Raw genomic sequence first — 144,179 nt, 5'->3', positions numbered from 1 at the left:
ATTTGATACATAAATCATGTAAAGTCCTCCAGACTTTACTCCATGTGCTACTGTCATAGAACCCTTGGATATCTTCCACATGTTCTGTCCAAAAGTGGTGACGTAGCCAGCATCATCAAGTAAACCTGTGTTGATCAAGCTCTTTGTAATTGCGGGAACATGTCTCACATTCTTCAGCGTGAAAGAAGAGCCATTCTGAAACTTCAATTGAACATCTCCAACACCTAAGATCTCACATGTCTGCCCATTGCCTAGCTGAACATGATCTTTAGTGGTCACATAAGAGGTAAACCACTCCTTGTTTGGAGACACATGAAGTGATGCCCCTGAGTCTATAATCCAGTCACTCAGTGCATTTCCATCAGATGCTGTAAGAAGAGCTGAGTCCATTGTATTCTTCAAGAAGTAGATGTCTCCTGACACTAGACTGTAATCCTCTGCAACAGTGTTTGTCACATTTATTTATTGAATCTTCACTGAGGACTTGCTCTTCTCACCATGGTCTTCAGCTTTCTCTTTGCCTTTTTCTGCTTTCCATTCTCTGCAGTCTCTTTTCATGTGACCCTTCTTCCCACAATGGTAGCATTCTATGTCACTCTTGCCTTTAGCACTGCGGGACTTGCTACGAGACTGATTCCTCTTTCCACCTTTGTACTTTTCTTTGGTCCTTCCCCTGACAACTAAGGCTGTTCCTTTGCCTTTGTCCATTGTCTTTCTATTGGTTTCTTTAGTAAGCAGACTTCCTTCTACACCTGCTATGTTCAAACCATCTGGAGGTGCAGAATTACTCAAAGCTGTGCGAAAAGTGTCCCAACTTTCCGGCAATGTGATCAACAGGAACATAGCTCTAATAGGTTCATCAAACTTGACACCTTGAGCTGACAACTGACTATAGATTGTGTTGAATTCATTCAGATGATTGGACATAGGTGCCCCTTCTTTCATCTTCAAGTCAACAAGCTTCTTAAGCCAGTATACATGTGAAGCTGCACTCTGCTTCTCATAAAGATCACTCAGCTTTAACCATGCTTGATAAGCCCACATCGCGTCTGCTACATTGAAGTAAATGCTTTCTGCCAAAGTCAGCATAATGGTAGAAAGTGCCAATTCATCCATTTCGCTCCATTCATCTTCGTCCATATCTTCTGGTTTTATCCCCTTGAGCTTTATAGGTTTTATCTGCTTCTTTTGTACCAACACGTGCCAAATCTGCTTCTTCCACAATGGGAAATTGGTTCCATCCAGTTTCTTGATATTGTAAAGAGCAATGTCTTGTGATCCAGCCATAGCTACGCTTCACAGTAGTTTACTTTCCTGGGAAAAATTCGGCAGAGTTTCCCCTGTAAACTGACCTCTGAACCAATATCAACCTGTCAAATGAACCAAGAAAGCTTCAGATTCTGCATAAATTTCGGCAGAGTCTCCTTTGTAAAATGGCTCTAGTGTACTCAAAAAACAGACCAAAAAACAGCTCAAAAAACATTGTTTCTCTGACACTATAAGCTGCGGGTAAACCTGTCCTGCACCTGTACTGTCTCTCACTGTCCTGTCACTGTCCTGTAAGCATAGACTGTGACAATGCCTCAACGGCAGTAAATCAAAGATGCAATCCCAACTGTCTAACTCACAGTCAATACATCCTAGCTGCCTATCTAAGGGTGCTCGAGGGATCGCTCCAAGACCTGTATCACCGAAAGGATCTCAACATTCGAGAATTCCCCAGCTCAATAAAACCTCACTCGACCCTCAACAAAGGCTGCAGTAAATCTGACAGTACATAGACTTCCCACAAAGTCATACATCCACAAATTTCCCACTGTATGTTGTAACCGCTGCGGCGGTTGTTTGCTGCGTGACTCACAACCAGCATACCCTCAACAGACATACATCATCTCTGACAATACATCCCATGTGGAAGTACCTGCAATGTCAGGATGAAATCTGGAATATCAAGCAGCAAAGACAAGCTACCTGATGAACTAGTGGATGTCGCTTATAGTTTGTGTGTAGATGCGCCCGTGTCGTATGTGACATGCCTCCAAGAACTGTGAGCCGTCGTTCGATGTGTAGACAGCCACAAATCAGCACTCTGGAAGTGTAGATATCCTCAGCACTTGCAGTCGTAGGCCGAAACCCCAAATTTGCAGAGTCGGATATGCACCCGCCGAGACCACGTAGTCTAAAATGGCCTGCGCAGAACTTTGTCGAAGCCGAACGGTGGCCGAGATGACCTCAAAATGAAATTCTGAGAACACCGAGCCCGTCAGGCTCACCCACAGGATTTGGGGCTGTGTCTTCGCCTGTCGAATCTCACTCCAATCTGAGCAGGTGACTCTGGCTACCTGCAAATGCTTCCCCGAGCCTCGATCTGAGCTTTGATACCAGTTGAAGGAGTACGAGCGGAAGTGCGACGCGAGAGAGAGTGCGAGAAGAAGAGCACAATGATATGGGAAACTCGCTCTACTGTAATGTGTAGAGCATAGTGAGTTCTTATTAGGTTTTTACAAAAGAATATGTGTACATACCTAGCGGCCCGCCCACTTACCTGGGCGACCACATTGGGCTTTATACCCCAACATCGCTATCCTCTCTGGAAGATTTATTGCCACTCTAAATTGCAAAAATAATTGAGAGTGGCAATAAATCTTCCAGAGAGGATAGCGATGTTGGGGTATAAAGCCCAATGTGGTCGCCCAGGTAAGTGGGCGGGCCGCCAGGTATGTACACATATTCTTTTGTAAAAACCTAATAATAACTCACTATGCTCTACACATTACAGTAGAGCGAGTTCACCATATCGTCGTGCTCTTCTTCTCGCACTCTCTCTCGCGTCGCACTTCCGCTCGTACTCCTTCAACTGGTATCAAAGCTCAGATCGAGGCTCGGGGCAGCACTGCAGGAGGCTAGAGTCACCAGCTCAGATTGAAGTGAAATTCGACAGGCGAAGACATGGCCCCAAATCCTATGGGAGCACCCGAAGGGCCTGGTGTTCTCAAAATTTCATTCTGAGGTCATCTCGGTCACCGTTCGGCTTCGACAAAGTTCTGCGCAGGCCATTTTCGACCACGTGGTCTCAGCGGGTGCAGATCCGACTCTGCAAATTTGGGGTTTTCGGCCTACGACTGCAAGTGCTGAGGATATCGACACTCCCAAAGTGTTGATTTGTGGCTGTCTACACATCGAAGGATGGCTCACAGTTCTTGGAGGCGTGTCACATACGACACAGGCGCATCTACACACAGACTATAAGCGACATCCACTAGTTCATCAGGTAGCTTTTCTTTGCTGCTTGATATTCCAGATTTCATCCTGACATTGCAGGTACTTCCACATGGGATGTATTGTCAGAGATGATGTATGTCTGTTGAGGGTTTGCTGGCTGTGAGTCACGCAGCAAACAACCACCGCAGCGGTTACAGCATACAGTGGGAAATTTGTGGATGTATGACTTTGTGGGAAGTCTATGTACTGTCAGATTTACTGCAGCCTTTGTTGAGGGTCGAGTGAGGTTTTATTGAGCTGGGGGATTCTCGAATGTTGAGATCCTTTCGGTGATACAGGTCTTGGAGCGATCCCTCGAGCACCCTTAGATAGGCAACTAGGATGTATTGACTGTGAGTTAGACAGTTGGGATTGCATCTTTGCTTTACTGCCGTTGAGGCATTGTCACAGTCTATGCTTACAGGACAGTGACAGGACAGTGAGAGACAGTACAGGTGCAGGACAGGTTTACCCGCAGCTTATAGTGTCAGAGAAACAGTGTTTTTTGAGCTGTTCTTTGGTCTGTTTTTTGAGTACACTAGAGCCATTTTACAAAGGAGACTCTGCCGAAATTTATGCAAAATATGAAGCTTTCTTGGTTCATTTGACAGGTTGATATTGGTTCAGAGGTCAGTTTACAGGGGAAACTCTGCCGAATTATTCCCAGGAAAGTAAACCACTGTGAAGCGTAGCTATGGCTGGATCACAGGACACTACTCTTTACAATATCAAGAAGCTGGATGGAACCAATTTCCCATTGTGGAAGAAGCAGATTTGGCACGTGTTGGTACAAAAGAAGCAGATAAAACCTATAAAGCTCAAGGGGATAAAACCAGAAGATATGGACGAAGATGAATGGAGCGAAATGGATGAATTGGCACTTTCTACCATTATGCTGACTTTGGCAGAAAGCATTTACTTCAATGTAGCAGACGCGATGTGGGCTTATCAAGCATGGTTAAAGCTGAGTGATCTTTATGAGAAGCAGAGTGCAGCTTCACAGGTATACTGGCTTAAGAAGCTTGTTGACTTGAAGATGAAAGAAGGGGCACCTATGTCCAATCATCTGAATGAATTCAACACAATCTATAGTCAGTTGTCAGCTCAAGGTGTTAAGTTTGATGAACCTATTAGAGCTATGTTCCTGTTGATCACATTGCCGGAAAGTTGGGACACTTTTCGCACAGCTTTGAGTAATTCTTCACCTCCAGATGGTTTGAACATAGCAGGTGTAGAAGGAAGTCTGCTTACTAAAGAAACCAATAGAAAGACAATGGACAAAGGCAAAGGAACAGCCTTAGTTGTCAGGGGAAGGACCAAAGAAAAGTACAAAGGTGGAAAGAGGAATCAGTCTCGTAGCAAGTCCCGCAGTGCTAAAGGCAAGAGTGACATAGAATGCTACCATTGTGGGAAGAAGGGTCACATGAAAAGAGACTGCAGAGAATGGAAAGCAGAAAAAGGCAAAGAGAAAGCTGAAGACCATGGTGAGAAGAGCAAGTCCTCAGTGAAGATTCAATAAATAAATGTGACAAACACTGTTGCAGAGGATTACAGTTTAGTGTCAGGAGACATCTACTTCTTGAAGAATACAATGGACTCAGCTCTTCTTACAGCATCTGATGGAAATGCACTGAGTGACTGGATTATAGACTCAGGGGCATCACTTCATGTGTCTCCAAACAAGGAGTGGTTTACCTCTTATGTGACCACTAAAGATCATGTTCGGCTAGGCAATGGGCAGACATGTGAGATCTTAGGTGTTGGAGATGTTCAATTGAAGTTTCAGAATGGCTCTTCTTTCACGCTGAAGAATGTGAGACATGTTCCCGCAATTACAAAGAGCTTGATCAACACAGGTTTACTTGATGATGCTGGCTACGTCACCACTTTTGGACAGAACATGTGGAAGATATCCAAGGGTTCTATGACAGTAGCACATGGAGTAAAGTCTGGAGGACTTTGCATGATTTATGTATCAAATGTCTCTAAAAATGTAATCAATGTAACCGAGCAGCCGAACGTTTCTTTGTGGCATGGCCGGTTAGGACATATTGCCAAGAAGGGAATGGAAATCTTGTCTCGTTCTGGTTATTTTCCTGGATTTTCATTTAATGATTTTGAATTCTGTGAACATTGTCTGTATGGTAAGCAAACACAGCAGCCACATAAGCATAGAAGCAGTAGAAGAGATACACAGTTGGCACTTGTTCATAGTGATTTGTGTGGACCTATGCCTAACCTATCTCTAGGGGGAGCTTCTTACTTTATGACATTTATAGATGATTACTCGAGGAAAGTATGGGTTTACTTTCTCAAGAACAAGGATGAAGCGTTTAGTGTTTTCAAAACATTTGTGACACTTGTGGAGAATCAGAGTGGCAAGAAGCTTAAATGCTTACGCACTGACAATGGTGGAGAGTATGTTTCAAAGGCCTTTCAAGACTTTTGTGAGTCAAAAGGTATAAAACGTGAACTTACTGCTCCTTACAATCCTCCTCAAAATGGTGTTGCTGAGAGGATGAATTGGACCATACAAGAGAAGGTCAGAAGTATGTTGTCTAATGCACAGCTGCCAAATGGGTTTTGGGCTGAAGCTGTATCAACAGCTGTTCATCTTGTAAATAGATCTCCTAGCAAGGTTTTGCAGAAGGATTTAGTGCCAAAGACGGTATGGTCAGGCAAGGTGCCCTCATACAAGCATCTTAGAGTCTTTGGCTGTGAGGCATATACTCACGTTGCAAAGGAATTTAGGAACAAACTTGAGCCAAAGAGTAGAAAGTGCATCTTTCTAGGCTATGGTAATTCTAGTGAGATGGGGTACAGACTTTGGGATCCCGAATCCAGAAAGGTTGTCCGCAGCAATGATGTTCACTTTAATGAATCCAAATATCATTATAAACCAGAGAGGGTTGAGGAGATTAGAAGCGTTGTCTTCCAAGAAGATGGACCTGCACGTGCAAGACAAATTGTCAGGGCTCAAGAGGAGCAAGGACAGGATAGATTGGAACCATAGGTTGTGGCTGAGAGCCTGAGCCACCTATTGTGCGTAGATCTGGACGTGTCACGCGACCTCCTGATAGGTTTGTTCCATCTATGAACTATGTCATGTTGATTGATTGCAATGAGCCTTCATGTTACAAGGAAGCAGTGCAAATGAAGGACTCCGGGAATTGGCAATTGGCCATGTACTCAGAGATGACAGCTCTGCATAAAAACAAGACATGGAAGCTAGTTAAATTACCATAGGGCAAAAAGGCTCTACCTTGTAAATGGGTTTACAGGTATAAGATCACCACTCATGATAGTCAGCCAAAGTACAGAGCAAGGCTTGTTGCCAAGGGCTTTAAGCAAGAACAAGGCATTGACTTTGATGAAGTCTTCTCTCCGGTGGTCAAGATGACTACATTGAGATGCTTTCTTGCATTGGTTGCCATATTAGATTTGGTGTTGCACCAAATGGATGTCAAGACAGCGTTCTTGCATGGTGATTTAGATGTGGAAATTTACATGCAGCAGCCAGAAGGGTTTGTTGAGAAAGACAAGGAAGATTGGGTATGCCAGTTGTTAAAGAGTCTTTATGGCTTAAAACAATCACCGAGGGTATGGTACCATAAATTCCACAAGTTTATGCTTTCTCAAGGCTACAAACGTAGTGAGTTCGATCACTGTCTATATACAAAGAAGGCTAAGGATGGCAGTTGGCTGATCCTTATTTTGTATGTGGATGACATGTTGATTGCTGGCAAGCACTTGGAAGAAATTTCAGCTTTGAAGTCAAAGATGGCAAAATCGTTTGACATGAAAGACATGGGTGAGGCAAGTCATATACTTGGTATGCGAATTGAGAGAGACAGATCAAAGAAGTTGATTTGGTTATCTCAAACAGAGTATATTGACAAGGTTTTGCAACGTTTCAATATGGAGAAGGGAAAGGCAGTGAGTGTTCCATTGCCACCATATGTGAAACTTAGCAAACAAGATTGTCCTGTGTCTGAGGAAGAACAGGCTGAAATGGATAATATTCCATATGCGTCTGCAGTGGGTAGTTTGATGTATGCAATGATTGCTACTCGCCCAGACATTGCATTTGCAGTGGGAGTAGTAAGTCGATACATGTCAAACCTAGGCAAGAAACATTGGGAGGCAGTGAAAGGAATATTGAGATACCTGAAAGCTACAAAGAGTATGCGTATATGCTATGGGAGTCAGGAGCTAAGTGTAAAGGGTTTTACAGACTCAGATTGTGCAGGTGACTTAGACAACCGAAGGTCTACGTCAAGGTATGTCTTTACATTGGTTGGTGGAGCAGTATCATGGCGTTCTAGATTACAAGATTGTGTTACTCAGTCTACTACAGAGGCTGAATCTGTTGCAGCATTAGAGGCATGCAAAGAATCAATTTGGCTTAATCGACTAGTAACAGATTTGGGAATCAAAGAAGAGATGCCTGTGTTATATTGTGATAGTCAAAGTGCTATACAATTGGCTCGCAATCCAGTTTATCACTCAAAGACAAAGCATGTGGATGTGAAGTATCATTTCATCAGGGAAATGCTCGAGGATAAGCAACTTCAGCTTGTCAAAGTTCACACCACAGAAAATCCTGCTGATCTACTTACAAAAGGACTTCCCTCAGAGAGCTTTGCGCATTTTCACAAGCAGTTAGGTGTAGGGTAGTACATCACTTCTCTACATCTCTTGTATATTAGCTTGTATAGTAGCTTCTCTCACACTTAAAGTACCACATTGGACTTTAAGTGGGAGGTTGTTGGGGTATAAAGCCCAATGTGGTCGCCCAGGTAAGTGGGCGGGCCGCCAGGTATGTACACATATTCTTTTGTAAAAACCTAATAAGAACTCACTATGCTCTACACATTACAGTAGAGCGAGTTCACCATATCGTCGTGCTCTTCTTCTCGCACTCTCTCTCGCGTCGCACTTCCGCTCGTACTCCTTCAAGCGATGTTAGATTTTATCCGAATTTAGTTTTGAGTGTTCCTAGCTATAGGTTTGTTGTGCTTAAGATTTTAAAAATACCAATCTTAACTGCTTTTGGGATAGTGATTTACCTGTTTGTACATCCAATGCTTTCACCTAAAGCTTTGGGTTCATTTCCTTACAGCTAGAAAGGTGGAAACCTTACAAGAACCCCAACTTAAGAATTTGAGATGTCCTCATCTCAACCGAAATTGGGAAAGTCTTTGAGAAGAGAGGTTTCATCTTCCCAAGTGGCATCTTCGGTGGGATAATCTTTCCACTTTGCCAAATGTTCTCTGATTATCTATTTCTAAAAGTTGTTTCTCTAGTTTCAAGGATACAATCTAGCTGAAGTTGAAGCACTCCTTATTGTTACATTACAATTTGCTCGTCATCCAATGCATGATTGGGATTTGGAATGTAGGGTTTTAGCAAGCTGATGTGAAATACATCATGAATTTTGATAGGTTCAGGCAACTTCAATATGTAGGCTTGATCCACTGAGGACCTTGATTATTTCATAAGGACCACAATACTTGGGACCAAGCTTTTTGAATTTTCCAAGGGATAGATTGCTTCTTTTTGGACGTACTCAAAGAAAGACTTTGTCTCCTTGCTTGAAGATTCAATGTTATCGTTTTTGGTCCACATAATGCTTTTGATGATCCTTAGCAGCCTCAATATCTTGTCGTATGGCTTTGGGCTTCCATTTCTTCCAGCATTTTCTTTGAGGCCTCTACCCTTATAGTAGGGTCAGAAAAATTCAAGGGTGATATGCATTCATGCCCATATAGAGCATTGAAAGGTAACATCCCAATGCTTTTGTGGAAAGAGGAGTTATAGGCAAACTCTACCAAGGGAAGAGATTGAATCCACTTGTAGGGTTCTCTACTGCAATAATTTTGAAGGATATCTTTGATTACCTGGTTTACCCGTTATGTCTGTCCATCCGTCTGAGGATGATATGCCGAGATAAAACATTGTGTTCCTAAAGCTTTGAATAGAGCCTTCCAAAACTTGGAAGTGAACTTTGCGTCCTTGCCACTGATAATTCTTTTTGGAAGTCCATGTAGTCTAAAGATCTCTTTAACAAAGATCCGGCTCATATCTAATGCGGTGTAAGTGGTTTTTACTGGTATTAGGTGAGATGATTTGGTGAGCATATCCATGACTACCATTAGAGAGTCATACCCTCCCTGAACAGTGCAAAGACCCATGACAAAATCCATGCTAATTAATTCCCACTTCATTTGAGGTATGTCCAAGGGTTGCAACTTTCCTGGCATCATCACTCGTTCAACCTTGTTTCTTTGACAAGAAATGCATTGTCTGATGTATCAAAGTACATCCCCCTTCATTCTGGTCCAAAAGTAACTTTTCCTTAAGGTGTTAAGAGTTTTTTCATATGCCAGGTGTCCTGCTACTGGAGTGTCATGACCTTCATGAAGAATTAACTCCTTTAGGGAGGTATCCTTAGGAATGTAAAGTCGATGTTTGTAGTAAAGAAGGCCATCCTCCATAGAATGGTCCTTAGCTAGGGCTTTTTTTTGTTGTTTGTGTCTACCTGGCTGAGAATTTGTATGATTTGAAGATAGACTTCATATTCCTGTGAGCATTCCCTCACCTTATCCAATATTGGATTCTTGACCGTGGAGATGGCTCCAAGGAAGGCTTTTCTGCTCAGGGCATCAACAACCACATTTTCCTTACCTAATCTATGCTTTATTTGAAAACTTTATTCGTGAAGAAGTTCTATCCAACATCTTTGTCTCATGTTAAGAGTTGGTTGGGAAAAGATCCATTTTAGACTTTGGTGATCAGTGATTAGTTGAAACTAGCGTCCCAAGAGATAATGTCTCCATAGCTTGAGGGCATGAATAACGGCTAATAATTCCAGGTCATGAGTTGGATAGTTCAACTGATGAAGCCTTAATTTTTTGGAAGTGTAGGCAATTGGTCGACCTTCCTGCATTAAGACTCCTCCTACAGCAAGTCCACTTGCATCTGTTACTAGCTCAAAATCTTAAGTAAAATCGGGTAGCTTGAGTACGAGAGCGGAGGTGAGATATTGTTTCAGTTATTAAAAATAATCTTCTTGTCCTCTCTCCCATGTATGCTTGGAGTATTTCTTGAGTAGCTGAGTTAAGGGTGCAGCAATGAGTGCATAATCTGTGACAAATATTCTATACCATTCTGTAATACCTAGAAACCCTTGAATTTCACTCATAGTTTTGGGTTGTGTACATTATTATGTCCATAACCTTTGCAAGATCAACTGAGATCCTCTTAGAAGATATGATAAACCCAAGATAGCTACTTCAGAGTACAAAAAAACACATTTTCTTATCTTGGCATATAGTTGATGTTGTCAAAGGATACTCAAGACCTTGCATACATGTTCCTCATGCTCCTTAGTATCTTTATAATAGACCAATATATCATCAAAGAAAACCAAAATCATCCAGGTATTCTCAAAATATATATTGCATGAGTCGATTAAAAGTCGTTGGAGCATTTGTAAGGCCAAAGGGCATGACTATGAACTCATAGTGCCCATATCGCGTGTTGAATGCGGTCTTGTATACATCCGCCTTTTTGATCCGGATTTGATGATATCCTGATTTGAGATCGATTTTTGTGAACATTAGGGTACTTTTTTTTTATGGATACATGATTAAGGCCTCGGTAATCTATGCAGAGACGTAAGGATCCATCCTTCTTTTTCTAAAACAAAACAGGTGCTCCCCACAGAGAAATACTTGGTCGGACGAACCCCTGTTCGATTAGTTGTCGAAGTTGTTCTTTGAGTTCTATGGCTTCTGGCAGAGACATCTTGTAAGGTCTCTTGGAAATAGGTCCACTACGTGGAAATGTTTCTATCTCACAATCTATGTCACTTGGGAGAGGTAAATTTGAGAGGTCCTTTGGAAACACATCTAAAAATTTCTTAGGCCCCTCTGGAAGTTGGTTGGCCTCTGAATCTTAGGACTTGTTTAGTTTGATCATGAATATTTGTTGTCCCGTACGTAAACATTCAATAAGTCTATTAGACTCAACTAGATGGGCTTTTGGTTTCCCGTTAGGTCCATGAAATAAAATTTCCTCACCTAACTCATTCCTAAAGGATAAACTACCCTCTGTACAATGGATGTGAGCTTGATTTTTGATTAGCCAATCCATTCCCAACACCATCGTAGATTCCTATAGGTAGGGTGTGAAAAGTAGGATGAGGGGGAAATTCCTCTTAGTTCAAAATCTACCTTCCATGCTAAATATTGAGAAAGGGCTTATTTTCCATTTGCTAATTCGACTACCATTTTTTGACTGGATATTGATTCAACTTAAGTTTCCTTAAAATTTTTGGAGAAAGAAAAGAATGGGTGTTGCCACAATCTATAAGTAATTCAAACTTTTCACCTTCTTGATTTGTTTTAGTTTGAATGACCGCATATTGCAAGTGCACTCCAGGATTGTCAATTGCGGCAAACATGGTTTCTCTTTCATCTTCCTCGTTCATTAAGGTAGGCTCTCCCACTGCTACATATGATTGGGTTCCTCTTCCTCTTCCCCTGCCACATCCTCCATTTATTCCTCCTCTTTGTAAGTTACCCTTGTTGACTTGAGGTTGGTGGTTAGGCCTAGTCGTAGCTCTAGGATCTAACTCTCGGGGACAATTACGCTTATAGTGTCCCATCTGATCGCATCCATAACAGGGAAGGTTTGGTTCAAGGTGGCTACAACGGTCACTGCATGTCATTGACTTCCTTGGTTAAAATTCCCTGTAGCTCTTCCTCTATAACTGTTGTAATTGTTATAGTTCCTGGTAGGATTGGTTCCTTCAGCTGCAAGAGGCTTGGCCTTAAGAAGGACATCCTAAATTGATACAGGTCTCATGGCTTCAAGACGTGTACTCAAAGGTTTGTTGAGGCCTTGACAGAATCAGGCAATTTGTTGCTCCATGGTCATCTGAGGAGCATAACGTCGTAAAGACACAAACTTGGTGTAGTACTCCTCCAGTCAAACTCCTGAGTGGCATAGAACAAAGAATTTATTCATCTTAATGGCTTGGTGAGCATGAGGGAGATAGATAGCGTTCTATGATGGCCTGCTTCATCTTCTCCCAAGTTGGGTTACTGGTGGGATTATCTCTGCAGTATTGTTTCCACCACAGCTTGGCATCTCCACTGAGGTGGAACTACCCAGCGTTGTTTGGTTTTCTTGAGCAGGATCTGCGACTATGAAATAATCATCCATAGCCTCTAATCATGCTTCTGCATCCCGCTCTAGATTGGGTCCTTCTCCCTTGAAGATAGGGAGTTGGACTTGGTTTAATAGTAATTTCTTCTCTTGTGTAACAGTGTAGAGGCTATTTATGCGTGAGTTACCCTATGATTAATTTATGGAGTTCATTGTTATTTAAGATTTTCTCTACTTTATTTCTATTTTCACATTTTGCACTTCATTCACATTGCAATGATCAAACATTAAATCCACTAGTCTTTATTCAAATAAACATGACATATAGTACTCTAGGAAAACCCATGGTATATACAATGAGTGATACAAGAAAACTATTATGTACAAGGATACCAATACTCCTATATAGAAAGCTTATGCACCGTGGGTGGGTCGGATACAGGATTACAAAATACAACATCTCTTGGACCTCTAAAACTAGGGCCTACACCCATGGACCTAATCTTTCCTGGGTAGACTATAGTAGTTACTAGATCACATACCTAGTGATTTTGTGACACTAGAATACCATCTACTACTAGGGTTTCATTTGGATCCTTTGTTCTTGTAAAAAAGTGTACTTCAATTACTCAAAGCTCCTCGACCCACTTGAGTCTTTTGAGATTTAATGTTTTGAGATTTAATGCAAAACCTTCCAATTTTCTCGCATCTATGAGGAAGACCCCACCAGACCCTCCCCAACTAATCCCCCAAGTGGGTGGGAAAAACATGTAGTCCAAAAGCTTCATCACATTCTTCCGGACTGTGTATTTTTGAGATGTGCATGCTCCCATAAACATGACATTGAAGATCATAGACTTGCGAAAGGCCTGATGGAATTCTTCCTGCAAAGATGGGGATAATTTTTCTCTTTCTCTTTCTCTCTGTCATTTCAATTACACACAGTTTTAGTTTCTTTTGTCAAAACCCAATTGACCATATACCTTAATCTTTCCCCTAGGTCCAAGACCTTACTTAACACATGCTCGGATACCAAGTGAGAGGTCTCCAACCCGCTGTGACAGGGAGGTCGAGAAGGGTCCTTGACAGGTCTTTAGGTCTAATAAAATTCAGAGTCTCTAAGCAAGAAAAATCATGGGAATAGACCTTTACCATTGACAATGGCTTGGGACTATAGCCCTAGAAGAAGACCTAGTCTTGTCTCATAGCGAAAACATGACAAATCCTAAAAATCCAAAACATTTGGGCCCCACAACTTCCGCAAATTGGGCTAAGGTATCCTCAACCAACGCTTTTTCCCCCCTAGCAGATGTGAGGACACAGCCATTGGTGGACTCCTCTTCCAATTGAAGAAGTCTTCTAAACGTTTTTAGTGCATGAGGATGGATAGTTACCTGACATATAATGTCCACTCGCCCATGATTGACAACCTTAGTCAATCCCCACTTACCACCCCACACTCACACATGATTCTTTTGTTTCCTAATTACTACCACATTCTTTTGACATTTAAAATAATGGTTTTCTTTTTAGCATTCCCATACTGTTGTTCGTTAAGTCATGAAAATTAGCACGAAAAACAGTCTTTCATTATCGTTAGACTTAAGACAAGATATGGTCATTTATATTATTTTTTGACAACCCTGACCTGTACTACAGTTGTCTCAAGCACACCTATACACAGGTGAAGCAAACAACACCCTTCTTTATTTATAATCAGGATGGAAACCCATCACCCAAAGTTCGGGGCACCCATACGCCAATCCAATTGCCCATACAACCGAGTGGTTCCCCTACGATAAAACGGTATCCTAAGTAGTATCCAAAAACATACACATGTAGAGGGTAAAGACGCCGTGTACATGGGGACAATCGACTCATCCATGGTTGACAAGCCATCATTAGTCAGCACCTTGCTTAATCACTTATATTTTACTCTCTTAGTGATTTTTGTGAAGTATCTCTCTCACATGAGAGATTTTTGACCAAGCTTAAGAAGGCACCATTTGCTGCTAAATCCGGCTTGGGCAAGTCCAGATACCCTCCCCCAGTACTTGCCTACTTTGAAAATCAAGCCTGCTCATTTTTTGGGCTATTTTTTGCTATTCTGATAAATATTTGAGAAAATATCTAAGGTTATAATGAAATTCCTAAGCTTTAATGATTACTAAAAACCATTCAATTACTTTTTCAATTTAGAGTGGCAGTAAATCTTCCAGAGAGGATAGCGGTGTCAAACTTTACCCGAATTTAGTTCTGAGAGTTCCTAGGTATAGGTTTGTTGTGCTTAAGGTTCTAAAAATAGCCATTTTAACTGCTTTTGAGATAGTGCTTTACCTGTTTGTATGCCCAATTCTTTCACCTAAAGCTTTGGGTTCATTTCCCTGCAGCTAGAAAGGTGGAAACCTTACAAGAGTGCACTGATTGTAGGATATGCCCAACATGGACAGGCCACGAAACTCTTCGTTGCTTTCAGCGGATGCAAACTGAGGGCATCTCTCCAAATGCAAGCACCTACATTTTCATATTCAACGCATGTGGCATTATGCAAGACACTTATAAGGGAAAAACAATTCACATTGTTATTGTTGGGCAAGGGTTGTTGAATAAAGACGTCGTGCTTTGCAATGCCTTTGTCAACATGTATGCCACATGTGGTGTACTTCAAAAAGCACAAAAAGTGCTTGAGGAGCTTCCTGATTCGGGAAGTCTCTTAGAACGCACTGATTACGATACATTTTCAACAACCAAGCATCCTTGGGCTATTTTTAGTAGATGTGAAGTGAAGGTATCTCTCCAGATACAATCATTTCCGGTCTTTGAAGGCATGTGGCAATATGCAAGACACTAATATGGGCAAAACAATTCACATTCAAATTGATAGTCAAGGGATGTTGATAAAAGACATTGTGCTTGGCAATGACTTTGTCGACATGTATGCCAAATCTACTTCAGAAAGCACAGAGAGTGCTTGAGGAGCTTCTTGTCTGGGATGTCGTCACTTGGAATGCACTGATTGTCGAATATGCCCAACAAGGCAGGGCCAAGCAACATAGTTGTTTTAGTACACATCTCTCCACATGCATTCACCTAAGCTTGCATCTCAAGCAAGGCAAAATGTGCGTGCCTGTTGATGAGGATATCTGCAAACAAGTTTTGTCCGAGTGTCATGATGCACCAAGTGTAGGACAGCCTTTCATACACCGTACTTTAGCCTTGGTTGGCCGTACATGAAAGCTTTTGTAAAAAAATTGTGTGGGATTGCAAGCAGTGTTAGCTCAACAAAGCTAAACGTCAAAAGTGTGTTGGGTTGCTACATCCTTTGCAAATTCCCAATAGTAATGCAAGATGATGATATGGGCAAAAGAATTCATGATGATATTGTTACTCGAGGGTTGTTGAAAAAAGACATCGTGCTTGGCATGCCTTGATCAATATGTATACCAAATGGACAGGGCCAAGATGCACTAGGCTGTGTCCAACGAGGGCATCTCTTAATATGTAATAAGCTATGATTGCATCTTAACGGGTATGGGCAAAACAATTCATGTTGATATTGCTGGTGAAGGGCTATTGAAAAAAGATGTCGTGCTTGGCAATGCCTTGGTCAACATGTATGGCACATGTGGTGTACTTTAAAAAGCACAGAGAGTGCTTGATGAGCTTCTCATTTGGGACGTAGTCTCTTGAAACGCATTGATTGCGGGACATGCCCAACATGGGCAGGGTCAAGCAGCCCTGGGCTGTTTTCAGTAGATGCGAAGTGAGTGTGTCTCTCTAGATGCAATCATCTGGCACTGATTGTGGGACATGCCTAACAAGGTAGACCAGACAACAGTGGGCTATTTTCAGTAGATGCTAGAATGCACCTAGGCTTGCATCTTGAAGACACGTGGCACTATGCAAGTTGATATTATGGGCAAAAGATGTCATAGTAACTAATATCTAATTCTCCTAAATGATTTTCTCATGTTAAACTGATAAGTTAATATGGGGAAGTACCAGGGGAGAAAAGGCTAGAATATTGGTTAGGCTAGCAGACCGATCATTGTAGGGATCCAAAGGTGGGAAAATAGGGATCCAAAGGGGGGGCCATCTACAAAAGAGCAATGTGCAACAATGTGCTTCAAACACCCTAAGGTTCAGCCCATTAAGACTTCCAAAAAGCTTAGGCTCCAACAATAAATAAAATGTTCAATGGTCAAACTCTAGGTAAATTTGGATGCTTGTGGGAAGACTCAAAATTCTTCCCACATCCCTATTAAGGAGGGGGCGAGCCATATTTGTAGGGATGAGAGAGAAACTCTCTCTCTCTCTCTCTCTCTCTCTCTCTCTCTCTCTCTCTCTCTCTCTCTCTCTCTCTCTCTCTCTCTCTCTCTCTTCCAAGCTTCCTTTACACAAAGGGAGTAGTGGACACATGTCTGCTTCCTATTTAAACACTTGATAAAAGAACCAATAGAAATTAACCTTTCTAGAAGACTATTGGACAGTCTCCCAAGGGGTCCAATGAGCATTCAACAGCCCAATGGCTTTCCTAATTCCTATTGGCCAGAAGACTAAGAGGTCCAATGAGAGTTTAATTACATTATTTAAATACCTAAATCTCTCACAAAAGTGGAAAGGGGGACACATGTCACAAGGCTATCACTTATACTTCTGAATTGTCATTGGCTAAGCTTTGCAGGGGCCAATAGGATGCCAGCATGAGCAAATAGCAAGAGGGGTCGACCAAGAGAGAGAGGGGGCTGATTTTTGCAAGGCATTATCACGCACACACACACACACACACACAATCTCATGTGTGAAGTAAAGAAGACTATCTCCTTCTTCAAGCTTTAACGGAAAGCTCATCATCTTCTCCAAGCTTTTGAGAAGGGAGGCCTACACCAACAACTCTTGGCTTTGTGATGCAAATCCAACCAAGAGCCAAGCTTCAATGCATGCTCATCTCCTCTAGCTATGCTAAGCTATCAAGAGTGATTATGTGAGGAGACATACTTCTTTCTCAAAAGAATACTCCTTCCTCTCAATCTACTCTCATACCCCGCTAGCTCACCATCTTCAAAGGTGTGTGAGGTCTTGGGTCTGAGACCGTGAGGGAATTGATGTTGTGGTTTCAACTGTAAGCTTGTTGCTTGAAGCTTCCATCTTCATTGCATCATCAAGTTATTGAAGGAACACAAAGTATTGTATTGTTAAATGTCTCCCTTGATGGGGGAAACCTATAATACAAAGCCTTTTGGAGGGGGGACCATTGACTCCATGAAAATCCGGTCCTCAACTATTGTCAATAGCTTAATTTCTCTCTCCTTTTGAAGTATTGTTCATGCCTATCTAACTAGGTGTTATGCTTTTGTTTCTCTCTCCATCCAAGCACTCTTGCTATGCTCATTAGGAATCTATTCTTAATGAAATGCTCACTATATCTATGTTATTTCCGCTACACACAAGTTTCTAAACCATTAAATGTTACAAAAGAATTCACAATGTTATTGTTTCTCGGGAGTAGTTGAAAAAAGACGTCATGCTTAATCGATATGTATGCCAAATGTGTGGATCCAAGAAGTGATAGGCTGTTTTCAGTAGTTGTGAAGCGAGGGCATCTCTCTAGATGCAGTCATCAATGGTTGCATCTTTGAAGGCATGTGGCACTACGCAAGATGTTGATATGGGAAAAACAATTTGTAAAGTGTGAGCTTTGTCCTAGAGTACAAGAGTATGAGTCGGGGAGAAGAAAGGTGGAATTATCCCACATGTAGTGGTGCAAGGATGTAGAGCTAGTTAAAGCTCATTTCATGAATGAATAAACACAAGTCTATTTTGCATTACATCTCCCTTGCTTATGGTGAGCTTGTGATGGCTTAGCATATACTCAAGATCGTGTTTATGTGTCCAAGTTAATTGATCTTGGAACCTAATTCGCTTGAGTGATAGTCCAGCCAACACACACTCACTTGTGTGCACGATCTTTCTCTTCCATCCACCCTAGCTAGCACGACCCCTTTCCCATCAAGCAATATCAGAGCCACGGGTATGCTAGCTAGGTTTTCTATTATGCATTTGCATGTTTGTACAATTAGCATTTCTTAATCAGATACATTAGGTTTTATCTTCTATTGAATATCGCATGCCTAATTAGTACTCCATTGGCGAGCATGAGCATGTTCTTGAGTTAAAGACTCTTGGGCCACTACTCAATGGCCAATTGTAAGCCTAATTAGCATTAGAGTGCGTTAATTTGCCATCAAGAACTTGCACTTTGCATTCAATAAGTGCTCCTTATTTTAGCAAAAAATTGGCATTTGCAATGGGTGTGTGTGCATAGCCTCTCTCAAGAGCTTTCAATCAAGCCCATCCACACCAACTTTGAGCTAGACTTCGTTGATTAACACTTTGAACAAACCTCAAGCTTTCCAATTTCCATTCTCTGTTTTTCCTGAACAGATCTTCAAATTTTGTGTGTGTGTGTGTGTGTGTGTGTGGGGGGGGGGGGGGGGGGGGGGGGTGTTTCCTTTTGCATTTAATGCTTGTCATTTTGTTCTCCACCACCACCCTTTTTCTTGAGAAAATTGTGGCGTGACTGCCCTCTTTAAGGAGGTCAAACCCCAAAGGTGGAGTCCACACGTAAGGGTGCCCGACGAATTTCAAACTGTCCCCAAAAGTGGATTTAATTGCAGTTTTGGGTCCTACTTGCCGTAAACAAATCAATTGCACCTTTTATTTCCATATGGCGGCTATGTTGCCTGTGCAACGATTATCAGCCACCACGAATGCGCGATCTCCGTCCGACCACTGCCTTGCCCGAACTGTCCCCACTGCCCATGGTCCTGCCCACTGCCCGGACTCTGCCCGCTGCTCAGCATCCTGCCCAGGGGCCTTTCCCACAGTCATAATCTCAAAGTGGCTTCATAACCCCTTGGCTCCACATGAAAGCCTCCGAGACCCTTTAAAAGTCTGGTCCGAATGAAGCTGGAGTACGGACAAGAAATATAAATAAATAAAAGGAGCTTTGAGGCCACTCAATAAAGCTTCAACAAGGGATTTCAAAGGCGGCCATTCCAAAGAAAGCTTTTGCACCAGGTTTTCAAAAGGCCATGAATCTGCAAGAAGATATTTGAACTTCAAGTACTTTCGACCATTGTGAAGAGATGCTTTGCATATGGCAAAGAGTTACTTCACATTTGTAATTTTTTGTAACCTCCTCTTGAAAATTAAACTCTAAAAAAAAATCTTACAACCAAGGACAACATCTTTTGCAAAATCTACATTTGAGGGGTATTTGTGCTCATGTCAAGAGGTAGACACTGGCTAGGAGAGTCTCTTAAGCTAAGACCTCTCTATTAGCACAATGGAAGAGAAGGGGCTTGGGAAATTTAACGGGGAGGGCTTTCGTACTTGGCAAACCAAGTTGAAAGGCTACTTAATGAACAAGCAGTTGCGGAGAGTAGTCAAGCCAACGCTCACTGGTTCAACGTCTACTGCTGGTGCACAAGTATTACCATGAGCTATGAGTGCACAAAATCACTGCACTACATAATAATTATGTACACTTTATTGATGATTGTGATACCTCATCAGCTGCATAGGAAGCACTAGAAAAGAACTTTGGAGCTAGGAAAAAGAAGAGCAAAGTCAGATTAAAGAAGGATCTATACAAATTAACAATGGAACATAATGAATATATTGCAAGCTTCGTCAATCACCTCAAAAGCATGACCACACAACTACCTTATGTAAACAGTACCAGAGGAAGAAAAAATCAGAGTTCTTCTAGCATCCTTACCACCTAGCTTTGATGAGATGATGACCATCATTGAAGTAAAGGACCTGACACCAGATTTCTAAGATGTAATCAACTCTTTAATGTTCGAGGAGAAGAAGAAAGGGAGGAATGCTACTTCAGGAGGAGGAGATTTCGCAATTAGCTCTAGCAACAAAACTTGTTTCAAGTGTGGAAAAGAAGGGCACATAGCAAAGGACTGTCTAGTATCAAGTAAAGGACTATCAAGAAGAAGGGTCACCTTCCTCCCCAAGTGTTTCGAAAGGGACAAAGGCAGCACCAGTAAAAATCCAAGGCCCAAAGTGTATTTGGTAAAAGAAGACAAATTTGAAGATGAAGAAGAAGAAGAAGGCGAGAATAGCCTTCTAGTCTACGATGACGTTCTCTAGTCTCTTTTTTTTTTTTTTGCCTTTCCCCTTCAATTGTATTTTGTTTGGAGATAGCTTGGACTAGGTTGGTCTCAGTTTTATACATCTGTTCAAGGGGAGGTGTTGAGTATCTCTTTGATTAGAGATAGTCTGTCTCCTGGATTGGGGATGGTCTCCTAGATTGCAGATGTTCTTTTTACTCCTAGATTGAAGTGTGCCAGAGTTGTCAGTTTCTTCAATTTCTTCCTAGTCCAAACCTCAAGGGGAGGATTGTAAAATGTGAGCTTTGTCCTAGAGTACAAGAGTATGAGTAAAGGAGAAGAAAGGTGGAATTATCCCACATGCAGTGGTGCAAGGCTTTATATGTCATAAAATATAATATCTAACTTTACCAAATGATTTTCTCATATTAAACTGATCACTTAAGATGGGAAGATAAAAGGGGAACAAGAGTTAGGATATAGATATGTGCTTCTAGACCTATCTCAACAGGACCAAAAGGAGAAATGGTTGCATCTCAATAGGGGTCCAAAACGAAACGGTCTACCAAAGAGCAATGTGCAATAAGTGCTTCTAGATTTACCTCAGCAAGGGACCAAGAGGAGAGATGGTTACATCTCAATAGGGGTCCAAAAGGAGGCAGCCTATCAAAGAGCAACATGCATCTAATGGAGCTTAAAAGACCTTAGGGTTAACTTTGGACCTCCAAAAGTTAGTGTTAAAAAGTCCTTTGACCTTAGGCAAGCTAGAGCTAACCTTGAGGTGGCAATCCTACCCAAGCATGAGATGCTAAGATGCTTAAAGTGATTGTGGGAACCTTGCCCAAAGCTTAAGGTGATTTTTATGCTTAAATGACTAAGGTTTTTGAAATGTTAAATAAACTCTCAAGAAGCATGAACGTTTACATGCTTGATTGACTAACGCTTGAAGTATTCAATTCAAACCAAATGACTTAAGAAGCATAAAAGACACATGGTTGATTGACTAAGTGCTTAAAAGTATTCAAATCAAACCAAATGACTTAAGAAGCATAAAAGACACATGTTCAAGAAATTCTCCAAATGTGGCCCTTATGATGTGCTTGAATCCTATTGGATGGGCTTTAAAGGGGTCCAATGAGAATTTAGATGCATAAACATAAATAGTTAAGTTCTTTCTCTCAAAGAGGAAAATGAGGACACATGTCCCAAATGATATAATAAAATATTACTAGAGAGAGAGAGGGAGAGAGGTGTGGACCAAGCATGAGAGGGAGGTATACTCTCCCACACACACACACACATTCTCTCATTGTGTGGAGTGCAAAGTGCAAGAGCTCCATCTCCTTCTCCAAGCTTGTTGAGAAGTGGAGAGCCTACACCAACACTCTCGGCTATGGAATGCAAATCCAACCAAGAGCTATGCTTCAATGCTTAAACTTGCCATCTTCTTCATCTTCATTACTATGCTATTATGCTATGCTAAGCAAGAAGAGTGATAATAAGTGAGGAACTATTTCTTTCTCCTATGAATGATTCTTCTTCCTCTTCCCTACCCTCATTCCTCGCTAGCTCTCTCCCCTTTGAAGGTGTTTGAGGCCTTGGGACTGAGGCTTGGGATAGTTAATGTTTTTTACAAAGTTTATGTTATGCTCGTGATGCATGAAGCTTTCTATCTTTATAGCATCACCAAGGTCACAAGGAACACAAAGATTGTGTTGTAACAAGTCTCTCTTGATGGGAGAATCTATAATATAAACGCCTTTGGGAGGGGGGACCGGCTCCGAGTAAATCCGGTCCTCAACTATTGTCATGTTCTCTAATAATCTCTCTCTTGCAAAAGTATTGTTCATGCCAAGTTAATTAAGTACTATGTTCATGTTGCTACCATCAATTAAGTTCACCCTCTATGTTCTCAAAGTGATCTCACAAAAATGCTCACTCTAATTCTCTTAATTTCACTATTCTCAAAGGTCATAGGCTATTTCCATTACATTGGTATCAGAGCATTTGATTTCTCTTTTCTTGCTTAAGAAGAGAGGTCCTTAAGTAGAATTAATGGTTGATTTTGTTAATTATATTAGGGTATGTGGGATTGGGATCTATTATCGGTTTTGTTGAGCCCACTATGTGGGGTATGGTGCACATTTCGGGAGCTTTGGTCTTAAACACATAAGTATAACTAGCATGGCTGACAATAACCAAGAGAGTAGAATGAACATTGATAACTTTGATTTTTCACATGAAGGTGCTAATGATGATGCCCCCATGTTTATCAGTTATCTTGTTACTAGGTTGCATCAAGCTATAGGCAACCCTACTTTGCAAGCCGAAGTTGCCCCACAATTTCGTGCTTACAGGATTTCCCTTCCTCTCCAAGAGGAGAGAGAGTTTAGGAGGTCTCTTGATGAGACTCCCAAAAGAAAACTTTCTCCCATAAGAGAGGAGGAATCCAAAGAACGAGAAAGAAGTGAATCCCTAAGTTCCTCTAAAGATGTGGCTCCATGAAGACGGCGGTCTAGACTATCGTCAACTCCTCCCAAGAGGAAATGGTCAACCCATAGTCCTTCTCCTCATCACTCCAAAAGGGAAGAGAGGAAACAAAGGAAGAAAAAGGCAAGAAATAGGTCACCTTCTTCTTCACCTTCCTCCTCTTCCAATGAAATCAATAGTTATTCTCTTAGAGAATATAAGAGGAGAGGACATTGCAAAACTTACCTAGCATGGGGAAGGTCCCAAAAGCTCAAGAAGTTTCAAAGAGGGAGGAAAGAGTATCTCTTTTCTCACCTATGATGGCACCTTTGGTGCGAGAGACAAAGTATTGGACTTCATCCAACAATTTGATGCAGTCTTTGGAGATGAGGGCTTCATGGAGTTCTCCAAGCTACACCGTGTAGCTATGCACTTCCAAAAATCTACTCGTCAATGGTGGGCTAGCCTTCATGGCAACGGCAAAGCCCCAAAGACATGGAAAACTCTACAAGTTTCCATAATGAAGCAATTCCTTGCAAGCGATGCCAAGGACAAAGTGCTCACCAAATGGCAGAGTTTGAAGCTACTCTTCAACGAGTCTATCCACAAATATGTAGACAAGTTTTGGATTTACATCTCAAAGCTACAGTCTATAACATTTAATGGTTTAAAAACTTATGTGTAGCGGAAATTAGCATGAACATAGTGGGCATTTCATTAGAATAGATTCCTAATGAGAATTACAAGAGTGCTTGGGTGGAGAGAGCAACAAAAAGCATAAGTGATAGCCTTCTGACATGTGTCCCCCTTTCCCCTTTTGTGAGAGCTTTAGGTAATTAAATAATTAAACTAAACTCTCATTGACCCCTTTGCCTCCTAGCCAATAGGAATCAGGCAAGCCATTGGGCTCCTGAATGCTAATTGGACCCCTTGTGAGACTGCCCAATAGTCTTCTAGGAGACTTAATTCTCATTGGTTTCTTTTATTAAATGTTTTTAAATTAATTAAACTAGATTTACTCTAGCTTAATTCTCATTGGTCCACTTCAAGCGTCATCCAATAGAAACTGGGCACACCTTGTGGGCATCTGGCCTAGGGAGCTGACATGTGTCCCTCATTCCCTTTGTGTAAAGGGAGCCTGTGTGTGTGTGTGTGTGGCTTTCTCTCTCATCCCCTAGAAGAAGGGCTCGCCCCCTCCCATGTAGGGATATGTGTTGACTTTGGAGAGCACACAAAGCATCCAATTCCCCCTAAGCTTTAACCCTTTGGACACAACCTTTGAATTTTGGAACCTTAGCATTTTGGAAGTCTTAATGGGCTGAACCTTAGGGTCTTTTTAGCCCATTGTTGCACATGGCTCTTTTGCAGATGGCCCCCCCTTTGGATCCCTATTTTCCCTCCTTTGGATCCCTATTGTGGCCGGTCTGCTAGCGTAACCAATATTCTAGCCTTTTCTCCCTTGGCACTTCCCCACATTAAATGATCAGTTTAATATGAGAAAATCATTTAGGAGAATTAGATATTGATTATTATGACATTACCTCTCTCTTGAAATCATAGTTGTCCTCGACTATGGTGTAGAGAAGATAAAGCATATTCATGAGTCCTTTTCTTAGCGGGTAGAGGATCCCTATGTTACCCTACGACATCATTCCACAATGGATGACTAGTCCATTTGGCGCTTGAGAGCCTTAGGCTGCCGCAACCATGTCTGCACATTAGTCCTATCAGTCTTCCATAATAGAGTGAAAAGCTCTACTTGGTGTTTGGGAGACGTCGTCTCCGCAAACTTGATCTAAGCATGCATACTACTTCATTTTTGTGCACAATAAAGAAAAAGAGAGTCTTATAAGACAAAAACTTTGTTCATTTTTAACATTTTGTACATTTGCTTACTCTTGGGAAGCATTGTAAGCATTGACAAGGTTTAGGTTATCCTTTGATTGTATGCCTTGCATCCATCTAGCATCTTCAAAAGGATAATTCTTCAACTTAATAAGATATCGTCGGATAGTCTTACCGCCTCTTAGTACCTTGTCTTCATGTCGGAGGATGGACTCGGGCTGCAGCACCTCCTCTTGGTCCTCAATCTCCGGCGGGTCTTCAATAGTTGGTTCTTGAGGTGGCTCTCCTTTGTAAGGTTTTAATAGGCTCACATGGAAAGCATTGTGTATGAGCCAATGATTGGGCAACTTGAGTTGATAGGCCATCTCATTGATTGGCCTAAGAATCTGAAAGGGACCATAGTACCTTTTTGCTAGTTTAGCATAGTACTTTTGGTGGCCCGTCGGATTCTTGCCCGTCGTGTGCCTTAATCGAGCCTTGGGAAACTTTAACAAGACCCAATCGTTTTCTTTAAAGGCTTGGGCTCTTCTGTGCTTGTCAGCAGCAGCCTTTTGCCTTTGCTATGAGATAGAGATAGCATCCTTAATCTTTTGGAAAGATTCTTGTAGGTCTCGGCTATACTCATCTGCAGCGAAGATCTTCCCATGTACCTTAAGTAGCAAGGGACTTTTTGATCTTCCCTCAATTACCTCGAAAGGTGCTTTTCCCTTGGAAGTATGTACAGTGTTATTGTAAGCATACTCCACTAAGGGTAAGTACTTCTCCCATTGGGATCTTTGATCTACTTCCGTTACATAGGCTTTTAGTAGATCGAGAATGGTTAGGTTAGCTATTTCACTTTTGCCATCCGTTTGTGGATGATAGGCCGAAGAGAAGTTTAGCCTTGTCCCTAAATTCTCAAAGAGACCCTTCTAGAAATTACTGGTCATTCTAGGATCCCTATCCGACACTATGGACATTGGCAAGCCATGGTACTTGAAAATTTGTAAAATGAAGAGGGTTGCCATTTGATGGGCTTTGATAGTCTTTTTGACAGGTATAAAATGAGCTTGTTTACTGAACCTGTCGACTATCGTCCATATTCCCGTATTCCCATGGATAGACTTAGGCAATCCAAAGATAAAATCCATGGATATGCTCTCCCATGGTGAATTAGGGATTGTCAAGGGTTGAAGTAATCCAAGTTGCTTCCCTCTATCAAATTTTGTCTTTTGGCATACCACACAGTTAGAAACATACTCTTGTATGTTCACTTTCATGGTAGGCCAATAGAAATATGTTTCAATTCCCTTTAAGGTAGACTGAATCCCTCTATGCCCCGCATAAGGTGGAGCATGAGATTCATACATTACTTTCTCACGTAGTGAGTTAGTAACGCATAGTCTATTGCCATAGAGAAGATAACCATCTTGTAAGGTAAATGGTTCTTCTTTCTTCCCTAATGCAAGGGCTGAAATCACATCTCTAAAATCGGGATCAATAGCGTACTCATCTATCATTGAAGATAGATCATTGTGAGTTGCTATGGAAACCGCATTCACTCTCGGTCGTCTTGAGAGTGCATCAGCTACTTGATTATGCTTGCCAGCAATGTGAGCAATATGAAAATGAAATTGCGAAAGGAAATTTGCCCACCTCATTTGTTTGTCAGAGAGCTTGGTCTACGTGATGAAGTACTTAAGACTTTGGTGATCCATTCGCAGAATGAAAGGAGTCCCCAATAAATAGTGCTTCCATGAGTCTAAGGCATGTAGAACTGCAAGGAGTTCCTTTTCATATATGCCTAGAGCTTGCTCAACAGGGTCGAGCCTTCCACTCTCATAGCCTATGGCATGCCCTTCTTGGAGTAAAACAGCTCCAAGGCAATCACCACAAGCATCACATTGGACCTCAAATGGTTTTGAGAGATCCAGTAGTGTAAGCACAGGTTGACAGATAAGCTTTTCGAAAGCATTGTTCTCTTTAGCACACCATGTATACCTAACGTTTTTCTTTGTTAGGTCATGTAATGGTCCCGTAATTTGTGAGAACTTTTCTATGAAGCGTCTATAGTACACACACATACCTATAAAGCTTCTTAGTTCATGAAGATTCCTTGGTTTAGGGCATCCTTTTATTACCTCTAACTTTGATGGATCCATTTGGATGCCATCTTGAGAGATAATGTGACCTAAATACTGAATCTCTTGCAAGAAAAATTCACTTTTCTTTCGATTAACATAAAGTTTATTCTCTCTCAAAACTTGAAATATTACCTGGAGGTGTTGCTTGTGTTCATCTAATGAATTAGAGTAGATGATAATATCATCAAAGAACACTCCAGTGAAGGTTCGATGAGGCCTGAACAGCTTCTCCATCAAGCGGTTGAATGTAGCTGGTGCATTGGTCAAGCCAAAAGGCATGACAATGTATTTGTAAAGACCAAATGTGGTGCGAAATGCGGTCTTTACAATGTCTTGATCAACTATCCTTATTTGATGATAGCCACTTTTTAGGTCAATCCTACTGAAGTAGGTCGATCCTTGTAGCTTATCAAATAGGTCTTCTACCCGTGGAACGGGAAACCTATTCTTGATAGTGATCCTATTTAGTGCTCTATAGTCGACACACATACGATATGTGCCGTCTTTCTTTTGCACTAATAGCACCGATGAACAAAATGGAGATGAGCTAGGCCTAACCATGCCCTTCTCAACTAACTCATGCACTTGCCGCATAATCTCCTCTTATTGAGCTTGAGAAACTCTATAAGGAGGTTTGTTAGGCGGTGAACTTCCTAGAAGAAGTTCAATTGCATGGTCATCATTACCTCGTTTAGGAGGTAGCTCACAAGGGATGTCGTCAATAAAAACATCTTGAAACCCCTTGAGAAAATTGGATAACTCTAATTCCTTTTGGTTACTTTTATTTTCTTTTGCTAAAGCATTAGGTTCATTTTGAGAGTCTTTAACAAAAATCATGTACACGGAAATAGAGCTCTTTATTGACTTGTTGAAAGCTGGTGTATGTACAATGGGGATAGTGTTACCCATTTCCTTAGCATCTATATACATGTCTTTTTCCCTGAACTTAAAGGAGATTCTCCTTTCAGGAAATTTAACATCGGCAGCCAGGCGGTCAAACCATGGTGCCCCTAGGATTACATCCTCATGCTTGAGAGGAGAGATAAAGAAGTCCTCTTTGTCCACATAGCCTTGGACATGAAGCCTCAATTTCCCAATTAAGGGAGTGACTGAAGCTTCTTGCCCCTTGAAGGCACTGTCTGTGGGTAGGACATCTCCCATCTCGTAGGATTGTATGCCTAGCTTAGTGGCTAACTCCATAGATATAAAATTGTGAGTAGAACCAGGGTCAAAGAGAATAAAAGCATCATGTTCTGTTACCTTTCCCCAAGCATGGCATAGAGGAGATCCTTTGTGGTGAGTTTGGTGAGTCTCCTCCTCTTGGATTTCAACCAAGGAAGCTCTAGGAGGATCTTGGCGGTTGTTCTTTTGGGGACAAGCGCGGTACGCATGCCCTTGTTCACCGCACTTGAAACACCGGTTATCCTTATGATAACGCTCAAGCTCTTCAGGAGAGAGTTTATTCTTACCTTTGTAAACTCCCTTCTCTTTAGCTTTGTTGGAGTTGCCCTTAGGAGACTTTTGGACATTGTCCTTCCCCTTAGGCTCATTGGAACCCTTGTTTTCCGGGGGCTTATTATTTCTTTTAGCCCCCGTTTGGAAATTGATTCGAGAGGCCACCATAGTATGGTGTATTACCGCAGATATGGTACGTGGCCTTTGGGAGTTGACATACTCCGCCATTTCTTCGGTTAAGCCCGCACAAAATTGTTGCTTTTGCTCTCCAAAATCCAACTTTTTGAAGACAGTGGCTTTGAGTTGTAGGTCCCAAAACTTGTCTACATATTTGTGGATGGATTCATTGGGAGAGAGCTTTAAGCTTCGCCATTCGGTGAGTACTTTGTCTTTTGCATCGGTGGCCAAAAACTGCTTCATAATGGAAGCTCTTAAAGGTTTCCATGTTCGTGGAGCTTCACCGTTGGCTCGTAGGCTAGACCACCATTGTCTGGCAGACTTTTGAAAGTGCATAGCTACATGGCGTAGCTTAGAGGACTTCGTGAAGCCCTCATCTCCAAACGCCGCATCAAATTGCTGGATAAAGGCCAAGACTTTGTCCGTAGCACCAAAGGTACCATCATAGGTAAGGAAAGAGATGTTCTTCCCTCCCTCTTTGAATTTCTTCAGCTTGGATGACCTCTTCCATGCGGAATAGGATTTCCTATGCCCTCTTCTTTTTGATGGTTCAAAGGTTGCACCATCACTTTCTTCAGAAGGTGAAGAATTTGAAGAAGGTGGAGAAGAGGATGACCTCTTTCTCGCTTTTTTCTTGTCTTGATCTTCGTTGTCTTCACCATCACTTTCATAAGAAAAAGAGGATGAAGAAGATGGAGAAGAGGGTGTCCTCTTTCTCCCCTCTTTCTTCTCTTGCTTTTTATCATCCCTCTTTGAATCATGGCGTGGAGAAGAGTGCGATGGTCTTCTCCGCTTTGGTGGTGATGGAGAGCATTTAGCCCGCCGTCTTCGTGGAGCCATCTCCGCCGAGGTAGCGGGAGACTCACTTCTTTCTCGTTCCTTCGGTGGAGGCTCTTGAGTTCTCCTTTGGGAAGGAGATGCATCATCAAGAAGTAAATTCTTGAGCCCTTCGTACGGATTCTCTTCTTCTTCCCGAATCGGAGAGAGACCTCTTTTGGTAGTCTCACAAGGAGGCTTCCTAGGTGTTCTCTCGTCATGGTGATGAGCTTGGAGAATCCCGTGAGCATGAAGCTGCCGTTGCACTTCGATTTGGAGAGATGGATTGCCCATGGCTTGTTGAAGCCTAGAAACAAGATAGTTAACAAGCATTGAAGAATCATTAGTAGCTTGCTCATGAGCAAAATCAAAGTTATCAACATTAATTTCACTCTCTTTACTATTGTCAGCCATTCTAAAAACTTTTAGGTGTAAACTTTTTAGGTGTACTTTGGCACTTCAAGCCCTAGTTGCTACTCCTCTTTACCCCTTTAGAAAAAGCACTCAAGCTACTGTACCCGCGGCTCGAATACCATTAATTGCAAGGAATAGAAGAGAGGGTCTTTCGACACCAAAACAGCACCAGCTCCTGTTAAGCTTCTAATAGCTCAATAGTGGTTAAGCCGTAGGCAAGCCCCGTAGGACTCCACTATTAAGACCATAGCTCCTGACGGTGATGCCCCATTAACTGCACGAAGGCAGGCGCACTGCAAGGCTGAAAAATCCCTATTCTACTTACTCACAGGCAATTAATAATACCAACCATTTATAGCTAGCTTGAGGACCTCCCTTCTTGAGCAAGAAAAGAGAAACCTTGTGCTCTGATACCAATGTAACATTTAATGGTTTAAAAACTTATGTGTAGTGGGAATTAGCATGAACATAGTGGGCATTTCATTAGAATAGATTCCTAATGAGAATTACAAGAGTGCTTGGGTGGAGAGAGCAACAAAAAGCATAAGTGATAGCCTTCTGACATGTGTCCCCCTTTCCCCTTTTGTGAGAGCTTTAGGTAATTAAATAATTAAACTAAACTCTCATTGGACCCCTTTGCCTCCTGGCCAATAGGAATCAGGCAAGCCATTGGGCTCCTGAATGCTCATTGGACCCCTTGTGAGACTGCCCAATAGTCTTCTAGGAGACTTAATTCTCATTGGTTTCTTTTATTAAATGTTTTTAAATTAATTAAACTAGATTTACTCTAGCTTAATTCTCATTGGTCCACTTCAAGGGTCATCCAATAGAAACTGGGCACACCTTGTGGGCATCTGGCCTAGGGAGCTGACATGTGTCCCTCATTCCCTTTGTGTAAAGGGAGCCTGTGTGTGTGTGTGTGTGTGGCTTTCTCTCTCATCCCCTAGAAGAAGGGCTCGCCCCCTCCCATGTAGGGATATGTGTTGACTTTGGAGAGCACACAAAGCATCCAATTCCCCCTAAGCTTTAACCCTTTGGACACAACCTTTGAATTTTGGAACCTTAGCATTTTGGAAGTCTTAATGGGATGAACCTAGGGTCTTTTTAGCCCATTGTTGCACATGGATCTTTTGCAGATGCCCCCCCCTTTGGATCCCTATTTTCCCTCCTTTGGATCCCTACTGTGGCCGGTCTGCTAGCTTAACCAATATTCTAGCCTTTTCTCCCCTGACACTTCCCCACATTAAATGATCAGTTTAATATGAGAAAATCATTTAGGAGAATTAGATATTGATTATTATGACACGGTCTTTCAAAAGATAGACTTCGCCAAAGAAAAGCAACAATTTTGTGCAGTATTACCTAAAGAAATGGCCAAGTATGTCAACTCACAACGGCCTAGCACTATCACCGAAGTCATCCACCACACTATGGTTGCTTCAAGGATCAATTTTCAACAAGGGGTGAGAAGAAATTTCAAGCCCATGGAAACAAGGATCGAAATGAAGCTAAAGGGAAGAGCAATGCTCAAAACTCTTCCCAAGGCAACACCAACACCAACAAGAACAAGGCCAAGACGAAAGGAGCTTTCAAAGGTAAAAATAAGCTCTTTCCCGAAGAATTAGATGCCTTTCATAAAGACCATAAATGCTTTAAGTGTGGGGAGCAAGGACATGGTTATCGTATTCTTGCCCCAAAAGAAATGTACTCAATGACACTCCTAGAGCTTCCATGGTTGAAGCTCCAAAGAGGATACTCATTGCAAAGGATCACCTCTCTCCTATGCTTGGGGAAAGGTAAGGGAACATGATGCCTTCATGTTGTTTGATCGTGGCTCTACTCACAAATTCATATCAACATAGTTGGCCACTAAGTTGGGCATTCAAGCTTTTGAGATGGGAGATACTGTAAATGTCAATGGATCTTTCAAGGAAAGCCTCCATAATTCCCTTGATTGGAAAGTTGAGGCTTCATGTCCAAAGCTATGTCGACAAAGAAGACTTTTTTATCTCTCCTCTCCAACATGAGGATGCTATCCTAGGGGCACCGTGGTTCAACCGCATGGCTGCCAACATGAAGTTCCATGAAAGGAGAATCTATTTCATCTACATGGAAAAGAGCATGTACATAGATGCTAATGAGTCGGAGAACACCACATCCCTGGTAAATATGCTTGCTTTTGATAAGTTAATGAGAAGCGCTATTTTTTGCATATATGATTTTTGTTAGAGAAACTGTAAATGATTTTAATGTTTTCACAAGTAGAAATAAAGGGAATAAAAAAGAATTAGAGTTGTCAAATTTCCTAAATGGATTCCAAGATGTTTTCGTTGATGACATCCCTAGTGAGCTACCTCCAAAACAAGGGGATGATGACCATGCAATAGAGCTTCTACTAGGAAGCTCACCGCCTACTAATAAACCTCCTTATTGAGTTTCACAAGCTCAACAAGAGGAGATCATGAGGCAAGTGCATGAATTGGTGGAAAAATGGATGGTGAGGCCTAGCTCCTCTCCATTCTGTTCACCAGTACTTTTAGTGCAAAAGAAAGATGACACATACACATGTGTGTCGGCTTTAGAGCACTAAATATGATCACTATTATAAAAAAAAGATCTTCCGTGCCATGGGTAGAAGATCTATTTGATAAGTTACAAGTTTTGTCCTGGCAAATGCTCCAGCCGCATTCAAACTCACGATGGAAAAAAATCTTTAGGCCACTCAAATTTTCTTGAGAAGTACAAGTGACACCTCTAGGTAATCTTTCAAGTTGTGAGAGAGAATAAGCTTTTCATTAATCAAAAGAAAAGTGAATTTTTTCTACAAGAGATTCAATACTTAGGTCATACTATCTCTCAAGATGGTATCCGTATGGATCCATCGAAGTTGGAGGTAATAAAAGCATGGCCTAATCCAAGGAATCTACATGAGCTAAGAAGCTTTATTCGTATGTGTGCATACTAAAGACACTTCATAGCAAAATTCTCTCAAATAGCAGGACCATTGCATGACTTAATAAGGAAGAACGTTAAGTACTCATAAACTGCTAAAGAAAAAAATGCCTTTGACAAGCTCAAAGAGAAGCTTACCTCCCAACTAGTCCTTATGCTTCCAGATCTCTCAAAGCCATTTGAGGTCCAATGTGATGCTTGTGGTGATTGCCTTGGAGCAGTTTTTCTTCAAGAAGGGCATGCCATAGCATATGAGAGCCGAAGGCTCAATGCCGATGAACGGGTCTTGGGCATATACGAAAAAGATCTTTTAGCTATTCTACATGCCCTAGACACATGGAAGCACTATCTCTTGGGGGCTCCATTCATCGTATGAATGGATCACAAAGCCTCAAGAAATTCATGATGCAAACCAAGCTCTCTAACAAACAAATAAGGTGGGAAAATTTTATTTTGCAATTTAAATTTCATATTGCTCACATCGTTGGCAAGCATAATCAAGTGGTCAATGAACTTTCACAACGGCCAAGGGTAAATGTGGTGTCTATAGCAACTCACAATGATCTATCTTTTACGATAGATGAGTATGCTACTGATCGAGACTTTAAGTACATAACTACAGCCTTTGCATTAGGAGGAAAAAAAACAGAATCATTCACCTTTGAGGATTGTTATCTTCCAAACGGCAATAGGCTATGTGTTACTAATCCATACAATAAGAATGTCATGTATGAATCCCATGCTTCTCATTCAGTTGACAGGATCAGCAAGAAAACACACTCTATGCCTGTAAAAAAGACTATTAAGGCACATCAAACGGCAACCCTCTTTAGATCTCAAATTTTCAAGTATCATGGCTTGCCAACATCCATAGTGTTGGACAAGGATCCTAGAATGACCAATAATTTCTAGAAGGGTCTCTTCGAGAATATAGAAAGTAGATTAAATATCTCTTTTGGCCTATCATCCACAAACGGATGACCAAAGTGAAATAACTAATCTAACGATTCTTGAATGTACTAAAAGCCTATGTCATGGAAGTAGATCAACGTTCTCAACGAGAGAAGTACCTACCTCTTATAGAGTCTGCGTACAATGACATTGTACATACTTCTATGGGGAAAGCACCTTTCGAGGTTAAAGAGGGAAGATCCAAAAGTCCTTTACTACTTAAAGTATATGGGAAGATCTTCGCTCTGTTGATGAATATAGTCGAGACTTACAAGAATCTTTTCCAAAGATTAAAAAGGTTATATCCATCTCATAGAAAAGGCAAAAAGGGTTGCTGCTAATAAGCACAAAAAAGCCTTAGCCTTTAAGAAAGTTGATTGGGTCTTGCTAAAGTTTCTCAAGGCTCATCGAAGGCATACTACAGGCAAGAATTATACGAGCCACCAAGAGTATTATGTTAAACTAGCAAAAAGATATTGTGGTCCTTTCGTTCAAAATTATTAAGCCAATCAATGAGATGGCTTATTAGTTAAAGTTGCCCAACCATTGGCTCATTCACAATGCTAACCATGTGAGCCAACTCAAGCCTTACAAAGGAGAGTCACCAAAAGAACCAATAAGAGAGGATTCGCCAGAGATCGAAGATCAAGAAGAGGTATTGCAGCCCAAATCGATTCTTCAACACAAAGACAAGGTACTAAGAAACGGTAAGATTCTCCAATGATATCTTGTTCAGTTTAAGAATTATCCTTTTAAAGATGCTAGATGGATGCAAACAACCTAGCTTAAGGATAATATGAACCTTGTCAATGCTTACAATGCTAAACTAAATGAAAATGCATTTTAAATGAGCAATGTTTTGTCTTATAAGACTCATTCTCTTTCTGTTATTATTGTGCACAAAATTTAAGAATTATGCATGCTTAAGTTCATGTTTGTGGTGATGGCGTCTCCCAAACACCAAGTAGAACTTGTCACTCTACTTTGGAAGTATGATATGGACTAAAGAGCAGACATGCTTGCGGCAGCTAAGTCTCCCGAACACCAAATGGATTAGTCATCCATTCTGGAATGATGTCGTAGGGTAAAAAGGGATCCTCTACCCGCTAAGAAACATGGATTAATGACTAGGCTTTATCTTCTCTACCTCATAGTCGAGGACGACTATGATTTCAAGAGAGAGGTAATGTCATAAAATATAATATCTAACTTTACCAAATGATTTTCTCATATTAAACTGATCACTTAAGATGGGAAGATAAAAGGGGAACAAGAGTTAGGATATAGATATGTGCTTCTAGACCTATCTCAACGGGACCAAAAAGAGAAATGGTTGCATCTCAATAGGGGTCCAAAAGGAGACGGCATACCAAGAGCAATGTGCAATAAGTTCTTCTAGATTTATCTCAGCAAGGGACCAAGAGGAGAGATGGTTACATCTCAATAGGGGTCTAAAACGAGGTAGTCTATCAAAGAGCAACATGCATCTAATGGAGCTTAAAATACCTTAGGGTTAGCTTCATTAAAGACCTTCAAAAGTTAGTGTTAAAAAGTCCCTTGACCTTAGGCAAGGTAGGGCTAACCTTGAGGTGGAAATCCTACCCAAGCATGAGATTCTAAGATGCTTAAAGTGGTTGTGGGAACCTTGCCCAAAGCTTGAGGTTATTTTTATGCTTAAATGACTAAGGTTTTTTAAATGTTAAATTCAAAGATAAATTCTCAAGAGGCATGAAAGTTTCCATGCTTGATTGACTAAGACTTGAAGTATTCAATTCAAACCAAATGACTTAAGAAGCATAAAAGACACATGGTTCATTGACTAAGTGCTTAAAAGTATTCAAATCAAACCCTAAACCCTACCCAAGCATGAGATGCTAAGATGCTTAAAGTGATTGTGGGAACCTTGCCCAAAGCTTGAGGTGATTTTTATGCTTAAATGACTAAGGTTTTTGAAATGTCAAATAAACTCTCAAGAAGCATGAACGTTTACATGCTTGATTGACTAACGCTTGAAGTATTCAATTCAAACCAAATGACTTAAGAAGCATAAAAGACACATGGTTGATTGACTAAGTGCTTAAAAGTATTCAAATCAAACCAAATGACTTAAGAAGCATAAAAGACACATGTTCAAGAAATTCTCCACATGTGGCCCTTATTATGTGCTTGAATTCTATTGGATAGGCTTTAAAGGGGTCCAATGAGAATTTAGATGCATAAAAATAAATAATTAAGTTTTTTCTCTCAAAGAAGAAAATGAAGACACGTGTCCCAAATGATATAATAAAATATTACTAGAGAGAGAGAGGGAGGGAGAGAGGTGTGGACCAAGCATGAGAGGGGGGTATACTCTCCCACACACACACACACATACATTCTCTCATTGTGTGGAGTGCAAAGTGCAAGAGCTCCATCTCTCAAAGAAGAAAATGAAGACACATGTCCCAAATGATATAATAAAATATTACTAGAGAGAGAGAGAGGGAGAGAGGTGTGGACCAAGCATGAGAGGGCGGTATACTCTCCCACACACACACACACACACACACACATACATTCTCTCATTGTGTGGAGTGCAAAGTGCAAGAGCTCCATCTCCTTCTCCAAGCTTGTTGAGAAGTGGAGAGCCTACACCAACACTCTTGGCTATGGAATGCAAATCCAACCAAGAGCTATGCTTCAATGCTTAAGCTTGCCATCTTCTTCATTTTCATTACTATGCTATTATGATATGCTAAGCAAGAAGAGTGATGATAAGTGAGGAACTATTTCTTTCTCCTATGAATGATTCTTCTTCCTCTTTCCTACCCTCATTCCCCGCTAGCTCTCTCCACCTTCGAAGGTGTTTGAAGCCTTGGGATTGAGGCTTGGGATAGTTAATGCTTTTTGCAAAGTTTATGTTATGCTCGTGATGCATGAAGCTTTTCATCTTCATAGAATCACTAAGGTCACAAGGAACACAACGATTGTATTGTAACAAGTCTCTCTTGATGGGAGAATCTATAATACAAACGCCTTTTGTAGGGGGGACCAGCTCCAAGTAAATCCGGTCCTCAACTAGCGTCATGTTCTCTAATACTCTCTCTCTTGCAAAAGTATTGTTCATGCCAATGTAATTAAGTACTATGTTCATGTTGCTACCATCAATTAAGTTCACCCTCTATGTTCTCAAAGTGATCTCACAAAAATGAGTCACTCTAATTCTCTTAATTCCGCTATTCTCAAAGTTCATAGGCCATTTCCATTACAATAGAGCTACTTAAAGCTCATTTCATGAATGAATAAACACAAGGCTATTTTGCATTACATCTCCCTTGTTTATGGTGAGCTTGTGATGTCTTAGCAAATACTCAAGATCTTGTTTATGAGTCCAAGTTAATTGATCTTGGAACCTAATTCGCTTGAGTGATAATCTAGCCAACACATACTCACTTGTGTGCACGATGTTTCTCTTTTATCCACCCTAGCTAGTACGATCCCCTTCCCATCACTATTAATGTTGATATTGTTGTTCAAGGGCTGTTGAAAAACGACGATATGCTTGGCAATGCCTTGGTCAATGTGTATGCCGAATGTGGTGTACTACAAAAAGCATAGGAGCTTCCTATCTAGGACGTCTCTTGAAACGAATTGATTGCGGGATATGCCCAGGAGGGGCAGGGCCATGCGAAGCGAGGACATCTCTCCAGATGCATTCACCTATGCTTGCATCTTGAAGGCATGTGGCACTCTGGAGACGATGATAATGGCAATAGAATTCACGATGATATTGTTACTCAGGGGTTGTTGAAAAAAGACGTCGTGCTTGGCAATGCCTGGTCGACATGTATACCAATCATGGTTTACTTCAAAAAGCACAAAAGGTTTTGGAGGAGCTTCCCCTCAAGGACGCCTTCACTCTCTCACAATGTTGTCTCCTCGGGTGTACCGATCAGAAGATATGCTCATAGGGATGCTCCGTGACACAGAAAAGGCCAATAAGATTTAGAGTCTTGTGATAAAATACTGCATGAGACATCCATTAAGATCCAACACGTATTTGTCCATCCTCGCGATGTGTTATGGGATTGCAAACACCGACTAGGGAAAACAAATATATGATGTTAATTTAGGCAGCCTTTGATGGAGCATGATTCTCAAGCAGCCGTTGATCAAACATTCATTTTCAATTGATTAGGAACTGATGATTGGAAATCACAAGCGACCCAAAGGTGGAATATCTAGGGCAGTTTGATGGTCAGCCTTGCTAGGCTTTCACTTCTCAGCATCATCTAATGTACCCCTTCTGGAAGAATGCACATGTCCCTCCTTTACGACATCATTTTTGCCACCTTACTAGGTTTTTAGCAGCTCAAAGAGGATATCAATGCATATTGTTATTTCATGTGCTTCATCAAGCACAATAACAGAATGCCTTGAGAGTTGGCTATCCACAAGTATTTCTCTTAGACTCTCTGCAAGAAAATTCTTCAGCAACCCCCTTGGCTACAAACATTGCAACCACTCTTCGAGGCTATGTGTGCTGAATCTCATTACGATCCCCTTTGCTCCAATCTTTGCACTCGATTGTTTCTGTTCCTATGATCATCATGCTCTATGTAACACATTTCGTGTGGCTAAAATCCACCGAGATAGCCTCTCAACTCAGGCAGCCCACCACAGTGACCGCACATGCCTCACTCCTGTACACATGGTAGGCCAATTGAGAGCTAGAATATGGCCAGCACAGCCACAAAGTGCCCTCACTTCCCCTGATCTACTCCTAGGAGATATTAGAGCCACTATCGGGTAGAAGATTAAACTCTTACCAAATGTTATTTTTGGTGTGCTCATGACATAGGATGAGGGGAGCTTCCCTCTCCTTGGATCACCGAAAAATGTTAATGTTAGAAGATCTGAAAGACTTTTATGAAAACGCAAAAATAGTCTCGATTAATTCATTCTCTACTTTTATAGACATTTTGAAGATCCCATCTCTATGGTGATTGGAGTTTGTGCCCTTGAGATGTTTATAAAGATTTCCTCTTGTTAAAAGAGAGAGAGAGAGAGAGAGAGAGAGAGAGAGAGCAGAAGAGAATTATAACGTCGTAGGAAACTATCCCAAGAGACCTTAAAGATCTATCCGACGAGGAGGGGGAGAGAGAGAGAGATAGAGTGTGTTTAGTGGAAGTTTGCACTTACATTCGCCAAAGAAGTAAAAAACAATGGTAGCAGATGCTCCAGCTCGTGCCCTCGTCCTCTTTGGCGATGGTCTCATGGAGTCAATTTCACCTATGCACTCCCATTTGCATGCACTAGCAGCATCAGGAGCTTGTGGTTTTCTTGCTCTTCGGCATTGCCCTCCTCATTGTGAGTATTCTGTGGCTATTCTGCTATTTTTCAATCAAAATTCAATGTGATAGCTCCTTTTGTTTGTTGGTTTGAGTTTATTAGATACCTTTTGCGTGAGTGCTTTGCTAATCTAGATTAATGGGATATTTTTTTGGAAAAAAGATCCTTTGTAACAAGCTTGGACACTCCAAGCGAGAAACCCTATTTCTTTAACATTAATCATTGCAAAGTAAGCTCCCGAGGGACATCTGCTCTCAGACTCTGCGTCCAGATGCTCTACAGAGTGAGGCCCTAGGAGCTCTTATAAAGTTTACAAGGGACGCCAAAAGCAGAGCCCCAAAAGCTTCAAACTCAAAAAAGCATCTGGTCTAAAATCTGCCCAAAAAGAAGGCAATGCAAATTACGGAAATCCGTACTGCCCTGCCACGTTAGCAACTAGCATGAAACGTGGAAATCCGTACAATCTGCCACGTCAGCATGCCAGCGTGTTTTACGGGATTCCATACTGTTGCCACGTGGCTTGTCCATACAGCCTGTCAACGCATTTTACGGGTGTGTGTGCACGCCACGTCATCATTTTGTGACATACCCTCTCTTGAAAGAATTATAATCGCCCTCGATTACGCCTGCAAAAGAGACAGAGGCCATAAATTGATTCAGTAGACACTGACTCTTAAGTACCACACACTTGACACGACAGATCTAGCACTTGTACAAAGACGACAGTCACATCATATCTCATGACATCACATGACATATCAAATCAATCACAAAAAAATTCATTCCAAATCTCAGACCATGACTGGCGGCAATGTATTCAGTAATCGCATCTTGATCGATCCCGGGTCTTACTGATGTCGGGTTAATTAATCCTTATTGTGATTATGTCTATAGAGATTTCAAGACTGAAATGCTGCAGTCATTTCGTCTTTCAGTCATGCACTCAAAGACAGTCACATGTTAGAGTGTTCATCAATCAGAATCAGTTCCGGGAATTTCCATGTCGAAGTATTTCTTTCATAAAGTCATCCAATAGAATACTGTCAGCCCATCAGTATCCCTGAAATCCAAAGGAAAATCAGTGACTTTATTCTCTCTAGGTAATCAGTGACAAAGGAGCGGAGTAACTCTTCTCTTGTGTAGTCCAGCCTTCACTAGATTCAACTTGCTGATCTCCGGGAACTCTTGGAATAGCCAAAGCTAGACCAAAAGTGTCAAGGTAAAGTTCCAAATCTGAGGGGTATCTGCTAGGTCCGCCTCCTCCATCCATTTCGGATTCAATGCTGGTTAGTTCTTGACTAAGACCCACCGTTCACTTTACCTTTCTCTCTTCTTTCCTAGTGAGCTAGTATCTGTTCCAGAACGAGTATCTCCTTGCTCTCTTCCCCTTCAGGTTGCTCCTCAGGCTCCCTGTCGACTAACACCTCACCCTTGAAATTTTTCAATAGACTCGTATGAAAAGCATTGTAAATCTTTCAAGTTTTTGGCAACTTCAGTCTGAAGGATACATCATTCATCTTCTGTTGAATCTTTCTGTTTCTTTAGGTGTGCCTTCTCAAACCGTAAGAGCACCCAATCATCCTTCCTTCAGTTTTCTTTTCGGTTGCCCTCTTATGCCGTGCTTGAAACTTCTCAAGAGCCTTGTGCACCTTGACAAAAGCAGTATCCAAAAATCTTATCCCGGGTCTGGGGAATTCTCTTATCTACCAGCTGATTCCCTTTTCCTTTCTTTCCTTGTGCCCTGGGACTTGTGGGTAGCGTCTTTCGCGTCCCTTGTTCATTGGCACGTAAGTTCCAATCATCGGAACTCTAAGACGCATTATTATCTGATTCCCTTTCTCTGGAATCCTTTGATGAACTTGCATCCATTTTTTTCAATCGGGTGGACTCTTGCCTTGTTGAGGTGGATACTATCTTGTTCGTAAGATAAGTCAATGAACTGACATGCATTCTAAATCGTTCCTTAGCATGTTGCATAAGTCTCTGAATAGAGGCAGACTTTTGGTTCAGACAATCGTCTCGAATCTCTTTTGGCAAACCACAACAAAACCACTCAATCTGGTCTCTCAAAATAATCTTTCGAAACGAAGACACTGGCAAATAAGTATCCCAAAACCTCTGGCAGTAGTCATCCAATGTATTGTTCTCAGTCATTTTCAAGTGATGCCAAGCCGTGATGACATCTGTTGCATATTCATCTCATATCCAAGTTGACGTGAAAATTGCGTTGAATTTTAATCACGTTGCAGGTGCTTCTCTGTGTAAGAACAGAGTAGACCACCATGTTGGTACAGTTCTTTTCAAGTAAGATGCCACCTTTCGCACCTGGAATGTTCTGAGAACCGTCCTCTAGAGAAGGCGACGTCAAACTATTGTACAAACTCAAGGGCTCGATGGGTGTCTTGGTAGTCTAAAAACGTCTCAAATTTGATGGCTTACTCCCTGCCTTGAACTCCTTGGTTTTCTTGTTGATCTAGTCACTGTCAAAAGAGGACAAACTTTGCTTCTCTAAACGGTTAGATGGTCTTCCATGCCTTCTAGACTTTCTCTTTTTATTTTTTTATTTTAAAAATTACTTCAAAAGAATCTTGTCTTTGGTGCTTAGAAATTGAGGAACCTTCTTAGCACCCTCGAATACTTCAAATGGCGCCTTCCCCGTGTGTTGTTGTAGGCAAGCTCCACCAAGGGCAAATACTTTTCCCATTGAGTCTTCTGATTCGAAATATAAGACTTCAACAAATGCAATTCCATTAAATTGACTATCTCAAATTGCCCTCTGTCTGCGGGTGGAACGAGGACGAGAACTACAACTGCGTGCCAATATTCTCCCAGATTGCCCTCCAAAACAACCTAGTAAACAGGGGATCTCTGTCCAAAGCAATGAACTCAGGCATGCCATATATTCGAAAAATCTGTGAGACAAACAGTTTCGCCAAATGATCGGGCTTAACTATCTTCTTTATCAAAATGAAGTGGGCCTGCTTATCGAAATTGTCGATGATTGTCCAAACACCATCATGCCCACTTAGAGTCTTGGGAAGATCAAAGATGAAATCCATCGCAATGCTTTCCCAGGGGCGCGTGGGAATGGGTAAAGGCTGTAAGAGTCCGTGTGCCTTATGCCTGTCAAAACTTGACCTTTTAGCATACTAAACAACTGTGAACAAAGGCATCCACATCCTTTTTAAGCCTCGGCCAATAGAAGTAACACTCCACACTCTTCAAGGTGGTATCTATACTGCGGTGGTCTGTTAAAGGTGGACAATGTCATTGTCAAAACCTTTTTCCTCAAGGGCTGTGTAATACACAACATCGTTATTCGCATCAAATAGCCATCCTGTATGGAATAGCCTAAAACTGTCTCTGTAAGTTGTATCCAACAATGTCAGGATTCGTGGCGTATTGATCAACATATCCTCGAAGCTTCTGTGATGAATCACGAAAATAGCCAAAACCAAGGGCTTCCGAGACAATGTATCTGCCATTAAATTCTTCTGTCCTTGAACATGGACAATCTGGAAGTGAAACTGTGACAAAAGGGTAGCCCGTCGCATCTGCTTTTCCGAAAACTGCTTCTGTGACAAGTAGCATAGTAAACTCAAATGATCCGTAAAGACTGTAAAATCAGCTCCGAGTAAATAGTGTCTCCACTGAGTAAGAGTATGGATCACTGCCAATAGCTCAATTTTAAAAATCTGTGCAACCATTTTAGCCTTCAGGGCGTAAAAACATTCTGCTCTCATAAGCAGTTACATGGCCTTCTTGCATCAAGATTGCTCCCAAACTGTGACCATAAGCATCATAGTAAATTTCGAATGGCTTTTACAAGTTTGGTAAGGCCAACACAAGTCCAGTAGTCAACTTCTTCTTTGAGAGTCTCAAAGGTTGCAATCTCTGTCGATCCCAAATAAAAGGAACTCATTTCTGAGTCAGCATATACAAAGGAGAAACTATCTCTACAAATTTCCGAATGAACCACCGATAATATGAGCACAAGCCCAAATAAGCGTCGAACCTCATGAACATTCTTCAAATCAGGCCAATAACGTATAGTCTCAATTTTGTGCCCAGATAGGCTTCGAACCTCATGAATATTCTTCAAATCAGGCCAATAACGAATAGTCTCAATTTTGGGTGGGTCCATCTTTACCGCCACTACTGAGATGATATGTCCGAGGAAGTGTATCTCTGGGAAGAAAAAATTTCGCTCTTTTTCGCATTTATAACCAATTTATGCTTCTGCAGTGCCTGTAAAACTCTCTAAAAATCCCAAAAATCGTTCTGAAAGCTGTCTTGTAGATGTTTCAAGGAGCAATTCAGATTTGATGATAACCACTCTTCATATCAATTTGGCAAGTAGAACCGTGAAGTTTGTCGAGTATATCATCGATGTTTGTAATGTGGAAATCCGTTATGGTTCATGGTTTCTTTATTTTGGCCTCAGCTAACTCTGTAAGGTGGCCGGTTCGGTGGTGTACTACCAGGAATCAATCATGTGATCTTTAGGACGTGAAGGAGGCAACTCGCTTGGTACGCCCTCAGAGAAACAGTAAGCCTCTATTGCAGAAAATCTTGTCGTTCCTTTTCGAGGTCAAACATATTCGACCTTTCAATTTTTTGTTTCCATCAAGTTAAATCTCTTTGCCCTCCTCATTCGTCAAAGTCGCTTTCTTAGCCCGATAGTCAACCACGACGTTGTTTTGTGGTACCAAGGGATTCTTAGGAGGACATCACACCCTTCCAAAGGCATGATATAAAAGTTATCGTGCCCTGAATACCCCTGACAATGCAAATGAAGTTTGCCAATAACAAGTGTGAAGAAAAAACCCGCCCGAGTGTCGCTAGAACTACCTCCGCATGTGGCCTTAGCCTATAGAGCGTAATTCCAAGTCGAGTCGCCAATGAAGTTGGCCTTGGCTCCTCCATCAAAGAAAATGAGGGCTTCTTGATCTTTCACTTTGCCCCATGCGTGACAAAGTTTTGTGCTTCCGTTCATCTGATTCTGGTCGGGCCCCACGCAATGTGGTACCAGTTCTGCTTTCATCTTTCCTTTTCTGCGCTTGGCTGCTGCTCTGTAACTTCTGGCTTATCTTCTGGTGGTCCTTTGGTTCATCTTCTATTCAAGAGTTGTGTTCGGCTCTTCCTGCAAGCAGAGGTTCCACTTTTTTGCACTCGTTTGTCCTTTCAACTTTCCTGCCGACCCGAGAGGAGAAGCAACGACCTCACTCCATCTCGAGTAAATCTCATCAAGCGGGTAAATCTTTAGGTGTTTCGCAAGTCCTGGGTCTTTGGACTACTTGATTAGTCTTTTCACACGTGTCAACCTATAGTTGACGTTTGTACTCCGCTCTGACAAAATTTTCCACCAAGAATCTGTCCAAATCTTCATTCTTTTCTTCATTTCCCGTGCTGGATTTCAACTTTTCTTTTGCCTGCCCACGTAAAGGTGTTATCTCTGTTAGATTCTCCGAGAGAACCCATGAGTAATCTGGAATTCTTTATGGCTTATGCCCTCTAAGATAGAGCAATGAAGACGGGAGCTCGCCTGATGTGCGATGTACGAAGGGTGGGAGTAGCTAATAAGTTTGGGGTCGGGGCACAAAGATTCTTTCAAGATAAAAACTGCGTGTGCTGCAAAAAAAAGGATCGGATCCTCCATAGAATAATCTTTTTGTGCTCTGATACCACTGTAATAGGCTTGGACACTCCAAGCGAGAAATCAATAGCAACACACGAACAGAAACTTCATAATCACTGAACGTTGAGAGAGAGAGAGAGAGAGAGAGAGAGAGAGAGAGTCGACACGGCCCGACAAAGTTCCATGCCCAGAGGTATTGGCCCCAAAGTCTGGCGCCCCTTTCGGTATTTCTTTAACATTAATCATTGCAAAGTACAATTCCCGAGGGACCTCTGCTCTCAGACTCTGCGTCTAGATGCTCTACAGAGTGAGGCCCCAGGGGCTCTTATAAAGTTTACAAGGGATGCCAAAAGCAGAGCCCCATAAGCTTCAAACTCAAAAGCAAATAGTCCCCAAAAGCATTTGGTCTAAAATCTGCCCCAAAGAGCAGTCATGGCAAATTACGAAAATCCGTACAGCCCTGCCACGTCAGCAGCAAGCATGAAACGCGGAAATCCGTACAATCTTCCACGTCAACCTGCCAACGCGTTTTACGGGATTCCATAATGCTGCCACGTGGCTTGTCCGTACAGCCTGTCAGCGCATTTTACGGGGGTGTGTGTGCGTGCGCCACGTCATCATTTTGTGACAGCCTTTCTATTTAGTTAAATGCTTGACCAATGGGCTACATTGCCCCTACCACGATGGAATGATGTACAAAGAAGGGAGACTCCCAAGATAAGAAAAATTAAATAAACAATTCCTACATCACGACATGGGAGGAGGGAAGAGCCAAATAAGCGGCGTCTATTGTTAGTGAAGACCGTGCTCCATTGTCACACAAGTTCTAAGCTGTTGTACACTAATCAAGTCTTGTCGCTGCCTATCATATTGTCCTCTAATTGTATGAATTAGCTCAAGCTGGAAAGCCCAAACAGTCACCGAGCCACCCCTCAAAACTTGGAATTAAAAAGGCCCCCACAAAAACCAGCCATTGACACTGCTGATTATCTCCCAATGAAGACCACACTTCTGAGTTCATGTCTCTACCCAAAAATTTGGTATAGGGTATTGATAAGGCTGCCTTGCGTGAAGCCAAATAGACTAGTTTCCCAACCTCTTGTAGCCAAATGTTGGCCAGATATGGCTAATTACGGTGCTGCCTCCAGAGTGTAGGTCATCTTTGGTATGATTGAGACCATCAGGTTAAGAATCTTGAGCTAGGTGTCACAAGTTGGTGATGTGGCATGACCCACTGAAGGACTTGGCGAGACGACAAGGGGTTAGAGAGAACTAAACCCAGGTGTGGCCGAGAGGCCTAAACAAAAGGGGTCAGGCTCAAAACAAAAAAAAACCTAACCCTACCAACTTGAAGAGCACCGGCCGAGGGGCCTAAACCCTAAAAATTAAAAAACGTAAAGGCTGCTGTCAATTTTCGTAAATTGCGCTGATTGAAGCCTGACATGCTGATGTGGCACTGTTGTACGAATTTCTGTGATTTGTGTTGGCAACTTTTGGCAATTTTGGTGCATGCTTTTGAGTTTAGATGCTTTAGGGGTTGAGTGCTTTTGAATCAAGTGCTTTTGGGCATCCCTTGTACTATTTATAAGTGCCACGAGGGCCACGTTTAGAGAGCATCCGGACGCGAAGTCTCGACTCTCGGGAAGCTGGACCCTAAGGGAGTTGTACCTTTGCGAAGCAATAATAAAGAAATATAGAGAAGGGGTGCTAGTCTTTGGGGCAAGTGCATCTGGGGACACAACTCCGCCGTTCCATGTCGACTCTCCTCTTCTCTCTCTCCCTCTTATCAAGTTCAGTTCAATTGGTTGCAGTTTTCTCACGCGTGTTGTAGTAGATCTTTGGCTTGGCGTGTCCAAGCCTTTAACAATAATATTAGAGCTTAGAAATGATTCTTCTTCTACGGAGGATTTGGTCCTTCCTCCAGCACACATGGATTCTCGCTGAGAATCTGACAGAAACGACACCCCTCTGATGGTTAGCCTGGGGGGAGATGAAGAAATGATGAGTCGCAATGTGGGAACCAAAGAAACCAACGGAGATTTTGGCAAATTTCCGGCGGAGAATCACGAGGAAAAAGCGAGAGAAGCGGAGAAAAAGCAAGATAAGTAGATTCTTGAAAAAGTCTTGAAGGCAGAGGGAGCAGTTTAGCAGTTCAGAGGAGGAAACCTCGTCCTCTTCTGAGAGTTCAAACAATGAGAAAAGAACAAGAAGTCCAAGAAGTTCAAGGATGGGGTCAAGTAGTCAAGTTTGACATGTTTTCAGGCTACCAAGACACCCATCCAGAGTTACCGGGGAACGCGTTCCATGAGGCTTGGAACGCCGGAATGGCTTTCGGTAGGGCAGGGTGGCAGGGAACGGTTGGGCCGTTCCGGATGAGTTGCTGACACCGGAACGATAGGGAAACGGGCCGGAACGCCACCAACGGGCAGAAGCGGACAAAATCCTAAACGGCCAGTTTTTTTGAAGTTTAAAGTTGGGAGTCTTGGAGGGGAGCAAAACTTATAAAATGCACCTCTTTCCTTCACTCAAGCCTCAAGCTCTCAAGCTCAACCAAAGCTCTCAAGCTCTCTCTCTCTCTCTCCGTTGCTTTATGCCGCTACGGTCTACCCTCAAGACTCAAGCTCTCAAGCCCTCTCTCCCTTGCTCTAGCCTCTCAAGCTCTCAAGCTCTCTCTCCATGATTCCATGACTCCATTGCCCTCAAGCTCTCTCTCCCTTGCTCTCAAGGAGTGAAGCCTCCCTCTCAAGCTCTCAAGGAGTCAAGACTCAAGCCTCACTCTCGAGTCTCAAGCCCTCTGTCTCAAACCCTCAAGGATCACGCTCTCTCTCTCTCTCTCTCTCTCTCTCTCTCTCTCTCTCTCTCGGATAATCCATCATCCATGGCCTCTTCTTCTCGTACAACCCCCTCCGTTCATGCAGGCAACACTTCAAAGCGGAAGGAATGGTCGTGGTGGGATGAAGTGACCTCGGAGGGCACCTTGTCGGCGGCGGGAGGTGCTCATGCATGGGCATGCAAGCTATGCTCTTAACATGTGGAAAGGGGGGCATGACAAAGTGGGGTTAAATTCAAGAGGTTTTTCTCATTTGCCTGGATAATGGAAGAATATGAAGAAGATGTCATCACGGCTTGGCATCATCTGAGAATGAATAAGGGAGACACTTTGGATGACTATTGCCAGTGGTTTTGGGATACCTATTTGGCGCCCAATGCCGGACATCCGCGGACACTGAGGTTCATTTTAGCTTTTATTTTACTTCATTTTATGTTGTACCTAGACATTGTATTATATCCACCAGGATTGTATCAGTTTGGTCTCATAGGTCATTTTGGCCTTTTGAAGATGTTTAATATAACGTTTCATCTCTCTCTCTCTCTCTCTCTCTCTCTCTCTCTCTCTCTCTCTCATAGGTCATTCTGGCTTTTTTGAAGATGTTGATTTGTCATCTCTCTCAAATTAATCTAAAAATATAATCTGATGAATGTTGTCTCAGATGAATAAAATTAGAACATATGAGAATTTGTTTTAGGTTTATTCATCTGAGACAACATTTATCAAATTATACGTGCCTCTAATAATTTTGTGTGAGATTCAAGATGTGGAATTGGTGCTTAGCTTTTTTGTTCAAGTTATCCCCATGCTCGACTTAGCTGATATAAAAAATAGGCAGATCTTCAATTGAACATGATGTTTTGTGGATTTTAATTTTTAAAAGTGCAAGCTTTTATTTGTGGAGAATAGCAAGCATCTATTTATGGTTGTCGGGGCTTGCCGTTTGTTCTTCAAGAAAATTAGAAACCGGGATGTTCTTGCCTATTACTACATAATATGGCTAACTTTTGTTTATTTGGGGATATTATTACTGTGGCTCCGATTGCATATCTGCTCATCCTCATTTCTGTCATCAATCTAGTCTGCAATTTAGCACAAGAGGCTGCATGCTTGTAAGCAATGTAAAGGCAGAAAATGGTCTACTATAACAAGCTGCATTTCAAGCAATTTGGCTGTATATGAATGGAAATTTTGGAACAGTGAATGACTCAGGTAGAAGCTTATTTGAAATGAAACAACTTCTGGATGTGCATCCGTTGATCAATATGGTAAGCTTTCACTATGTTAAAATCTGAAAAGGAAGATTTTGGTAAATATAACTGATGAATGTTGTCTCAGATGAATAAAACTAGAAAGTCTTCGACAGAGAACACCACTATCATGGAGCTGAGCATCCCCTCTATTGCCGAAAGGTATGCAGATTTGTTACTTCATCTAACAGTCTATGTGATTCTGTGTTGTTCATGCTGCTTTACGATGGTGTTCTTTTCATGTTCTGTAATCACCCACAAATCTTCTGTAACCCATCTTCCATATTAGCAGTACCGCACGGCCTGCCATGGCATCAGCCATACAGATCTCTACAATGTGGCGCAAAACCGGGGGGTTCTTCTGCTGGGAAATTGCGGAGGGAGAAACAGGTGCTGTGCCTGCTGTGTGTCAGTTGGTTTCCACGTCCCAAGTTCACATCTTCTTTGCTTACTAAACTAAATACTGATTACTTGCAATCTTTTATTCCTCTTTTAAGTATGACCACTAATAGCCGTGTGGATGATTAATGTGAAGCGATTTCAATTTTAGCCATCTTCAAGAATGAGAATTTGCGAGTGACAATTATGGTTCTATAAAAATCTCAGCAAACGTCTGCCTGCTCTTTCTCAAAGGGCTTGGCTTATAGCACGTCCCATGGAGGTGCTTGATGGATTTTCTTATTGCTGCGATCTATTGAGTAAAACCACTCTAGACAAGTGGATTTTGACAATTGCGATATTCAAATGCTATAGCTCTTGATTCAAGAAAGAAGTGGATCTATTGAGCAAAATACTCTAGACAAGTGGATTTTAACAATTGCGATATTCAAATGCTACAGCTCTTGATTCAAGAAAGAAGTTGATCGCACTTCAATAGCGTGGAAACCCCGTCACTTTGAGTGTGAAATTGATAGAAGACTCCGTCAATCCTTGCTGTGTCGAGTGGCCTATTTTTAAAGAAGAGTTCCCATCAACTCATGGGACCCCGTCCGATGGGGCCCAAGTGACCTAGAGAGATTAAATAAAGCAAGACTAGCACACATTCTTTTGCGTAAAGACTGATGACATGGTAGAGTTGTATGGAATCCCACATTTTTCGTTGGCTGTGGTGACGTGGCACCTGTATGGATTTCCGTGTTTTGCGCTAACATGTGCTGACGTGGCAGTGTACAGAATTCCTTATTTTGCGTTGGTAGCTTTTGGGAAAGATGCTTTTGAGTTTGAAGCTTTTCATGTAAGTGCTTTTTATAGGCCAAGGGCCTTTAAATATGTGCAAAGGGCTCAATCTTTGGCAAGCTTTTGGGTGAAGGTGCAGAGCGCGAGTACCGACATTAGACTGAGTTCAAGCAATATAAAGAAACACCGAAAGGGGTGCCAAGGTTTCGAGTGGCCTACTTTTAAAGAAGAGTTCCCACCAACTCACGGGACCCCGTTCGATGGGGCCCAAGTGACCTAGAGAGATTAAATAAAGCATGACTGGCACACTCTTTTGCGTATAGATTGATGACATGGCAGAGCTATATGGAATCCCGCATTTTTCACTGGCTGTGCTGAGGTGGCAGTGTACGGAATTGCTTATTTTGTGTTGGTAGCTTTTGGGAAAGATGCTTTTGGACCAGATGCTTTTGAGTTTGAAGCTTTTCATGTAATTGCTTTTCATAGGCCAAGAGACTTTAACTATGTGCAAAGGTCTGAGTCTTTGGCACGCTTCTAGGTGAAGGTGCAGAGTGCGAGTACCGACATTAGAGTGAGTTCAAGCAATATAAAGAAATACCGAAAGGGGTGCCAAGGTTTGGGGCCAGTGCTTTCTCGGGGTGAAAATCTGCCACTCCCCGTCCCGTGTTGTGTATCTCTTTCAGTCCATTTGTTATTTGAAGTGCTTAAAGTTGTTGAGTCTGTTCTTTTTTGTTGGCACGTGGTGCCAATCCTCGTGACACTGGTATCAGAGCTTCAGGCGTGCGCTTTTCTGAAAGCACACGGGTCCCACCAAAGAGGAGACAAAGCAAGTTGGTGCTTCCAAAGTTAAGAAAAGAACCTGCGTGTCCCTACAGAGACTTATTAGCCACTCCCACCCTCCATCGTGCATCAGCGCGCTCTCGTCTTCATAGCTCTGTGTTGCAACTTATAGGGCATAAGCCATTAGGAACCCAAGACTTGGCGTTCATGGATTCGACACAATATTTATAGTTTCTCCTCGACGATCTTCGCGACATTCTTTTGCGGAATCCTCAGTGGAATCTCCCGATGGTGCAAAGTTCTCAACAGTTTTTGGACCATGCCGTTGTAGGCTACAAAGTGATGAAGAGAAAGTTGGAGTTTACCCTTGAACCAACTCCAGCCACCAACCAAAACTTTCGGCAACAATGAACAAATTCCTTTACTAGAGAAGGCTACATCAAAGGCATGGGGAGACTCTCTTACTGAGTAAACAAAATAAGTACAATGAGGCTAAATCACAAAATGGGAGGAGGGAAGAGCCAAGGTGGCCGGCAGTGCCATCTGGGTGCACCTTGGACCATGGAGAAGAAAGCCCTGGGCGCCAGAGTCACAGGAAAGCCTCTTTGCGCTCCCGCATGCGGTCGGAGGTGCCCTGAAGTCTCTCAAACTGACCCCTGAGAGTATGAATCAGCTCCAATCAAAAGTCACGAACAGTCTTCGCCGGTGGGACAGGGCGAGCTTCGAAGATGTGGTAGCAGCGGGCCCGCCAAATGAACCAGAGTGCCAGGGCACAGATGAGCTCCCAACACACCTCTCTCTCACTGCACCACTCTTGGGGGGTACGCTCTGTGGCAGGTTGAAGTGTAGGTCGGTCCCCTTGAATCACTATCATCCTGTTGGTGCAGGCTAACTCAAAATAGAGTGTAGAGCCAGTGAGGGTGGACCAAGCAGCAACACCAAGTGAATTGTCGTGCTCTGGAGAGAATTGGCATTAGTCGAAGTACCTGAAGCCAAACTTGCTGTGCCATGGGGTAGTCCCACAGAGAGTGACACTGACTGTTCAAAGGATGGTCACAAGCTGCACATGTTGCCGACAAGCCACTATGTACTAGCCGACGCTCCACTGCCGTAGCTCTGTGTGCAACTAGCCACTGGAACAAAGTGACTCGCCTCGGCGGTCTTAGAGTCCCACAGTCGCTCCCAAAAACTTGACAAGAACTCAGCTATGAGACCCTCCTCTTGCCAATGAAGGGCTGCAGCAGGATGAGCCTCTCTTCGTGTTGCTAGTATGTGTCGCCCCAGTCCAACAGTGTACTGAAAGAAGGGGATCCTAGGGTGATTGGTTGAAGAGAAGGGGTCTCTTCAAAACCACTCTCCAAGGTCCCACTGCACTCGTGCCAGGGGGCATCTCTCCCAAGCCCAAAGCAGCCAGTGGCGTGTCCATTTTCTGCTGGGTCAGGATCTATTACACAAGTCCTCCCACAGATACCCACTTCCTGTATCCTCTGAAAACAGCACTCTGCTACCTGAGCAGCCTCTACTGAGACTCTGTGTAGACGACCCTCTCCCTGAATCTCAAAGAACATGGGGGGAACTGCCTCTGAGCAAGCACGAATTGCGATGAGGACCTCCAATCGCGTGAAGGTCCCATCCATCTGGGAGCTGCTGTCTCTAGAGGGGTGAGCCACTAAGTTGGTAAAGCCTTTGTAATATCCTGGCACACGCTCTGCATCCCTCCCATGCCTCGTAGCTGGATGCTCTGTGCCTCCTCTGACAAAACCGAAAATTGAAGTCAGTCGCCGAGAGTGTGGGCTGGGCCCTCTGCCATGGGATCGCAAGAAACATGGGGCCTACTACCAACCAAGTGGCCTTTCTGAGTGCCGACCATGGGGTTCCAAACCAGGGGTTGTCTCAAGCGCTCCTTCGTGCAAGTGGGTTGGTGCTGCTCCAGGACACTCTGCAACTGCTCCCAAGAGCTAACAACCTTGCAGCAAATTGATCCTCCAGCCTCCTGCTCAGATCAACTCTGCCCATCTCTATAATGATCCACCTGATGGAAGGGCTCCAAGGGCCTCCTTCATGAGGGACTCGAGCTCAAAGCCGCTGGAGCAACAACTCCTTCCAGGGCTCCTCCCATGCAAGTAGTCCTCTGACAACAAACTTCTCAAGAAGGTTTCTGCTCTGCTGTGCTGGGTCGTTGACCCCTAGCCCCCCCTGAGAACACGGTAGGGTGATGACCTGCCAGGCTACTTTGGCCCGGGTTAAGTGGATGTCGCGCCGTGACCAAAGATAGGTCCTGATCAACCGCTCCAGCTGGCTGATACAGGAGCGTGAGAAAATCCAGCAAGACGTGATGTACCACATAGTAGCCAACTGCACCTGGTTGGCCACTACACCTTTGCCTATCAACGAGAGCGGTGCCGAACTCCAATGCAATAACTTCCTCCTAATGGACAAGAGGGGAGCAGTCTGTTGCTCAGGGGACAAGTCCAGGCCAACCTAACAACCCAAGTAACAAACTGCAGTCCCTTGGGGAATCCATCTAAAACCCTCACCTGGAGACCACTCAGGCGTAGGAGCATTGCCGACCCAGAAAGCTACAATCTTTCTCCAGTTGATCAATGCGCTTGATGCACAACAGAACACCTCAAGGGCCTGCTCACACTTGTGCAGGTTGTCCTCCTGGCACAAGGCTAAGTTGTCAGCAAACTCAGCATTAAGAAGCTCATCTGCCCTAATAGGAAGCTCAAGACCACGCAAGCCAACCTATTGAGAAGTAAAAAATCTGCTCATCGCCTCAGCATAGAACAGAAAGAGAAAGGGGGCAAGAGGGCAACCCTCTTTGACCGAATGCGTGAGAAAGAAGCATTCCCCTCTTCCCCTGCCAAGAGCATCTGACTGTGTGCACGCCTGTAGAGAGTTGACACCTCTGATCCAAGCATCTGAGAAACCCATCTTGTGTAGAGTGCCCTCCAAGAAGTCCTAGTCAACTCTGTCGTAGGCCTTCTCAAAATCTAGGAGTATCATCAAATCCTCTCCTCAAGGGCAGATGCCTCCCAAAAAGTGAAGATGTTGTCAAGGATACTATGCTCCTTGACAAAACCTGTTGGGGTCGCATGTATAATGCTCTCTAGGAGTTGCTGGATCCTCATAGCTTAGAGCCTTTGCTAGAAGTTTGTAGGATGAGTTGAGGATGGTAATGGGTCGCCATTGTCTAATCTCATCCAAGGAGCCTCCCTCCTTGGGAATTAGGTAGATCAAGCCCTCACTCATGCTATCAGGCATCTCGCCAGTGTGCAAAATGTACTGGAATGTGTTGCAAAGATCTAAACCAAGCAAGCCCCAGTACTCCAAGAAAAAGCTGGGAGTCAACCCATCCTCCCCTGGACAACTACCTCGGGGAGTGCTCTGAGGGCCTCATGGAGCTCCTCTAGTTCGAGGGGAAGCTCAAGTCTCTGTCGCATCTCTCAATAGCAAGGCAAGGCAACTGTGCCCAAACCTGCTCTCTACATGCATCTTGGCGCTCTGATTTAGGCTCAGCTGACGACAAATCACGGGAAAAGTCAGTTGCAACTACATGCATATTTTCAGGCTCTGAAGCAACTGATCCGTCGAGTCTCCTCAACTGGCTAACTCTGGTGTGCGCATGGCGTGGTCCCACTGTCTCAAAAGACTCCAAAGTAACTGTCACCCACATGGGTCCACTGAGATGCCTGCTGATGGAAGGCAAACTCATGACGCCGCTTCTCAATGCTAGCCAACTCTTGTCTAGCTTGTTGCATCTGCTCCTCCAATCAAGGAGCGTCTGGATGCTGCTCTTGCATCCTCTGCAAGGAAACAATGCCCCGTCAAAGACGCTTCTCCTCCTCTTGAGCTGTAGCCAAGCAAGCTGTAGACTCCTAAAGGAAGAAACGACTAAGCTCTGCTAGTCCAGAGGCCACTCTACCAACGGGGGTGTCTTGCGTGTCCAGGCTATCTGTCCAAAGTGCCTCCATCGCTCTCTAAGCTCTGAATCCAGCAAGATCCTCTCGTAGATGTGTAGCATCGCACCCCCCCTCCTCTGTCTGTCTGTCTGTCACAGTGAGAATCACTGGTGCATGGCCGGAAAAAGTAGTCCTTGCTAGGATGCAAACAAATCCCCCCATGTCACAAATGTGGTCACTGCCGTAGAAGCGATCTATTTAAGATAGATTCACTCCTCCTACCCTGGTATGCCTGAAGTATGTGACCTGTTGAACTGGTACGAAGTGCGGGAGGCCTGTCGGCGGTTGAAGAGGCACAAGGCAGCTGGAGGTGACAGGTTGCCACCCGAATTCTTTAAGCTGCTTGTGAAAGATAAGGGGCTTAGGTCGGATCCGCGTAAGCCACGATTGGAGATGGGCAAGGCTTACTTGCACATGATTGAGGGCATTTACGATACCGGAGACATCCCGACCAGCGCTAGCGACGCAATGATTGTGTCAATTCCCAAGAAGGGCGATTTGACCAACACTGATAACTACCGCGGGATCGCGTTAATCGCCGTTGCCATAAAAGTCCTCACTACGGTCGTGATTAGGCGGATCACTAAGCTACTTGAAAAGAGGAATTTCTTCAATCCCAGCCAAGCAGGTTTCCGTACTAATGAGGAGTGCATAGGGCAAGTCGCTTGTCTGAAAGAGATCGTGAAACTCCGTCACAATCGGAAATGGGCAAGGCTTACTTGCACATGATTGAGGGCATTTACGATACCGGAGACATCCCGACCGGCGCTAGCGACGCAGTGATTGTGTCAATTCCTAAGAAGGGCGATTTGACCAACATTGATAACTACCGTGGGATCGCGTTAATCTCCGTTGCCATAAAAGTCCTCACTACGGTCGTGATTAGGCGGATCACTAAGCTACTTGAAAAGAGGAATTTCTTCAATCCCGGCCAAGCAGGTTTCCACACTAATGAGGAGTGCATAGGGCAAGTCGCTTGTCTGAAAGAGATCGTGAAACTCCGTCACAAGGATGGGAAACCAACTTATGCGGCCTACATTGATTTCAAGAAGGCATACGACACAGTACTGCACGAGGCGTTGTTCCTAAAGCTCGCTGCGGCTGGCCTGCAAGGTCGAGCACTTAGATTCTTCCAAGCGCTCTACAGGTCCACCTCTGTTAAAGTCCGACATATGGATCAACTGTCGGATTCGATTCCGGTGCAGCGGGGAGTCCGCCAAGGATGCCCGGGATCGCCTTGTCTATTCAATATATACATCAATAATATTTTAGACGCAGATGGGGAAACATGGGGCCTGGAAGTACCTAACCTCCTCAAGAGAATAAAAGGACTCCTTTTTGCCGACGACCTGGTTCTACTTGCTGACTCTCTTGAAAGCCTACAAACGAGCCTTGACAAGGTAAGTGAATGGGCAAAGACCTCGGGCATGACTTTTGGAATTGACAAATACATGGTCACGGTGTTCCACGGCGACCTGCAAGATCTCTCTATGAGGATCTTTACTTTGGGTGGTGAGATGGTTGAAGTAGGTGAAACGTACAGATACCTTGGCATCGACGTTGACTCGACCTTCTCCATTGAACGTATCGTTAAAGAGCGAGCGGACAAGGGGAGGAAAAGTCTCTTCGCATGTCAACACCTACTGGCGAACCGAGCCATCCCTATCTGGTCTCGACTAACTGTTTTTAAGGCGTGCGTATATCCAGTGATTTGTTATGGCGCGGAAATTATGGGGGCCCACGACCAGCGTGTCCTTCACTCTCTGCAGCGCCTCGTCGCCACCAGGATGCGAATGTTACTCGGAAAGGGAGCAAGGTCAACCTCTGTAGGGACGGCAACTCTCCATCACGAGTTTAACATACCACCCGTACCTGCTTTTTGTGGGGGACAACGAGCATGGGCTTTCGACAAGTACCGCTCGGTTTCTCTACTTGGATAGGCTCCTTGGTAAACAAGAAGCCTAAGAACCAACCGTTCAAGAAGTGGACTTGGACGACAAGAACCGAGAATTGGATGAATAAATATATCCCAGCGGCTGACTTCAGCTCAGTACGCCACCACGCATGGGACAAGTGGGACGAGAGGCATTCGTGCTTGGCGTTGGAGCCCTATAAGGAGGCCGGCTATGAACAAACACGTGGATACCTTTTGCAGCTCAATAGGAGCACTATAGTCAATAGAAAGGAGGAGAGAATTAGAAAGGAGGAGAGAATGCTGGCTCTCGCGAGAGTAGGTGGGCTCAAACTGGCTGATAGTTATATGCGCGGACACAGCATTTGCACGCTGTGCTCCCAGTTAGAGGGTCGTTTGCTTTCGCATTTGCTGATGAGGTGTCCAGCGGCAGATGATTCTAGGGGGCGTTGGCTAGACCGATTCAACTCCACCTTCAACGCACTCGACCCTTCGTTGGACCCTGAAGAAAGGACCGTTATCCTCCTTGGTGGGGAGGCTCGCAGGAAGCGGCTGCCCTTCTGGGTACGCCGTGATCCGCACTTGAGGGACGGAACTGCATGGCACGTGCCTGTGGCGAAGTTCCTTGGTGAAGTTGTACCCCGGTATTTAGGTGCTCTGCATAGGCGGATGGGGAGATAATGCTCCCCTTCCTATGTTGTTATTTGAATCCGATCCCTTCCGGGGGAAATGACGTAATTCTCCCCAAGCGAAGCCAGATGAGCTACGAGAGCACCCAACTGCCATTCCCCCCCGGGGGGGGTCAACTTCACCAAAAAAGGGTTGGGAAATGCATAATGGGAGACATTACCAGCCTCAGCGGACGCCACCTGTGAGCCGACGCCCTTCCAAGCAGGTATGGCATTTCCTAGGGGAAAACCGTCGGGTTTCAAAGGCAGTTTAGTGAGGTGAGCGATAAGTCACCTGGAGGAGGCAACTCCAAAGGGAAGACCGAAGCAAGTCCCGCAGTACCTGGGCCTCTGAACAGAGGTACTTGGTCGCTGTCACGCCCACCGAAATGGGTCTCTCAAGGGAACAACCATCGCCCTAAGAGTGTAGATAATTCTGGCCTCCCGAGTCCGGAGGAAACTAGTGACAAAAGCGTTTGCCTTCGGTTTCTCGGGGCATAGTCCTGGTCGTTCTTCTTGTCCACTCTTACGGTGGATAAGGGGAGCGGCCGGGCTTGCCCTGCCCGACTCTGAAAACAAAACAAAACAAAACTCCTCCTACCCTGCGGTCTGAGCAAGAGAAAGAGAGGCCGTCTGGGGCTTTCAAACATCAGAAACCCCCTCATAGTCATACATAGTTGCTCCCAAGCTTCCAACTCAGCCTCGTGCACCTTAGCATGGCCACCTCCAATCCTGTCAGAGGGGTCCTCCAACATGTTGAAGGCCCCCCCAACACACCACTTCTCTGCCTGCGGAAAAGACTCAACAACATGAGACCAAAACTGTGCTTGTGCACTTGCCATATTGGGCGCATATATGTTCAGGAAACCACTGAGGCAATCCTGAACCTACATAGTAATCCACTGAGCTCTGCCTGGCACAATAATACTTCTGTCCACAATGGCTTGCTGCCAAGAATCCACAATAGTCATACATACCCCTCCTTGGATACCCCTAGGTCCAAAAGCAGCTGACCAAAATGTCTCATAGCGACCATGCAAAATCTAACCACATGGTCTAATGCAGCTCTCGCAAAGATGATGCTCTTGTAGCATAAGAATATCAATCTCACCACCCACAAGGCATTGCTCAAGCTCCTAACGCAAACGACCCCTCTGACGCTGAAACTGGGGCCCTCCTAATCCTTGCACATTCCATGAGACGATCCTCATGGAGTCAGTGAGGAAAAACAGATGCTGCAGCAGCAGCCAACCTTGCTATCTTTGAGGCCAGTTTGGGGATGGGAGTATCCGCATCCGAGCGACCTCCAGACAAACGCGTCTGAAGTGACTGTCCCACCTAGGCCCAAGTCGAGCGTGCAGCCCGTAGGGCCACATCCTCTGTCCAAGAATCCTCATGTACAAATACATAGTGAGGGGGACGCTAAGTGTCAGCAAAAAAATGCACCACAATGTGCCTGCAACCTGCTGCATCCAGCGGCGTCATACTAAACTTGGCTAAAAGCCAAAGTGTTTGTACCAGATCTATCACTCCCGGGTCCCGTGTGTGGTGTGAGAACTTGATGGCTTGGACTTGGAGCCAGTCAAGAACTGTGTGCAGGGTCCACTCTGTATGATCCCTGCTGCACAGCGGAACGGAGAAACCTATCGCTGTATCCAGAGGCTCAGTGCCTGGGGCTGCTAGAAAGAGGACCTGGACTCGAAAGCAAGCATCCTCCAGGTCAGGAAAAGAGTCACCTAGAAAGCGTGTGAAGCTGTAATTGAAGAAGTCCCATCGTCTGCGAATGTCAAAGTTGGTCAAACCGTGAGGGCCTGCTGCAAAAAGAGAGGTCTGAACCAGAAGTGGGCTCCTCAGGTGGGGTTGTCCCTCCTGAGCCATGCGACTCATAGCGAAAGCACTACCTAGAGATCGTCTCGCTGCAGATGTATGTCCAGTCCCTTGCGTCTGAGGAGGAGTGTGGGATGGGTCGGTGATGAGGCTGAGCAAGAAATGGAGATAGATGAAGATGTCTTAGCAGATTATCCAATATCAGCTGTTAATAATTCTGAGCAAGTGGAAGTTCCTTTTCCTGAAGCTGAAGGTGGTGCTGTTTCTGAAGCTATGGAGAAATGAAATAGTGGTTTAGCATTTTTAGATTGAGTAGCATATGTATCTTTTTGAACTTGTTTGTGGTCAGATTGTATTTTGGATCAAGGGATATGTAAATTCAGTTCGGATTTCTACAAAATCCACCACCGGGATGTGCCATGTGTTGAAAGGGCAATTGATTAGCCAAAATGGTGCTCAGTCGGATTAATGCTGAATCGGATTCTGCTGAGTTGGAATTATGCTTAGTGGGATGTTGCTAGGTCGGACTGTGCTGACTCGGATACATATGCCAAGAATATTTAGTTAGAACAGTTGCAACTCTCTTTAAGAGTAGAAGTCGTGGGTACGAAAGAACAACACACATGAGATGTATTAAGCTCTATGTATGAAGTTTTTTTGCTGTGTCTGAACTTGCTCTTGGCTCTGTTTTGCTATGTCTAAAGTTATCTATTATGTGTTCGGCTGAATTTGATTATGTACTGAGAGTTTATTTCTCAATTTGAGAGCATGTGTGAGAGAAGGAATTCATGTGTTGTTGAACCCCAACACATTTGGCGATCCTGCTGCTGCAAGTGTTTGTCTGCTGTGTCTGATTATCCTCGGTGTCAGCATTTGCTGTTGGTTTGTGTGTTTCATTGACTGATGATGTATGTCAGAGAGACCAAGAAGGGTATCTAGGGTCTATTACACAAGGGCTCAGGCCCAAGTGGGGAATATTGATCCTTTTCAGTATGATGAAACGATAGAAGAAGAAGGAGAAGAGGATGTCTTTGAAGTGCAACCGGGGAATCAGGTAGGGGAGAGTTCAAGAGCACCAGAAGGAAGGCAGGTGAGGCAATTGGTAGGATCTTTATTCTTGACAACAAGATCTACAAGAAGTAGAAGAAGACTCCTCTTTGACCCACTACAGGTATCTACCAGGCAAAGACCTAGGAGAGTACCTCGGCCTATCCCAATGAATCTACAGCCTCCTAACCCTAAGGTTAAAGCAGCTAAATTCAGAGGCAAGTCAGGTGAAGATGCAGATTGTCATGTGGCTCAATTTGAGACCAAGTGGCAAGCTAGTGGACATCAGGCTGTATATGGTGATGATATAAAATTGCTGCAATTTGCAGCAACACTGGAGGGCAAGGCCATGAGTTGGTTTAGCCAATATGGAATTGCACATTTTGCAACTTATGTCACTCAGAGTAGCATTTTTGCAAAGATTCAGAAAGGAGAAGACTCCGGCTGATATTTTAAAGAAAATCAGGGACAACAGACATGGAAGTATGTTGGTGGAAGATTATGCTCAGAAATTCAGAATTTTGGTGAAAAGGTTATAGGTAATGAGAGACCCACAGATAATTGTTGGCAGGTTACTTTTTGAAAGGTTTGAGAAAGGGATTGATTAATGTTGTGGCCAACATTGACATTGCAGGAGGCTTCAACAATTTGGTCACAACTGCAGCAAGAGTTGAAAAAAGACTTGGTATGACCAGGACAAAAACTAGAGGCAAGCATAGCTCTAAATCAGAGGCTGAGTCAGAAGAAGAAGAAGAAGCATAGTGGTAAGAAGAAAAAGGATAAGAAGGAGAAAGAGGAGGATTTGATTAGTCAGTTGAAGAAAATTGGATATTCTGTTGTAGCTCCAAAGGAAAAGCAGTATTGTCAGATTTGTGAAAGGGAAGGACATAACACAACGTACAACCCTAATAATAGAAGTAGATCAACTCCAAATGCAGGTCGAGGGAGAAATGATGTTGAAACTAATCAAATAGCTCCATTTAGAGGGAGACCACCATTTCAGAGACCTCCACGACCACCTTGGAGAAATCAAGACAATAATCAGAGAAGACCACCAAGTATAATGCCATGTGTGTATTATGGTGCACCAGATCATTGGGTTGGTCTGAATTGTGCTTTGTGAGTTAAGCATAGAGAGGAGAGAGGAATACCACTTGTACCCTACAATCAAGATAATCAGCAAGCTAACCCACAGCTGCAGCAGCAAAATCAACCACCAGCTCAAGCAAATGTAATCATAATTGACATTGATGAGCAACACACAACAGAGGAGTTACTTGGAGAAAATCGGGAGCAGCAATCTCAAGAGCATTGTGATGAGTGGGTCTATGATTGTAACCAATGTTGGGAAAATCAGGAGATAGATGTAATGGCTGTTACTAGGTCCAAGGCTAAAGGTCCTACTGATTGGAAGGAGCAAAAAGGAATTAAAGACCAAGTTCAGAAACAGGTTCATAATGACCAGAAGAATCAGAATGTGGATGACATTACTTCATATATTCAGGAGGATCAATTGCAACAACACTAAGAGAGACCCTTAATGAGAAAGGATGACAAGGATTGGTTTGAAGTATTAATAAACTCTCTATTGCAGATGTCTTTGGATCAATTATAATATTTGGCTCCAGCCTGTAAAGAAAAATTGTTGAATAGATTGTTATCAAGGGAGTATCCAATTCAAACAAATAGCATACTTGAGCCAGTAGTGAACAATGTTGATCCAATAGATGTGGACTTTGTAGTTCCAGTCATAAAGGTGGTATTTCAGAGCACTTTGTTTGAGGAAGTGTTCTTGGATGGAGGATCTGGAGTCAATATATTGGCTGCATCTGTGTATTATAAAATGAAGTTGGGCAAATTGGAGTCAACACCATTTCAGGTGAAGATGGCAGATCAGAGAAGAGTTAAACCGTGAGGAATTTTGAGGCAGCAATCTATTTATATTGCAGGTATTCACTTCCAGGTGAATTTTGTTGTGTTGAAGATGGAGAAGGGTGATACCTCCTATGATATGTTGTTGGGGAGGCCTTGGTTCAGATTAGCAGAAGTCAAGCAGGATTGGGGTGAGAATGAAGTTGTTATAAAGAAGGGGAAGCAGGAAATTGCAATCCCTATGCTAGGGAGAAAGAACATTCCTTTTAAGAAAAGACCATTGTATGCTCAAACAATTAATTTGGTAGAAGAAGTGGAGGATGATGAAGAAGAAGCATTCTTAAGAGCAAATGCAACCATTGTACCAATATTTGAAGTTGATGTTGAAGGTATCTTGTAGAGTGATGAAGAGGCAGAACAGGAAAATTCCGACTTAGTACGTGGACAGACAATCAGGGATCAGAATTGGTGCAAATGGTGGATCTGAATTCGATTCGTAATCCTAAGGAAGCTTTACAGCTCGAGGAGAAAGGAAGCAAGAGATTTGGATGAAAAGATTTGTCATAGATAGAGCATGCCAGAAGCTGTGTTATTTGCCAGAAGCTTAGTCAGCCAGATTCTACAGATAGAATGTCTGATCATCCTATATTACCTCTAGAACCTTCTTAGAAGTGGGGAATGGACTTTGTGGGACCTGTAAAGCCCACTACTATTAAAGGATGCAAGTACATTCTGGTTGCTACAGATTATTGTACTAAGTGGGTTGAAGCTGTAGCTCTCAAAGATAATAAAGCTCAGAGTGTAGCTAGATTTCCTGTTGAGTTGGTGATTGATAGAGGAAGCCATTTTCTCAATGAGGTGATTGTTGAGTTAACAAAAAGTCTATATGATTATGCACAAAAAATCCACAGCTTATCATCCCCAAGCTAATGGACAGGTTGAAAGCACAAATAAGACCTTGGTGAGCACTGAGGATACTAAAGAAAATTGTTCAAGACAACGAAAAAGAGGGGGATCAGAAGCTTGATTCAACATTATGGTCTTTTAGAACAGCTTTCAAGGTCACCATAGGTATGACTCCATTCAAACTGGTTTATGGTCTGGAAGCTGTGGTTCCTATGGAATTTGTGGTTCCAAGCCTTAGAGTTAGTGCAAAGAAAATGAGTCTCAAGTTGTCAATTAGGTACAGGAGCATATATTTGATGCAGCTAGAAGAGGATAGGTTGATTAGCTCCCATATATGTGAAGTGATTCAGAGAAGGAGGAAAGCTTGGGTGAGCATGAATGTTAAGTTTAAAGTTTTTCAGGTTGGAGACCGGGTAATGTTGTATAACTCCAGATTAGGGCCACATCTAGGCAAGTTGACTTTGAGATATATTGGTCGCTATAAGATTGTCCAAGATTTGGGACAGGGTACGTTCATAGTTGCTGATGTTTTTGGCACCAGAGTTAAGAAACCTGTTAATGGATTTAGGTTGAAAAATTTTCAAGGGAAACCACCTCATTTGAATGGCCCTTAGCAGGGTTCATTCAACCAGAACAGTTTGCAGAAAGCAGTATTGGTAGAAGGTTTGGAGCTCATCAACCTTTTCAGAAGAAAATGATCAACAATAGTGTTGGATCTATTGTGCAATACAAAAGAGTTCAATAGCAGGTCAGAGGAACCAGAGTTCAGAGCTAACAAGCCAGTTTTTTGAAGTACCTGAAGTCGGGTTATCGCAGATCGAATTTTGGTGGGTCGGATTTTTTAATGAGGGAAATTTAAAAATAAACTTCGAAGTGTGGGTTGATTCCCATTAAGTGAAATCATCGCACAGCGGGTACTAGTAGTGGAGAGTGCAAATCGAGGTGCGCTAATCGAAGGTGTGAGCCATCACCTCTGTTGCGCTCAACCTTTCCTTATGTTGTCACCCGATTTTTTCAAGTACACACCCGCTATACACTTACCTTTAGCCATGGTGAGAGGGAAGCCGAGCAGTGCTATGCAGCCGGAGTTAGAGAATGATGAACCACCAAGACGACTGCGGCGCAAGGAACAGGTGGTGAGCATCGACGTCAGTAGCCCAGAGGAAGAAGAAGCCTCGGGTGAAGAAGATGCTACTGTAGAAACTCCCCTCAGCACAGCAAAGCTTCAACAATCCCTTCTGGATCCATTCATATATTTCAAGGTATCCCTAGATATCAAGACAGAGGCTAATGTGGTGTGGTCACAAAGCATTGGATTGCAGGCATTTGCATCTTTGCCATGGGATGAATGAAGGAACAATTATTATGCAAAGTCACAGCTGGACATTCTCAGAAAGACCAAGGGTATGATCTCAAGCACATTATCTTTCACCCCTGAATTCGTAACACAGGTGTTTAAACTACCATTAGAAGGTATCATTACAATTCCTAAATGTTTTGAAGCCTTGTTGAAGAAAGAGTTTGGTCCTACTGAGGGTGGTAGGAAATACTATATGCTAAAGAATGTGAAGTATGTGATAAGAGAGCAATTAAAGTGGTATTTGGAGAGATTGTGCTTCCTGATAAAGCTTGACTATATGTCAAAGGAGAACTATGGTCCATTGTGTTTTGCAAAGCAGGGAGATAAGGAGAATTGGGCTAATTGGTTGTATGACAAGATCTCTGCTGAGGTTTGTATCTATGTAAGATAAGAGGAAAGCTTAGAATTGTAGCAGGTTATCTGCATACTTAGCAGCTTTGTTTAGTTATCCTCACAAAGTGAAAATAAGGATGCAGATGAGCAGGCATGCACAAATTTGTTGGGCATAACAATAGTGTTAAAGATCGATAAGACTTCAAGTCAAAAAGTGGAGCTGCCATCAGGTATGCAGGAGGATCAAGAAAAGACGTCATCTTTTAGATTTCTGGTATAGGCTGGATATTCAGAGGAGGAGGCATTGCAAGCCGTGCAGAACTCAGAAATGGTTGAATCCATGAAGGTAGCCCAATTCTCCTTACCTCCTTGCTCTGCAAAACACAATGGACCATAGTTCTCCTTTGACATATAGTCAAACTTTACCAGGAAGCACAATCTCTCCAAATACCACTTTAACTGCTCTCTTCTCACATAGTTCACATTCTTTAGCATATAGTATTTCCTACCACCCTCAGTAGGACTAAACTCTTCCTTCAACAAGGCTTCAAAACATTTAGGAATTGTAATGATACCTTTTAATGGCAGTTTAAACACCTGTGCTACTAATTCAGGGGCAAAAGATAATGTGCTTGAGATCATACCCTTGGTCTTTTTGAGAATGTCCAGCTGTGACTTTGCATAATAATTGTTCCTCCATTCATCCCATGGCAAAGATGCAAATGCGTGCAATCCAATGCTTTGTAACCACATTACATTAGCCTCTGTCTTGATATCTAGGGATACCTTGAAATCTATGAATGATCCATGAGAGATTGTTGAAGCTTTGCTGTACTGAGGGGAGTTTCTACAACAGCATCTTCTTCACCCGAGGCTTCTTCTTTCTATAGGCTACTGACGTCGGCGCTCACCACTTGTCCCTTGCATTGCAGTCGTCTTGGCGGTTCATCATTCTCTAACTCCGGCTGTATAGCACTGCTTGGCTTTCCTCTCACCATGGCTGAAGGTAAGTGTATAGCGGGTGTGTACTTGAAAAAATCGGGTGACAACATAAGGGAAGGTTGAGTGCGACAGAGGTGATGGCTCACACCTTCAATTAGCGAACCTCGATTTGCACTCTCCACTACTAGTACCCGTTGCGCGATGATTTCACTTAATAAGGAATCAATCCACACTTCAAAGTTTATTTTCAAATTTTCCTCATTGAAAAATCCGACCCACCTAAATCCGATCTGCAAAAATCCGACTTCGGGTACTCCAAAAAACCGACTTGTCAGCTCTAAACTCTGGTTCCTTTGACATGCTATTGAACTCTTTTGTATTGCACAATTAGATCCAACACTATTGTTGATCATATACTTCTGAAAAGATTGATGAGCTCCAAACCTTCTACCAATTCTGCTTTCGGCAAACTGTTCTGGTTGAATCAACCCTGCTAAGGGCCATTCTAAATGAGGTGGTTTCCCTTGAAATTTTTACAACCTGAAACCATTAATACGTTTCTCAATTTTGGTGCCAAAAACATCAGCAACTACGAACATTCCTTGTTCCAAATCTTGGACAATGTTATAGGGACCAATATATCTCAAAGTCAACTTGCCTACATGTGGCCCTAATCTGGAGTTATATAACATTACCCAGTCTCCAACCTGAAAAACTTTAAACTTAACATTCATGCTCACCAAGCTTTCCTCCTCTGAATCACTTCAGATATATAGGAGCTAATCAACCTGTCCTCTTCTAGCTGCATCAAATATATGCTCTTGTATCTGACTGACAACTTGAGACTCATTTTCTCTGCACTAACTCTAAGGCTTGGAACCACAAATTCCATACAAACCACAACTTCCAAACCATAAACCAATTTGAATGGAGTCATACATGTGGTGACCTTGAAAGCTGTCCTAAAAGACCATAATGCTGAATAAGCTTCTGATCCCAATCTTTCTTGTTATCTTGAACAATTTTCTTTAGTATCCTCACCAAGGTCTTATTTGTGATTTCAACCTGTCCATTAGCTTGGGCATGATAAGCTGTGGATTTTTTGTGCATAATCATATAGAGTTTTTATTAACTCAGCAATCACCTCATTGAGAAAATAGCTTCCTCTATCACTCACCAACTCCGTAGGACATCCAAACCTAGTCGTGATGTTATGATAGAGAAATCTAGCTACACTCTGAGCTGTAGCAACCAGAATGTACTTGCATCCTTTACTAGTAGTGGGATTTACAAGTCCCACAAAGTCCATTCTCCACTTCTGAAAAGGTTTCAGAGGTAATATAGGATGATCAAACATTCTATCTGTAGATTCTGACCGACGAAGCTTCTGACAAATAACACAGGTTTTGGCATGCTCTATCTATGACAAATCTTTTCAGCCAAATCTCTTGCTTCCTTTTGGCTTCTGGCATGCTCCTGGGAGAGAGGAGCGGGAGGTGGAGGTGAGGTTGAGGAGGGGGGGGTGGAACGGAGGTGTCTGAAGGTGGAGGGGGGGTGAGGCGGAGGGGGCCTCCTCAAGGGGCTCCTGCTGGAGGGGGTCAAAATGGTTCCCTATCGAAACCCAATTCTGCTGAGCTGTAGGAGGTCGGCCACCAGGGGAAGCAGTGTGGCGAGCCCGTCCTTGTCAACGGCGGCCAGGCACCTGCTGCCAACCGTTAGTTGTCTGATCGCTGGCCTCTGTCGAGGTACCAGCCTGTGTGTCGTGGGTACTTGTCTGCTAGGCATGCTCAGCCTTGGGAGACTGCGGATATGCTGTGGGTCGAGGTCTCCTGTGAGGACATGCCTTTGCTAAGTGGTCCATCTGCTTGCAAATGAAGCATTGGTTCGGGAGCCCCGAATACTCCACACTCTCTGATCCAATCGCCACTTACCCGGGGCAACAATATCACCTCCTGGAGGGAGTGTCTCAAACAAGAACCCGCACAATAGGTAAACCTGCGGCCTTGGCCACAACTGAAGCTACAGTGTGCGGTGACTCCATAACTTTCCGAAACATGGAACCAATCCTAGGAAGTAGAGGGAGGCACTCTCTCCTCAGGCCTTGGACACTGACCGAAATGGGCAAGTCGAAATAATGATGCCGTCGTCTGAAGTAAGCTCGAGATGCTCAGATACCGTGCGGGCTCATCGATATCACCTTGGCCATCATCTATGGCGACTCGAACTCTATCTGATAATACCCTCTCCCGAGGATTTGGACATCGGTGATCTTGCCCACACCGGAGAAGAGTCGAGCCTGAAGTAAATTCGGAACCTCGCCTCAGCTAGGTTGAGTGCCAATAATCTTGGAGATAACTGAGGTGGCTTGCAAGCGTTCCACCTCGGCCATCAAGCTCGCTTGCTCTTTTGGCGAAAGAGCAAGTCGAAGGGTCGGCTCCGCGGGGTGGCGCGAGGGGGCTTCAGAGGAGTCTCTCTATGGTGGAGCAGGGGCCGCCATTCTGTGTCTGCTTGTTAGGTGTAGCGGAATGAATGTTGAACTTTGCTCAAGATGAGTGCTCCAAATGTGCTCAAGGTTCCTTTTACTTAGGGAAGGAAGAGCCTTCCGTTCTTTAATGAGAGAGTGCAATCCACACAAACAAAGTGAATGGACATTGTGCGTGAAGGTGCATGAGACCGAGAGATAGAGAGAGAAGAGAATGACAACACCAGAGACGTAAAACCCTCCTTCGAAGCCCCACTCTCTATGGCAAGAGCAGTCTACTTATGATTGCACAAATCTCTACAATGCTTGGACTTGCCGACGATGTCGACGACGATGAGGACGACGACGAGACGGCTGAAATCTGAAAGCTCTAAGGGCTGAAATCTGCAAATCTTTATCTACTGAATTCTGACTCTTATGTCGGTGACGACGATGCGGCGAGGATCTGCTACGGGAAGGTGAGATTTGCGAGGTTCGGGACTTCTACTGCGGGTGCTAATTGCTGAAAACTGAAAACTCTGGTCTTCTTGTTGCCTTGCCGTGACAGAACTGCAAAAACGCTGAGGTCCAGGCTGATCCAAAAACGCTAGGGCTAAATTCTGCTGCTGGGGAAAATCCACTAACGCTAGGGCTAATCTGCTGTCGTTAAGTGGTTCTGCTGTGTCTGCTAATGCTGAAGCTGCTCTGCAATGCAAAAACGCCAAGGCTGATCTATCTTGCAAAAACGCTAGCTTTGATGCTGTTGCAAAAACGCTAGGCCATGCTGTTGGGGTTCCTGCTGAGAAGTTGCCCGTTGAGCAAGGTGCTCCTGCTGCCTCTTCTGCCAGAAAGTGCTAGCGCTAGGTTTCTATTTATACAAACTTATGGAATTTGCCCTACTCAGTTTCCAACAAAAGTCACTTAATAAATAAGTGAAAAATGTCAAAAAATAGGAAAAATAGGTTTAATGCACTGGAAAATTCCCCTGATGGATTCTGATGGGAATGCTAATGATCATGCTGTGTGCAGCCGGAGGATATGCATCTAATCTAAGTGTCTGGTCATGCACGGTCTCCGAACAGACTCACAAAAGTGCCAGATCACTTCCTATTCTAGATTGACTTGGCTGGACTGAACCCTAGTCATGCTGCAACTTGTCTACGGACACATAGGGTTGGATGTGTCACGTGACATCCCCTCCTTTTCAAAGTGAGGTACTGGTACCGAACTGTATTGCGTCGAGGGAGATCGCCAATAACATCTGGAATCCTGGAAAGGACTCTTCGCCGGCCCACTCTCATGTGTGGGTCGTGCGATACTTGAACTTCATAAAGGTCTGCAAAGCTTGCTTCTTTGGGCCGCGCCGAAAGCGACACAAAGTCTTTTGTGGCTCCTTCAATGCTGCAACTTTGTCTAGAGTCATGCTTCTTTCTTCTTCAAGAATCTCCATGGCTGAAAATTCCTGAAACCACTTCCAACACAAAAACATGAACATACCTATTCCATGTAAAGTGAGTGGAAAAAATCTCGTCTTCCTATAAGACTGTGCATGCAATGGAGATGAACAAAGAGATGGAGTGCCAAACCGTTCATCAATCACACGCAAACAATGAGATCGAATCTTGACTTCGTGATCTAAATTAATCAACTGTGGCAATTCACAATGGAAATGCCCATGCTTGGTGCTCATACTTGCTTGTGCTCTTGCTATGACTGTGTCGTGCCAAGGAAGAGAGACATGGAATGCAAACATTTCAGCTTTTCATGAAAAATCCGCATACATCCGTGCTCATCCATGAGTGAAACGTGCTCAACGTACAATATGTCATGCCTAAGAAAAGGGATCACATAAAGATGTTGACTAAAATACAGGAAACGATCACGAATGAAACACTCGTACAATGCGTGCTGACTATCATTCGAACACATAGTACTTCTTGTGAGAGTTCGTTGGACCGAGGCTCGAGAGCCAAGATCACTTCTGCGGGATCTATCGAATCTTCCTGTGGGGGTTCTGTGGACCTTGACTCGAGAGCTAAGATCGGTTCTTCGTGATTGATCGAATCTGCAATGAGGTTAGCTTCACTAGAGAAAGTATCAACTAACACATCATCCTTGTGAACAATCACATCATCTTTATGCAAATCATCATGCTTGTGAGAAATCACATCTTGTTCATGCAAATCATCATGCTTTTCCTTATCATCCAAATCATCATGCTCATCATTATCATGCAATGCATCATGCTTATCATAATCATGCAAATCATGTGTGTCATGCTTTAAAGAAGAAGGGACTGAGAGAGTCTCCTGTTCCTGATTCTGTTCAAACTGCGCGTGCACAATTGAAAAGAGTCGCAGGAACCCTTTCATGTGTTGGTTGCTCTTCTCTTTTCTTGCTTTGTCTTCCAAGCGTGCTTGCTCGTACTTACGCTCGATGGCTGCCAATCTTTCTTCGCGTTCACGTGCTATGGCTGCCATTCGTTCTTCGTATTTACGGTCTATGGTTGCTATTCTTTCGTCGCTTTCTAGCTTACTGTCCATCATCATCTGCTCCAACGCCTCCACAGGATCTGGTGCAATTCTTGGTATAGATGGGGAAGTGGGAGGATCGGAAAAACCTCCTGGTGGGGAAAATTCTTCGTCGCCTCTTTCATGCTCATCACCTCCAAGCAAAGTATCCATTCCGCTTTGAGTGATGACCATCCACTGAAGTCGTGGGTTCTTGTGGTCTTGGGTCCTTAAGTTCACGAGGAACTTGGGTTCTTGTGGGTCTGGGGTTCTTGGGTTCTTAAGTTCACGAGGAACTTGGGTTCTTGGGGTTCTTGGTTCTTGAGGTTCTTGAGTTCTTGAGGTTCTTGCGGGTCTTGAGGTTCTTGAGGGTCTTGAGATTCTCGAGGTTCTTGAGGTTCTTCTTTCGCTTGCAATCTGTGTTAGAGAAGGATCTTCTCTTCACCCGAGTTCTGCTCTTTTCCGAGGGTGCACCCCTTGGCGGCCTTGCGCTCACACCAAGGTTGCTCTTTCCCACCGCATGTCGATTGGCCGGTCGCTAAGTGCACGGTCCGCTCTCAATGAGTGAAAAGAGACACAAGGGGAGGCTGGACAAGCGCTTCTTTCTTGGGATTCCTGTCACTCTTCAAAAACACGATTAGGAATCGACACGCCCAAGAGAACTTGGGTTACGTGCGACCGCAACAAGCAAAAAAAATTATGTGGTTCTTGTGGTTCTTTCCTTGAGTGATACAGACCACTGCCAAAGCTTTGATACCAATGTTAGGTGCAGCGGAATGAATGTTGAACTTTGCTCAAGATGAGTGCTCCGAAGTGTGCTCATGGTTCCTTTTACTTAGGGAAGGAAGAGCCTTCCGTTCTTTAATGAGAGAGTGCAATGGACATAAACAAAATGAATGGACACTGTGCGTGAAGGTGCATGAGACCGAGAGATAGAGAGAAGAGAATACGACACCAGAGACGACGTAAAACCCTCCTCCGAAGGCCCCACTCTCTATGGCGAGAGCGGTCTACTTATGATTGCACAAATCTCTACAATGCTTGGACTTGCCGACGATATCGACGACGATGAGGACGACGAGGAGATGGCTGAAATCTGAAAACTCTAAGGGCTGAAATCTGCAAATCTTTATTTGCTGAATTCTGACTCTTATGTCGGTGACGATGTCGATGACGATGATGCGGCGAGGATCTACTGCGGGAAGGTGAGATCTGCGAGGTTCGGGACTTCTACTGTGGGTGCTAACTGCTGAAAACTGAAAACGCTGGTCCTCTTGTTGCCTTGCCGCGACAGAATTGCAAAAACGTTGAGGTCCAGGCTGATCCAAAAACGCTAGGGCTGAATTCTGCTGCTGGGGAAAATCCACTAACGCTAGGGCTAATCTGCTGTCGTCAAGTGGTTATGCTGTGTCTGCTAATGCCGAAGCTGCTCTGCAATGCAAAAACACCAAGGCTGATCTATCTTGCAAAAACGCTAGCTTTGATGCTGTTGCAAAAACGCCAGACCATGCTGTTGGGGGTCCTGCTGAGAAGTTGCCTGTTGAGCAAGGTGCTCCTGCTGCCTCTTCTGCAAGAAAGTGCTAGCGCTAGGTTTCTATTTTTACAAACTTATGGAATTTTCCCTACTCAGTTTCCAACAAAAGTCACTTAATAAATAAGTGAAAAATGTCAAAAAAAGGGAAAATAGGTTTAATGTACTGGAAAATTCCCCTGATGTATTCTGATGGGAATGCTGATGATCATGCTGTGTGCAACCGGAGGATATGCATCTAAACTAAGTGTCTAGTCATGCACGGTCTGCGAACAGACTCACAAAAGTGCCAGATCACTTCCTATTCTAGATTGACTTGATTGAACTAAACCTTGGTCATGCTGTAGCTTGTCCACGGACACATAGGGTTCAATGTGTCACGTGACACTGCTACTGTTGAAGAGGGGGCGAATGTGTCAATTCTTTCGCCAATAGGCTGCAAACAGCCTACAGTAAAGGGGGGGAATGTGGCAGGTAGGGGGAGTGAGTGTGTGAAGCGAAGGCAGGATGGAGAGGCAACTGAACCGGCCCATAGGGCGGTAAACGTAGGCTTTCACCCGAAACTTTATTTTAGACTTTAGGACACAAAGAAACTTTGCAAATAAAAACCTGTAACGGGAATTGATACTTCAAACACACACGGCTTGGAAGCTAGAGCGCTACCAAGTAGACGCCGACACCAATTGGCCCCAAAAACTGGCGCCCCTTTCGGTATTTCTTTATTGTATTCACAGAGGGAATAAAACCTGTGATTTCCTACAAGCTGCTTCGCATAATCTGGGCTGAAAATGACCTGTTCTGGCCCGATTTCGGCAACATGACCGTACTAGGACGCTTCACAGACAATATCCCGACGCAAAAAGTGATTTTCCCGATGCATACGGACAATTTGCAAAACCTGGCCAGAATTTGCAGCACACTGAAGTCTCTGTTTTCTGCCCTGAAAATGCGCCAGCCCCTTGCGTCCTCGGACCTCCTGGGGGTATTAGGGACCGTTTAGGACCGAAACCCTAAACCTGCAAAATTACACAGCAGGCTGTATTTCCCTGTTTTGGGCTTCGTTTCGCGAACCGGTCACATCCGTAGCAAGTCCTCGAGCTCTCGCACCGGTAGGACTACTTGCCCTTTGAATCGGACGAGATTTCTCGCGTGAAATCTCTCCAAACTCACCTGTACCTGCGGGGGATTAGCAACTAGCTAATCCAGTACTGGTAGGACTACTTGCCCTTTGAATCGGACAAGATTTCTCGCATGAAATCTCTCCAAATTCACATGTACCTGCGGGGGATTAGCAACTAGCTAATCCAGTACCTGTGCAAGAGGCTCTTGCTTCGGCAATCGTGCATGAACCCACACAACTGTACATAGGTCAAATGAAGAGCCCTCTTGTGGGGCATAACATAACTGCACGGAGGGGGAGAGAGAGAGAGCAATGAATGTTGTGCAAGGCTTCAGTTCTTGCACTTCACTGTACATAGAGGGTAGGCAAGCACACAATAGCTTTGGTACCTGCAACAATCCACCATACGGCTGAAAATGCAGCCCCACGTTTATTTCAACGCTTCTCTCTCTCTCTCAAGGTGGAAAATGCCCAAAATGTGCCAAGTGGCACTCATGCATGGTTTTCCCGTTTTGTACCTTCAGGTCTAAAAATATCTCAACCGGTTGCTCAATTAACTTAGCGGCAGAGTAATAAAATGTTCCTCTTATGAACAGATTTCATGGCCCAAAATAGCAATTCCCTAAATTTTAGGAGATGCTTTTATTGGACTCTCACTTGCCATTTGACCATCTTTCACCATTGAGACTACGTCCAAAAATGCAATGTAGCCGAGTTCTCAAGTGATTTTCTCTTGGTGACCCCACCTTGGCACTGTGCCTTTATTGAGTTAATTTCCTAGTATCCACCAACTTGTTAAGTGTGGCGAGGGGACCTAGATGACTTTGAACTGAGCCTAGACACCCTTTTACTACTCGAATTCCAATGCCGACCAACCTCCTGTTTGCAGGTGAAACTATTGTTTCACACTGGCCATACAATGTCTGGCCATTTGCAACTTCAAAAAGGGGGTCTCAAAAATTAAATAAAAATCATCGGAAAGAAACCAACAACTAAGGTTAGCAGCTGCCACATCCCAAATTGTCATATAGAATTGTCTGCAAGATGGGCACTGCTATAGGGATCATCATCGGCTCGTCTTGGCCATTGACATTTTGCGGCATAGGTGCCATAGCTGGCTGCTGTCCAGAAAAACCAGCCATGCCAAAATTACCCTTGTGGCACCCCAAACTGGCCCTGGTTGCTTTGAAAGCCTTGCTGCATGCCGATGCTACCATACATGGGGTTTGGCATCATGCCTTGCATACCCCCAAACACTATTCCTGGCATATAATGCTGGTTTCCAAGCGCATAACCACCCATACTTTGGAACATAGATCCACCCCCAAAATACCCAGGATGTACCGTGGGTGGTGGAAAGACCTGATGCATTGCCTGGAAACGGGTTCCCTGTCCCTGTAAAGCAACATGCGGGCTTGGAAAGGTGGCGGGCTGAACTGGCAAAGCCTGTAGAATAGGCGCCCTAACCACCTGTTCATGGACAGAAGGAACCTGTTTTGGAGCCCCTGACCCGGCAACATGCGAGTGCTCCCTTTCCGGCTCCACGGGTTGTGTGAGTTGCCTTGCTGCTGTGACACTGGTGGAGCTTGCAAAAACTCCATAAACCTTGGGTTCTACAACCAGTCGAGAAAACACGTTCACAGCGGCAACTAACCGAGTCCCGAAGGCATCATCTTCAAGTTGCCCAATCATAAAGTCCTGCAGCAATAGAGGAGCATTTACATCGGCAGGAGGTACAGACAGACATGACCGTGAACTCTCGCTAACCTCAAACACTACAGGAATTTCTTGCCTGTCCTTCGAAGAGGAACCCTCTTCCATAATGCCCTTCCCTTTGTTAGCCATAGTGTAATAGCGCGTTCTTGTACTCTGTGTCTGCACCAAACCAACGGAGGCTCACTTCTTAAGGAAAAAGTTATTCTGTCCCCGCGACGGAAGCATGAGACCAGCCCGTAGGGCAATAGACGTAGGCTTTCGCCCGAAACTTTTCTTTAGACTTAGGACACAGACAAACTTTGCAAAAAAAACTGGAATTGATACTTCAAACACCCACAACTTGGAAGCTAGAGTGCTACCAAGGAGACACCGACACCTGTTGGCCCCAAAGACTGGTGCCCCTTTCGGTATTTCTTTATTGTCTTTACAAAGGGAATAAAACCTGTGATTTCCTACAAGCTGCCCGCGAATCCGGACTGAAAATGACCTGTTCTGGCCCGATTTCAGCAGCATAACCGTTCTAGGACGCTTCACAGACACTATCCCCACGCAAAAAGTGACTTTTCCGATGCATACGGACACTTTGCAAAACCTAGTGAGAATTTGCAGCACGCTGAATTCTCTGTTTTCTGCCCTGAATATGCGCCAGATCATTCGTAGAGCGGTCCCCTCGCGTCGTCAGACCTCCTGGGGTTATTAGGGACTGTTTAGGGCCGAAACCCTAAACCTGCAAAAATACACAGCAGGCTGTATTTCCCTGTTTTGGGCTCCGTTTCGCGAACCGGTCGCATCCGTGGCAAGTACTCAAGCTCCCGCATCTATAGGGCTACTTGCCCTTTGAATCGGACGAATTTTCACGCGTGAAATCTCTCCGAATTCACCTGTACTTGCGAGGGATTAGCTACTAATCCAGTACCTGTGCAAGAGGCTCTTGCTTCGGCAATCTCGCATAAACCCACACAACTGTACATAGGTCAAATGAAGAGCCCTCTTGTGGGGCATCACATAACTGCACGGAGGGGGAGAGAGAGAGAGCAGTGAATGTTGTGCAAGGCTTCAGTTCTTGCACTTCACTCTACATAGAGGGTAGGCAAGCACACAATAGCTTTGGTACCTGCAACAATCCACCGTACGGCTGAAAATGCAGCCCCACGTGAATGTTGTGCAAGGCTTCAGTTCTTGCACTTCACTGTACATAGGGGGTAGGCAAGTACACAATAGCTTTGGTACGTGCAACAATCCACCATACGGCTGAAAATGCAGCCCCACGTTTATTTCAACGCTTCTCTCTCTCTCTCAAGGTGGAAAATGCCCAAAAATGTGCCAAGTGGCACTCATGCATGGTTTTCCCGTTTTGTACCTTCTGGTCTAAAAATATCTCAACCGGTTGCTCAGTTGATTTAGTGGCAGAGTAATAAAATGTTTCTCTTGTCATCTGGAGCTAATGACATGAACAGATTTCATGGCCCAAAATAGCAGTTTCCTAAATTTTAGGAGATGCTTCCATTGGACTCTCACTGGTCATCTAACCATCTTTCACCATTGAGACTACGTCCAAAAATGCAATGTAGCCCAGTTCTCGGGTGATTTTCTCTTGGTGACCCCACCTTGGTACTGTGCCTTTATTGAGTTAATTTCCTAGTATCCACCAACTTGTTAAGTGCGGCGAGGGGACCTAGATGACTTTGAACTGAGCGTAGACACCCTTTTACTACTCGAATTCCAATGCCGACCAACCTCCCGTTTGCGGGTGAGACTACCGTTTCACACTGGCCATACAATGTCCGGCCATTTGCAACTTCAAAAAGAGGGTCTCAAAAATTAAATAAAAATCATCGGAAAGAAACCAACAACTAAGGTTAGCAGTTGGCATGTCCTCGTGACAGCAACACATGCACATTGCTGGGCAGCGGATTGGATAAAAGCAAGGGCGACGGTAGCGTGGGATGGGAGAGGGCAGGTGAGGCGGTGAGAGCAAGCTGGGGCAGCGGGAGTAGGCTGGTAAGCAGGTCGCGGGGGGAAGGGCAACAAGCGCGAAAGAGGGGAGGGGGTGAGGTTAGCGATGGTGTGCGATGCCCCAGCAACGAGTAGTGTGTTCCAATATTAGTTCATTTTGTGTGTCTTGAGAATAGACTATGGAGAATAAAGGCTAAAGCCTTAGGAGCATCTTGAAACCCTGAAAAGGTTTCAAACTTTACTGCCTATCCACCCTCTTTGAATTCCTTGGTCTTTTTACCCTTATCTTCGAGAAAATCATATTGATTGGCTCTGTAAAAGTGCTTCCTTTTTGAGTAAAACGTAAGGTCATCAGAGTTCGAACTCTCAAAAGAGGATGAATCCTCATCATAACTGCCACAAAAGTGTCGGTATTTGCTTTTCTTGGCCTTCTTCTTGTTCTTTCCCAATCTCTGGTTCTTTCGTCGTTTCTTGCCCTTTCTGTCCTCATCACTTGAGTCAGAAGAGGATGAGCTGTTCGAGCTGTCAGAAGAAGATGAGCACGAACTGGACAATCCTTCGAAGCGTACATGCTTCTTCTGTTTTCTTGCATTCACAAAAGCGGATTTTCGACCCAAATAACCAGGGTAGTCAGCTCCCTTTGCGTTTCTTCGGTTGGTTCTTCTTTGCCCCCAAAAGTTGGTTGACTCGTCTTTTGACACTGTCCTCAAGTTCATCTTTAGTAAACATCCGTGGGACAGGAGGTTTCTTGAGGGCTACCTTTATTGGGGAACCAATGGCTTTCTACCAGTGGGAATGTACTTCATCGATCGGGTGTCGGATAAAAAATTTGACATACTGGGGATCCTTTGCAAACTGAAGCATCTGCTTTGCACAATCATCAACCTGTTGTTGATGTTGCATCTCCATCAATTGATACTGTGTAGGCCGAGGTGTCCCGTACTCTTGATCTGTTGATCCATTCAAATCTCCCGTGTTACCTCCTGTGCCAGACGTGTGGGGAGGGTTTGTCTAATTTTTGTGGGATTCGTCGTTTGAATCTATGTGTGTTGCAGTAAGAGATGCTCTGAGAAAGTACAAGAGCTTCCAACCGGCAACCGTCCCAGCCGTCTATTCCAATCGAGGGAGTCTTCAGGAATATATATGGTCCAGCCATTTGACCCTGATCTACTGCAACCGCCTTTGCCAACGCCGTTGCTCCCACCACCATCGCCACCACGTTACAATGGTTGGAGCCTGTATGGATACCCTTATTATCCGTACCTGGGATATGCGCCTAACCAACCGAAAGATTTCAAGGACGACGGCTCTATGGTTTGGGGAACTATACAAAAGAATCCAAGATTTCTCGAGCAGCGGGACTTCTTAAAGATAATGCCATCCAATGGTGGAGTTCAATCGCGAGGCAACTGCATGCTCCAAGGACCTGGCAAGCTTTCAAGACAATATTTGCACGTCGTTATATGACTTCTCTCTTTGAAGTCCGGATCTTGGCAGAATGGGGCAACTTGAAAATGCTTGCCACAAAGACCATGGACGATTATAACCAAAGGTTTCTCGATGTCTACCTTCTGGTGTCCTTGTTTATGTTCATTTCCTTGGAGGACCAGTGCGAGCGATACACGATTGGACTACCATCATTGTTGCAAGAATATTGTTTATCCAAGCAAGTCTCAACCATGCAAGAACTTATGGAACATGCCGCGGTTGGCTACAAACTGATGAAGGGAAAGTTGGAGTTTACTAGAGAACCAACTCCGACCACCAACCAAAACTCTTGGCAACAACGAACAAATTCTCGAGAGTCTCGTGAAATTAAACCTCAAAGGCCTCGTTTGACACAAGGTCAACGAGAAACCCTTTTAGAAGAAGACTGATGTTTCGAATGTTTTTAAACAGGGCATACATTCACTACATGTCCTGAGCGAGCCTCGACGTCTTTAGAGAAACCTTGTGCTCCCACGGCAAAAAGATCCCCAGCGTCACCTCCAACTAAGAGAGCTAGACCCGCTATTGGACTAGTCCTTGATATCTATGGCATACGCCTTGAAACAAATGAATTGTGTCGAGCATATAGCAAAGTCAATGGCTTGAGAGCCCTTATTTTCTTTGACCCTGGAGCTACAAAGAACTTCATCCATCCAGAATTCTTGAAGCACATGCACTTTGGTTATGATGCAGAGGGTGAAGAAATTGAAGCCAAGCTAGCCACTGGGCAAACCCAAAACGTGGTACCGCTCATTGGTGCTCTTTCAGTGACTACCAAAGCTTATCATGCAAAAGCCGATTTCCACATTATGAAGTTGGGCAATTGTGACGTTTGCTTGGGCATGCCTTGGCACGACAAGAGTGACGCGACTCTCCACATTTGGAACCGAACCATTACCTTGATGCAGAAGGACAAGCCAATCTCTTCAAAGTTTCGTTGTCCGAACAAAAACCTGAATGAATTTTCTAGTTGTTTTGTAGTTAGATACTTTTGGACTCTGTTTGAGAAAGTATTGTTTGAAATGGATGGTATCTATTTTAAACCTTTCTTGTTGCCGATTTGACTGTTTGACTTTGGTTTTAATATGTGTTTCATTGATTGGCGATGTTACTCCCGAGTGGAGTATGAGAGATGAGGTTCAAAACAACGGAGATGGGATGTCACAGGTGAGCAGATTTATGCATAGCCCAGGGTCTACGCATTGGAAGGCAGTTAAGCGAATCTTTCACTACGTTAGTGGCACTATACATCTTGGTTTGTTTTATCCAAAGGGGGAATCATTGCCACCAGATTTACATGCTTTTTCGAAGTCGAATAGGGCTAGTTTCGATGACACACAAGTGTCCACTAGTGGTTTTTGTTTCATGCTCGGCAGCTCATGCATATCTTGGTTAAGCAAGAAGCAGCTTGGAGTGGCGACTTCTAGTTGGGAGGCTAAGTACAGGGTAGATTTCATAGCTACGGTTGGCTCAGACGCCTTTGGATTGACTTGGTACTGGAAAACTATCTGCCACCTCGATCTACACTGACAATCAAAGTGCTTTGGAAGTTGCGAGGAACCGAGTGTTCTATGCTCGCACAAAGCACATTGAGGTACATTATCATTATGTCAGGGAATGACTCTCTATAGGAGAGGTATATTATCATTATGTGAGGAAGAGACTCGCGACAGGAGAGATCAACTTGGCTTATGTGCCTATATAGAAAAACTTTGCTGATCGTTTACGAAGGCTTTGTCTCTTGAGAAGTTCGAAGCTTTTCGCAAAGTTTTGGGCTTACTCCTCTGTGGACTAATCACATACATGATCACCAACTCATGTTCACCACATCACTCCAAGGGGGGATTTGTTTCAACTACCTAGTGTTTATAGAGTGGTTTATACGTGGCTGAATTTAAATAGCTATTGTTGCGTATGTCTGTAGAGTCGTCAATCTCTGAATGCACATGTTGCATTAAGATTTATTTGAATTTTGGAAGTTGCACACATGGCTGCGCTAACAAAGAATTCCTGGAATCTTAAAAACAACTTTCTAAGATTTTAACACAGCTAAGTGTCATGAAACCCAAGCAACTTTATGGTTATTTTAATCACATGAAAATGCTCTGATGTTGTTTGTGTAATTTCTCACAGTTCCAATCATACACAATTAACCAGTAATTAACCATTACGCTCCAGCTATCCCAATTGTAATTAACCACATATAATAGGAGGGTGCCCAGTCTCGTAACATCCCACCCTTGGCCATGAAATATAACCATTGACTTGCTAAGATGGAGAAGGGAAAAGAGAGTACACGCATAGCATACCATAGCATAAGAGAGGGAGAGAGAGGAGTTGATATTGACATTTACACACACCTACCATAACAGTACACAAGGAAAGATAGGAGACAAATCTTACACACTCTTACACAAGAAGATGACACAGTGAAGCTCCATAGTTCAAAACATAGGTTACGAGAGGGGGAAGGGAAACACACAAGAATGGCCTAAAAATTGCAGTCCCAAACTCAACGGCACCTCTTGTGGAGTTTGGTAATTATTATTTGATATTACTTATTAGTGCCAAAAATTGGAGGCCCCTCTTTTACACTTAGTGCCACTTTAGTTTATGAGTGGAGCATATCACTGATTGCTTAGGGTGAGTTCTCACTATCCTATTTACGAAGCAGCCATAGTGGCTTATTGATAAAAGATCTAAAACAATGTGCAAATGTAAAATGGACGAGAGTTTATTTATTGCCGACGCATCTCTTGAACTCCCAGAATTCCAATCTACAAGTCATTAACTCACCATTAGTGAAAATAGAAAGGCAGCACAATAATTAACCATTACGCTCGAACTATCCCAATTGTAGTTAACCACATACAACAGGAGGGTGGCCAGTCTCATAACAAATATGATTTGAGAGCTTGTCATGGCTATGATACCATGTCAAAGGTGCAACGGAAAAGGGTGAATTTGGTGGTGATCTCGTCTGCACAACTGCGAGCAAACCTCTCGGGACCGAGGCACGGGTGCACAAAACACAAGGAAACTTGTTGAGTAGGGTGTCAGGTTAGAGAGAGAAGAGAGATCACAAGGAAACTGGAGAGAGAGAGAGAGAGAGAGAGAGAGAGAGAGAATCTAGTGCATAAAAACACTAGAGAGAGGAGAGAGAAACACCAAACATAACTCTAGAGAGAGAAAACGCTAGTGAGAGAATATGGCCCAAACATTGAAAGCTTTGCTCACTAATGATATACCAAAAGTTAAAAAAGGAGGGGGGGGAGGTTGTGTGTGTTGCATATATAGGGGAAACTCCAGTTTTCCCTACCTGCTGCTAAAACACCGCAACTTGGATAAATGACAACAAACTGCTGTGAAATGTGAAAACTCACTAAAAAGTGACCTACTGCACACATTTAGTAGCGTAACTACAGAACTCTAGAGATTCTGATCCCAAGGAACCCTAGGAACCGGAGTCCCACCTCATGCCAGCCTATCGGGTGGACAACACCATGGAATGCACCACCAAGAAAGTACATTTCCCTCAAGTACGGCCGAGCACAGTCGCAAAACAGTCTTCACTCTCTAATCTGCTCCTTAGAGATGCTAGAGCCACGAATCTGAAACTCTAACTTCTTGTGCATGAAATTGTTATGTTTTGGTTGTGTCTAGTATGTACGACGGGAAAGCGCCTCTCATTTGAAGAAGCACAAAGTTCAAAATTTTGGTTGGTTGCAGTGCAATTTGTGTATGATGTTATTGTGAACAATGGCACATGGTCTTTGTGTGACTCGCTTGAATGGCCATTGGTACGAAGTGGCTTATCAAGTTGAAACCTAACTGGAGATTATTTTGATGTCACACTCTATCAACAGGCTGTTAGTTGTCTCATCTATGTATGCATCACATAGTCACGAAGCCAAATGTTCAATATGCACTCTCACAGGTGAGTAGATTTATGCATAGCCTAGGGTCTATGCACTGGAAGGTAGTTAAGCGAATCTTTCACTACGTGAGTGGCACTATAGATCTTGGTTTGTTTTATCGAAAAAGGGAATCATTGCCGCCAGATTTACATGCTTTTTCGAACTCAAATAGGGCTAGTTGCTATGACACACAAGTGTCCACTAGCGGTTTTTGTTTCATGCTCGGCAGCTCATGCATATCTTGGTTAAGCAATAAGCAGCTTGCAATGGCGACTTCTAGTTGGGAGGCTGATTACATGGCAACTTTCATAGCTATGGTTGGCTTAGACGCCTTTGGATTGACTTGGGTGTTGGACAACTGTCTGCCACCACGATCTACACTAACAATCAAAGTGCTTTGGCAGTTGTGAGGAACCCATTGTTCTATGCTCGAGACTCGCGACAGGAGAGATCAACTTGGCTTGTGCGCCTATGTAGAAAAACTTTGCTGATCGTTTACAGAGGCTTTGTCTCTTGAGAAGTTCGAAGCTTTTCGCAAAGTTTTGGGCTTACTCCCCTGTGGACTAATCACATACATGATCACCAACTCATGTTCACCACATCAATCCTAAGGGGGGATTTTTTTCAACTACCTAGTGCTTATAGAGCGGTTTATATGTGTCTGAATTTAAATAGCTGTTGTTGCATATGTCTGTAGAGTCGTCAATCTGAACGCACATGTTGCACTAAGAGTTATTTGAATTTTGGAAGTTGCATACATGGCTGCGTTGACAAAGTATTCCTGGAACCTTAAAAACAACTTTCTAAGATTTTAACACAGCTAAGTGTCATGAAACCTAAGCAACTCTATGGTTATTTTATTCACATGAAAATGCTCTGATACTGTTTGTGTAATTTCTCACGGTTCCAATAGCACAGAATTCTTGTTGCTTAATCTAGAAAGCATGAATCTGTTTTTTTCGTGGTCTATACTCGGCATTGTAGATTTTCATGATACATGAATGTTGCTATGTCATTTCCTGGACCCGCCAAATATTATTTTGTGTAAACTGTTTTTCTTTGGAAGTTCTTCACCTTAATTTTAGCCAAAGGACATCATGTTGGAACTGAATGCCATGTACTGTTAGTGAATATTGCAGTAGATGTGTGCAAGAGAAGACTCTACTACCCTTAAAGCTATTCGAAGATTGATATGTCCTGTTTTGGTACCAAACTAGTGTTAAAGAAACCTTCTTTTTCCAGATTTATGGGGATGAAGGCAGCCCTAATTACAAATTCAGAAACTATAGCGAGACTGGGAGAAAGTCTTGGCTTTACAGTGACCAATGGTAAGGTGGGGTTAAGTTTCACAGAGCAATCAATTTGCGATGCCGCTCCACAACTGCCCACATTTGCAAATGTGGCACCAGAACTTCTTCAATTGCTCGGCTTGAGCACTTCAGAAAACTCCGATAATTTTGAACTTGTTTTGCTTCATGTGAGCGGTGGATCTAGCGATGGCGCTAGCAGAGAATACCTCAATTGGATTGATGCCATCATCGGTGAAGTCAGAGCTTTAATGCAGCCAGCGACCAAAGCAAATGACCATCTTTATCTTGCATTGGTCCTCAGTTATGCAACTGAGGCAGCTTCACAAGCTAATTTAGAGGGCAGGGAGCTCCAAAGCGCCCATTGGCATTCCCTTCCGACCAGTATAAGGTCAATTCGTCCCCAACAGACATACAAAATGAAAGATGGCAAGCCCATTGATGATGTGAGGTGAGTGAGGTGAATTTTGTTGTGTGGTAATTGAGTAACCTTTCCACTGAGATAGTGTGTTTTATGTTGACTTTTAGGGATCATCATCCAATGCTAGTCGTACATCAGATGGATGGGGTCACTCGACGAGATTTAGCCACATCCCTTGGTTTTGAAGAGTTCTGCAAGGTAATACTATTTGCCCATAAACCAAATTTTGCAGTTTTTAAAGGTTTAGTGTTTAGGGTTATGGATGGTGTCACTCGACGAGATTCAGTAATGTCCCTTGGTTTTGAAGAGTTCTGCAAGGTCTTACTATTTGCTTATAAATCAAATTTTACAGTTTTTTAAGGGTTTGGAGTTAGGGCATAATTGGTGTTATTGTTTCGATCGGATGTGTGTGCTTGACCTCGATTTCAATAAATGGTTCAAGTTGGGAGGTCTGTACATAAGCATAATTACAGATAGCTGGGATTTCATCTGTTTTTTCTCTCTTTTGCAGAATGGTTGCAACCTCACTATTCTTGCTGATAGGTTTCTGCATGAATTAGCTTTTAAGCTTTGGAAAGCTCCCAAGTATGGAGCATAATAGAGTCATGGAAGCATCCACTATGGTGCTACTGTAGGGAGAGAGTAAGGGCTGCGATATTCTTTTTGCAGATGTTATTGGCTGAGGTAATGTTTTAAGTAATAAAAGTAGGAGGCCACAGTAACTGTTTTAGGTAATGAGCTTTGAGACGGCAATTATTCACTCACAAATTATCAATGTATAGTTTTCCTTGAGGCTGCTTACACATGGGCTGCCCAAAGACGGGCAGTGGGTGCATAAGCCAGTATGGCGACTGCACGGCCCAAAACGACAGGCTCCGCAAATTTCGAATGGACATCACATTGGACAGTCCAGCTCCCCACCACCAAAAAGCAAGCGTTGAACCAATAGGGTAAGTGGATTTTGATGAACTTTGGCCCCAATCATAAATATACAAAAACTGTTGGGCAGCTCAAGGTGAAAACCACACCCACCCGTCCCCTGATGGGATGGGCAAGGAGGTTTATGGTGTGTATCCAGCCTTAGTGTCTGTGCCTTTCTTTCAAGAGATTGTTTGTGTTTGTTTTGTAAGTTATGAAAGAGTCACAATAGTTAGTATTTTATTCATAGAGTTCATATCACTATTGAGTGGATTGCACCATCTTCCCCGATATAATCTAACTCTGTTTGGTAGTTGTGTGATGATGGTTGGTGCAAGGGCCATTTCTTACTATGATGAATGCTTGTCTATATGGATGATAACCTCTATGTTGCCTTGTTGTAAGACCCAAGATGGTTTGAGTCCTTTGGTTTAATGTTAACACTAGCCTTGTACCCAATCAGAACACGGAAAAGTGTTTTCTTTAGGGTGTTAATGAGAAAGTTCATCATACTTTTTTGTGAAACTCATTGGAGATCTCTTTCATATGTCATGTTCTATGATACAAAGGGTAAATAAGGAAAATCTTTTTAGCATGGAATTCTTTTCTATCATCTGAGAATAATGCACTAAATGGAGGTCTTAATCAGCAAGCATCAAGCAACAATGTTATTTATTTTTACCAACAAGAAAAAAATCTACGTAGAAGGTTGAATACCATCTGAAAGGTATGCAAGTACAAAACTTTAATTTTCGAGCCAAGGAAAAATTAAATTTTATGATCTAAGATGCATCATTACTTTTTTTGGACAATGAATTCACAAGGAGAAAAACCAATTTTTAATTTCTAGATTCATGCGTGAAAATGCAGCCTATGAATGCTTATGTTATTTTTTGATTCCCATAAACATAAACATTATGGTGAAAAGGAAAAAAATTATATTACATGTCAAAGCATGCTTTAGAGTGCAAATATTTTGCATCACTTTTTTCATATCATCATATCGATTACTACAATTGTCTATCTATCGCAGATTTTAGGTAAGAGAAATGTACTTTGAGAAAGAATTGTGCCATTTCATTGCCACGTATCTTGAAGAACAATTATTTTGTATTGAAAAAAACAATGTAATGCATAAGGTATCTTATTAGTGCTAGTACAAAAACACATACTTAAAACCCAGCCTTGATGATAAGGAGATGTACCCAAGTTGGTTTCTCATTAAAAAACAAGCATTTATGGTTGTTTGAGGATCCAATTGTATGAGAGTTTTGTAATGAAGTAATGGAAACTCTTTGCATCATTTTCACTGTGATTAAATAGTGACAAGGATCGATATGATCTGTAGGCAAAGTAAAGGTGACTGCATGGTTTAATTACTTTGTGCAGAAGTGTTTGCTACACAAATAAAAGAGAAATAATGAGATGTTTTTGTGAAGCAACCATGTTAGATTTTTGCAAATGTAGCAAATTGGTAAACTTTAGATGATTGAAACAAGCATACTAAAAGTTTTGCATCCAAAAGAACCTTAGAATGTGAAATTGTGCTTGTTGAATCTTGCATGCATTTCTTGTAAGCATACAAACCACGCAACCAAGTGCTAGATGCCACAATTGAATCACCAAAACTAAGATCAAGCACAATATTTTTGTCATGCACAAAATTGACCATAGGACGTCTCACAAGTATAGATAGAAACAAAAAGTTCTTATTGATCAGAGGTCCACATAAAGCATGAGCAAGTGTGGAAGACTACCACTTGTATTAGTAAGCACAATCTTACCAAGTCCCTTAACTAGGGGAGAGGCACTATTGATATATATGATAATATTCTTGTGTGGGACTCTCAAGAGAAGTGAAAAAATCATGATGACACGTATCGTGGTTGGTTGCACCTCTCCCAAAGTACCAAACATGATCCATAACCTTTGCAAGACATGCAATGTTTGCTTCTTTCTTGCGATCCTCTTTAGACTTAAGCGTATGACACTTTGTAATTGTCTAAGCATTTGTCTTTTGATGCTAGAACTTCAACTTCTTCTTACCTTTATCATTAGACTACTACTACAAGCTTGTTACTCAAAGGAGCATTATAGCTAGGAACATTAGTATTGATCTTTTAAATAGCCTATTCAACAATGTATTAGTTAGCCACAAATGCCTATTCAACAATGTATTAGTTAGCCCTATTTTTTTGGATTGGGCCTTGCAGCAATACGGAGACAAGACTATCAAAAGTCATAGCATTACTCAAAGGCAAAAGTTTGATAAAAATCTAGCAATGCAACAAGAGCTATTTACACAAGGGAATTGGTAGAAATGACCTCATTGTTAGCAACTAATTGCTCCTTAAAATTTAAATCTCTAACAGAAATAGATTCATATCATCCTTCTCATCCTGCATAACCTTTCATTGTAACTCCTAATGTAGGGAAGTAATTTTTGTCTCATTCTGTTTAGGATTCAAAGAAGCTTGTCTAATCCATGCGTGGTTTGCTACGTTTTTGGGGCAAAGGTATAGAGTAATGGAACATCTAATAGAGAGTGTAATCAATACATGAGCCTATACTGCTACCATACATGTGGTAGTGATGTATGTGAGTGCACTTTGGGACTATCGGGGCACTTCCTTCCTCGCTAGGAGGTTTCTTTCCCCCGTGCATTGTATATACACCTATCACTCTAGACCTAAATTATCTTTCTATTTGCACACTAAGCGATATACTATATGTTGTGTGGTTGATGCCCTTTATGTACCAAGCATCAAAAAGAACCTTTGTATATATTTGCACTTCATGTACCAAGGACCAAAAAGAACCTTTTGTCTATATCTGCACTTGTAAGACTTGGTCTTGTTGTCAAATTTGTGGATGATATATGTACACTTCATGATCTCAATTATAGTGATGAAATTGTTCCACCTGGCATTTTGTGTCGTAATACTCACTTTGTATGATAAGTATGGGTAGAATTTTGTAAATGTAGTTATCTGTTCAAAGGTTATTTCAAATGTAAAACTTTGGCATGCACGTTTTGGGCATTTGAATTTTGCAAGTTTACTATGTTTACAGAAATCTAATATGGTTGCTTCTTTGCCGCCTCTTAAAGCACCTTCTAGGCATGTTTGTGAAAGCTATATTTTGGGTAAGATACAACCTTCAAAGTTTCCAAAGGGCGGTTCGGTAGGGCTACATATAGGTTATTGTCAAAATGGATGATGTGAAAGCATAAAGACCATGGAGAGAATGCACGAGAGAGAGAGAGAGAGAGAGAGAGAGAGAGAGAGAGAGAGTCTCTTGAACCAATCAACCTTGGCAATGAATAACTAATACTTCATACAATGGGGACAATGGGTTGCATATATACCCACCTAAGTAAATTGCCCTACCCAGATTTTGACAAATAAGTGAAATAAATATACGTAAAAGCCAAAATAAATATTGGGACACATTGGGCAGTTCACTTGAGATGCCATAACTTTAACATTTTCTCTTTGCAGCTCATAGTTGACACAAATAGTGAGACCAAATCGATGACGAACCTACCCCAATAGTTGATCAGTTTACTGGATACACCTCGGTTATGCTACTCTCAACTTTTTACCTTAAAAAATGCCATCCTAAGCATTGGTTTCCTTGTAGAAAATTGAACTGTAAACCACACTACGTCCAAGAATGCCCATTCATGAACTATTCAAATACTCCGAGATAATGAACTTTGAAACATATCCTATCCATAGTTTTACCAACAACAATGGATTGGTGCACTCATCCATAGTGTTTTAGATACATCTGATTGGTTACCTACCAGATGCATGTGCCTTGAACTTCGACCCACGGGTTCAAACATCGGTAACTTAAACTCAAACACAAGGGTCCAAATTATTTCCCTGGAGCATCGGTTGCCCCTCTTTGCCACTCTCAAGCTGAAGCTAGTGGTGGTAACTGCTTCTTGACTAGAAATCTAGCATCGTGGCCACTGTGGTCGCCACCACATGTGCCATGAAGATATCCTCTATCAAATCTTTATCACCGTTATCTCTGCTAGCTTGCCTTTGCCTTTGTCCTTTTGTGACTTTCTGCTTTTGGCTTTGGCTTTGCATTCCTAATCCAAACAAAGTGTCGTGTCACATTTATAAGAATGGTTGTCAGACCTCGTGGGTATTGAGATAGATAACTGAGTACTTGTACTACCGTCCTTGTCAAGCTTGCCTTTTTTTGTGTCCTCTAGCGAACTCGTGCATTTGCCTTTGGCTTCACATTCTTGAGCCAAACAACTTGATGGCTTCCTCGAGAACTTTGATCCTACATATGCCAGTAACTAACTACTGGTCACTATCCATAGCCAATGGTTGGTCTTGGTTCATTGGGGATGGAACTTTGTTGAAGGGTCTCCAAGGAGGAGGTCAAAATACTATCCAAAGGGATCTTTCACCCAACTTTCCAAAATGCTTTCAATAGCGTCTTCCATCGCCGTGCTTGAATGACCACCAAATTGGCAAGTAAAGGGATCCTCCATCGGGTAACGTATGAAAAGATTGTGCACAAAGCTATTCGAAAACAGGCGCTTCATCCCAACGATTAGCATTAGGGAAATTTTAAGGTCTCTTTTTTGCCTTTTAATGTTTAGAGAGAGACTGCTATATAATAAAATAAGCCAAGCATGCGAAACTTTCTAAGGAAATAGAGCGGAAAAATTAGGGAAGAGGGATAAATGTACAATTTGACCGAAGAGATTGCATTCAACATGGCCAACGCGTTTCGACCATTATTGGTCTCATCAGGGCATAAAATACAATCTCTTATTGGGTTTATATAGGAAAGGGGGATGGGGGGGTTGGCTTTGGAGTTAACCATGGGTAGGTAGAGCACAGATAAATGTGTAAGGACTTTAGTTATTGAGGGTTTCTTTCAAGAAACTGATATGATGGGTTTCTCAAATTCATAAATTGAAAGTGGAAGTTTGTAGTTTTCAGGGTAAAGATAGTGACTACTACAAACTTTCAAGAGTGAGGTACCATAAATTGAAAGTGAGTTTGTAGTTTTTCAAGGTCAAGAGGGTGAGTGCTACCAAAAAAAATTATTGCAAAGGGAGGCTCTTTCAAAAATTGAAGGAAGAATTTTGGCTTCAAATATTGGGGCCATTGTAGGGGGAAGAAATCTAGGTCCATAGGTTAATGACTTAATAAAACCAAAGTTTAACAAGATTGAAATTATGGGGGTTGGGGTGCTTGGAAACTATGCTTATAAAAAATCTAGGCATGATTTGGATCTCAGAGGCTCAGTGTAATTGGAAGGGGGTTATATCAAGGGTTGTTTTGGATTGATCTGCTTGTTAAAGGTTTGATGATGAAAATTATGGGGGTTGGGGTGCTTGAGAACTATGCTATAAAAAATTCTAGGCATGATTTGGACCTCAGAGGCTCAGTTTAATTGGAAGGAGGTTATATCAAGGGTTGTTTTGGATTGATCTGCGTGATAAAGGTTTGATGATGATAATTAATTGCAATAGGAAGTTTAAAAATTAAGGATAGAAAATCCAACAATAATGGGATCCTAAAGATGTGGAATCTTGCAAAAGATGTTGACTTTGGGATGGTTTCCATGTTACTAAATTGGCTCAGGTATGGCATGCCCTCATGTGAGAGAGAGAGAGAGAGAGAGAGAGAGAGAGAGACATTCAAATCATCACCAAGTTTTGCAAGGTTCTGAAGGAGCTCCGGGTATCTCGATCTTGACTTTGGTTATATGGAGGAAAATAAAGGGTTAAGTGAATGATGTAGAGCCAGATCTCAATGCATTGGGTTGAGTAGCTTTGCGACATGAGCAAGGGAAAAGGTTGGGTTTTGAGACGAGGTTCAACAAGAGGAATAGGTTCTACAACAATGTTGCAAAGGCAATTAGATGGAGTTCATTAATTTCTGATATGGGATAGGTTGGGGGTTTGGAAAAGAATCTTCAAAATAGATTGTGGCAACTAGGTTTTATGAATAGTATCAAACCTAGTGTTGGAAAAACGTAGTTGAAGAAGACTAAGTATGGGCCATCGACAAGATTTGGGCTACACATCATTACTCAAGCATTGAAGGAGACAAGTGATAGCTTAATAAGAGAGGAGAGGAGTGTGGTCTCAAGGTTTAGCAACAACAGATGCATTGGGCTAGCAACAAGATTTGGGCTACACATCATTACTCAAGCATTGAAGGAGACACGTGATAACTTAATAAGAGAGGAGGGGCAGCAACAGATGCATGTGGTTGCTTCTGCAATCTTAGAGCTCTTCATAGTCCATTTAACCTTGGGACCAAACTGGCGCTAGGGTTGGGGTGTTGTACCTCATTGCAAAAAATCTTAAACAAGAACACATCCTGTGCGCATGCGAGGGGTGCCAAAGTAAGGGCATAGAGATGACTAATCTTGATGCTTCAGCGGTTCAAGCCATTTCTTAGGGAAACAAGAGAGATTGTAGTGGGTTGGGTTATGGGCCATGCAAATTTTCTTTAGAAAAGGTGAAGGTCATGTAGCCGTGTAGCCATGCCTCGTGTTCAAGCCATTTATGCTGGGAAACCCGGGAGATGATAGAGAGTGGGGCTATGTACCATGTAAATGTTCTTTATAACAAAGACAAAGGTGAAAGCCACCATGCCTTATGTTTACCCAAGAGTTCGACATGTTCAATTGAGTTTTTAATTTGATAGGTGATCTAAGAATGAGGCAATGGAGCATGGGTGGGTGTAGAACCAAAGTAGTAGTGTCAAGGCTATGACAAAAACATTAGTGGAAATGGTTGCAAAACTGTCAGCCAAGATAATGGAATGGGGCAAAGAAAATTGGCACCAAAGGACTATGTATAGGGACAAAGGCATGGCTGTGTGGAGAAGCCAAGGTATATTGATGAAGTCTTCACAACATTTATTATTAAAATAACGGGCACTTACAAAGAGTGTTTTCCAGCGAAGTTGGGTGCGACAACTAGTAGAGAGAAGATAGAGTTGTCGGCACTGACATAAGGAAGGTGAAGGTGTTGAAGGTCTCATAAGTGGCACATGGTGCACAAGGTTTTGAGGAGACTATCTTCATGATTGCAAGGTCGCTCGGTGGTGGCTATGAGATGATGAGGCTTGTATTGGTTTGAAGGCTACATCCGATAAAGATTTGGGTTACCAAGGTCATGCCATTGAGCAACAGGTAAGCAGTACCAATGGTCAGAGATGTAATAGCGAGGGTCATTGATGCTAAAGAAGGTGTCAAGAGATGTTGTAGCATGGTTTGATGATGCTAAGGGAGCTATTAGGACTGGGATCAGGTATTAATTAGTTAAAAGATTGTCGATCATGGTATGGGTCACCAAGGAATTCACATCAGCTGAGAACGAATAGTATTGGCACATGACTAGTAGAATGTGGTGTCACGCTAGGGCAAGATATGAAAGCTTGGGGTAAAGCTTGGAAAGTGCAAGATATAGGGCTTCCAACCTATCTTCCAAAGCTTGGCGGGGTACAAGATCAAGAGGAGCCACATTCGTTTGCAAGCGATCAAGAATTGTCTTGACCATTCAACATTCAAACTAAGCTACCAACATTTAGAACAATTAGAATAAGCTACCTCGGTTTTCTACATTTATAGCACCCATGCTTGTATTGCTAAACTGACAAACAAAACGTTTGTTGCTTGATGAGCCTTGGAAGTGGTTTACCAAGGGGCTATCCTCATAAACAATCAGTAGGTAGTTATTGGGTGTAATAACATGCCAGTTCTGTGATGATTACATCTGTAGTGGTAGTGCAAGGAGCACAAGGAGGGGAGCACTAGGAAAAGCAGATAAAATTATTGAAGGCCAGTAGGGGGCAACATCAAAAGGTGGGCAAGATGATGGTATGCATTGGAGTGTGCCAACTGAGGGTGTTTACTTTGAAAAAGGAAGGGGGGTACAGGTATTGGTTTTGTGTGGGGGTAGAACTACAGTGTCTTGCCTGGTTTGTCTCTTTTGTTAAGAGGGCAACGATGCTAGAATCATCCAGCCGAGTGTCTTCCATAGATAATGTATTACATTTACATTATCACATAGTCATGTCCTATGAATCTAATGGTTCAGAGTTGGATAATCAAGTCCCATCAATGGAGAGAACAACTTGCATTTCCATCTCATTAGGAAAAATATATTCCATATGTGTAACAACAAGGTACCAACAAGGAAGTATCTGTTGTAGATAGGTTGCGGTAGATATTGGGGACTCTAACAAGTCTGAACAATTGAGTATGACATATAGTGGAATAAAGGGAGCTCACCAGATGAGCTAGTTGTAAACCCTTCAACCTTAAAGATTGGGTATAGTAGGGTGAGTGGTTTTAAGGCCTTGAAGATAAGCCAATGATATTTGAAGAAGAGTAGCAGAAATTGTTCAGGCTTAGGAATTGAGACCAAGTTCAAGTAGAGAGCATGTACAAAGAATTTCAAGGGTAGCCGCTAGAGCAAAGGAGGAATTAGGTGGCCGAAACCTGTAGCATTCCCACAGATCCAAGGGCAAGGAGGATTTGTCAATGTAGAAACTAGGATGGTGAGTGCCGCATGGAGCAGAGCTATAAGGCAAGAGAGCCAAGCTTGGGTAATATCAAGGAAACAGGGGCACATTGCTGAAAGTAACAGTGGAGGTTACTCCCAGAAACAAGGAGAGCATATCTGGAGGGCGTCATTGGAGAGCTTTGACAGATGGTAAGGGAACCTTGGCACATGATCAAGTGGGAGATGGCTGAAGTAAACCAAAGTTTGGCATACTAGTGTGGCTTTGACTGATGGCGAAAACAGAGCTAAAGTCGACAGATTTGTAAATGTGGCATAGTGTCGGCTTCCTGGCGAGGTTAAACCACAGGACACGGACCTGGGAGAAGGCCCCCAAGGTAAAGTGTTGCAAAGCACACAAGTTGAAGTGGATGTTGTTGTAGGAGTTGACTCGCCCATTCCCTATTGAATGCGGAATCTGTTGTAACAGACGGGGGCTTGCTGAGAACGCAGAGAGAGAACGTGACCCTGTTGCACCCAAGGGTGCTATCAAGCAGGGCTATGGAGAAGGTACTGAAGGGGATGATTGGCACAATAGGTGTAGGGATTTTGCGAGGGTAGCTGAAAGGGGATCTCAGTCATTCAGAAGCTAGTGGTGGTAACTGCTTCTTGACTAGAAATCTAGCATCGTGGCCACTGTGGTCGCCACCACATGTGCCATGAAGATATCCTCTATCAAATCTTTATCACCGTTATCTCTGCTAGCTTGCCTTTTCCTTTGTCCTTTTGTGAGTTTCTGCTTTTGGCTTTGGCTTTGCATTCCTAATCCAAACAAAGTGTCGTGTCACATTTATAAGAATGGTTGTCAGACCTCGTGGGTATTGAGATAGATAACTGAGTACTTGTACTACCGTCCTTGTCAAGCTTGCCTTTTTTTGTGTCCTCTAGCGAACTCGTGCATTTGCCTTTGGCTTCACATTCTTGAGCCAAACAACTTGATGGCTTCCTCGAGAACTTTGATCCTACATATGCCAGTAACTAACTACTGGTCACTATCCATAGCCAATGGTTGGTCTTGGTTCATTGGGGATGGAACTTTGTTGAAGGATCTCCAAGGAGGAGGTCAAAATACTATCCAAAGGGATCTTTCACCCAACTTTCCAAAATGCTTTCAATAGCGTCTTCCATCGCCGTGCTTGAATGACCACCAAACTGGCAAGTAAAGGGATCCTCCATCGGGTAACGTATGAAAAGATTGTGCACAAAGCTATTCGAAAACAGGCGCTTCATCCCAACGATTAGCATTAGGGAAATTTTAAGGTCTCTTTTTTGCCTTTTAATGTTTAGAGAGAGACTGCTCTAAGCCAATGAGGGGAGGAATCTTCATTACGGAATCTTCTTTTTGGAAATTGCATTTGATTTTCTAAAATAAATTTTCTTTGAGCCACGATTTGAGGTAAATTTCAAGTACATGTTCCTTTTACCTCATAAAGGTCTCTTTTACCGACTTAGAAGATTTTTTAAATCTTCTCACGGTCTTCTTTTCCCTCCTTTTCTTATCCCTGTTCGTCTCACCTCCCCTTCCCTCCTCTTCCTGATGTCCTCTCTTCACCTTTATTTGCTTTGCATCTTATTCTCCTCAAGCAATGGAGTTTACCCGATCCGAACGCCCTACCACATCCATTGAATCCATCACCACTTATGCCACATTAAATTAGCACAACCAATGGATCCCAATATCTGTAACCAAGGGTAGTTGGATTATAATGCAACAAAGCACGAGAAGAAGAGCCTCATCCAAGAACCCATTCTTATCATGCTCAATGAACACTTGGCAACATTAAAGATAAGAACCAAGTGCTCATTGTACCAAGAGAGGTAGGACTTACACAATCAGGAGATAGATTTACCTTCAACCTTTTCTTTTCAGATAGTTGGACAGAAGTTATGTAGATAATAGTTTCTTTTATTATGGAGAAATTTCTTGTGTGACTTTTTCTTACTTTTCCTATTTATTATTATAGATTGCAGGTCCCCAGGAGGATTGAGAATAAAATTTTATGCCAAGAAGTGCCAAAAGGGATAGTACATCTTCTTTCAAGCTAAATCTTGCAAAAGCCTGCTAAAACCTATGCAAATTGTATCAAACTGGCATTTTGTACAAATGTTGGTTGTCTCTTCTTGTTGCAAACTGACATTTTGTACATTTCCATATCAATGACAAATGACATTTTGTTCAGATGTCTCCATTTTTATTTGATTTAGTTGAGATGTCTTATCTTGGTTGATATCAATGTCATAAATCTTGTATACCTTCACAACACTATAAATGGGCCAACCCCGTTTAGGTTTGTCATCCTTTCTCCTCTTCCTCTTCTTGTGAGCAATAGGTTAAGAGATATGGGTAAGGATTTTGGCTCCTCTTCCCCATTTCTTGTGTGCAAGAAGGACAAGGGAAAAGGGGAAAAGCTCATGAACAAGAGAAGGAAGAGGTAGAAGACCCTGAGCTAGTTTTCATTATTTCCACTTACTTGAAAGAACTTCCACCATGGTCGGAAGAGTTCTTACGTCCTTCTGGGGTAGGGATGGAGGATAGCATGAATTATGGATTGGAACTTGACATGTTGTTGTCAACACAATTGGACAGTGAAAAACATGCAGAGACAAATGCAAGGGCTACCACAATTGTAGCAAAAACTAAAACACTATATTGGGAGCTACACCAGAGATGAAGTCAATGAAAGTTGTAAAATTTACATCATACTCTCAAGGAGAGAATTTGTAATGTTTTCTCTATGAGTATATAATGTTCTCAAGTAGAGAGTAGGTCGAGTAGAATATGTACTCCTTTGCTATTTACAAAATTTTGCTTCACAAAACACTTTTGGGGGTTCTGGGAGTCCTAGGACTTTTATTGTGCTAGCCTCCTCTGTTTTCCTTGACTTTTCCTTGGTGTATTGGGCTTCTTTCTTCTTGCCCTCCTTAGGCTCTGTGTCCTTGGCTATCTTTCTCTATTTCTCATCCTCCTTGGGCTTACCTTCCTCCTTGCACTTTGATTCTTCAAATTTCTGCTTCTTCTACCCCTTTTTGGAATGTGTTTGTGTTTTTCTGGTGCTCTTTCTGGGGGCAACATGCTTCTTTGCCATCTTTGGAATCTCCTTGGGATTCTCTTTCTTCTTTGGAATCTCGTTGGGATTCTCTTTCTTTGGAGCCTCCTTGGGCTTCTTTTCCTCTCTGTCTTTGCTCTGTTTTCTGGATCCTCCTTGATCTCTATGGTGCTTGGCCTCTTCCTTTGGCTTCTTTGGCCCTTTGGAGGCTTTGGTGCTTCTGTGACCAGTGGTATCTAGACACTGACCATATATCTAATCAACTTTTCCCTTACCCACCAGACATGGTTGTCGGTGTAGCAATTCCTATTGATCTAGAAAAAAAAGATTAGTGTGTTAAGCTTACCTTAATAGTAATAGCTTACCCAATTTATATGGTCAAATGCTTACCCTAATAGTCTTTTCTGGGTTGCAATATATGTAGTTAACCACTAGCTTGGTATTTGTTATCACTCTCCATCCACATTAGAAAGCCTCCTCCTGCAAGGGTGGCTACACAAACAGAAGGGGCAAAATAAATACACAATTTTAAGCTCAATTTACTTACAACCTAACAGCATCGTACTTTCACATTTAAGATTTGCATGTCATCCATGAGCTTTGTGATAGGAGGACATTGCTCAATTGCCTCTATTAGCCTTCAGGTAGCCCTATTTGGAAAGATCCAAAGCATTGTTCCAAAATAATTGAAGCAGGAGCACTGACTAAAGTATTGGGCTGTTACGCTTACAACCTAGTCATTCCATGGTGGCCTTCAAGAGATTTTATCAGATATATCAGTTGCTATAAGACTCCATTGAGAGCTGTGACAAGACCACTGGATATTGTCAAAATCCTCTAATATGAAAATTGAAAAATAACATAGGGTTGCACTAGAGTGTACTTCTCACGGTAGGGGCAGAGAAGGAGTTCACAACTCTCAAAATCTATAATGGCTGGCGAGTTCCTTGTGTCATATCAGACCTCAAATAGTGAGAGATGGTTGGGTCAACCATGTCTAGGCCGTCTCGTAGGTGATAGGGTGTCCATGAGCCATGAGGGTTAACACAGATGCATGACCAAATATGCTACACCGAATACATTATTTTCACGTAGAGAGGACACAAATATGAAAAAATATCAAAAGGGTTATTATGTCGTCACTATGGGAAAACAGTGTAGTCAAACATGTATCTGACTATACTGTTTTTGCATAGCGACGACATGGCTTGAAAAAAAATTGTGAGACAAAATTTACGAAGAAAGTGTTAATATTACAAAATCAACAACCAGAAAGTCATTTTGTAAGAGATTGGAAACTAGTACATGCAACTCTTTGTTAAGATGTCAAGCTCAACATGTACTACTCTTGGATGACTATCACCGACAGTCACCATCATTAGAGCGCCTTGGTGGATACACATATCTTTGCCAGTGATACTACAGTTGGACTACACCGAGTTGGTCTACCTACCGAAGTGATGACACACTTATCTACTCACCTCCATCACTAACGATTTATACTAGACCATTGTACTAGTTTCCCTTTTATGTTATAGTTTTCCTTATGTTCTGTAGACCTCTTTGTTAGGAAATATGACGTAGCTAAATAGATATTTGAGTAGATTACTTAATGGAGAGAGATAGATTTCACACACAAGAGATTATAGAGTGGAGAGAGAGAGAGAGAGTACACACGATATACGTGGTTCACCCAATGTGGGCTACGTCCACGGGAAAGCAGCCACTCAATGGCTTTAGTACTTCAAAACAAGAAGTAGTTTACAAAGGGATTATATCCTTAATGGAGCTCCTGCCTTGCTTCACTCTCACCACCTCACACTCACCTTGTTGCATCAACTTCACACACTATGAAATGTGTGTAGAAATGGCCTCCTTTTATAGGCCAAAAGGGATGCCCTCTCTTATGAGAGGCAGCCATGTGTAGCCGCCCTTGTGTGAATAAGTCCAAATCGGACCCTCCAATCCGCCCATGTGTGGCCGCCCTTGTGTAGACAAATCCGCTTTTGAATTCGGTCATCAGCCATTGAGTTCAGCCATTGGCCGCCAGCCATTGACTTCCGACCACCGGCCACCGGCCATTGACTACCGGCCAACCGACCGGTCATATTCCGACCACTTTTCGGCCGCCGTCTGGCCATAATATTCCAGCGAGGAAAAACAAATCTCGGGGGCTTCCGCCCCCGAGGCCCTTAAAGTTGCCCCTGAATTTTGGCCCCGGCGAGTGATTTTCCTTCACGCACGATGGCTTCTCCTCATAATGGGGGCCTTACAAATGTGCGCTTTTACCACAGAAAATTACAAGGGGTAAATCAGGCTCCATACTTAACAATCTCCCACTTGGAAACTGATCTCCAAACCAAACCTGTGATTGCTTTCCATCGTGGCTTCTTATCCTTGAATTCCGATTGAAGATGAGCAAAAGCTCAACTTCTCCTTGTTGGCCACCTTTGTAAACATGTCTGCAAGATTTTCACTTGTATGCACCTTTCCCAACTTAAGTTGTCCCTCTTCCAAAAGAGTGCGTATGAAGTGATATCTCACCTCAATGTGCTTTCTCCTTGAATGAAAGGCCGATTTCTTCGCAAGATGGATAGCGCTTTGGCTATCATTGTACAAGACACAATTGTCTTGTTTGAATCCAAGCTCTTCTAAGAATCTGTGAAGCCACAGAATTTCTTTGCTTGCCTCCGTCATTGCTACATACTCTTCTTCCGTGGTAGAAAGTGAAACCACTTTCTGCAGCTTTGAAGCCCAGCTTACTGTTGTGCCTCCAACTGTGAACACATAGCCAGTAGTGCTCCTTCGAGTATCTTTGTCACATGCCATATCTGCATCAGCATACCCTTCTAGAAAAATATCAGTTCCTCCAAAATACAAAGCATTTGTTGTTGTCCCTTTTAGATACCGAAGTATCCACTTCACAGCTTGCCAATGCTCTTTACCTGGGTTGTCCATGAACCTACTCACAACTCCCACTGCATGTGCAATGTCTGGCCTTGTCCAAACCATAGCATACATTAGAGAACCTACCGCTGCAGCATATGGAACTTTAGACATATAGGCTATCTCCTCTTGTGTCTTTGGACACATATCCTTTGTTAGTTTAAACTGACCAGCCAAAGGTTTAGAAACTGGTTTTGCATTTTGCATTGCAAACCTTTCTAGTACCTTCTTGATGTAATCTTCTTGAGATAGCTTTATTGTCTTCTTTGTCCTGTCCCTTGATATTTTCATACCAAGTATCCTCTTTGCAGCACCTAAATCTTTCATTGAAAAAGATTTAGACAGCTCCTCTTTTAGGTCTTTGATGTCCAGCATGTTAGCACTTGCAATCAACATGTCATCAACATACAACATTCAGATGATGAATTTTCCATCTCCCAAATTCTTCGTGTAGACGAAGTGATCCGAGTTGCATCTTGTGAATCCATGATCCAACATCCATTGATCAAACTTCAAGTACCATTGTCTTGATGCTTGCTTTAAACCATACAAGCTCTTCTTTAATCTGCAAACCATTTTCTCCTTACCTTTTACTTCATACCCCTTTGGTTGAAGATTGTAGATTTCCTCCTCTAAGTCACCGTGAGGGAATGCTGTATTTACATCCATTTGCTCGAGATTTAGATCATGAGAAGCCACAAGGCTTGAGACAAGCCTAATTGAGTTCATTTTTACAACAGGAGAATACTTCATGGAAGTCAATACCTTTCTTTTGAGAAAAACCTTTTACCACAAGCCTAGACTTGTACCTTTTCTTCCTTCACCTTGTACACCCATTTGTTTTGAAGTGCCCGCTTACCTTTAGGCAACTCAACCAATTCCCATGTTTGGTTGTGATGTAGTGAGTCCATCTCCACTTGCATGCTCTTCGTCCATTCTTCTTTGGATTCATGTTGCATAGCTTCTTCGTATGATTCCGGCTCTCCAGAATCTGAGATCAAGAGATGGTTGAAGGAAGGAACAAACCTTTCTAGAGGTCTACTTGCTCTTGTAGATCTTCGGAGAATAGGTTGAGGCTTCTCATTTGGTTGACGTTGTTGCACATTGTCACCGTTTGTAGTCCTTGAGTCTTCACCGTCCTCAAGCTCCATGTACTCATCACCTGTTTCTTTTGTTTGATTTCTTTCCAAGTAATCTTTGTACATATTTTGTTCGCTAAAAATTACATCCCTACTCCTTAAGATTTTACCATCTTCAGGATTCCATAGGCGATACCCAAAGTCACCTTCTCCATAGCCAATGAAGAAACACTTTTTGGACTTTGAATCTAGCTTTGATCTTAGGCTTCTCTCTATGTGCATGAAAGCCTCACACCCAAACACTTTGAGAAATGCATAATTCACTGGTTTACGTATCCATGCCTCTTCTGGAACTCCCCCATCCAATGCCGTTGAGGGTGACCGATTGATTAAGTACACAGATGTACTTACAGCTTCTGCCCAAAGCTCAAGTGGTAGTCTTGCATATAGCCGTATGCTTCGTGCTCGCTCCATGATTGTCCTGTTCATCCTTTCCGAAATCCCATTTTGTTGAGGTGTCCTTGGGGTTGTCCTTTGCCTCCGAATGCCATTGCTAGCACAAAAAATTTCAAAAGCTTGGCTGCAATATTCGCCTCCATTATCGGATTTGAGGCATTTAACCTTGGTACATGTTTCATTCTCCACAAAGGCTTTCCACCTTTGAAATATGGAAAACACATCGGACTTATTCTTCATGACATAAACCCATGTTTTTCTAGTCGCATCGTCTATGAATGTTACATAGTACAATGAGCCACCAAGTGATGGTGTACTTGCAGGACCCCAAACATCAGTATGAACCATCTCAAGTTTTTTTTTTTCCTTTCATTTTCTGATTTTTGAAATTTTACCCTCTTTTGTTTACCATAAACAGAATCTTCACACAACTCTAAGTCCACTTCTTTCAAACCTGGTAGAAGCTTCTTTGTTTGAAGGATTTGCATTCCTTTGGCACTCATATGCCCAAGCCGGTAGTGCCACACCGCACTGTCAACTTCTGTAGTTGTTGCACAAGCTGAAGGTTGCGTGCTCATAGTACACAAGTAAAGTGTACCGACCTTTTCTCCCTTGGCAACCACCAAAGATCCCTTTGAGATCTTCCACCGGTTGTTTCCAAATGCAATGTTGTGACCTTCATCGTCCAATTGTCCTGTAGAGATCAAATTTTTGCGAAGAGAAGGAACATGCCTAACATCTTTAAGCTTCCATTCATTTTCGTTAGCAGTTTTGACAGAAACTGTACCTTTGCGACAATCTCACAAGCTTCATCATCTCCCAAGTATACATACCCAAAATTACCTTTGGTGTAGTCTTGCAAATGTTGCTTGTGTGGTGTCGCATGGAATGAAGCCCCGGAATCTACTATCCAGGAATTAGACACATTGTCTAAAGAGAGAATTAGAGCATCTTGCTCTACTTTACCGGCCACATTGGCCTCCAATGTTGGCTTGTTGTCTTGAGACTCTATCTCCTTCTTCTTCTTGGACCAGCAATCCTTCTTGACGTGGCCCTTCTTGCCGTAGTTCCAACATTCAAGAACTGACTTTGTGCGTGACTTGCTCCGCCTTGAGCGATCATGACCCTTTTGGTTTTTTAGCCTCTCCTTAGGCCTTCCTCTTGTTTCCACTGACAGTGCAGCACTTGATGATTCTCCTATGCTTCTCCTTCGTATTTCCTTGCTTAGGAGAACACCCACAACATCATCAAACTTAAGAGTATTTGTGCCAGAAATAGAATTACTTACAGCCATCACAAGGCTGTCCCAACTATCCGGTAGAGATGATAGTATAAGAAGAGCTCGCACTTCGTCATCGAAATTGATTTTCACCGATCGAAGTTGACTTATGTTTGTGTTAAATTCATTTAGGTGTTCTGCAAGTGAACCATTCTCTGCCATCTTTAGATTGAACAAGCGCTTCATAAGAAATACCTTATTGGATGCCGATGGTTTCTTGTAGAAGTCGTCAAGTGACTTCATCAAGTCCTCTGTGGTCTTCATCTCCAAAACATTGAAGGCCACCGTTGACGCCAAGCTTAACCGGATCGTTCCCAGTGCCTTTCGATCAAGGACAATCCATGCTTCATCTGCCATCGTTGCGGACTTCTTTGCAAGACCGCCTAGTGGCAAATAGAGGTCCTTCTGGTAGAGATAGTTTTCAATCTACATCTTCCAATGTTGGTAGTTTTTTCCGTTGAACTTCTCAATCTTGAGCTTCCCTTCCTCCGCCATAACTCCCACTCAATTCAAGGAATCCTTTTCTTGAGATAATTTAGCTACGAGCAAACCTTGCTCTGATACCAGTTGTTAGAAAATATGACGTAGCTAAATAGATATTTGAGTAGATTACTTAATGGAGAGAAATAGATTTCACACACAAGAGATTATAGAGTGGAGAGAGAGAGAGAGAGTACACACGATATACGTGGTTCACCCAATGTGGGCTACGTCCACGGGAAAGCAGCCACTCAATGGCTTTAGTACTTCAAAATAAGAAGTAGTTTACAAAGGGATTATACCCTTAATAGAGCTCCCACCTTGCTTCACTCTCACCACCTCACACTCACCTTGTTGCATCAACTTCACACACTATGAAATGTGTGTAGAAATGGCCTCCTTTTATAGGCCAAAAGGGCTGCCCTCTCTTATGAGAGGCAGCCATGTGTAGCCGCCCTTGTGTGAATAAGTCCAAATCGGACCCTTCAATCCGCCCATGTGTGGCCGCCCTTGTGTAGACAAATCCGCTTTTGAATTCGGCCATCAGCCACCGGCCATTGACTTCCGACCTCCGGCCACCGGCCATTGACTACCGGCCACCAGCCAACCGACCGGTCATTTTCCGACCACTTTCCGGCCGCCGGCCGGCCATAATATTCCGACGAGGGAAAAAAATCTCGAGGGCTTCCGTCCCCGAGGCCCCTAAAGTTGCCCCTGAATTTTGGCCATGAAAATTTTGGTTTCCGGCAAGTGATTTTCCTTCATGCACGATGGCTTCTCCTCATAATGGGGACCTTACAAATGCGCGCTTTTACCACAGAAAATTACAAGGAGTAAATCAGGCTCCATACTTAACATTCTTATCTTGAGTTAGTGACGAAGAAGAAGTACAGTCACCCCTTTGTGGCCAATTTTTCAAGAATTCAGAAGGAAATTTTTGCTTGAGCAAGAAGTGTACGCTAGTTTTGTCACCTGGGCTTGAATCTGTCTCATAGCCATGTTGTATATTGAAATATAGAGATCTATTGTGTGAACCATGCATGCCCTCTTAGCTTGGTTCATACCAAAATCTAGTGAAAAAGCATTCATACATGTTGCAAAGTTTCCCCCACAAGTTCATATGCTAATAAGATATTCCAAACTTTTGAAGCTTCTATGCAATATGCCTAAGAAGACATAGAGCAATGGTGTGTTGTAGAAGCCGGGAGGAATACCGTGTATTTGTTGAACTATATACATGCTTTCATTACAATTCCGATTGGCCAGAGCTCAACGTTTCAATCCATCTTGCATCCTTCCTCCTCTACATACAAGAGATGCTTCCCACCCCACAATATTTTCTCATTCGACCTGTAGGATTTGCTTTCCATGGCTATGCTTCTCGACCTTGTCTTCTTGCATACCCATGCACCTATCACTGAGTTCCACAATCCTCGTACCTAGGCATAACCATAGCCTTGCATGTATGCGAGAGGTGTAGAGTGCATGTGTGTGCAGATGCGTGTGTGTAGATGCATAGGTACACTAGCAAGGGAGAGCATGTGAGGGGGAATTGGGGAAGAAGGAGAATCACAGACAGCTGCTTGGGTTAGTGGAGTACAAAGTGAGAGTGATAGTCACTTGAAGGTCAGGGTGGCCAATAGTGGCGTTAGTATAGTTAGTCTATACAAAGTTGATGAAGCATCGCCTAGGCTTTATCCTACACCCATAAGCTCTATGCAGTGTGTAAACCGCTCTGAGGCTAGCCTCTTCGTGAGAGCATCTGTGGGGTCGTCAGTGTGAACCTTGACAATCTCAATGCGCTTGCCAGCCAATACATCTTGCATGGCATGGTATTTGACCTCTATGTGTTTTCAAGGGAGAGTACCATATGGAGTCATGAGTTTAATGAATGGTTCATACGTAATTTATGGTTTGTTTTGCTGATTTGATTTTTGACATCCGTAAAATTAAATTTAGATACATGGTTAGTCAACCCATACCGTATTAGCAATTATGCATAAAGTGGAATTCTTTTCATGTCACGATTGTTTCCATGGGTCTCATATGGGTGAAGAGATGTGATAAAGGTGTTAGTCTATGTTATGGGGCTGATCTTGATGCATTGAGTTGAGGGTAAATGCTTTCTTTTTATGTCCTATTGTTGTAGAGCATAGTCTCACACTTTGGGTTTAGTTTGCAAGTTAGTGCACTATCTCTGAATGTGTAAACCAAAGCATCACATTGTAGAGAGGGTTTAGTTTAGGTACCTTTTTTTGGTTCTATAGACCTTTGCGTCCCACTTCAGAGGGGATAGAAAACTGCACATTTTTTCCCAGATTGTGCAGACCATCACGTTGCACTGCAGGGAGTGTTAGATTACCCATCTCTAATTGTGGAGACCATTGTCTCACACTATAGGGAGGGTTTAGGGTTGACTAATCACTCTGTCTCTAGCTATGCAGACCACCGCGTCACATGTTAGAAAATAGGATGTAGCTAAATAGATAGTAGAGTAGTTTACTTAATGGAGAGAGACAAATTTTCACACATGAGAGATTATAGAGTAGAATAGAGTAGAGAGAGAGGGAGAGAGAGAGAGAGAGAGCACACGATATACGTGGTTCACCTAATGTGGGCTACATCCATGGGAAAGCAGCCACTCAATGGCTTTAGTACTTCAAACAAGAAGTAGGTTACAAAAGGGAGTATACCCTTAATAGAGCTCCCACCTTGCTTCACTCTCACCACCTCACACCCACCTTGTTGGTCAACTTCACAAAATCAAAATGTGTGTAGAAAAGGACTCCTTCTATAGGCCAAAAAGCTGCCCTCGCTCATGAGAGGCAACCGTGTGTAGCAGCCCTTGTGTAGACAAGTCCAAGTTGGACTCTCCAATCCCCCCATGTGTGGCCGCCCTTGAAAAGACAAGTCCATTTTGAATTCAGCCACCGGAAACCGGCCATTGACTTCCATTTACCGGCCACTTATCATTGACTACCAGCCACCAGCCAACCAGCCAACCGGCCAACCGATTGACCGTTTTTCGATCACTTTTTGGCCACCATCCGGCCATAATATTTTGGCAAAAAGGAATATCCCAACAAGAAATTTTAGTTTTTTGGTGAATGATTTTTCTTCATGCACGATGGTTTTTCCTCATAGCGGGGGCCTTACATATATACGTTTTTAATACTAAAAATTACAAGGGATAAATCAGGCTCCATACTTAACAATCTCCCACTTGGGGACTGATCTCCACACCAAACCTATGACTGCTTTCCATCCTGGCTTTTTATCCTTGAATGCCGATTGAAAATGAGCAAAATCTTAACTTCTCCTTGTTGACTACTTTTGTAAACATGTCTACAAAATTTTCACTTGTGTGCACCTTTCCTAGCTTTAGCTGTCTCTCTTCCAAAAGAGTACGTATGAAGTGATATCTATCTCGATGTTCTTTGTCCTTGAGTGAAAGGCTGAATTCTTTGCAAGGTGAATGACGTTTTGATTGTCATTGTACAAGACACAATTTTCTTGCTTGTATCCAAGCTCCTCCTGAAGCCACAAAATCTCTTTGCTTGCTTCCATCATTGCTATATATTTTGCTTCCGTGGTAGAAAGTGAGACCACTTTCTGCAAGTTTGAAGTCCAACTTATTGTTGTGCCTCCAATTGTGAACATGTAGTCAATAGTGCTCCTTCAAACGTCTTTGTCACTTGCTATATCTGTATTAGCATACCCTTGCAAGAAAATGTCAGTGCCTCCAAAATGCAAAGCATACGTAGTTGTCCCCTTTAGATACCTAAGTATCCACTTCAAAGCTTGCCAATGCTCTTTTCCTGGATTATCCATGAACCTACTCACAACTCCCACTGCATGTGCAATATCTGGCCTTGTCTAGACCATAGCATACATTAGAGAACCTACCACTGCAGTATATGGAACGTTAGACATATAGGCTATCTCCTCTTGTATCTTTGGACACATATCCTTGGTTAGTTTAAAGTGACTAGCCAAAGGTGTAGAAACCGATTTTGCATCTTGCATTGCAACTCCTGTTTTAGGTCTTTGATGTCATGCATGTTAGCACTTGCCATCAGCATGTCATCAACATACAACATTAGGATGATGAGCTTTCCATCTCCCAAATTCTTTGTGTAGACGCGGTGATCTGAGTTGCATCTTCTGAATCCGTAATTCAACATCCATCGATCAAACTTCAAGTACCACTGTCTTGATGCTTGCTTTAAACCATACAAGCTCTTCTTTAATCTACAAACCATTTTCTCCTTACCTTTTACTTCATATCCCTTTCGTTGAAGCATGTACTAATTTCCTCCTTTAAGTCACTGCAAGGGAATGCCGTATTTACATCCATTTGCTCAAGATTTAAATCATGAGCAACCACAAGGCTTAAGACAAGTTTAATTGAGCAATTTTTTACAACAAGAGAAAATATTTCATTGAAGTCAATACCTTTCTTTTTAGAAAACCCTTTTACCACAAGCTTGGACTTGTACCTTGTCTTCCCACCTTATTCTTCCTTCAGCTTATACACCCATTTGTTCTACAATGCCCGCTTACCTTTAGGCAACTCAACCAACTCCCATGTTTGGTTGGGATGTAATGAGTCCATCTCCACTTGCATGATCTTTATCCATTCTTCTTTGGATTCGTGTTGCATAGATTCTTCATATGATTTTGGCTCTCCAGAATCTGAGACCAAAAGATGGTTGAAGGAAGGAACAAACCTTTCTGGAGGTCTACTTGCTCTTGTAGATCTTTGGAGCAAGGTTGAGGCTTCTCATTTGGTTGACGTTGTTGCACATTGTCACCGTTTGCACTCCTTGAGTCTTCACCATCCTCAAGCTCCATGTACTCATCACCTGTATCTTTTGTTTGTTTTCTTTCAAGTAATCTTTGTACATATTTTGTTCATCAAAAATTACATCCCTACTTCTAAATATTTTTCCATCTTCAGGATTCCATTGGCGATATCCAAAGTCAGTTTCTCCATAGCCAATGAAGAAACACTTTTTGGACTTTGCATCTAGCTTTGACCTTAGGCTTCTGTCTATGTGCATGCACCCAAACACTTTGAGAAATGCATAATTCATCGGTTTACATGTCCATGCCTCTTCTAGAACTCCCCCATTCAATAACGTTGAGGGTGATCGGTTGATCAAGTACACAGACATACTGCTTATGTCCAAAGCTCGAGCGATAAGCCTGCATGTAGCCGCATGCTTCGTGCTCGCTTCATGATTTTCCTATTCATCCTTTTGAAAATGCCATTTTATTGAGGTGTCCTTGGGGTTGTCCTTTGCCTCCGAATGCCATTGCTAACACAAAAGCTTTCAAAAGCTTGTCTACAATATTCACCTCTATTATCAGATCTGAGGCATTTAACCTTGGTACCTACTTCATTCTCCACAAAGGCTTTCCACCTTTGAAATATGGAAAACACATCAGATTTATTCTTCATTACATAAACCCATGTTTTCCTAGTTGCATCGTCTATGAATGTTACATAGTACAATGAGCCACCAAGCAAAGGAGTACTTGTAGGACCCCGTGCAAGTACCCCAAACGTCAGAATGAATCAATTCAAGTTTTTTATTCTTTCTTTCATTTTTTGCTCTTTGAAACTTTACCCTCTTTTGGTTACCATAAACACAATCTTCACACAACTCTAAGTCCACTTCTTTCAAACATGGTAGAAGCTTCTTTGATTGAAGGATTTGCATTCCTTTGGCACTCATATGTCCAAGCCGGTAGTGCCACACCGCACTGCCAACTTCTGTAACTATTGCACAAGTTGAAGATTGTGTGCTGACAGTACACAAGTAAAGTGTACCAACCTTTTCTCCTTTGGCAACCACCAAAGGTCACTTTGAGATCTTCGATCGTTTGTTTCCAAATGCAATGTTGTGACCTTCATCATCCAATTGTCCTGCATAGATCAGTTTTTTTTTAAGAGATGAAACATGCCTAACATCTTTAAGCTTCATTCATTTTCATTAGCAGTTTTGACACATTAATTGCCATAAACAGGAAAGTGAAAGCTTACTTGGGTTGGGATAAGCATGAGCCAGTCGGAGGGAATGTATTGTGCCGAGAGTTGAGACAGAAAAACCTACATACATTCGAGGGAATAGTAGGGTACTGCATGAAGGACAACGGTGAGCCTCACTTTCAGAAAGTGGAGCACAATGTAACAGCGAATGAAATAAACAAAGGAATCAAATTGTACAGCTTATATCAAGTGGATGATACGAAGGACTGTATCTGCTTGATGCATAATAATATCTTCGACCGTGCATTGATGTACTGGAGATTCCAAATGCGACATCCATTTGGGAATGTTTCTTGAGTACGCTGCACAAGATGCTATGCAGCGGCAGATATTATCCATCGTCGACATGGATCGCTCCCTAGCAGGGGCAAGGAATGAGCTTAAAGAAGATGAAAGCTTTGGCGGTGCATAACATTTCCAGCTTCAACTACGTACCAGGATGTTGTGACACTTTTTGTGTCGAGGATGATTTGTATAGAAACAGCTAGCCGAGGGTGGATTGGTTCTTATCTCGCTGGAAGGACATCAACGAGTAAGTCGACACTATATTTGCTTTTCCAAAGTTCTTTTACAGATGTGTGTAATGGCCGAACTTTTCTTAAGGTGATCGAAACGAACGCCGTAGTCGATGAATGTGCACATATCGGTGAAACAGGTAGCGGCGAGGCCATTGAGGATGACGACACGCTTCCACAAAAGGGGGCGACGACTATATGCCTTTGGTGCATCGAACTGTGAAGTAGTGCATGCTGTGTTTTGCAATTTTGATGAATAAAGATTAGAATTGTATTTGATTATTACATTGCTAACATCAACTGTATGTTTACTATACAGGTGAGCAATGGATGACGATAGCGAACGGATCGACTTGAATGGCATGCAACAAACGGCACTGATATGGGTTTCAGAGATTGAGGGAAATCATCTCCAAAGTGGCTTTTCCCCAAATAGCGGGTTTGGGGAAAAGCCACTTTGGAGATGAAAATTTGGTTGAGTAGGTTGAATGCGCTTGTCATAAGGTTTTCAAGTAGGTTGGCACACCGTTTTTGTTAAGGGGAATGTCAATAGATTCGCTCCAAAGAGAGTGAGATTACAAGAATGGGCTTGTCCTTGGTGAGTACGGTATATGCTCAAGAATCTTTCCTTTTAATGAATTTAATTTATATTGTGCCAGTAGTAGGAGGTAACTCAATGCAAGTATGGAAGCAATCATAAAGAAAACCTTACTTACAACCTAAGATTTGTGGCATGATTTTTTAATGCTATAAAAAGCATGCCTGGCACATGAGATTTGTGATAGACCATATCTCATGGGTCATCAAGTTTTGACCAAAAAGAAACAATAATGACGCACACAATCCTCCTCCTAAATCTTAAGACACTTTTCTTGTCTAGCCAAGCAAGAAAGTTAGGCTGATAAAATAATCCTATTTTAAAAAAACACAAAAAATGGTTGGGTATGAATGCCTCTGGCAATTTGCTAGCTTTTCTCTTGGCAATACGTATCCTATGCACTAGCAGGAGGGTGATGTGGGAGAGCTAACTCGTTGGTGGCAACCCAAGTTAGCTAAAAGTTCCTTTTTGTTTCTATCGGTCTCAAGGTGGCACCCTTTATCTGCCAATATAACACAAGTATTGGGTGAGGTCTGGTTTGTTGACAGAGCTCATAGCTCCAATGGAGCATGGCTAGTACATATGTATCTTTTTTGGTTTCTAATTCAATTATCACTCACAATTTGTGAGTTTGGGAAAAAAAAAATACAAGGGTACCTTGTGTGCTAAATTCATGTAAATTCTACAAATTGGGGATTTAAAAATTAGGCCTTGAATGCATGTGATATAGGCGATTTACATGCGTTAAAACCCCTGAAAAGATTTCCATACTCCTTGTAAAGTTTTGCCTCCATGCCCTACCCGGATAAGAGCTTATTGGTGTCACACATTGTTGCGTTCAGTCATGTGTGTCTCCCTCTCCACTATGCTAAATTTGTTCATAACCCTACAGCTCTTTTATAATTGTTCATTACACTTGTAACAAAAAGAATCATCAAGAAGTCAATTGCACCAAACCCTAGTGATAGATTGTATAGAGAACTACCAAGCAAGCAATGCAGCTTCTCATAGATTGAGTGTAACATGGGCACTACCACCAAAGGGTGTATGTGGCGATTGGGGAAATTCATTCCAAGAAGATTAGGAGACTGCAACACAAGATTATCGGACAAAAAAGAAGTGAGATCTACACACATATGGGGTAAACAATGCAAGGGCAAAGCACCTATGCCCTTGGTAACTCTATTTCAAATCTCTATTGCGTCAGCCAAACAAGGAGACTAGTCGACTATTTATATATACCTAGATGAATCTAATGCACCTAGGTAAGAAAAGTGCAGCTATAAACTCATGGTAGTCACCCATAAGACAATATAACCATCAACTTCATCATGCATAGTATTGACTAAATACTACGACACCCCCACTAGCGTCATTAGTGCCCAATAGTGGATGAACTAGGTACTTACATATGCTCCTAACACAATACACACCACAAGCGCGTGCGCACACACATGAGCATACATCAACATAAAGTTCAGTGTAATGAGTTTCTATCATGACTCGGGAGACTAGTTGACTATTTGTCAAGCACGACCTTCTCCATGGAATTAATAAAACTCATAGACATGCTACACATGTTGAAGTCAAAGATTGTAGTGGCAAAGTTCTGTGCATTAGATGGAGAAATTTTGAAATGAGTACACAACTTTAATCAATTACAAGGATAAGACAGCACAGAGACTAACTCAAAGTGCCAAAGTTCTCTACAGTAGATGGAGATATTTTGAAACAAGTACACAACTTTAATCAATCACAAGGATAAGAGAGCACAAAGACTTAATCCTAGTATTCTTGATTCCTAATGTAAGCTAAAGACTAAAATAAGAGACTACTACATACCGATCTAGAATAGGCAAAACATAACCAAACTACTATAAACTTGAAAACTTGACAACATGCAACCTTTAACCTCACTACTTGTCCAAACAAGAAGAGAAAAATCATCACCTTATCATTCACATGTCATCGGCGCCCAAGAGTACGTGCAAGTTTGTGTAGAGTTTGTCATCAGAAAGTATGCTTCAAAACCAACGAGCTAAGTTTTTATCACCCTCCGGAGGTGATGGGCAAACTCAGCCACAACAAAGGCAAGCACTTGACAAGTATGGGTAAATATACCGAAAGCGCTCAAGAGAGCTAGATAAAAATTAGTGCATCGCCAGAACACCAGTCTCGAGGCTAGTGCATCAAAACTTGAGGACTAATTCCCTTATACATAGTGCACCCACTGGCCAACGGAATTCAAGGTAAGTTCCTTCACACTCAAGTTCTCAACTTGTAGTGACCTCCAAACCTCGAGGTGGCCTTTAACTCACAAGATCTCACCTAATCTATGGAACTCTAGGTGGAACAACCCTATGTAAGCATGCCCTGTCCGCCATATTCAGGAGGTGAGCCTCACATTTTTGGCAGCTACATTCAGCACAACTTCTGTGTTAGATCCCCAAATATCAGGATGGGCACCTGAGCTCTGGCCTTCAAGTGTGGACGGGGCCACCTCTTAGGTGAGCCCTATAAATATGACAGTGGTCTCATTTGTGGGACATCTTGTGTGATCGGTGAGACGTCTTAAATAGGACAGTGGTCTCATTTGTGGAACACCTTGCACTGTCCTATTTAAAGGACTCACCTAAGAGGTAGGTCCCCAGACATCAAGATGGGCGCCTAAGCTATGGCCAGCCATAGCTCAAGCGCCCATCCTAATATCTGGGGACATAACAATGTGTTTATACATGGCATATGTTTGCTCATAAGTTGTGACTTAATCTAAAAAGTTGGTGCAACTTTGCCCCAAATTTGCACAGAACAAAACTGCACTCAAAACATTGGGCAGCTTGCACACTGAACAACAAAAACAATGGTAGCATTCACCGCGATGCAGTTGCTTGTAACCGAATGGTTCCTTGGTCTCATGAAGGGAAACCTATGGGCACCAATATGTGATCGCCCTTGTCTCAAACATTCTCCCACTGACTTTTGGCAAGATAAGGCTGGGTTCAGACAAGCCACCCAGTAATTGATAAATGTTTATTTGCCTCTGCTCTGCCTGTTCGTAAGGGAGCACTATAGAGAAAACTGATGCTCAGATGCTGCTGCAAGCACCCAATCAGGATAGTGATTGTTGGCTGTTGGCCAGCAAAGATACTCGCCCCCTCACACAATATGAATGAGCACCCACATTCTGTACTTGAAACACGGAGTAAAAATCAAGCACTCCAAACGACCGTCCGAGCTTTTTTGGTATAAAGGCAATCACAGATTCCAAACACACTTATGCCCCTGTCAGATGCAGGTGCCTCACAAGGCCATAAAAAGCTGTTTTGGACACCCTGCCTATCACATAGGGCAGACTCAGCTTTATAGTTTAACGTTTCCGATCTATGCTCTTCAAATGGGCATATCCCAGTTGGAAATATTTTCGCAGATGGAGCGCGAAGTCGACAACTCAATTCCAACCAGTGCTCTTTGTGCCGCTGCTTTTGTGCACGTCCACCATGTAGTGGGGATGGGAAAGGGGTCTGCGACGGGTGTTTTCGCCGAGCAGCAGACATACTCTTCAACAAGCCATCTTTTGCCACCTCATTTTCACACCCGTCCAGGCAGACATGAGTGACACGGGCCTTATAATAAACCTTAAAAACAAATACTCCAGAACAATCAAGATGTGCAAGGAATTTACTCTAGCTATGGATAGAAAAAATGCATTACTTTGTGAGATGATAAAACGAGATCAACAGCATGACGAAACGAATGAAGTTACAAAAATTTTGATACCATATAAAATCCATTTGCAGATCCTCCACAAGCTAGCCAGCACCAAGAAAATTGAACATAGTGCTTAGTTTGCAACTATATAGGACCGTCAGAAAAGGCGACAAAACCTTCTGGAAAAATTCTACTGGTTCTCGATCTTTGCCAGGTCCAAGGACAAGATTAAAAGTTTCCAAAGCTGGTCACACGTCAGGTAAGAAAACACTTGCTTAAGCCACTTCATCATACTCCCAGTTGTCATTGTCGTCATCATCAGCAGCAGGCGTAGTCTGGCTGGTTTTCCTCGGATCAGTCATTCCTCTTGGAAGGAACCGCCTACAATCAGCAAAGACTATCTTTAAACACAGGAAGAGCATTAGATTTATTCTATTAAAAGTGTGCGCGAGCTACAAGTATGATGAAAAATTAGGCTCTAACTTGGGCCCATTGTAGTTTTATTACAAACAGCCTTATTATGCCATACCAATCCCTTCTTAAGGTCAATATCTATATATATAAAGATCAAAGAAACCCAAACAGGCAATCAGAAAACTTTGAAACAGTGAAAACCGACAATAAACTAGTGAGAAAAAGGTATCATTCTTTGACTTAATGGCAGAAGTGGCATACACAAAAGATACAAGCAAAACGAATAAAAGCGCCTTACGCTATCATCAGTTATTTTACACTAAACCATAGTTACAGGATATTTCCATGATAAAGCTTCCATTCACCGTTCCAATTCCAACTTCCTGTTCTGAATTCCCATATTGTGCTTTAGATGTGAGTATTCATAACAAGGAATCGCAATTCAAGCCCGTTTTCCACGTTCCAATTTTCCATTCCTAGTAACTGTGTACTAAGCACTCATGTTTGAAATTTTAATACCATCATTGTAATATTTCAGGAATTTTGGGCTAAGACCCAAACAGCATCCGTGCCAAAGCCAGCCTAAAAACTAGCTTTTCCCATGAATAAAAATAGCACATACATGTGAATAGCACTTTATTCACTAAACTAAGATCATGACATAAAACTTATTTTTCAAATCACAAGCCAGCACAATCAAGACACAAAACTTGTCTCAATCATTTGAATGTTACTGACAGTTTGCTCATCTCAAACAACCTTTACATAAACAAATCAAAATAACAGGGAATGTTGGATAAAGCACACAAAGTACACTCAAATCAGTATCATGTGACATGAAACATTTCGTGCTTTCGTCCATTTCCGGGTTTCAAGGTTTTGAAACATTTCATTTTAGGGCAAAGCAAAACGGGTTTCGTAATACTGTGTGTGCGCGCGCGCACGCACACGTGCACACATCATATATGTGTGTGTGGGTGAGTGTGTGTATTTATGTATGTATGTGTACGTATGTATATGAACATAGTTGTCACATGCAACAGAATTGAAATGGTGAAGCATGTCCACGTGGCACATGAGCCATGTGCACGTGACAACCCATCCTGCTTAAGGTGAGGTACCGGTACCGAACTCCATGCACGCCATGAGATGGTCTCGGATGAAGTTCCTTCTAGATGATGTCCTCCACGGCAACATTTGAGAGAGAGGTTCTTCTAGATGATGTGGAGATGTCCAAAACACAAGGATGTTGATGATGCATCTACTCATAAACAATGGAGTGCCTAATGGAGTGCCTCTTGGATCAACGATGCCCTTGTTGGTTAAGAGCCAACAATAACCTTTGTTGCCTCACCAAACTGAAAAACCGGATGTGGATGCTCGAAGAGCGAATGGCTGGATATGAAAACGCCGATGTCCAGAAAGGTTATTGGCCAGCCTATGCTGCCCCTACATGGGAAGATTGGCGGGAGCAACGTCAAATGAGGGATGAAGATGGATATGTCCTTTGGAATGACCACGAACCATGAGAAGTCCTCTATATAATGTCTCACGAAACCACCAAATAACTCCTCAAAAGATAGAGTCTCCTCTTGAGGCTTCAACTAGATTGCCGTATGATGGAAGCTTCAGATGAATCCTGGTCTCTGCCATGCATGTGGCTGCAAATGTAGGCTCACGATGCATACGAACTCCCGCGGCGGTTGCCTTGGATTGGAACCCTTTCGCTCTGGATTGATGGCTACTGATTGCTAAGAAGATGCAGATGGTGTGGACTTGATGTGCTTCCAAAGATGTGTACAATGTCGATGCATTGCCTCTTCTGAATGATAAAAGCCTCCAAGCAGATCGGAGAGATGGTTGTGCAAACAATGCCAAGACTCCAAAGCTAATAGGATGATCTAGATGGCGACTTTATTTGTCGTCATACGCCGCTAACAAATCCTAATACTCGCAATCAACATCTTCATGTTTCCAATGCATGTCTTCAATGATGCGATCTATCATGTTGAAGAAGTTATGACTATAAATATCCATGCTAGGCTTTCTTTATGTCAAGGAGTATGACTATAAATATCCATGCTAGGCTTTCTTTATGTCGAGGTGGTCAAACGCCCACACCAAGGCAACTACCCTTTCGCAAGTGCACCACAACTAAAACCCATGGTAAACAATGTTTGCATTTCCTACACTCAAGGCGCACAATCCCACGCACAATGGCATGTCCTGCAGTTCCCTAAGTGGGAGAAGCATCCTTGGGCGAAATGCTACAACACACATTCAAACATGAGGGAAACAAATTCAAGGATTAGCAAATTAGTGCAAAATCTTCAAAGCTCTAATACCAATGTCAGGTGCAACGGAATTGAAATGGTGAAGCATGTCCACGTGGCACATAGAGTAATGTGCACATGGCAATCGTATAGTACCCACCAACATCTATAGTCATAAGAACACACATAGATATGGTCTGTCAAACTTCTATGATGCTACATGAAGATTGACAACATCTCTAATATCCATTTAAGTAATAAATTGCGTTTCTACACAAAATTTCTCTTTTTAGAAATGTAAGTCTTTTATTTTTGGACTTCTAAAATCAGAGATGACTCCAAAAATCTTCTTTGAGTCTTAAAACACATGAAGAAGTTCCATACATAGAAACAGGGGAACGGACTGGGGAGCGGAGGGACAGGGACGGGGATAAGGTAACAGGAGGGCACCATGTGCCAACGGAAAAGAATAGATACAGAGAGAGAGAGAGAGAGAGAGAGAGAGAGATCTGGGAAAGGCTCTCCATGCTGACAACAATCTGCTCATACAAATGACCAAGGGATGAAGGGGAGTGAGCATGAGAGAGAGAGAGAGAGATAGTCACAAAATGTGATGACGTGGCTGCCCATGTGTACACACACACCTTGCACAAGCCGGAAAAATTGCAGAGACGCTGAAATGTTGACGTGGCTGACTGTACCGCTGCCCAGTCCCAGAAATTGCGGAACGTTGGACACATGGTAGGCTGTACGGACTTCCGCAGATTGCGGCGCTTTTTGCGGGCTGATTCAGCGGCAGCTTTTGCTGCTTTTCCTACGCAAGGAGAGAGAGAGAGAGAGAGAGAGAGAGAGAGAGAACCTTTTTGCTTTTTCTACGCAAGAGAACTTGAGAGAGAGGGAAACTTCTTTTTTTGCTTTATTTTACAAGCAAGAGAGAGAAAGAGCCTCTGCTTTATTTTTCAAAAGCTTTTGGATTTTCAGCTTTTGGGACAGCTTTTGGGCTCTGCTTTTGGCATCCCTTGTACTTTTAATTACGTTTACGTGGGCAGGGCCTCATAACTGAGAGCATCTCGACGCATAGTCTGAGTGTGAGCACCTGCCCGCACTCTTGTACTTTGAACACAAATTAATTGTCACAAAGTGATGACGTGGCGGACAGCAAAAACCCTAAAATTCCTGCAAACCCTAATTTCTGCCAAAAACCCTGATTTCTGAAAATCGCAGAGGCGGAATATTTTTATAATATATATCTATCTATATATATATATATATATATATATATATGGAAATTTTCGGCGACGCAAATCTCAGCTTTTTTGTTATGATTTGGGAAAAAGAGAACTTGCTTTTTACTGGCTCTCATTGAGAGAGAGAATTTGCTTTTGCTTTCAGAAGCTCTCTGTGAGAGAGAGAAAAGAGCTTTTGCTTTCAAGCTTTTGGGGCTCTGCTTTTGAGCATCCCTTGTAACCTTTAAATTAGTGGTGAGGGCCTCACTTCTCAGAGCATCTGGACGCAGAGTCTGAGAGTGAAACCCTAACCGCTCTTTTGTACTTTGATGATTGATTAATATAAAAAGAAATACCGAAAGGGGCGCCAGTCTTTGGGGCCAATATCTCTAGGCACGGAACTCCGCCGGGCCAGTGCAAATCTATTGTGATCTGTGAATTGTTTTGAAGTGGTTATTTGGTGATGTCGCGGTTGATTCTTGACTTGGAGTGTCCAAGTCTGTTACAGTGGTATCAGAGCACGGCCGATTTCTCTTCTACGGGAAATCCGATCCCCGAATTTTTTTTCCGCGGCACCTATGGCTTCAGGCAATAATCAGTCGACTCCCTCTGCATTTGGAGATGCGGGCTGGGATCACAACGAAGATTCAGACAGAGAGTATGGCCCGCCTCGGCCTACTCAGGCGGAGCAAACAGAGATGAAGCGTCGTCAATTGATTGGCGATGCAACAAAGATGATGCTCAATTTTGCCAAGGACCCGAAGATGGCAAAATATATGAACCAGACCTCTTTGGAAGAGGTACAGACAGAGTGGCAGAGAACCACAACACCACTACCGAAACCCGCTCTCAAGAAATCTTCTGCCTCCAAGAAATATACGGAGAAGGAACTAGAGATCGTGGTTGATGCACGGATTGCTCAGCTTTTCGACGTGCAAAAGAAGGACAAAAAGCACGGCAAAAAGCAAAAGAAAGGCACTGACTTCCCGGGATATTTGGGTCGTCAGTCGACATTTGACAAGGCAAAGAAATTGAAGAAGCGCGTCAAGTTTGAAGACCTACCCAGTTCTTCTTCTTCTTCTTCTTCTTCTTCTTCTTCTTCTTCTTCTGACAGTTCTTCTAGCTCCTCGGATTCGAGCGAAGAAGACAGAAAAGGTAAAAAGCGAAGCAAGAAGCAACGCTTTGGAAAGGGCAAGAGAAAGGCAAAGAAGGCTAAATCTCGCCCAGAGACTGACAGTTCTACTGAGGACTCGTCTACAGACAGCTCAGATTCCGATGACGAAAAGTTTTATGCGAACAAGAAGAATTTTTACAAAGCCAACCAGTATGACTTTCTCGAAGATTAAAGCAAGAAAGTCCGAGAGTTTAAGGAAGGTGGCCACTCGATCAAGTTTGATACTTTTCAGGATACTCAGATGCTTCGAAGGCTTTGTCTTTTATACAGCAGTTTGACATCGCTTTCACGGGAGGACGCTATTCAGAGCACTCCAAGATTCGGAGAGCTGCCTCTTACTTTAAGGGGAATGCTCGTACTTGGTGGTCCACGCTTCTATTAAGCAAGATTGTGCCAGTTACATGGCTGAAATTCAAGAGGCTTTTTATTTCTTCTTGGTTGACTCAAGAGTTTGAGCGAGATATACGAGCTGCTTGGAACCATCTCCGGATGACCAAGAGCGATACAGTGAATTCTTATTGTGAAAGATTCTGGAGCTCTTTTCTACCCGCCTCTTCATTCAAGAAGATCTCGTTCAGAGAACAGATTGAGTGGTTTACCTTGGGTCTACCTACAGAGATCCGAAATCACTTTTTGGAACAGAAGTCAGCTTCTGTTTAGGAGTTGATGAGTCATGCAAAGCAGGGCTTTGCCATTCACTCTGGCAGTCTGACCTACCCCACAGATGAGGCCATGACACAACGAGCCAAACAGACTTCTGGGAATGAAAGTAGAATGAAAAAGAGCAACCCAGAGAAAAAAAAGGATGCAACATGGACATATGTCCGCGAAGTGCCCTAATAAGGCACAGAAAGAACAGAATGATAAAGACGACGACAGGTCTGAGAGTTCGAGAGCAGCTGAGGAATGTGGGAGAAAAGGCAGATAGAAAAGCAGAACTGGTACCACATGGCATGGGACCTGCACCGAATCTAATGAATGAAAGTACAAACTTTGCCGCTTTCGGGGCAAAGTGAAGGATCAAGAAGCTCTTTTGAAGGAGCCAAGGCCAACTTCTTTTCACTTGGAATTGGCGGCTCGATTTGGAACTACGCCCGACAGACTGACGCCACAAACGGAGGTAGTTCGACTGGCACCCGGATGGGATGTTGCCATTACACCGAGCATTGGCAAACTTCGTTTGCAATGACAGGGGTGTTCAGGGCACGCGAGTGACATTCTACTCGTGATCCCTTGGTACCACAAGAACTACGCCGTGGTTGACTATCGGGCCGAGAAAGCGACTTTGATAAATAAAGGGCTTAGAGATTGTACTTGATGAACTTCAGTTTCTTACTCATTCTTTTGCGAGAGAACTGAACGATGGATAAAGGTTGAATATGTTTTGACCTAATCAAAAGAACGCCAAGATTTTTCTCCACACTCATGCCGATTGCTTTTCGGAGGGCCTGAAGATCAAACCATTGATCTGATACCCGGAAGCACGCCACCGAATCGGCCACCTTACCGTGTGAGCCGAGTACAGAATGAAAAGATTATGAACCCAGTGAAAGACCTCTTGGAAAAGGGTCTTGTCCAGCCTAGTACTTCACCGTATTGCTCTCCAGTGTTGTTGGTTTTGAAGAAAGACGGATCTTGGAGAATGTGCATCCATTATAGCACTCTCAACGAAATCACCATCAAGAACAGATTTCCGATTCCTAGGATCGAAGATATACTCGACAGGTTACAAGGATCCTCGTGCTTTAGCAGGATTGACTTGAAGAGTGGATATCATCAGATCAGGATAGCGCCAGGAGATGTCTACAAGACAGCTTTTTGGACGACTTTTGGGTTAGTTGAGTTTCTGGTGATACCTTTTGGCTTAACCAATGCTCCTGCGACATTTAACCGGATGATGGACATGATTTTTCGAGAGTACAGGCTATTTGTTGACACTTTCTTTGACGACATCATTGTTTTCTCCAAGAATGAGGCAGAACACAGAGATCATCTGCTTCAAGTCTTTCAGGCATTACGAGATCACACGTTAGTGATTAATGAAAAAAGAAAAGTGAATTTTTCCTACCAGAGATACACTTTTTGGGACACATTGTGTGTCAGCAGTAGGAGTGCAAATAGACCCGGCCAAGATAGAGACTATCCGTGATTGGCCCGATTTGAGGAATGTCCATGAAGTTAGAAGCTTCTTGGGACTGTGTTCGTACTACAAGCGGTTCATACGAAAGTTTGCAGAGGTTGCTTCCCCTTTGCATACCTTGATACAGGAAGGAGTACCTTTTTCGTGGGGACCCACAGAGGTGACTGCCTTTCGCACATTGAAAGAGAAATTGACTACGGGACCTATTTTGACTTTGCAGGACTTGCAGAAGTCATTTGAAGTGTATTGTGATGCTTGTGGTCGTAGTCTGGGTGCGGTCTTGATGCAAGAAGGCCATGTCATAGCTTACGAGAGCCGTTTGTTCTCTAGGCCAGAGATGACAGCACATATCTATGAGAAAGAGCTTTTGGCGGTTATCCATGCTCTTACTCAGTGGCGGCATTACCTACTCGGAGCAGATTTTACTGTCTTTACAGACCATCAGAGTTTGCGCTACTTCTTGTCACAGAAGCAGCTTTCGGAAAAGCAGATGCGGTGGGTGAACATCTTGTCACAGTTCCACTTCGAGATTGTCCATGTGCAGGGACAGAAGCAGCTTTCGGAAAAGCAGATGCGGTGGTGAACATCTTGTCACAGTTCCACTTCGAGATTGTCCATGTGCAGGGACATTACCTACTCGGAGCAGATTTTACTGTCTTTACAGACCATCAGAGTTTGCGCTACTTCTTGTCACAGAAGCAGCTTTCGGAAAAGCAGATGCGGTGGTGAACATCTTGTCACAGTTCCACTTCGAGATTGTCCATGTGCAGGGACAGAAGAATGTGGTGGCAGATGCTTTGTCTCGGAAACCGTTGGTTATGGCTGTTTCCGCGATACATCATAGGAGCTTCGAGGATATGGTCGATCAATATGCCACAGATACAGATTTTGCATATATTTTCACACGGCTACGGGATGGGGAGACAGTAGCTGGATACTCCCTTCGGGAAGGCTACTTGATGAAAAAGACTATGTTGTGCGTTACACAGCCGTTGAGGGAAAAGGTTATGACTGAATGCCACTGTCCACCTTTTACGGGTCACCGCGGCATTGCTACCACCATGAAAGGGGTAGAGAGATACTTCTTTGGGCCGAGACTCAAAAAGGATGTGGAAGAGTTTGTGCGCAGTTTCTTGGTATGCCAGAAGGTCAAGTTTGACAGGCATAAGGCACATGGATTGTTACAGCCTTTACCCATACCCACCCACCCCTGGGAAAGTATTGAAATGGATTTCATTTTGATCTCCCGAGAACACAGAATGATTACGATGATTTTCCGATTACATGGCACGTCTGAGACGATTGTCTCCGACAGAGACCCCAGCTTTATGAGTTTGTTTTGGAAGGCAATTTGGGAGAACATTGGCAAGCAGTTGCAGTTCTCGTCATCGTTCCACTTGCAGACTGACGGCCAATTTGGGATTACCAATTCAGTGATTTTAGATTTATTGAAGTCTTGTATCTCGGATCAGAAGACTCAATGGGAAAAGAACCTATCTTTGGTGGAATTTGCCTACAGTAACACGATACACTCTTCGACGGGGAAGACGCCATGTGAGATTGTTGAAAGTGCTGCGAAGGTTCCATCCTTCTTGAGCACGAAAGATTAGATATTGGAAGCGGATGAATATTCGCGAGATTTGGATACGGCTTTTGCCAAGGTTCGCGAGACTTTGCAGAAGTCTCAAGAACGACAGAAAAAGGCAGCGGATCGCCATCGTCACGACTTGAAACTGAAGGAGGATGATTGGGTGCTCTTACTTTTGAGAAGGCACACCTAAGAAAGAAAAAGGGAAAGGAGAGGCTTTTTCCAAAGCTTAGTATGTGATACTACGGACCTTTCCAGATTACTGAAAAGATAAATGATGTCTCCTTCCGATTGAAACTGCCAGATACTTGGAGGATTCATAATGCATTGCATGTGAGTCTCTTGAACCCTGTTAAGGGTGATGTGCCTGATGATGGGGAGCCTGATGAGCAGCCCGAAGTGGAAGAAAACGAGGAGATCCTTGTTCCTGAACAGATTTTGGCACATAATGATATGAAGAAAGGTAAAGTCCGAAGGCGGTTCGCGGTTCTTGGTTTAGTTCAAGAACTTTCCTGCATTTGATGCGAAGTGGATGGAGGAGGAGGACCTAGCAGATACTCCTCGGATTGTGAAACTTTACTTCGATGTTTTGGTTTAGCATAGTCTACTCCAAACGGAACCCAGAAACTCAGCTTGGCCGAAGATCTGGTGCAGTGGGATGCACAAGAGGGGAGTCACTCCACTCCTTTGTCAATAGATGCCTTGATTTTGATACTAAAGTCACTGATGTCTCTTTGAGCTTCAGGGATACTAAGAGCTGACAGTATTCTGCTGGATGACTTTATGAAATGGAATTCCTGACTATGATACTGATTTGTTCTTGACTTCTTGTGAGTGCAGGAACTGATAGACGAAATGACTGCAGCATTTTGGTCTGATTGATCTCGAATAGACATGGTTGCAATAGGGGTTAGTCAATCGGACATCGATGAGGTCCCGATTGGACCTAGATGTGATTGCTAGCTACATTGCCGATAAATCATGGTCTAAGATCCGAATGAATGTTGAATGTCATGTGATGTCCTGTGATGTCGTGTGACTGTCGATTTTGTACATGTGCTAGATGTGTGTTCCTAGTACGTAGGTACTAACAGTCAGTGTCTGCTAAGACGGTTTATGGCTTTTGTCGGTTTTGCAGGCGTAATCGCGGTCGATTACAATGCTTTCAAGAGAGGGGTATGTCACAAAGTGATGACGTGGCGGACAACAAAAACCCTAATTTCTGCCAGAAACCCTAAAATTCCTGCAAACCCTAATTTCTGCAAAAAACCCTAATTTCCGGAAATCGCGGAGGCGGAATATTTTTATAAAATATATATATATATATATATATATATATATATATGGAAATTTTCGGCGACGCAAATCTCAACTTTTTGTTATGATTTGGGAAAAAGAGAACTTGCTTTTTACCGGCTCTCATTGAGAGAGAGAATTTGCTTTTGCTTTCAGAAGCTCTCTGTGAGAGAGAGAAAAGAGCTTTTGCTTTCAAGCTTTTGGGGCTCTGCTTTTGGGCATCCCCTGTAACCTTTAAATTAGTGGTGAGGGCCTCACTTCTCAGAGCATCTGGACGCAGAGTCTGAGAGTGAAACCCTAACCGCTCTTTTGTACTTTGATGATTGATTAATATAAAAAGAAATACCGAAAGGGGCGCCAGTCTTTGGGGCCAATATCTCTAGGCACGGAACTCCGTCGGGCCAGTGCAAATCTATTGTGATCTGTGAATTGTTTTGAAGTGGTTATTTGGTGCTGTCGCGGTTGATTCTTGACTTGTAGTGTCCAAGTCTGTTACATTAATACAAAAAGAAATACCGAAAGGGGCGCCAGTCTTTGGGGCCAATATCTCTATCGGTTGCCTTTGAAGTTTGTAGAAACTTTTAACTATAGACCATACTACCTCCAATAATCCCCATTCGTGAACTATGAACACATCGCGTCCAAAATATAAAACTCCAAGATGATAAACTGTTGGAACACATCCTATCCATGATCCGACCAACAACAATGAATTGGCACGCCCATCCATAGTGTTTTTGACGTCTGATTGGTTCCTTGCCAGATGCATGTGCATTGAACTCCGACCTACGGGTCCAAACACCAATAACTTGAACTCCAACACAAGGGTCCAAATTAATTATAGGGAGCATTAATTGCCCCTCTGCCACTCACAAGCCTCTCTCTGGCTGAAGCTAGTGGTGACACCTTCTCTTTGACTAGAAATCTGAGGTCGAGGCCACTGTGGCCACCGCCACATGTGCCATGCCGATCTCCTCTATCAAAACTTTATTACCGTAATCTCTGTCCAGCTTGCCTTTGTCCTTGTCTTCAAGTGAATTCTTGCTTTTGTCTTTGGCTCCAAACTCTCGAGCCAAACAAAGCGTCGATTCACATTCAAGACAACTGTGATCGTACCTCGTGGGTACGAAGGCAAGCTAGTAGCTAACTGAGTACTGGTACTGCCATCCTTGTCCAATTGACCTTTGTCGCTGTCCTCTAGCGAACTCCACCATTTGCTTTTGACTTCACAAACTCGAGCCAAACAATTTGTCGGGTTCCTTGAGAACTGTGCCGTTGCATAGGCCACTAAATGGATGGTTGACGATCCGTTATCCATAGCTTTTGGTTGGTGTCGGATCGTCGACATCTCTTGAGGTTGCCATGAGAACCACCTCTTGTCCCTTTGCCATTTGGATCTCTCATGCCATGCATGTGAACCCCCGCTGCCTTAAGCATTTCAAAATGCAATTGTCGACAATCCTTGCTGGCATCACCCAGACCCTCATAGGGCTGCCCAATCTACTACGCACCTCGAAGGATTGCAAGGGCACAATGAATGTCGTCAGTAGGGCATTTCACAACGTAGGTGGGAGCTCATAGTTGAGCATGTCTTAGGAACGCTCAGTCTGCAAGAGAAGTCCGCCTCTGCCTTGTAGATGAAGGCAATCACAAAGTTATGGGCCTTGCTTGTTGCACACCCGCTGTGATGACCTGTTGCACACCCGCTGTGATGAGCTTCTGCAGTCTGAGCCTGGCTCGGTGTCGCTGAAGCAACTTGTTGCTAGTACCCTCCAGTAGCAAAATTTCTTGTTATCCACAGCATGTCAAAACATAGTATCCAAGGCCAATAGCAATAGAGATTCAGAAAGATGGCGCCTTTTTTTTGTTTTGCCCGCTTGCTTGACTTCAGAACGCCAGTGACATTGGAAAACGTCAAAGACTTGAGCGTTTTTAAAATGCAGCTTCCCTTGGCGTTTGAAGATGCCTTGCTGACTTGCCTTCCACACTTTGCAAATAGGCCCAAAAAAAAAAAAAAAAACCTACACGTTGAGGCATTACTGTAAGCGTTTTTTAACTCCACGCTCCTTGTCCTATTTCTCGATGAACTTAGAGCTCCTCCCTTCAACGAGTCCTCTTCTTCGCGCCGGTTCTCCACCAAGACAAGGGCTTCTTCAATCACCGAGTTACACCAAGCTCTGATACCATGTCAAAGTCGACGATGTAGAAGCGTAGAGACCAAGGGGAGTGAGCACGAGAGAGAGAGAGAGAGAGAGAGAGAGAGAGAGAGAGAGAGAGAGAGTCTCTCCTGAACCAATCAACCTTGGCAATGAATAATTGAATGTGTATACAATGAGGCAAGTGGTTGCTTATATAGCAAGCCCAATAAATTGCCCTACCCAAGACTTTGACAAATAAGTAAAATAAAAACCTAACCTTGGCAATGAATAACTGAATGTGTATACAATGGAGGCAAGGGGTTGCTTATATAGCAAGCCCAGTAAATTGCCCTACCCAAGACTTTCATAAATAAGTAAAATAAAGACCTAAAAGCTAAACTAAATAATGGGATCACATTGGACATTTCACTTGAGATACCTAAAACTTTAACACAAGGGTGGTCCGACATAAAACTGACATGCGAACTAGATAGACCCGAGGTACACACAATTGCGACTACTAATGACACTGTCAACTACTGTTGTACATGCAACCACCGACACAGTGCACCTCCTACTAGCTAGATCTAGATCTGAATTTGGATCTCTGATGAGAATCCCTGCCACTGCATGATCACAAGACCTATGAGAGGCCCCCGAGCCTCGAGGAGATGATGTATCGTAGGAGGACGTCCATGCACTACACCTGCTCTTCACCAAAAACGCTTGCCCTCTAGCTGGGAAAGCAAAAGGGTTCGGTTGAGAGAGAAACGGCAAGAAGCCCTCCTCAGCATTCGTCTACAACCCTAGGGCTTTCCACTAGGGGCACCCTATTCCCAAGAGCACTATGCTCTACTGCCCCTAACAATGCCCCTGCCCACTCCTATATAGGCCCATAAGTTCAGGTCGGCCAGGCAGCCAACACCCACTATTGAGGAGATGTCACGGGGACGTGGCAACTGTTAACTATGTCACGAGGACGTGGCAACTGCTAACTTTAGTTGTTGGTTTCTTTCCAAGGGGTTTTGTTTTATTTTTGAGACCCTCTTCTTGAAGTAGCAAACGGTCGGACATTGCATGGCCAATGTGAACGGTAGTTTCACCCGTAGATGGGTAGTGGTCGCCACTGGAATTCATATGGTAAGAGGATGTCTAGGCTCAGAGCAAGATCATATAGGTCCCCCCGTCGCACTTAGTAAGTTGGTGGATACTAGGAACTGAACTCAATAAAGGCCTAAAGTCAAGGTGTGACTACCAACAGAAAAGTATCCGACAGTTCGGCCACATTGAATTTTTGGATGCAGTCCCAATGAGGATAGATGGTCAGAAGACCAGTGGGAGCCCAACGGAAGCATCTCCTAAAATTTAGGAAACTGCTATTTTGGGCCGAGAAATGTGTTCGCGTCACTACCTCTGGTATGACTAGGAGAACATTTTACAACTCTGCGCGAAGTCAATTGGGCGATCAGTTGGGATATTTTTTAGCGTCAAACCCGAAACGGGAAAATGCTTGAAGATGCGCCAAGTGTCACATTTTTGTGCATTTTCCAATGCAAGGAAGAGTTGGCGCTGATTTTTGATGCTGGGAGAGGCCTCATTCACTCTCTGTCACAGGTTAAGAGCTATGGAGTGCTTCCTTTCCCTCTTATGTACAGTGCGGTGCCAGGAGTGATGCCCTACACGCTACGCACTGCTCTCTCTCTCCCCTACGAGCAGTATGTTATGCCCCACTAGTGGGCTTTTCATTTGACCAATGTACAGTTATGTGGGTTCATGCACGATTGCCGAGGCAAGAGCCTCTTGCACAGGTACTGGATTAGCTAGCGGGTAATCCTCCGCAGGTACAGGTGAATTCGGAGAGGTTTCACGTCAGAAATCTCATCCGATTCAAAGGGCAAGTAGCCCTACAAGTGCGGGAGCTCGAGGTCTTGCTACAGATGCGACCGGCACGCGAAACGGAGCCCAAAACAGGGAATTACAGCCTGCTGTGTATTTTTGCAGGTTTAGGGTTTCGGCCCTAAACGGACCCTAATAATCCCCAAGAGGTTCGGGGACGCGAGGGGACCGCTGTATAGGTGAACCGGCCCATTTTCGGGGCAGAAAACAGAGAATTCAGCATGCTGCAGATTCTCGCCAGGTTTTGCAAAGTGTCCGTATGCGTCGGGAAAGTCACCTATTGCATGGGGATATTGACTGTGAAGCGTCCTAATACAGTTATGCTGCCAAAATCGGGCCAAAACAGGTGTTTCTTAGCCTAGATTGTGTGGGGCAGCTTGTAGGAGATCACAGGTTTTATTCTCTCTGTTAAAGAATAAAGAAATACCAAAAGGGGCGCCAATTTTGGGGCCTACAGGTTGTCGGCGTCTGCTCGCAACATTCTAGCTCCCGAGCCGTGTGTGTACTTGGGTGTTAATCCCCGTTACAGGTTACCTTTGCAACGTGCTCTGTGTGTGTGTCTGAAGTAAAGAATTTCGGGTAAAAGCCAACGCCTACCGCCCTACGGGCCGGTTTCATGGTTCCATCGCTGGGATATCAATCACTTTTTCCTTAAAGAGTGAGCTTGGATTGTTTTGGGTAAAGACACAGAGTGCAGGAACGCGGGATTACACTATGGCCGACAAGGGGAAGGGCATTATGGAAGAGGGTTCCTCTTCAAAGGACAGGCATGAGATCCCTATGGTTTTCGAGATTGGCGAGAGCTCACGGCTGTACCTCCTGTCAACGTGAATGTCCCTCCAGTAGTACAGGGCTTTATGACTAGGCAACTTGAGGATGATGCATTCAAGACTCAGTTAGTTGCCGCGGTGAATGTCTTTTCGCAACTGGTGCAAAATCCAAGGTTTATGGAGTTCTTGCAAGCGCCACCGGTGCAACAGCAAAATAGGCAACCTACGCCGCATACGGAGCTTGTTGATGCTCAAGCCCAGGTACTTCATGCGGCTCAGGAGGATAGGGAACACTCGCATGTTGCAGAGTCAAGGGCTCCAAAACAGGTTCCTCCTGTGCTTGAACAGGTGGCTAGAACGCCTATTCCACAGGTTATGCCAGTTCAGCCCGCCACCTTTCAGAGCCAACATGCTGTCTTGAATGGACAGGGAACTGGATACCAAGCTATGCACTCAGTTTCTCCACCACCCACGGTACATCCTGGGTATTTCGGGGGTGGATCAGTGTTTCAAAGTATGGCTGGTTATGCGCCTGGAAGTCAGCCGTACATGCCAGGAACAATGTTCGGGGGTATGCAAGGCATCATGCCAAACCCCATGTATGGTAGTATCGGCATGCAGCAAGGTTTCCACTGCAACCAGGACCAGTTTGGGTGCCACAGGGTCATTTTGGCATGGCTGGTTTTTCTGGACAGCAGCCAGATATCGCACCTCTGACGCAAAATGTGAATGGCCAAGATGTGCCGATCATGCCTACTACAGTGCCCATGTTGCAAACCATCCCTTATGACAACTTGGGGGCACTAGAGAAGCCGAAGGCTTACAAAGAAGGTGGTGCAGCTGTAAAGTTGAATACTTTTAGTGGCTTTGAAGATAAAGCAAAGGCTCTTACCTTCCTCCAACAGTTTGATACAGCTTATGCGGGAGGGAATTTTACAGAGGTCTCGAAGGTCAGGAAAGCTGCCACTTTCTTAAAGGACAATGCGCTTACATGGTGGACGACATTGTTAATGCAAGGACAAGCACCCGCCACTTGGGTTTACTTCAAGCAAATGTTTGCATATGCTTGGCTGTCAAATGAATTTGAAGCCGACGTCATGACAGATTGGCACCAGCTTACTTCAGCTTCATGCAAGAGCTTGCTGGAGTACAATAGTAGGTTTTGTAAAGCGTTACTCTCAGTGACCTCCTACAGATTTGTGCCATTGACAGAGCAGATAGAGAAGTACTGTTGCGGGTTGCCTAAAGGGCTTCGCGATTACTGTACAAAGAACAGAGTGGCTACCCTCACTCAGCTTATGGAAGTTGCGAACACTGGTCTTGCCTTGTTAAAAGGAGAGGACAGTGGATTTCCAAGCAGTACAAAGGAGGGTAGCAAAAGAAAAATTCAGGGAAGAAGCCCTTTGTGAAAACGGCTCCTGATGTGTCACAGGGGTCAGAAAAGGCCACCAAAGATAAGGATTCAGCCGGGACTTCTGGAGCGCAGGCTATGAAACAAAAAAGGAAGCCTTTTGTGCGCAAGTCGCTGGAGGAAAAGAAGGTCCTAATGGCTGAGAACAAATGCTTTATATGCGAGCAGCCTGGTCACTTTTCTATCAATTGTCCACAAAGGAAAAGGCCAGCTGACTCAGAGGATAAAGAAGACCCGAAAGGCAAGAAGCCTAAACCCACGGCAAGTTTAGTGCCAAACATGGTGGGTGACAGGCCCAGCACAGATGCCAGTGAGTTATGCAGGGCACGGGGTAAAGTTAGGGATCAGACAGCACTCATCTTCTTTGATCCAGGTGCCGAAGCCAACTTTATCTCACCAGAGTTAGCTATGAAGCTGGGCATCAGAGCTGAAGAGATGGGGTACACAGCAGAGGCAGGGTTGGTATGTCCTGGCCACTCAGAGTGTGTTACTCCTATCATTGGAAAACTGCGTTTGCATATTTAATCGTATGTGGACACAGGAGAGTTCTACATCATGCCGCTGGAAGGTTGTGACACCTTGTTGGGGATCTCGTGGATGTTCCGAGTGCATGGAGTCTTGGATGCCTACAACAAAAAGATCACTGTACAGCATAGGGGCAAAACTCACATCTTGGATGTAAAGCTTAAAGGAGAGTCAGTCCCTATTGTATCTGCTTCTGCTATCACTTCTATAATAAAGAATCATCTTTCTGTGTACTTGTTTTTTGCACGTGATGTCTCAGATAGTGGTCAGTCAAATTTATATGTGTTAGATAAAGAAAGGTCAACATTTTTGCAAAAGTTTAGTGACTGTTTTTCTGATTCATTACCGTCACAATTGCCGCCAGAAAGACCTGAGGACCATCGGATAGATTTGGAGCCAGGGTGTAGCCCACCAAACAGACCTCCCTACAGGGTTAGTGCGGCGCAGCAGAAAGAGATTATGGGCCAGGTTGAGGAGTTATTAGAGAAGGGGCTGATTCAGCCTAGTTCTTCACCCTTTTGCTCCCCAGTACTCCTAGTGCAGAAGAAGGATGGCTCATGACGCATGTGTATTGATTACCGTGCGTTGAATAAGAATACCATCAAGAATAGGTTTCCTATTCCTAGAATTGATGATATTCTCGATCGTTTAGAGGGTGCTGCAATTTTCAGCAGGATAGACCTTAAGAGTGGGTACCATCAGATTCGTATAAGACCAGAGGATGTACACAAGACTGCGTTTAGAACGACATTTGGTCTTTTTGAGTTTCTAGTGATGCCGTTTGGGCTAACAAATGCTCCTGCCACGTTCAACAGTGAAACTGGCCCGTAGGGCGGTAGGCGTTGGCTTTCACCCAAAATTCTTTACTTTAGACACACACACAGAGCACTTTGCAAAGAGAACCTACGACGGGAATTAACACTTGAATACACACAGCTTGGAAGCTAGAATGCTCCGAGCAGACACAGACAACCTGTAGGCCCCAAAATTGGCGTCCCTTTCGATATTTCTTTATTCTTTAGGAGGGTAAATTACAAGGTAAGATCCTGGGAATCCTTCACGTGTATCCACCTAGATACCATTTGATTTGGCCAAATTTCGGCAGTATAACAGCCCCAAAACTTGCGCGAAACCAATTCCCCTGCTAGAACTCGCTTGCACTGGCGTAAACCCTCTGATTCCTGCTCAAAAACAGTAAATTCAGCACGCTGTATTTACTGGTTTTTGCCCTGTTTTCAGCCCCAAACAGTCCCCTTATTGTCCTCTGCCAGTGGGGCACGATTCCCAAGTGTCCTGGCGTTCGTATGGCTGAAAAACAGTCAAATTACAGCGCATACACAGCGTTGATTTTGCACCTATATGGTGAGGTTATGACCCTCACCAGTGCCTGCTTTGGAGTAGCAGTTAGCTACCCTTGTTCCTGCTCAAGGAGGCTCTTGCCTCAGCACGAAAGCATGAACCCACACAGCTGTACATCAATCAAATGAGGAGCCCTCTTGTGGGGCATCACATAACTGCACGTAGGGGGGAGAGAGAGCAGTGTGTAGCGTGCAGGGCATCACTCCTAGCACCACACTGTACATGAGAGGGAAAGGAAGCACTCCATAGCTCTTAACCTGTGATAGATTGCATAATGAGGCCTTCCCAGCTTAAAAATTCAGTGCCCATTTTTCTCGAAGAGGCAAGTGCATGAAAATGTGACACTTGGCGCATTTACAAGCATTTTCCCATTTCGGGTTCGCAGCTTAAAAATATCCCAACCGACGCTTCAGTTGACTTCGCGGCAGAGTTATAAAGTGTTCCCCTAGTCATACCGGAGGTAATGACGCGAACACATTTCACGGCCCAAAATAGCAGTTCCCTAAATTTTAGGAGATGCTTCCGTTGGGCTCCCAGTGGTCTTCTGACCATCTATCCTCATTGGGACCGCATCCAAAAGTGCGATGTGGCCCAACTGTCGGATACTTTTTGTTGGCAGCCCCACCTTGACTTTACGCCTTAATTGAGTTCACTTCCTAGTATCCACCAACTTACTAAGTGCGACGGGGGGACCTATATGATCTTGCTCTGAGCCTAGACATCCTCTTACCATACGAATTCCAATGCCGACCACTTCTCGTCTGCGGGTGAATCTACCGTTCACATTGGCCATACAATGTCCGACCGTTTGCTACTTCAAAAAGAGGGTCTCAAAACAAATAAAATAAACCCCATTGGAAAGAAACCAACAACCAAGGTAAGCAGTAGCCACATCCTTGTGACATGGTTAATAACTGCCACGTCCTCGTGACAAACAGAATGATGGACCAGATTTTCCGCTCGCATCAACAATTTGTTGGAACGTTCTTCGATGACATGATAGTGTATTCGAAGAATGAAGAGGAGCATAGGCGTCACTTGACCATTGTGTTCGAAGAGCTGCGCAGTCACAGGTTACTTGTCAATCCTAAGAAAAGTGAATTCTTCCTCGAAGAGATCCACTTTCTGGGCCACATAGTCTCAAAGGATGGTGTTAGAATGGATCCCGCAAAGGTCAAAGCTATCAAGACATGGCTAGACTTGAAGACTGTGCACGATGTCATAAGCTTCTTGGGATTGTGTTCCTACTACAGAAGGTTTATCAAAGATTTTGCAAAGATAGCATCGCCTCTTCACGCTTTGCAAAAGAAAGAGGTCACTTTCAGATGGACCCAAAAAGAGATTTCAGCTTTTAGTCTCTTAAAGGAAAAGTTGACTTCAGATCCAATTATTGTTTTGCCAGATCTCAGGAAGTCATTTGTGGTCCAGTGTGACGCGTGTGGCAGTAGCATCGGAGCAGTGCTAATGCAAGATGGACGCATAGTAGCTTATGAAAGCCGAATTTTGCAAGGGCCAGGGAGGACTATGCAAGTCTATGAGAAAGAGCTCTTGGCCGTGATTCATGCGCTTTCTAGCTGGAAGCACTACCTCTTAGGTGCTGATGTTGTTGTCCAAACAGATCATCAGACCTTGCGATACTTCTTGACACAGTCAAAGTTATCCGAAAAGCATATGCGATGGGCAAACATTCTTTTCATGTTCCACTTCCAGATTATGCATGTGGAAGGCAAGAAGAATGTTGTGGCTGATGCATTATCAAGAAAGCCACAAATTTCAGCTGTGTCAATTCCTTATCATCATGAGCTAGATGACATGAAGGAACAATATAATGCTGATGAAGATTTTGCAAGGATCTTTGAACAATTACAAGAGGGGCAACATCACGAGCACTACCTCCTCAGAGATGGTTTTATGATGATGCATGGCAGACTTTGTGTCACTGGGCCACTGCAACATAAGGTCATGGAAGAGAGTCATGTCCCACCGTATGCAGGGCATCGTGGCATTGATGCAACAGTTAAAGCGGCAGACATTCTTCTATTGGCCTACCTTGAGGAGAGATGTGGATGCCTTTGTGCGAGCATGCATAGTTTGCCAAAAGGTCAAGTTTGACAGGCAAAAGGCACCAGGGTTGTTACAACCATTGCCGATTCTGGATAAGCCATGGGAAAGCATTGCTATGGACTTTATCTTTGATCTTCCAAGAACGCCAACAGGGAATGATGGTATATGGACCATTATCTGCAGGTTCAGCAAGCAGACCCATTTTATCCCTGTCAGGAAGAAGATAAAATCTGATCAGATGGCATGCTTGTTCATGTACAATGTGTTTAAGTACGATGGTATGCCACAATCGATTATCAGTGATCGTGATCCTCGCATGACCAGTTTGTTCTGGAGAGGATTGTTTGAGAACATGGGCACTACACTCAAGTTCTCGTCTTCGTTTCATCCACAAACTGATGGACAGTCAGAAGAGGCTAATTCTACTGTCTTAGAACTGCTGAAATGTTATGTGTCAGATAATAAGGGCAAGTGGGAACAGTATTTGTCTATGCTTGAATATGCGTACAATAATACGATGCATTCGTCTACTGGCAAAGCACCTTTTGAAATTGTTGAAGGCGGCAAAAAGGTTCCTCCCATTTTGCATACAAAGGACAAGATCTTTGAGGCAGATCGATATGTTGAGAACATGGATGACATGTATAAAAAGATTAAAGTTGCCTTGGAGAAGACTAAGGCAAAGCAGAAAAAGGCTGTTGATCGTCACCGTCGTGAATTGCTGTTATCACCTAGTGATTGGGTTTTGTTCAGGTTCGAAAAGGCAAGGTTAAAGAAGATGAAGGGCAAGGAACGGCTCTTTCCTAAGCTCAGCATGCGTTACTATGGGCCTTTTCAAGTGCTTGACAAGATCAGCGATGTGGCTTACAGGCTGAAATTGCCTGATGCGTGGAAGATTCATAATGCGTTTCACGTGAGTCTTCTAAGACCCTTCGTGGGTGATGTGCCAGAAGATATGCCAGATGAGGATCAGCCAGAAGTTGAGGAACTTGATGAGATCCTGGTACCTGAGCAAGTTTTGGCACATAAGGACAGAAAAGTTAAAGGACAAGTTGCAAGACACTATTTGGTGAAGTTCAAGAACTATCCGCCTATGGATGCAAAGTGGATGGAAGAGCATGAACTGTCAGAGTCACCAAATGTATTGCAGCTTTACCTTGAAGCCTTTGGGTTACAGCCTACTTATGCCCCAACCCAACGTGTGCAAAGGAGGGGTAATGATAGAGCTAGTACACCACATGTACATATGAATTCAATGTAATAGATGGAAATAACAAAAGTATGAAAGCCTCATTAAGTCATTTGTATCTATATGTTATGACCTTTCTTGCGGATACATGCGATGATAAAAGAGTGTTAATAGCACAAGCTCATCAGTGGCGTGTATTTATGGTATGCAATCGAGGACGTTTGCGATTTGAAGAGAAGGGTATGTCACGGGGACGTGGCAACTGTTAACTATGTCACGAGGACGTGGCAACTGCTAACTTTAGTTGTTGGTTTCTTTCCAAGGGGTTTTGTTTTATTTTTGAGACTCTCTTCTTGAAGTAGCAAACGGACGGACATTGCATGGCCAATGTGAACGGTAGTTTCACCCGCAGATGGGTAGTGGTCGCCACTGGAATTCGTATGGTAAGAGGATGTCTAGGCTCAGAGGATGTCTAGGCCACTGGAATTCAATGGTAAGAGGATGTCTAGGCTCATATAGGTCCCCCCGTCGCACTTAGTAAGTTGGTGGATACTAGGAACTGAACTCAATAAAGGCCTAAAGTCAAGGTGTGACTACCAACAGAAAAGTATCCAACAGTTGGGCCACATTGCATTTTTGGATGCAGTCCCAATGAGGATAGATGGTCAGAAGACCAATGGGAGCCCAACGGAAGCATCTCCTAAAATTTAGGGAACTGCTATTTTGGGCCGAGAAATGCGTTCGCGTCATTACCTCCGGTATGACTAGGAGAACATTTTACAACTCTGTCGCGAAGTCAACTGGGCGATCAGTTGGGATATTTTTAAGTGGCAAACCCGAAACGGGAAAATGCTTGAAAATGCGCCGAGTGTCAAATTTTTGTGCACTTTCCAATGCAAGGAAGAGTTGGCGCTGACTTTTTATGCTGGGAGAGGCCTCATTCACTCTCTGTCACAAGTTAAGAGCTATGGAGTGCTTCCTTTCTCTCTTATGTACAGTACGGTGCCAGGAGTGATGCCCTACACGCTACGCATTGCTCTCTCTCTCCCCTATGAGCAGTATGTTATGCCCCACTAGTGGGCTTTTCATTTGACCAATGTACAGTTATGTGGGTTCATGCACGATTGCCGAGGCAAGAGCCTCTTGCACAGGTACTGGATTAGCTAGCGGCTAATCCTCCGCAGATACAGGTGAATTCGGAGAGGTTTCACGTCAGAAATCTCGTCCGATTCAAAGAGCAAGTAGCCCTACAAGTGCGGGAGCTCAAGGTCTTGCTACAGATGCGACCCGCACGCGAAACGGAGCCCAAAACAGGGAATTACAGCCTGCTGTGTATTTTTGCAGGTTTAGGGTTTCGGCCCTAAACGGACCCTAATAACCCCCAAGAGGTTTGGGGACGCGAGGGGACCGCTGTATAGGTGAACCGGCCCATTTTCGGGGCAGAAAACAGAGAATTCAGCATGCTGCAGATTCTCGCCAGGTTTTGCAAAGTGTCCGTATGCGTCAGGAAAGTCACCTATTGCATGGGGATATTGACTGTGAAGCGTCCTAATACAGTTATGCTGCCAAAATCGGGCCAGAACAGGTGTTTCTTAGCCTAGATTCTGCGGGGCAGCTTGTAGGAGATCACAGGTTTTATTCCCTCTGTTAAAGAATAAAGAAATACCGAAAGGGGCGCCAATTTTGGGGCCTACAGGTTGTCGGCGTCTGCTCGCAGCATTCTAGCTCCCGAGCCGTGTGTGTACTTGGGTGTTAATCCCCGTTACAGGTTACCTTTGCAACGTGCTCTGTGTGTGCGTCTGAAGTAAAGAATTTCGGGTGAAAGCCAACGCCTACTACCCTACAGGCCGGTTTCAGGAGAAATGAGGGAAATATAGGTAGAGACGCAATGGGTTGCAAGTAAAAATACCGGCAAGGCTGGAGAAAATACTCCAAGCCTACAAGAGACTAATGGCCATGAAACACAGCCAAAACCCAAGCTAAACACAACCCGGCATGAGAAACCTACCTCACACTAGCCGGGCACAACCACAAAACAACCCTAACTCCCTAACACCTCTCCCTAGAAGAAACTGGGACCGTCTATATGAATCCAGAGAGATACCTGAACTCTAGCACCCCCCTCTCAGCTCCTCGAAAGGAAGTCGGACCAAGAAATTGGAGTGAGCAATCTGCAACTGTAAAGAGAGGGTTTCGTGGACAAGGATATCTGCAACAAATTGCCAAAGGTGGTAGCAAAAGATGCAATGAAGACAAGAACTGGCTCATGATTTGATGGACACCTCGACTCCGATCTGTACACCTACAATGCCAAACACTTGAACAAGGCACACCTATGTAGTATGGAGAAGAGAGATCACTGAGGTAGATAGAGAGATAGCATCCAAGAATGAGAGAGAGAGAGAGAGAGAGAGAGATCTGGGAAAGGCTCTCCATGCTGCTCATACAAGTGACCAAGGGTGGTCCGACATAGATCTGACATACCAACTAGATAGACCCGAGGTGCACACAATTGCGACTGCTACTGACGTTGCCGACTGTTTTTGCACACGAGACCATTGACTCAACCATCACAATGGCCAGCACCCCAAGAAGCTCTGAGAACAAAGCCATCTGCAACTCTTCCTGGCTGGAAGGCAAATCTAAATGGAGGGAGAGAGACGGGCCTCAAGGCAACCATCAAAGTATGGCTGCCCTCTAGGGAATCACGGATCTCTCGCCTCCAAGCCCTCCTCATGCAACCCTGAAGAAAAACGCTAGGGGTGCAAGGAAAAACGTTGGGCTTCCTATTGGGAAAAACGCTAGGGCTGCCAGCTGCCGAGCTCCATCTGCTGCCCACTGAGGGCGCCCCCCCTCTAGGGGGGGGTCTGCTATATACCCCCCCACCCCCCTTCCCCACCCCCAATGTCCATATATAGGGATAACCATCAGCTGCCCGACCCAGCCCTCAGTCCCCCACAACCTAGAAATAGGAGAAATAATGTGGGGAAGATGGGGAAGGGCATATGATGCCCAAGGGACACCAAGGAAAAGATAGGGGAGGTTGGGATAAAATATCCCAAGCCTCCATGAGCTAATGTGGCCATGGAAAGTTCAGCCATAAATCATCCCAAGTACACCATGCTTGATCTAACTTCTAAGCTAAGTTAGGTTTCAATGCCAAATATGAAATTTTTGGCATAATTTAGAGTATTAAGTTCAGCTTTGTTACAGTTCAATGTTTATAATATACTCATTAACATCGTGACTTCTTGTTTCAAAATGTCACCCTTGATCTCTTTTACACTTTCACTTCACTTCCCTCCCTCCTCTACCCTGCTACCTCCTCCACTCACACAATGTACACAAATGAAACTTGTTTCGCTGTTCTATTGCCCTGATAGAAATGTTCAAACCCTCAAAACCCCCAAATGGTCAAAAACAAGAAACGTTTCATGTCCACACTGAAAGGGAGATGGACCAGGCACCAACGATATACACACGCTCACACACACAACAAAAGCATACACATTGTCATGTAGAACTTCTAATTCTTAATAACCGGGTATCATCACTAGAACCTCATGCCAAATCTCAAAGTTTCCTTTGTGAGTAGTTGCAGGAATAGTAGCTATACTTCCTGCAAAGTAAGGCGTTCTTATGCATGCAAATGCATCCTGATGAAGAGTACTAGCAAAAGCGCAGCTCTAAAATGCCATGCTCTCTCTCTCTCTCTCTCTCTCTCTCTCTCTCTCTCTCTCTCTCTCTCTCTCTCTCTCTCTCTCTCTCTCTCTCTGCGCCATTGTATGCACAAATAAGTGCATGCATGCACCAGACAGGGAAACAGGAAGCTTACGACTTGGATCGTCTACGCTGGGCTGCTTGGAGCTTCCGCTTTGCAATATCCTGTGGGGTTTCAAAGAAACGGCGGCGGCGGCACTCTGCGATTATACCTGCCTGCATGACGGCACGTCGAAAGCGCCTCACTACAGAATCTGCAGGCTCATTCTCGCCCACAAATATTTGGGTATTGTAGGGACCTTTGAACCACATCATGTTTGCGAATTGAAGAGATGGGTCGTGAGGGGAGGTCGAGGGCGTCGTCGAAAGAGACGTGTTAGGGATGGAGCTCGGAAAGTGGACCTGCCTTGGGATGGGCGCTGGTGTTGATGAAGACGAAAACGAAGGGGAGGAGGACGAAGAAGAAGATAAAGGTGGGGCCGAAGATGCACACGCCATTGCAGACGCAGCCATCGCCATAGCTGCAGCCATTATGCCTCAGTGCAGTCGTGTGCAAGGCCAATGTGGATAGAAGGGTAACCGCGGCCTTGACACTAAGTGACACCTATATTTAATGGTGGGAGGGCCGAAAGACTAAGTAACACGGGTCCTTAAATGAAGAACCCCTCATGGGATCCATGGCGAGCACCTATGCGCACAAAAGCAGAGGCACATCCGATCGTCCGATTTTAAACGGACGTTTTCGTGTTTATTTTTTTTATTCGTGTTTATTTTTTTTCGTAAAAGTTTAGTTTGTATAGTTTATTTCTCGCCTTGTTGACATCGAAATGCACGCGCATGTGTGGTTAGCTCACTAAGTTGCCATGGCCAAGGTGTCGGGTTTGAATCACCGGATGCACGTTGATCTACGTTTTTTGTTGGATGTCCATCTCTTTCGAGATTCGCGCGTGCCACACCCGCCGTCGATCCCATGACGGGGTCTTCATTAAAGACCCCGTGTTCTTTAGTCATCAGGGGAGGGGGGGAGGGGGAGGGGGGGATTGATGGTCGGGGCTGGGGGGCAGGATCTCGAGGCGCCACTAAACCTGGCCAACGGGAAAAACGAGGGGTGACGAGGAGATTTGAACCTGTGACTTTGCAGTCCGAGTTTAGGGTCACATAGGCTAACCACCTCACCCAGCATGCATTGTGTATCCACATCCGTTTTTACTACGTTATATTGTAAGTTGACATGCATTGCCCAGGCTATCCAGGTTTAGTGTGTGTCCAAGTTTAGTTTTTTATTTGATATTTGCGGCTGCAATCTTCTCGGCCTTCGTACGTGAATTTCTCTGCCTTTGATCCCATTGCCTCCCCCTCTTAAATATAGGTGTTACTTAGTGCTGAGGAGTAACCGGGGTATTGAGTTGGCAAGGACACTCAATTGAGTTGCATTGAGCCTTGAGACTAGCCAGCACTGAGTTGTGTTGCATTGAGCCGAGCGTGCAAGTCGCTCTGCATCAAGTTGAGGACTTGAAAATTAGGAAATGCCTACTCAAGATACGCACATGCTTTAAAAAGACAAGGGAAAACATGGTATACAAGTAGGTAGGGATATGAAGAAGGTTCACATATTCAATACACACTCGAAAACAACCACGCGTCAAGCCAAAGACGAGTGGACAAGGAAATTGAACATGTTACCCCTTATAGACACCCCGCCCATAGCTATATCCACCTTCTTGGAGTCAACCATGATACCTTCAGCTGTGACAACGAATCCAAGAAATTCAATTTTGTGTATTGTGAACTCACACTTGTCTAGCTTTGGATAGAGACACGATTCTTTGAGGCCCAAAAGTATTGCTTCTCATGTTCTTCTAAAGTTTCACTATAGATGAGCAAGTCCTCAATGTAGGTGATCATATGTCTCTAAAACAGTAATTGATTCCTGTTGCAAAATGTGCTTGGAGCTCCTTTGAGTCAAAATCCCATTACTTTCCACTCAAAATTTTCATATCATGTTAAAAACATAGTCTTTTCAATGTCTTTCACTACGACCAAATTTAATGATACCCCAACCGCAAATGGATTTGACTAAAGATTTTGGCTCCATGGAGTCTATCAATGAGATCTTTCATGAGAGGAATGAGATACTTGTTCTTTTTTCTAATCATGTTGAGGGCATAATAGTCCACGCATAACCTCATTGTGTCATCCTTCTTCTTGATGAACAGTCGCCCCACATGGTGAAGTACCTGGGGGAATAAAACCCTGTTCTTTAAGTTCTTCTCGCTACTTTTTGAGGTCTCGCAATTTTCTGTTGGGCTTATTCCATTCTTATGGAGCATGTATTCTAAATAATGCCCATACCTTCATATATGACCCATAGGCCATTCTACACACTCTCTACACATAAATTGTGGGCCTATGAAGCCATAAAGGTGGTCAAAACGGCCCCTAAAAGTGAGGCCACTACTTTTCCCCTCAATTCTCTCCATTTTGTTGATTAAAAGCTCCCCAAACACCTCATCAATGATGTAAGCAAGATACCTCTTCATTTGTCTATATAAGAGGCACCTATGTACTTAAATTAAGTGACATAGTGCAATGGTAGGTTCATTTTTCACCCATGAAGACTTCATATGTCTTTCCCCCTTAACCCTTCCATTGGTATTAGAGCCATGAAGGTGATTAACACCTCTTAATCACCATTAGATCCTTATTTTCTCTCTATGCTAGATTCAGAGTGCATGCACACTCTTGCTTATTAATCAATTTTACTTATTCATCTAATAAAGCCTCCAATTAGTGCTTAGACTCTTGATTGTAAGCATATCCATGGGCCACCACTCACATCAAGAAGCTTAAGCACTAATATGAGAGATTAGTGATTAGGACCTCATTATGTAGCGTTTTTTTCTTATCAACTTTTGAGCATATCATTTGCTGGAAGATTCCAATGACAAAATACCAAGAGTGTACCACGAGCAATTTCATCATCTTTGTAATCCTGATTGATTGTAAGATATTGCAAAACCCATATCTGCTATCATTTTGTAAGTCTGAAGCCTGAGATGTAATTCCTGTTAATATTGTGGCAAATTCATCCTTTGCATCATAAAAGAAGAGCTAGGGTATAAAAGGCAACTTTGTAAAGTTTTTGAGACTAGAATTTTTATGGAAAAAGCAAGCAGATAAGGTTCTATTGACATTGTATGTCTCTTCTTTTCTATTGTGAACTCATCTCTTTGCACTGAACCACATGGTTGTTGCATCGGACTTCCAAGGGCACCATTATGTTCGTCTCATTAAGCTCTACGTGAGGATATCTACATTGCAAGTGCTTCACGACAACCCAGCTTAGACTTTTGCAGCCCTCTAGGTGATGAATCTCACTATCCGAGTGTCGTATTGCGATTCCATCAATTATACGAGTTTCCTAGCTTAGAAGTCTCCAAGGAGATCGGGCAATCATCTTGACTCAAGAAGGCCATCCATTAAATCCAAAGTGAATTTGGGTATCAAAACTGAGTGTAGAGACAAGGATAAATGATTTGAGATCAGGCAATCATCTTGACTCAAGTATGCCATCCATTAAATCCAAAGTGAATTTGGGTATCAAAACTGAGTGTAGAGACAAGCTGGCCTTTAGACAAGGATAAATGATTTAAATTGTGCTTGTGGTCATATCGATTGTTCAATTGGGGTAAAAATTGGTAAATGTACTCTTGAAGAAGAGTAGAACACTCTAGGATTGACCAAAGTTTGGAAAAGTGGTCAAAAGCACGATAATAAGGAAAAATCGTGATTTTTTCTTCAATTTCTGCTAGAGATGAAATTTTTGGCTAAGGGTTGTATTAAGAGCTTATCTTGGGGTAAAATCACATCCATTGTGTTGAAAGTATAATTGGACATTTTTCTAGTAAGAGTAGAAGAAAATAGCAAAATTCTTCCATATAGATGACAAAAGACCAGGTCGCTACACCACACCAAACCACACGATTGCTACAACTACACATGGGCCCACCAACAAAGAACACCAATGACAATGGACCATGCATAGTACATCCTTGAGCTTCTCACCATGAAGAAAAATCATACTAAGCTGACTTACTTATCAGCTTCGAAGGTACTAACAAGGATAGGTTATCAGGTGATTGGTGTTGCCCAAGGTTTACCTGATGCTCCCTCTCAAAATTACTAGATCCAACTCCAAGAAGAAGAAAGTGAGGAAGTAATGACAAAGTCGGGCTCCACCCAGACTATAGCTCGTACCAGATCAACAAGAAAAGTGCAAGAGTCAAAGTCCACAAAAGAACAACCTGCATAGAAAAGGCAAAAGACCAATGTCCACACACAAACCCAGCAAAGAAGAAAAGGATAAAAAACAAGCCATAGAGGAAATACTGGCCGAGTAATTTAAAAAGAAAAGAGTTGACGAGGGAGTTTTACTGAAAAATGGGTTCCACGCAATCCTCGCACGAAAAATTATATGGTTGCGCTAGTAATTGCTGAACAATCGAAAGAGATGTGGGCTTAGATGGAGCGAGAAAAAGCAGCAAAAGAAACTGATCAGAGAAAGAAGCTAAAAAGGGTGAGGAAAGACCAAAGATGGATAGTGTAAGGTCTCTGCCACCCTTGGAGAGGGGATTTCCATGTAAAGGAATACACATCATGCCATTCTAGTGATATACAAAAAGTTACTATTTTTGGCAGTTTTTCCACCTCTGCTGAGCTAATGATAAATATATTGTTGTAAGATTTTCAAAGATAAAACTTTTACTTTTTTGTCATTTTTGTCCAAAAATAGAAAGTTTTGAAGTGCTTACACCCACATAGACACAACCGTCTCATCAAAATCTACCTCGCCTTGAATTTCCATAAAAATAGATGTCTGTCTCGAAAATTGCTAAAGATAGCAGGTATGTGCATCTGGCACCTTAGTCTGTAGTCCTCAAGCTCTTCTTTTAATAGCAAGTTTCAGATAAACCAAGATCACTTTAGACAATTAAATCTCATCCTAATGTTAATAGATTAAATCCTAAGTCTAAGGTATGCATATGTATGCGGCATGCATGTGCATGTGTATGTGTATGTATGTCCATAAATGACCCATGGCCATAGATCATCTCTTATGGTATGTTGACTCTAAGCATGGGTAAGTACGTGACATGTATCACTCAATTGGGTAACAGGGGACACCTCTAGTGGTTAGCGAAAGGCTTGGGACACCTCTACTTCTTCTTTTGGCAAGAGGGCGCGAGCAAGGGAGGTATGGGCAAGCCTTGACCATCAAGAAACCCCAAAAGTCTATATAAAAGGCATTCACACTCAATTTTAGAC

General features: G+C 43.3%; 2 protein-coding genes across 4 annotated transcripts; one reads left to right on the top strand and one right to left on the bottom strand.

The window, feature by feature from the left end:
* Nucleotides 1-38,810: 38,810 nt before the first annotated feature.
* On the top strand, nt 38,811-85,265 carry LOC147445584 (uncharacterized). 3 transcript variants are annotated; one of them, XR_015189792.1, is made up of 7 exons: nt 38,811-39,115; nt 48,766-48,833; nt 48,904-48,977; nt 83,545-84,060; nt 84,138-84,228; nt 84,542-84,714; nt 84,813-85,265. XR_015189792.1 is itself a non-coding variant. In XM_086525049.1 (6 exons), exons 1-6 carry the CDS (start codon nt 38,971-38,973, stop codon nt 84,626-84,628), a joined length of 969 nt encoding a protein of 322 aa, XP_086381175.1. In that variant the 5' UTR covers nt 38,811-38,970; the 3' UTR covers nt 84,629-85,265. The 3 variants fall into 3 exon arrangements, 2 of the variants coding, with proteins under 2 accessions (XP_086381175.1, XP_086381174.1); XM_086525049.1 differs by having other exon boundaries at nt 48,778-48,833; nt 84,542-85,265; XM_086525048.1 differs by having other exon boundaries at nt 84,542-85,265.
* Nucleotides 85,266-113,705: 28,440 nt separating this feature from the next.
* Nucleotides 113,706-139,450, bottom strand: LOC147445583 (uncharacterized). The gene is made up of 2 exons (XM_086525047.1): nt 138,970-139,450; nt 113,706-114,052 (listed from the first exon to the last, which is right to left on the bottom strand). The coding sequence occupies exons 1-2, from the start codon at nt 139,383-139,385 to the stop codon at nt 113,947-113,949; spliced, it is 522 nt and encodes a 173-aa protein (XP_086381173.1). The 5' UTR covers nt 139,386-139,450; the 3' UTR covers nt 113,706-113,946.
* Between the last annotated feature and the right edge of the window lie 4,729 nt (nt 139,451-144,179).

This window comes from Adiantum capillus-veneris, chromosome 12, assembly GCF_014529385.1.
Source record: "Adiantum capillus-veneris isolate H3 chromosome 12, ASM1452938v2, whole genome shotgun sequence".
Taxonomy (NCBI): Eukaryota; Viridiplantae; Streptophyta; class Polypodiopsida; order Polypodiales; family Pteridaceae; genus Adiantum; species Adiantum capillus-veneris.
Note: the sequence above shows the minus strand (reverse complement) of the source record. Positions and strands in the feature narration are given on the sequence as shown.

Excerpts from the sequence above, each read along its gene's own strand:
- LOC147445583 (XM_086525047.1), bottom strand. The coding sequence starts at position 139,385 with ATGGCTGCAGCTATGGCGATGGCTGCGTCTGCAATGGCGTGTGCATCT. Across the intron at positions 114,053-138,969 it reads CAGCGTAGACGATCCAAGTC|GCGGTTCCTTCCAAGAGGAA; the intron begins GTAAGCTTCCTG and ends TGCTGATTGTAG.
- LOC147445584 (XM_086525048.1), top strand. The coding sequence starts at position 38,971 with ATGGTAGCAGATGCTCCAGCTCGTGCCCTCGTCCTCTTTGGCGATGGT. Across the intron at positions 39,116-48,765 it reads TCGGCATTGCCCTCCTCATT|TGAATGACTCAGGTAGAAGC; the intron begins GTGAGTATTCTG and ends ATTTTGGAACAG. Across the intron at positions 84,061-84,137 it reads AAGCCCATTGATGATGTGAG|GGATCATCATCCAATGCTAG; the intron begins GTGAGTGAGGTG and ends GTTGACTTTTAG.